Source organism: Cibotium barometz, chromosome 38, assembly GCF_041138505.1.
Source record: "Cibotium barometz isolate CiBa-2024 chromosome 38, ASM4113850v1, whole genome shotgun sequence".
Lineage (NCBI taxonomy): Eukaryota > Viridiplantae > Streptophyta > Polypodiopsida > Cyatheales > Cibotiaceae > Cibotium > Cibotium barometz.
In genome coordinates this window covers 7,260,551-7,404,729 of record NC_141083.1, presented here as the reverse complement: position 1 = coordinate 7,404,729, position 144,179 = coordinate 7,260,551, and positions in this window count along the sequence as shown.

Sequence of the window (144,179 nt, the reverse complement as noted above, 5' to 3'; positions counted from 1 at the left end):
TGTGGCTTGAACTTAAGTTGGAGCCTCACTTGCAAGTGCTAGATTTACATACGGAGGTGATGCTCAAACCTGGCCATGAGGAAACAATGGAAAATGCATAAGACCATGGCCAAGCGACTTTGAACAAGATATGCATGCGGCACCACCATTGGCTCTAGAAGTCAAGGCTATGATGCAAATGATGCAATCTATGATAGACACCACGGTGACAAGATTTGATCATCTTCATGATTGTATGCATGTAGTTATAACCTCCCCTCCTATGCATAGTGATGCACATGCTCATGATGAGCCAATAAAAGTCAATCACTCATTGATCACACTACTAGTGTGGCATTTAAGCAACCAACTCATTAACAATGCATGAAAGATTGGATAATCAGGAGAACTTTCCTCCCATAATGGAAAGGCAAGGGTGTCTAGATTGAACCCAATGTTAATGCTTGCGATTGATTTGGTACTAACATGTAAAGAGGGATAAGCTCTTCTACCAATGATGACAATTATGAGTTTAAATGCATCAAGAATAAGGTGGTGTTGACCAAATCCATTGTTGATTTTGTAGAATGGGCTAATAAAATGGATTTTACATTGCCCTTAGTCCAAGGTGTATTTTGCAACATTACATCTTGAGTATTATATGCACACATGTTGTGGCAACACTTAAGTGCCAATAACTACATTGTCACATCTTGGAACACATTCAAAGAAGAGATGAGATATACATTCACCTCCAAATTGCAAAAGGAGAATATTGTAGTTGAGTGGTATGCCTTGGATCAAGCTTCCAAAAGTGTCAGAGTATTCCCAACAATTTTTGAAACTATCTTTGGATGTGGAGGGCATGAATGAGACTTCAAAGATGATGAAGTTTGTCAAAGGCTTGAGGAGGAACATAAGAGCAGATGTCAAATACCAAAGAGCCACGAATCTAAGTAAGGCAATGATGTTGGTACAAATTTGTGAGGAAACATATGCATCTACTTTGTTCCCAAAGCCTTACTACAGGGGATTCATGATCTAGCCATGTGGGGAAGCCTACAATCACTTCCCATGCAATGCCTTCCATACCAAAGTATCCAATGGTGTATGGCAACAAAGGTGAAAAGAAAAATTTCAAAATTGGGCGTAATTTATCAAAACCATCCTTTGTGGATCATAAGGCTTCTAGTGGTGCTAAACAAAAGCACATTTCTCAATGAAGACAAAATCAATGACATGAAAAGCAAGAGTTTGTATTACAAAGGTAGAAGTGGAACAAAGATGACTTCAAGTTTTACAAAGCAAGGAAAATGTGATCGAGTGTCATCCTCATTGAATCTACCCATGAAGATGTAGTGGAAGAACTTAAAGCATTTGATGATTGCAATGAAGTGATGGCTGATGAGATGATTATTATGAGCCTAAGGTAGAGTTTCCCTTTGATCCATGTGGTACATGCAATGGGGATGCTAGTTATGATGATGATGGATATCCCCTTACATGTGTTAAAGACTCTTCTCAATCTCAAAGGAAGCATAGAAGGGAGACTGGTATATACTATGTGAATTGTGGAAGAACACATAGCTTCATCAACAAAATATCACTACAAAAGTTGAGAATTCAACCCATTCGTATTCCTTTTGCTAATGGGGCACAAATGGAATGCAATATGGTTTGCCTGAATACAAAGATTGTGCGTTCACAAGAGTATACATGGATGGTTGATTTGAGAGTGCTTGAGTTGGGACCCATTGATGCAATAATTAGAAAACATGGTTACATTGTGAAGTAATCATGTACAAAAACTTGCTTTGATTAACACCACTCAACTGAAGCAAGAGCTCAAGAAAGAAGACTATATGTATGCATTACAACTTTGTGTTGTGATAGAGAAAATGAGGGCAAAACAGTGCATCATGAGGGTATGAAGAAGCTTCTTGAGAACTATAAGGATGTATTCGACATGCCTAAATGCTTTCCACACTAAGAAGGAATGTGGACCATGGTGTGGAGCTTGAACCTCCATATTGCTTCTTGAGGACTATAAGGATGTATTCGACATGCCCAAATGCTTACCACCACCAAGAAGGAATGTGGACCATGGCGAGGAGCTTGAACCCAGTGAATAAGGCTCTATATTGCCTATCCAAAGTGGCAAGACAAGTCAAAGAGAGCTCATGGAGATTGGATGGGTTGAGTCGTTAATCACCATTTCTTCACTCGTTTTGTTGGTGAAGAAGAAAGACGAAACATTTCACATGTGTATTGATTATTGTGACATAAAAAAAAATCACCATCAAGAATAGGTATCCAATACCTAGGATGATGATTTACTTGATGAGCTCAAAGGTGGAAGTGTATTCAAAGGTGCAAGTGTATTCGCCAAGATAAGGGTATCATTGGTACAAGATTGCTTTTAGGACCAAGAGGGGTCTCTTTCAATTCTTGGTTATGCCTTTTGGGTTATGCAATGCACCTTCTACTTTTCAAGTGTGATGAATAAGGTGCAACAACCATACTTATTCAAGTCAGTGCTTGTATTCTTTGATGATACCTTGGTGTATAGCAAGAATGTGAATGATCACTTGCAACACGTGAAAGAGCTTTTGAATGTATTAAGATCCAATCACTTGTATGAAAAGGAAAGTAAATACACTTTCATGGTTAGTGAGACGTGGAATACCTTGGGCATATTGTGAGTAAAGATGGCATAAGGGTGGACCACCCCAAGAAGGTGGAGTGTGTAAGTAGACAAAACCAATAAATGCTACTCAATTAAGAGGGTTCTTAGGCTTATCTTCTTTCTATAGGAGATCCATTGAGAAGCATGCTCAAGTGGTGGCACCTCAAGAAAGAGGCCTTCGAAAAAAGTTTTGAAGAGCTCAAGAGCCTATTTATTTTGTCCCTATTTGAGTATGCTTGAATTTCTCTAAGCCTTTTACCATACAAGCAAATGCATGTGGTAGAGGAGTTGGGGCTGTTTTGTATCAAGATCATGGGATCATTGCCTATGAAAGTTGTAAGCTGAATGATAAGGAAGCGACTATGCATGTGTATGATCAAGAGATGATTGCCATTTTACATGCATTCAAGAAATGGCATCTCTATCTCTATGGTAGTCAATTCTATGTGAGGGGCGATCATAGAGTCTTGAAGTATTTCATGTCTCAAACCATTGTCTCACCCAAGCAAAAAAGGTGGTTAGTAACTTTGCAAAATTATGACTTTGAGATCACATATACTAAAGGCAAAGATTATGTGGTGGCTAACTCTTTGTCAAGGATGTGGGCATGTACACTTGTGGCAATTTTGGAAGTCCATAGTGATTGGTATATGAGCACATACAAGAGGAATATGTTAATGATGAGAATGTTGCCCACATGTTGGAAAAATTATAATAAGTGTCACATGAAGAATTTCCTCATTTTCGATTGCAAAATAATCTTCCTATAAGGATAAGGTGTATCTTGTTCCTAATTCAGCCTACAAATTGAAAATACTTGAGATGCATTCTTCTCAATGGTGGGGAATTTGGGACTCTTGAAGACCTATTATAAGTTGAGGGAAAATTTTTAGCCTACAAGCTGAAAATACTTGAGGAGATGCATTCTCCTCCAATTGTGGTGAATTTGGAACTCTTAAAGACCTATGATAAGCTGAGAAAAAGTTTTCATTGGAGTGTCATATGGAAGGATGTACATGCTTATGTGTCAAAATGTATGCCTTATCACAATTCAGGAAAGATCCAATTCACAAGCCCGGAGGATTGTTACAACCATTGCCCATTCCGGATGGCAAATGGACACACATTGCCATGGATTTCATTACAGGGCTTCCTTGCATGAGGAAGGGTTTGGACAACATTTATATAGTGGTGGATAGGTTAACAAAGGTAGCCCATTTTATTCCCAAAAATCTCAGATATACATGATTGATGGTTGCTAAGCAATTCATGAAATATGTATTCAAATTGCATGGTTATGCCTCAACAGATTGTGAGTGATCGGGATGTGAAATTAAGAGCATGGGCACTTTATTATTTTGACTCCTAGCATGGCCTATCAACCTGAGAGACAGATGACCAAATGGAGCCCTAGGGTTAAAAGAAGTGGCTTGAGACATACTTGCAGCACTATTGTGAGTGATCAGGATTTGAACTTGAGAGTATGGGTATTTCATTGACTCCTAGCGTGGCCTATTAGAGTGATCAGGATTTGAACTTGAGAGTATGGGTATTTCATTGACTCCTAGCGTGGCCTATTAGAGTGATCATGATTTGAAATTGAGAGTATGGGCTTGAGACATGCTTGCGGCACTAGTATCATGATATGCAACATGTTTGGGATAAGTGGTTACATATGGCTGAATTTGTGTATAATAGTACTCATTATGTGAGTATTGGGATGTCACCATTTGAGGCCATGTGTGGTTACAAAGTGAATGTACCTATGGTTAACTGCATTCAAACAAGAGATGGTGAATCCAAATGAAAAAGAAGAAGTTGAAAAGTTGTAAGCCCTACTCCAACAATGCAAGGAGAATATGAAGGATGCCCAAGCACGTATGAAGCAATATGCAGATGCTTGTAGTAGACCATTGCAATTTAAGCAAGGGGATTACATATTCTTGAGAATCCCTAAATCAAGATATGGTTCTCTTAAGGGTAACACAAACACTAAGCTTTCCCTTCAATACTATGGTCCTTATCAAGTGGTGAGAAGAGTGGGTGAAGTTGCATACCAAATCTTACTTCTAATTTTAAAGCTTATTTGGAACCGATGGTGCGAGTGCATGAGGAATTACCTCCTATGAATGAGGAGGGTACCATTGAGTATGTGCTGGAGAAAGTGTTGGGAACACGAAAGAAGGTACTTCACAAACCGGACAATGGTTGTCCTATCAAGTGGAAAGGATTACTAGATGAAGAAGCTTCATGGCAACCCCCTTCTACATTGGATGGATATAAAGTGCTTTTGGGAAGCTCTACATGAGACCTTCTGAAAAAATCAAGGGATATATGCTTGTTGGAATTTTCTGGTAACTCATGGAATTCTCAGTTTTGGAGACCTCTTTGGAGGAATTTAGCATATACATGTTTTGGAGTCTCATTGGGGATTATGTACTTGCACGGTACATTGATAGAGGTTTGTTTTTTGGATGCTAATTTGTGGATATTTTTTGCTCATTTGAAGGTGAAATACTTAATGGATAGTTTTAGACATCATGGAGCTAGCATGATATCCTACATTCATATGGGTTTACAACCATCATTTCATGGTTTTGAGGATGAAACCTATTTGAGTGGGGAAAGCTTGTAATGTAGAGGCCATGGGAATGTGTAAATAATGTGCCAAAGGCTTATGGATATGGGGGACCTAGCCTTAAGCTAGGCATGGGCACTAATGAGAGAGTGTGAAAAGGGCAAGTGTTAAAATCCCATAGATCTCTATAGTTAATCACTATGCATAAATATGCATAAACTAGGCATATACTCATCCACCCGACCACCCCCGAGCCCAAGGGTGCACACATAAATACAATGAAGTACCACATACCTTACCTTGGCGTGCCATACAGTGGTGCCTCTTGGCACATTACATCGAGGAAACCTCTTTAGGCCTGCACCCCAAGATAGAAGCATTTCATGTGCCAACAACTCTCTGTACTATGTGAAAGATGTTGGAAAGATAGTGCTCATGGCTGCAAATGGTGGAACTATCACTCTGTGAGATGTGTTATATGTACCTAGCATCAAGAAGAATTTGCTTTTTGTGTCTGCCATTGCCAGAACATGATAAGTGCACAGTGCATGATCGTAATGATGGTGATATCATTGTGGCTTCTGGTACTCTGTATAGATTGGATAAGTATGACAGAGTTGCACATGATGCATATATAGTGAGTGGTGCTACATCTGCAATGGCTAATCGAGAGCTTTCGCATGCACGTTTGGGGCATGCCATGTAACTATTTGCGCCTCCTAGCTCTATTTCACATGATGAAACCCATGCATGGATACCAGACATGTGGAAGAAGACATGGGAACATGGTCCATAAGGTTTGATTAAGAAAAAGCACCATTCTTGGTCAAAAAGCAAGGTTTGATTAAGAAAAAGAACCATTCTTGGTCAAAAAGCAAGAAAAAGAAAAAAGTCAAATAGGGTTGGCCACGAGCCAAGGGCACCATTGGAAAGAGGAGACTGAGCCGGACCAAAAAGCTAAAAGGCACTTTCTCAAAAAGCAGCTCTGAGGCCAAAAAGCAAGGCCTTATAGCTAGAAAAGCAAAGCATCAAAAGATGAATAATATTAAGAAAAGTAAGAAAGGAAAAAGCAAAGCATGGACAAGCTTTTGGCAAAAAGTAGAGCCCTTTTCAAGTATAAAAAGGCTTGAACCTGTCTTGTAGCATCATGAAGGAGATCGTGGAGTGTGTGTGGGCATCATTATGATCATGGAGAGCTTCTTCTTCGCCATCAACACCTTTTCCAACTTGCTTTTCAGATGTACGGTTAGCCCTAGACTTGTATGGGCATATGCATGGGTGATATGGACACGTGTACGAAGCTGTACGAACATGTACAAACAGAAATTTCAAAAACCCTTAAAATTTAAGAAACCCTAAAATTGCTCCAAAAATCCTAAAAACTGCTTTTTAGATGTTTTTATCGCCCAAAAACCATTAAAATAGGTTTTATATCAGTTTTCTTGCTAGAAAGAGCTTTTCCATGGTTTTCTTCATCGACAAGGTTATAGGAGTTATGGAGATTACTCATGGGAACTTGGACTTGGATTCATTGGATATTGGATTTGGTACTAGCTTGGTGAGAGATACTTGTGGGTCATCCCCGTGGTGTGCACGGCATCAGAGATCTCGTGCCTCGACATCGACATCGACATCGACATCGACTTGGATATCCTACCTCGTTATATTTGTCTGTTTTGTATTCATTGATTGTATTGATCTTGGCCAATGTGCTCGTGGATTGTTCTTGAATAAATTCCTGAAAAGGGACGGAGCGTGTTCCCCGCTCAATGTGGTGTACTGTGTAAGATCCCTATTCCCTCCTCTCTCTCCCGTCTCTCTCTCTCTCTCTCTCTCTCTCTCTCTCTATATATATATATATATCTTTATCTCTTGGACATGTGGTTGAGTCTGTCATGGCACGCTCGGTTGGGCTTACAGTGGTATCAGAGCTAGATTTCTCTTGAAGAAACTTTCTTAGGGTGAGAGAACCATGTCAAGAGCAAAGGGAGACCAAGGACCTAATGAAGGGAAAAACTATGAGGTCAATACAAAACCTCAAAATGGGACCTAAAACTGTTAATCTATTTATCATGAAACTGCGACCATGACATCCATCAGAAGAGTATCATGACTTTCAGCAGTTCATACAACCTCTCAAAGACGAAGACTTTCTTTCTTGGAGAATCAAGAGAGGATAGGACCAAAGAAGGGCTCAAATGTTTGCTTTCTTTCTTGGTCCTCTCTTGCTTCTGCATAAAGTAGCTCTATCCTTCTGCAATGGTGACTCCTTTGGCCCGAAGATAGGCTTTAGCAGCTTCAACTTCTGCTTCTGTGGCTCGATCCTTAAAAATCTACAAACATTTGAGCCCTTCTTTGGTCCTATACTCTCCTGGACCCAGTAGACGTGAATGATGCATACTTGTTTGTTGACTAGCTTGTATCTAGTTTTTGCAGGAGGTAAGTATGCATTTATTTTATCTAACACATGTGACAGGTAATGAAGATGTATCATCAAGAACAAGGATATTGATGAAAGGAAAGACATTGAGATGTTGCCAGATGAGCAGATGACACCACAGATATGGGGAAAGACCAGATGCACAAGCTCACCAAATAGGGCTAGTATCTTCAAACATATGGAAGTACTTCATATACTTGGGACACATGGATATACATGGAACATATGGATGTGTTTGGAACACTTCCAGTCTGCAGTTGAGAACAACTGCAATATAAGAGGGAGGGAATGTTACTATTTGGTCCTCCTAGCTCTATTTCACATGATTAAATCCATGCACAGACACCAGACAGGTGGAAGAAGACATGGGAACATAGTCCATGAGGTTTGATTAAGAAAAAGGACCATTTTTGGTCAAAAAGCAAGAAAAAGCAAAAAGTCAAATAGGGTTGACCGCAAGCCAAGGACACCATTGGAAAGAGGAGACTGAGCCGGACCAAAAAGCTAAAAGGTGCTTTCTCAAAGAGTAGCTCTAAGGCCAAAAAGCAAGGCCTTAAAGCGAGAAAAGCAAAGCATCAAAAGATGAATAATATTTTATTAATAAAAGTAAAAAAGGAAAAAGCAAAGCATTAAAAGGCAAAGTAAGTATATTGGGTAAAATGCATTGGAAACCAATTCCAAAGGATGGTTTAGTCAAGGCTGTCGGGAAATTACAGCTCATACATTTTGATGTCTGTGGTCCCACGAGGAAACCATCTTTGGGAGGACATGTGTACTTTTTCACTTTCATTGATAACTTTCTAGATTTGTGTGGGTTTATCCACTAAAGGCAAAGTCAGATGTGTTCATATGCTTTCAACACTTTGTGCCTATTGCTGAGAATGAGACAAATTCATACCCTACGTATGGGTGTGTTTGATGGTTTGCTTCCCATCTATATTCATGGACAGCCAGCTGAGGATCTTGTGCCTCATGAAAGGGCTGTATATCAACCATTACAGAAGTTGGGTCAGCCCATTAGTAATGCTGAAAATCAGTCTGTTGATCAAGAGACTATTGATGTTTCAGTCATAGATGAAAGGACAGCAATACAAGAGACATGGGTTGCGGCTAGATGGCTGTTGCAAACATTTCATGACAGACGCCTTTCAGCTCCCATTTCTGGTAGAACCAGTGCTATCACTGTGGCATGTAAATCAATTTTCCATGCCTGTACTAAGCACATTGAGGTGCACTACCATTATGTCAAAGAGGTTGCATGTAAGAGAGATCGACCTTGTTTGTCTCTACACATGACAACATTGCAGATGTGTTCTCGAAGGTACTACCCAGGGAGAAGCTTGAAGCTTTACGACAAGCTTTAGGCTTACTATCTTTTGGAGATTGATTTGCTAGATCTATATACATGTTCACATCATCACTATAGGAGGGATTTGTGAGATTTATAATAGTGACCATGTGAACTAGGGACATCGGAGCACTTTTTACCTTCACACTGAAGGTTTTTTTCTCCCGCTGTGAACACACTCTTTCAGAGTGTGTAAAGTGACTTATTAAGTCACTCACGTTTGTACTGGCACCCTAATCTCATTAATGTGTGCATTGTCTTGTTGCACTCTCTCTCCTTCTGCAAGTTGACTGTGCTTTGTGTGCTTCATTGCTAACCCTCAACCTAACAGGTTTGAGCATCCACATACAAATGGTAAGATTTAGAGGGTCAAGGAGATACATTGAGGATATACTTTGTGCATATGTTAACAAGAGGCAAACTAATTGAAAAGAGTATTTACTAAAAAATAGAGTTCGCGTATAGCAATGCAAAGCATTTAGCTACGGGCTTATTCCATTTATGGTGATGTATGAATTTCAACCTAGAGCTCAAGGAGTAGTTGGCTTAGAGAAGAAAAAGGTACAATCAACCAAAAGGCTACCTTGAAGATATGAACCCAATGGTTAAGCTGGCTCAAGGCGATTCTCTTATGTAGGCAGAAAAGAAGGATACTGTAAGCGGTACAGAGCAGGTATGCACACTTCATAATTTTAAAATGTTTCTCAAAATTGGCTTGCATATCCATGCTAAGCCTCCCCTCTGCATGGTGAAAATATGAATCCTGCTGCAAAGTTTTGCCTGCCAGAGATGTGTGTGTTCAGGAAATCGAAATGAGGCTTGGCAGGCCTAGAGTGAAAACTTACAAAGAAAATATAAAAAGCTTAAGGAGCTTTAAATTTTGAACAACTTGTAGGCATGTAATCAGTTGGTTTTTGGTATTGTATATTGTTTTGAGACATTTCTTTGTTTTGACTATCTTCAAATAACGGCAAGATATTAGAGTTTTAGTATCAAGGTCTCAAGCTGAAGGGGAAGACTTGAAGAGGAATAAGGTGCACAAGCAGCAAGATGTACTACAATCATTGTTGTGGAAGGTTTGCCAGAGGCGTGCAAGGAGTTCAGTGTGCTTTGAGATTTTTTCAGCTCCTGTCCTACTTGGGGGCAGTAACTCACTTTCAGGTGGTCAAGTTATTGAAAAATAACAGCCATGAATGGAGTTTGCCAGAGGCGTGCAAGGAGTTCAGTGTGCTTTGAGATTTTTTCAGCTCCTGTCCTACTTGGGGGCAGTAACTCACTTTCAGGTGGTCAAGTTATTGAAAAATAACAGCCATGAATGGAGTTCTTGTCACAGGGATATAATAGGTGTAGCAGTTATGGATGCATGCAAAGATGCTTGATTTTTCAAGTAGTTTTAAAGCCGGAGCTCCCACGTAGCCTGAGCAGTTCATGCAGCACCCCCGGGGGGCCTCGGGTCTATATGGCACGGAGCCTTAAAGAGGCCCCCCAAGTGGGATCTACGGGTGAGAGGGGCCGATTTTGGGCGGGGGTGATTTGAGCCGTCGGATCCCCGAAAGTAAACTAGGGTCTGAAAGTAAACTAGGGCTGCCGCGCACATATATTAATAAAGGCCGAACACACTAGCTAGCAGAAATTATAGCCTAATGGTAAGACTATGGCCGCTCTAGCGGCACGTCGTGGGTTCAAATCATTCTTTTGCAATTTGAGACTTAGGCAAAATATAAGTCCAAACTCGGACACTGGAGTAAACTAGGCAATTTGGCAAGCCCCCGACAAAAAAAACTCGGCCTGCGAAGTAAACTAGGGATCCTACAAAAAAAAACTCGGCCTGCGAAGTAAACTAGGATCCCTAGTTTACTTCGCAGGCCGAGTTTTTTTTCGGCCCTAGTTTACTTTCGGGGATCCGACGGCCCGGATCGACCCCGCCCAAAATCGGGCCCCCTCAGCCGTCGATCCCACTTGAACCCCCTCTTAAATGCACCGTGTGATTTAGAGACGAGGCCCGGGGGGCAACCCCTGCCCCCCCTCCTCCTGCCTCGTTCTGCACGCGCTCCTTCACCTCCCTGAGCCTCTCTGCTGTTTCCTCATGCCTGTCAGAGCCCCCCTCCCCTGCTCTTACTATCTGCTTCCCTACCTGTCCCTCCATCCCCCCATTTTGCAATCCCTCATCGTGCAGTGCATTAATCCCTTGACATCTCTCTTTTCTTTCTTGCCCCCGTCAGCCTCTGCTCCCTTCCTCTGTCACTGCTCCCGGGCCTCGCCTAATTTTTAGATCCACATTGGCGCGTTGACTTTGGTCCCTTTCCCTTTGGAGGACTTCATGGCAGCCACTTCACCCACCCCAACCGAGTTTGCTCCTCAACGCCATTTTTTGCAAGTGGTTCTGTAGCTTTTTGCTTCATAAGTTGCTTCGCTGGCATCCAGTTCCTGGGAAGGGATAATCAAGATTGAGTTTGACTCGGCAGCTCTCCTGAGAGTGTCGTGATGCGGAGCTCGATCCCAGTTCGGGGGATAAGGTTTTCTTTGCACCATGACACCGTGGCTTCTCTCCTGATATGGACCCCTTCACAGGTGTCACGACTCACTGGTTTCCCGGTTACTGTTTGTTTCCCTGGGCTCCCAAAGGAGTACAAGGAGCTACTACCAGAGATTGACAAGTGATTGAGTCCCCCCCCGAGAATCTTCCTCAGGAGGTGGTGGTTCCTTGTCTCGTTGAGACCTTCCTTCAGGGTGCAGAGTACTTGGGGGCTTTCGGGTTAGTGTTTCATCGCAGGAAGATGGGCCATCTTGCTTGTGCTTGCTCGTGACTCAGCTTTACTCTCAGTCAGGCACCCATACCTCAGGCAGTTGTGGCTCCAGGATCGGAGTCCCCCCTCCCTCCTCCTCCCTACAGCCTACCCGACGGTCTCCCACGGGCACCATCCAGGTGCCATCGTGAGCACAGAGGGGTTCCTGCAGCCGATGAGGCTGGACCAGGCCTGGTAGCCATCTGGCAACCATTGCCAGCAGCAGCGCTGGTGTCGGCATGGGAGAGAGGAGCGTGTGGTTCCCACCAGCTGGTGGAGGGCCCTCCCATGACTCATGAGGCATCTATTCCTACAAAGAACCACTATGAGCTTTTATCTTCAGAGATCCCTGCAAAGCCACCTTACAATCTGGCCGCACCTGGCCCTTTAGAGGACGACTCAGGCCCCTGGTCCCCACTCTCCCTCTTTGCCTCTCGAGGCTCCTAAACCCCACTTGCAAGACCCTCCCTTTGTAAGATCTCTGTCTAGCAGACACTTGCGATCAAGGAAAACACGGAAACACATAAGAGACTAGTATCTAGCTTTCTGCCGAGCATGGAGGTTGGCAGCATCCGAGACATGGGTCCATGTGCAAAGCCTTGGTGTCCCATACCACCAAGGTACAACCCTCCAGTGTACACACAGAGTAGTCTCACGGGCCTTGAGGGCCTCGAGTCCAGGTCTTAGGAGCTCTCCTCAAACTGACTCCAAAAGTCACTTACATAGGCCTCCTATAAACCAGGAGCTCTATTCAGCCCATCTGTAGTCTAAGTCCCAAGGAGGGAAGTCCGAGGTCAACTTAGCCTGAAGTTAGACTTGTTAACCCTCCTTGGGACTTGGACTTCCCTTCTTGGGACTCAGACTTCCCCCCTTAAGAACCATTGATGTCCTCAGTAATGATTTCTATTCTAATGACTTATGCAACCTTTATAAATGACCCTTAAAGCTAATTCTTGAGATATTAATACCTAAGACTATCCTATGTGCATAAGGCAAGATATATCTTAGTACGCACAACCATGTTGCCTTTCAATCTCCTCCCCGTCATGAATATATTGAACAGAATGTCCATAGCAAGGCAAATGTTAATTTCACAAGGACATGGATGAGTACTACATTCAATTTTTTTTAACAAAAGAATACAATTTACTAAAAGCAACCACAAAATCATAGGCATAAAATTAAGTATCAAGATACTTGCAACAATCAACTTGAAAACAAAATTATGTTTGAAAAGCAAAGTCAGGCTTGTGTCATACCTTTACTCTACACACTGATTGGAAATGAGAGAGAGAGAGAGAGAGAGAGAGAGAGAGAGAGAGAGAGAGAGAGAGAGAGATGCTCACCCTTTTCGAGCATATCAAAATGGATTGAGCTTCACATGACTTGGCTGTCTTGATAACTATGATGCTCCTTTGCATGCTCCTTATTTATATGATAAGGTCACTTACAAGGTCATTACCAATCCATGATTCTATGTAGAAGAGAAAATAATGAGAAGAAGCTGACATCATCTGATGCTCCCCTTCTATGTGACCACCTGCTGTGACCTTATTGAGGTAAGATATACCTTTTATATCTTGTGTAACAGCTCAAGATAAACTTAAAAGCCTCTCTAAATACCACATCTATTTACCTTACACTTTTGAATATAGTCTATATGGTGGATGATTATATGGCATACCATTCAAATGCACTTGGGATATCTCTTGGTCTTGATCTACATGGACTATTTGACATTCCGGCTAGGAGCTTTGCTTCCATTTGGCGGATACCTTGAATGCCGGTTCCATATTTTAGTCATGAGGATGGTCTTATGAGTTATCCCTTGGACTTGAGCTTTCCTTTTGACCCAGGATCTACTATCATAGTGGATTTGAGGGTCCATGATGTATACTACTCTTATCCATTTGACCTAAGAGTATTCATACCTAGCTTCCTCATCCACATTGGCTTCTTGCACTTTCCTTTTGACCCTGGGAGATATTTGGCTACTGTCATCATTGACAGTGGTCTCTTATTGTCAGATTGGAATTGAGGGTCCGTGATGCATACTACACTTATCCATTTGACCTAGGAGTATTCATACCTAGCCTCGTGATCCACATTGGCTTCTTGCAAACTTCCTTTTGACCCTAGGGAATATTCGGCTACTTTCATCATAGACAGTGGTCTCTTACGCTTTCCCTTGATCCAAGTGGGAGATTGCTTAGCGTCATTATGCAACGGGAGGCCCTTGTCCTTTCCATTTGACCCTGGGGGTCATACTACTCATGTTATAGTATTTGGTTCTTCCATGATAGTGGCTTATGTCATATTTTTGACTTTCATATATAGCCTTTTGTATATGTTTGATTTTTTCATGACCACCCTTTGATTTTGAGGATGAAATCATTATAGGAGGGGAGGGTTTGTAATTAAGCAACAACTTTAGATTAAGTCATGGGCTCAAGTATAAAAGGAGACTCATGGACCACTTTTGACATCTTTTGATATTTGGTCATGTTGACTCTTGGAGCCTCATGGCTTTCATACTTGTCTTTTTGAAGGCTATTTCCATCCTTTGGTGAAAGGCTAAATCAATCAAGCATCATGGTCATTTTTATGAGATTATCTCCTTAATCTCGTATTAATCCATGGTCATTGTCCCAAGTATAATGATATGGTGGCTCACCTACTGTTTTCAGGTGTTGAGTTTATGGAGTAAAGACAAGGCTTGTCTAATGGTTCCATTGTATTATAAAAAGGATACCTCACATGAATAAACTTAGAATACAACATGACTAAGTTTTCCTTTCTTTAGGCTTAAAAATTAGGCTCTTATTTCTTAAGGATGGTAGATTAATAGGAATAGAAGTAATATCAATAATACTACTAGGATATCTTACATACTACTTAGTATATAGCATGACTAAGTTTTCCTTTCTTTAGGGTTAAAATTTAGGTAGATGTAGTTATATAAAAATTAGGCTCTTATTTCTTAAGGATGGTAGATTAATGGGAATATAAGTAATATCAATAATACTACTAGGATATCTTACATACAAGTCTCCTTGTTGGTTAATAAATAACCTATCAAGGTTCTTCCGACCACGTGGAAAGTCTTCCAAAAATCTTTCATTACTCATCTCTTATTGGACAGAATCTTGTGTGATAATATTGGAGCCACACTCATAGCTGCTCTTCGATTACCATCACTCTAAGATCGGTTTAGTTCCTTAATTGGAACTGTTATCTCATTACTTGGAAAAGTTAGAAAGATGTACTTGATTGTGAATTGTGTTGTTTAAAAGTAAAGTTTCATCAATTTCTTGAGATGTTGCTATTGGTGAAAAGAATGATGAGAAGTTTATATTGGCTGCCCAAAGTGGTGTTTGAGATCGCTCCTCATAAAATTGTCACCCATCCTTGGTATGTCATCAGGGTTATGTTGACATGTGAACCTCATGTGGTGGCCATCTACCAAGGCCAAGCCCTTCCTTGGTATGTCGTAAGGGTTATGTTGACATGTGAACCTCATGTGGTGGCCATGATTGACCATCTATCTAGGTAGAAACCCTTTGGGTATTTGAATTGGGTTTTGTCTCGTGAGGCATCCCTCATGGTGGTGGGCTCATGTGATTGTCTACTAAGGTCGTAACCCCCTTGGTAATCGCATAAAGGGAGTTTCCTAGCTCACTTAGGATGAGGGATTGAGAGCCCAAGGACTTCAAGTGATGCCAGAGGATTTGTGATTAGGAAGGCCACTTGAGATGGCAAGAGGCCATGATATTCTTGAGAATTGGATATTTTTGCCCATAAGTACATATCCTCATGAAGATAGTATACCAAGGCCAAGCCCTTCCTTTGGTATGTTTCAAGGGTTATGTTGACATATGCACTTGTGTGGTGGCCATAATTGATCATCCTATATGGTGGGTAGCCTTGTGTGTGTGTGTGTGTGTGTGTGTGTGTGTGTGTGTGTGTGTGTGTGCAAGTCTTAGAGCTAGAGATTTGAGGATTGAAGATTACTGGTTCTAGAGGAAAATCTGAGAGTCTAGGGGATAAGAATCTAACAGAGGTTAGCAAAGCAGTTAGCTAAATGAGATTACAGCTAGGTAGTGGTTACTGAGAGTCAGCTGGGGTTAGTTTAGGTCAGCAGGTTGTCAAAGGAGGTATGCGGAGGAGATAGGGTTGAAGATCAGGGTTGTTCGGAGTTATATTTGACGTAAGAAGACATTTTAGAGGATCATCTAATTCAAGTTAAGGAGGGTAAGGTGTCAGACTATATCAGCAGAGATTCAGAGGATAGTTGTAAATCTATTGTGTGCCTTTGCTGAGCAACTCATAACCATCAGTAGCGTATATTTAGGATGAGAAGATGTTGTCTAAACAGAGTAATGATCATGGCCAGAATGAACCCATGTTCATAACCATGTGTATTCATAGTTAAAAGCAACACTCTTTCATTTTTCTCAAATACTCCATCCAGAACAATTAAAACAAAGATTTGATACATAAATATTTAGAGCTAAAACACATACTGATGCCCATGAATCGCAGCTTATTTAGGTATGAAAAATAGTGTTTTTCTTAAGTACTTGTGTACCCGGGCAGAAGGACCCCCTGCAAAGGCAAGGGTGAGAGACATCTTGTAATGCTCAATAAGAAGGCAGATAGGCTAAGTGAGTTAAAGAATCCGCCTCCATCCTAATATATGGGGTCATAATTGAGGCAGAGCGGAGGAGTCTTCCATCTTCATCATAGCTGCAAGTGCCGCAAAAACATTACTACCCACCACCATCCCATGTAAGATTATGATGAAGAATCGTGTACAAAGGCGTAACAGAGTCACAGCAACCCATAGGCACCAGGTGCTACAAAAGCATAATTGCCCACCACCATCCCTTGTAGGGCTATGATGAATATTCATGTACAGAGGCGGGGCAAAGTCGCAACAACCCATAGGTCCAATGTGAAAGAGTTGCAAAAGTAAACAACCCTAGTAAAGTAGGCTATCATACAATTTGTGCCATTACACGTGTCATATGGGCACAAATAGAGTAAGTGTGTGGGTGCCCACCCCAACCCAGGCACTATACTCAAAATGAAGTAGAAGGCCCCATGAGTATGGGCCTACTACCTTGTTAGAGTGATGAGAGTAAACACGGATTAAATTTAGGTCTTGGCCAAGGAATTCTTTAATCTACCTTTGTTTATCAGCACAATTTTCATGAAAGTCAGCAAGGACCAAATTGAGAGATTTAGTTATTAGGTTTGTTAGTGTATAAACATCAGGTGGCATTTGAGATCCATCTAAATTTATCTTTGTTGATTTTAAAGATAGGAAACAGAATAGGTAATCTTGTATTAGGCATTGGGATTCTCATCCACTGTAGCCCTTTAGCAAGATGTTGTGCAACATCAAATGGTGTGCCCGATAGTTGGTAAAACTCTTCACCCTTTTTAGTCTTGCCAAACCTGCTCTGTATGCCAATTGTTTGCATATAAGTGACACATTGTTGGGTGCTTTGTCCAGCCCAAGAATCATAAATTTATAGTAATCTTGGATAATTCTATTAGGATGTCATGTGTCATCCAATTATATTCCTTATCCAGCCAGTTACGTGGAGTGCTCTTTAATCTTTCCATAAATATAAATGGAAGAATTTGGGCTATGTCCTGATGGACATTATATGTGTACTTCCTCTCACTAAGAGTAGACTAAGTGAGTTGAAGATAGCAAAGTATTCATTGCTATGTAACTAGCAAACCTGCATACAATTTCTATAGCGCGGCACCCCTAGATCTAAACCCTGTAGGTTTCAATGAGATGTTACTATTTGAATCAAATTCTCAAAACTCAGTAAGACTATAATAATCTCAGTAAGACTATAAAAACACTTGTGAGTGAAGATCTAAAGTATGTTGAGTCAAGTTTGAGTTAGATAGCATAGCTGAGAGTCATCAATGTCCGACAGGGTCATATGAGTGTCAGAACCTGTCAGCTAAGAGTGTGGAAGAATAGAGTAAGTCTTTTTGGGTTGAGAGGAAGTGATTTTGGGTCTAGTTTGAAAATCAAAAGTCAGTCTAAGTCAATCAAATAGTTTGTGGACTGAACAATATCTAACAAAGTCAGCTAGAAGATAACTGATGTCGATTTAGGCATTATAAGGCTAAATCTTTGTGAGATTTAAGGTTTTGGAAGGTTTTTAAGCCTTAGAGGATACACAAGTGGAAAGATCTGTGTCAAATCAATCAACTAAACCAGACAGGACAAGGCAATCATCATAGCTAAAGGTCAGCTAAAGTGAGGTAAGAGACTGTAGTGTTCAATTTTTGAGGGATCTGAAGTGTTTGAAGGTCTGTGAGTGTCAAAGGACACAGAGGTAAGGAGATCTGAATCAGTTAAGTCAACAAAATCAGTTTAGTCAGACCTAAGTCAAATAAGAGTCAATAGAGGACAACTGACATATTCAGTAGGGTCCTAGAGCTAGAGATTTGAGGATTGAAGATTGCTGGTTCTATAGGAAAATCTGAGGGTCTGGAGGACAAGAATCTGATAGAGGTCAGCCACAGTTAGATGAATCAGATTACAGTCGCTGAGAGTCAATTGGGATCAATTTAGGTCAAGAGGTTGTCAGCAGATAAGGTTATCTTATCTGCATAGGAGATAGGGTTGAAGATAGATAGTCATACATCTACTTACCTACATGTATGTATGTATAATCTTGATAGAGATGGAAGAGGTGACTTATATATATATATATATATATATATATATATATATATATTGCACATGAGTAGTACTCTTTCCTTTGAGGAAATGGTGAATTTGGCTGCAAAGTTTGACGTCGGTTTTTTCATAGTGCAAGGGTTGTTCAAGTTGCTAGATGGGATGATGTTTTTAAAATTATTATACGTTTAGAGCCAAAAAAAAGTAGATAAAATTATTACACTAATGTATATTAAATAAAGTCTAGGCTTGATAGATTTTTATGAAATATACTATAATGTCTTTGGTGATAGAGATCAAGTACGACAAGTATTTGATGAAGTTATTAAATGTATCCCAAAGCATAAGTTCTTTAGAAAATGAATATGGGTGTGTTCTTCTTTTGTGACCATTGGTGCTAGTAGATTGCTTTTGGTATTTGAATAGTTTAAATTTTTTTAATATAACTCTCTATCTCTCTCATCCTTTTCTTATTCTCTCTCTTTGTCACTAACTATAAAAAAGATCATGATTGTTATTAATGTAAAGTTTGATTATGTTTTATATAAGGCCATGTCATTAGACATTTTAAAGTTGACCTATGACAATAATAAATTATCAGATATGATCTTCTTTGAGGAGATGTCATAATTGGGTTTTTTTTGGATACCAACCTAGCCCAAAATAGAAAGTTCCTGGATTTGATGAATGGAATGATGCTAATCCATGGTATATTTATAGTCTTAGACCCCTATAGGGAATCTAAAGCTTCTCTTAATCAAAGAGGCATTGGGATTACTAGATGGCTTTTACATTGTGGGTAGCAAATGTAGGAGCTCCAAGGAAAAAAGGTTCATTTTTAGGAAAATACTAAAGTGCATTCCAATAGGGAAATTGGTAAAGATAATGTTGTAATAATCTTTAAGATTATTGATTGGATCTCTCTTCTCTCTCTCTCTCTCTCTCTCTCTCTCTCTCTCTCTCTCACACACACACACACACACACACACACACACACACACACATGTAATACACAAATAGTTACTCTTTACCTTTTTCTGTGTGTTTCATGCAAAACGTAGGTAGGACAATGTGCGAAAAATAGAGAGACCATAAGTTTTATGTTGTTTTGTTGTTTGTGTGTGATTGTGTAGAGACAAGCACAAGGATGATAACATCAAAGTTGGTGTTTTCGAATACTATTCTCTCTTCAACTTGAGGTTAGTTTATACCTCCAAGCCTAATGTACGTACTTTCTCTTTTAGAGAATCGACTTATTCTTTACATTCCCTATTACATCCACCTAGACATTCCCCCCAATTTCAACATGCATATTTTCCATGAAAGAAATCATGTCTAGTTGGTTAGCCTTCATGCGAACACTACTGTCAAGAATGCGATGGAGATGATGAGTCAACTCATCTCTTAGCATATCTCCCCTTTGGTTGCCACTTCCATGGATCTCATCCCAAAGGGCATCTAAGTACTCCTTGCGAGAGCAACCTGATTTTTCTCAGTGCACTCGCATATGTCCAAAATAGTTTGTAGACGTTTAGAGCTTGGTCCAGACGGAGACCTTGACTAAGCAAGGTGTTTTGCAGCTTGAACATTCGTCAACTCAGGCGGGGTAGACAAAGCTACTTCTAAATTGGAAGCTCCATTCGTAGCCGCTAATGGCATTTGAGCCATTGTTATCATTTTGGATCTCCATTTGTTGAAATCCAAAATGAATATCTTAAGGCTCTATTAACATGTCTTTATATCTTTGTTAACATATAACATAACCCTAATAACCCAACTGTATACCAACACTATATACATGTAGATACCTTGTTTATAGAAAAAGTACACAATGATAACTCTCACTGTGAGACATATAATTGTCTCTCTAAAAGTTTAGTATTGGCAAAACCATATATAAAGATCTTTACTTTTTAAGAACCTTTCTCTGTTGTTTTAAGGCTACTATAGTTTGTATATTCTATAAGGCACGGCCATATATTCTCTCTCTAGAACTCTCTCTACAATCTCAAAGGCAATGATCTAATAATATAAATGGAAAATTTCTAGCTGAGACCGCCAAGCATATCAATATTATAAACTCTATTTATGTGCACACACTAAATTATTAGACAAGCAAAACTTGTTATTACATTGACATTTTCCATACAAATTATCAATATTAAAACACTCGATGAGATATAAAGAGATATAGAAAGAAAGTATTTTAATGTGCAGTCTCTCTCTCTCTCTCTCTCTCTCTCTCTCTCTCTCTCTCTCAACTAACCAAATATATGAATATAAAAAAATGTCTTTATCTATGCAAACTGCAAACATATAAATAGATAGAGAAAAAAGGGTAACAATAAAACTAACCTCAAGTTGAAGAGAGAATAGTATGCAAACATACAAATAGATAGAGCAAAAAAGGGTAACAATAAAACTGTTAATCGATGTTCTAAAAGAGCAAGTACGTACATTAGCCTGCGAGGTATTGAGTCTAAAGATATCTGTTAATCGACTCAATGCTATTATGAAAAAGATGAGCCGTATGTTGGAAAAGCAGGGTAGTTTCCTATAGATTTTGTGAGAGTAATGATGTTTTTGCTTAAGGGACAAATTGTATTGCAACTTTTGAGATTCGGCTCTCCATATGGTGATATTTATGAATTCTCTATTTTCTCCAATTGTTTACATTTCTCTTTCTATTTTGTTCTTTCGCTCTTCTTTTTCTATCTCTAAACATGTTTTATATTCCTATGTTCTCTCTCTCTCTCTCTCTCTCTCTCTCTCTCTCTCTCTCTCTCTCTCTCTCTCTCTCTCTCTCTCTCTCTCTCTGGGGAGAGAGGTTTTCACTTATTAGTGTCATAAGGAAATGGATTGTATATGCTGGACACACTTATCTATTATAAATTTATCTAATAATTACATCATGTTTGTTACTGTACGAAGTCTATATGAGAGTAAGGTCACGTGTGATAATGGCACTTGAAGTAGAATAAATGTAATAAGATAATATTACGTTGTCCATTTGAAGTTAAGAATGTTTGTAAAAAATAAATTAGTATTTGTTATTTTGTTTTTTGGAAGGAGGTTGAAGATGCTTAGGGACTTTGAATTTTGGATGGAGGACGCGTGTCTCGTCGATATTGTTCGTAGACAAGGACTTACATTCAGAAATAAATTATTGCTAATTTAACGTAGTACTTTAATGAAAATGAAATCGAAACATTTGGAAGGGCTGTAGAATCCACTTAGATTCGAGTAAAAGAGCAATTAATTGCCAATATTATGGTACTTCAAGAACCTATCAATTAATATCATTTGGAAGGGTAGTGGGATTTGTTTTTATTATTAAATTTTAAAAAAGAGGCTTTCCACATGCACACATATCATTGATATTAGAAAGTGGATGTAAATTGATTGAGATTGCTCCCTATGATATGTTGGTATATGCTGAACTTCGTGATAAGGTGATGTTTCATGAGTTGCACAACATAATCAATTATTGTAATGTCCATAGACCATATGGGGAACTAATATGCGCTCTCCTTGCATGGTTAATGAGAGTTACAAACATTGGTAACCTCGAAAGTTTTCTGAGACTACTAGTGTTGATGACAATGGATATCCAACTTACATGCGAGACGAGATGATGGTAGTTTATCTAAGTAAAGGATTATAGGGTGGATAGTCGATGGGTTGTCCCATATAACCCTTTTCTCTCTATGAGAAACAAAGCTCATATTAACATAGAAGTATACTTTACCATTAACATAGAAGTATGCTCTACCATTACAACAGTGAAGTATTTGTATAAATATGTATACAAAGGACATAATAGAGCTACTATAGAGTTACAAGACATACATGGGGTTATTAACGAGGTTAGTCAATATCTGGATACACGGTACATGCCCACATCAGCAGAGGCATGCTGGCACTTATACCAATATGATTTGTATGATGAAAAGCCTAATATACAAAGGTTGCATGTTCATCTTTCGATACAAAATAATGTGATATTCAATGATCATGATGATTTTGCGTGATGTAATTAGTTGTGATATAAACATAAGAACTACACTCACTGAATGGTTCAGAACTCATCAATTACATGCAGATGCAAATAGCTTGCTATATGTTAATTTTCCTTGCAAGTGGGTGTGGAATAGAACTCTTCGACCATGGGATAAAAGAAAAAGGGAAAATAAGATTGGACGTATGTATGATGTTAGCGCGAGTGCAAGTGAGCAATATTACTTACGCATGCTACTCACAGTCTATATTTGTATCCCTATTTTAAGGCTGCATGTGAAGCCAAAGGAATGTTGGAGAGTGATGAGAAAGTAAATTTCAAAAAACGGATTCTAACTGTGTCAACTCTTTGTCATTATAGTGGTTTTTTGTTAGCCTGTATCTCTTGGATAGCTTTGAAGCAAATTCTCTTCCAGACTTTCAGATGATTTTTTTCATGGCTTGTAGAGAGGGTGTGCTGATGCTGGTGTTTGTCATTCTATAGAAAAGAATCAAGCTATGTTACACGTGCAAGACCTCTTACAACAATATGGAAAACGGCTATATGATTTTGAAGGGTTGCCTATTCCTGATAGATCAAGTGTTACTACTATCAACAATGGTTTACACAATTTTCAAATTTGCTTTTGATTATGTTTTGAGTGAATTAGTAAGGGGATTACTGGTAATCATTTTTAGGTATTTGCCAATCACAAATTTCAAAAACTCTAACTCTTGCACAAATTTGAGAGAATCTTGATTTTTTTCAATTTTGAATTAAGGCTTTTAGTCATTTTCAAAGTGATTTTACTAGAGTTTTCTTGCTAAATCCTCTTGATTAGTACTTCCCTTCATCAAATCTATTAATAAACCGTAGTTTCTTTCTGTATTTGTGATATTGAAGGTTGCTTTGCAAATCTTAGTGGAGTTTTCATCAAGAAGTGAGTAATCAATTACAGATTTGTTTATAGAATATAGTTCAATTATATATCTAACATGTAGAGTTTTGTAGATTTTACAAGTTGATGAGTAGAGTGCAATTTGTAAAGATTTTGATGCAATGTGAAGAGTTCTAGAAATCTTGATGCAGAATTGTAAAGTTTACAAGATTAAGTCTAAAAATCAATAAATCTTGGTGAAAATTTAAGCAGTGACTGAAGCTACAAGAAATTCAGAAATATTATAAAATTTGATGTAAGATAAACACAACTATGGTGTTCTTGCTTAATTTGATCCAAGGATAGGCTAGGTGAAGCAGAAATTAGACTATAATTTTACCTAAAGACTACTATATAGGACGACATAGACAAAGATGAATACAGTATGGCCCGCTAGTGATACGATTGTTTAAAATCCAGCATGGTTTGCATTTCCAACCTACCTTTTGCTCCGAGAGTGCACACCTATATGTTTTTGGTGTCCATTTCAAAATCATGTGGAACAAAGGGCATTGGTGTTAGACATAAACAAGGTCCACATGTATACACACCATTCAAGGAATAGTAAGAGTCTTGCCTCCAGATTAGGTAGATTATTTTATCAAAGTGAATGAGAACTTGTTCTTCACACAATTTGTGTTTAAAGACGTAGAGGTGTTTTTAATGTGGGCATGCAAGTCTTTTGATTTATACATATGGAGTTGTGCATTGCTTGCAAATGTATGGTGACATTTTAGGGATAATTGGCCAGGAGTTGTGCAAGAGTGTAGATTTTTATTTCCCAAAAAGGGACGCCATTGTTCTTTAAAGACTTGCAAGAATACTAGAATACTTAATGATCCTATTGGATGACAGTTTATATAAGTATTGGTCCATGTGTCCAATGCGACTACAATGGTTCTTACTGATATTTTTGTCACGCATTGTCTTTGGGAGTGGATCTTAAGTCATGATCGGAGGTACCTTGCTAGTAGAGATGTCTTTACTGGTTAGGTTAGCCGAATGCTATGTAGATAAAATGTTGTATAATCTGATATTACCGTTGTAAGCATTTCAAAATTGGAGACTGGACTTTGTAGGACGTTTGAAGCCCCTAGCTCAAAGAACCAGTAATAAATATATTTTGGTGGCTATGGATTATTGCACAAAGTGGGTTGAAGACAAATCTCTTTGAGATAACAAGGTCACATTAGTTAGCAAAATTCTTGTAATGATAATGACCAGGTTTGGTTGTCCAGTTGAACTAGTCAATGATCGAGGTGGACATTTCTTGAATGAGGACATCAAGAGTCTCACAGAGTATTAAAACAATTTATTATCCATAAGCACAGGATGAATCCAAAAATCAAGTGCTTTAAAAATCTTAAAAAAGATTGTTAATTAGAATTGGACAGATTAGGATCAAAAGTTATATTCAACAGTCTGAGCATTCTGGATACCTTATAAAGTGGCAATAGGTCACACTCCTTTTTTATTAGTGTATGGTTTGGAAGTAGTTGTGCCGATGGAATTCATCATTCCTAGTTTTCGAGTATAGCAATGACTCATAGACTTTCTTTGAAATAATCAGTTACATGCATCATCTAGAGCTACTAGCACTGGGGGAGAAGAGACTTCAGAGTATATGGGGACTAGAATACAAAGTTCAAGATCTTTAATGTGGGTGATGTAGTTTAATTAGGTCTACATCCGGGTAAGCTCAAGCTGAGGTGGATTGGACCTTATCGAATATCCATAAAATTTGGTATAGACACATTTGAGCTAACATCAGTAAATCACCGGTGTGAAATTATCAAAGCTAGTTAATGGGTTTACATTGAAACCTTATTTTAGTAAATTGCGAAAACCAACACCTATGTACATTATTACTGTCATACACCTGCGTGACACATGTTTGAATCCACATAGTATGCATGCACTAGGTAATGTGAAAATCCAATGGGTCATTAGTATTGCATCGTGGGATACCATGCACTCCATTTTCCATAGTTGCCCTCTTGCCTTGATTTATGTGTCCCTTCAATTCATAATTCATGAATCCATACCTTGATGTTTTATCTATTGTTGTGACTTTTCTCAAGGATAAGGGTATTTACAAAAACACAATTTTCATTCTCTGCAAGTGCTTTCAAAGAGTTCTTTGCTTTCTTTCACTTTGTTTTCTCTTGCACATAGTTATCACATCACAACTTGCAAGCGCTCTTTGCAACCATGGTGAAATTTGAGAAGCTGACAGTTGTGTTGGATGTCAACATCAACTTTATATATAAAACTCAGTTGGAGAAGGTACCATGTACCTAATCCCCTTTTCTACCGCTTTACCAAGGCACTCACGGCATGAAAGGTTCAAGACGCTCTCTACCCTTGGCCTCTCCAACCAAATGCCAAGGGTGCCCTCACAACATACATCCTCACAATGCCACACAATTAAAGTACAAAATTGATTTGCAAAGGACAATGTAGGATACTCACAACGTGGCACTTATAATTGTATGATTGAATCACTTGATATAAGAGGTTAATGCCGGTGATGAGGTTTGGGTCAATGTCAAGTCCACTTCTTCATGATTCTTATGTCCAACACTTGAATTTGCTTTCTCCAATGGCGTATACACTCACTCTCAATTGAGTCTTCACTTGATGCAAGCTTTAGGTCTTCATTTGATGCAAGTAATGTCTAGAATGTAACCATAGTGTGGCATATGCATACAAGATGTAAATGCAAACAAGATCCCAAATGATAAGGTGAAAGAGAGCATGTATGATGGATATTATGCAAACAAGGCTTGATCATAAGTGGATTATGTTTAAAGAAGCCCTAAGCCTTGTGAAATAGATTGCTCAATCCATTGGCTAAAAAGGGATGTGACATTTGTCCCAAATTCACTATGGATGATGTAAAAGGGATATTCCCATATTCAGCATGATGATTAGCTTGATAAGGATTACCATTATATTAACCCCAAAAGATTCCATGGATTCAAGAAAACCCCCAAAGTATGAGGAAAATTAAGATTTAGGTTAAAATTTGATGCATAGTGATTAGGTAATGTAATCCCATCTAAATCAAGCATGAGAAACCCTAATTTTTCATGGAACCCCTAATTTGTAAGAGAAGAAGAAATGGAGGCATTGATGCATTGGCTAATAAGAGATGTGACATTTGTCCCAAATTCACTATGGATGATGTAAAAATGATATTCCCCATATTCAGCATGATGATTAGCTTGATAAGGATGACCATTATATGCATAAACCCCAAAAGATTGCATGGATTCAAGAAAACCCCCAACGTATGAAGAAAATTAAGATTTAGGTCAAAATTTGATGCATAGTGATTAGGTAATGTAATTTGGAGTGAATAGGAATCCCATCCAAATCAAGCATGAGAAACCCTAATTTTTCATGGAACCCCTAATTTGTAAGAGAAGAAGAAATTGAGGCATTGATGCAATTTGAAGAAGTCTTACACGTAGTACTTTCATTTACAAGGTCAGTAGCCATCCGAATTGTGATTAATAAGCTTCATCTCCCCCAAAATGTGCGCAATTAACTACCCATGAAATTCTTAGTACCAAGCTTAATAATTGTTATCAAGGAAAGGTTGACAAGAAATGTACTGACCAATTGATCATTCTAATCATTCCATCCAGATGATCAATTAGTTAGTACATTTCTTTTGAAGCCCATTCATAAGAAAGAAAGAGGAGAAAATAAAAGAAGTTACACTAAGATGTGAGGCCCAGCAAGAAGCTAAGGCTAGACAAGAAAAGTAGCACAACCGCCACATTTTTGTTAACATCCTTAGTTGTTGACTTAGAAGAGCTCTAGAGCACTATGAGGTAGAGCCCGCTAGACTCTGGCTGGGCATGACCAGAACTACTGGCCTAGAACACAAGCTTGCACTCATTACATGGGGTGCTAGCCATAACCTAATGTCCCATGCAACTTGGTGTGCACTGTAATAAGCATTGTTGGCACCCACAAAAGAGAGAGTTGAAGAAGCAAACACATTAAAAACCTCAAGAATATAGGATCAATCATTCACTGTCATGTTTTACATTGAAAATAACCCTTAGACGGGAAGTTCTATGTTATGCCCTACATGAAGAAATTTTTCTCAGACAAGGATGGATGTATAGATGGGGACTTGCGAATTGCTCTCTTGCACCTATACCAAAGGACAAGTAATTTTCCTAATGATAAATAAGGAGCCTATTCCTTCTTAAACTTCAACACCAAAAAACCATTATCCCATCAAAGAAGTCCTTTGAGTCCTTAAATATCCAAAGGTACTCCACACCCCAATCAAGCCATGCTCCATTAAAAGTCTCAATAGAATAAACCTTCCTCATCCTCAAGTACCCCCTGACACAAATGGCCTACAAACCAAATTAACACTAATACTGTGAACAACATATCTACCTTGCAGAATCAAGACCATCCATCAATCCCCACTGATGTTTCCATGATAACAATGACAATAGTGATAAAATTAATGCTCCAAGCATAAGGTTACTATAATAGGCAAAGGAAAATCTAGGTACCCACCAAGAGGAAGATCCAACATACGATGCCAGTCAAATCCATGCCGCCAACACTGAACCACAACCGCAGACCAAAAACATGGCTTATCAAAAGGAGTTGTTGGAATCCCAAGGGTACTACGCCGAACAAAAACAACTTTGGCTACCCAATGCAGTGCAGTCCACACCGACCTATCAAACAAGACAACCCGGACAAAAAATGTGATATCCAAAAATGGTCATGGATGCCTGACATGCTCCTAGTGGCCTAGGGTATTATGAAGGTAACATAAGAATTTGGGTCCCTAAGATAGTGCACGCCATCGATTCCCCCAACATCTTCAAATGCAATAAAAAGGATGGAGAGATAGCAATGGTAACCTAAGGGTACCAACAACACAGTGTCCTAGGTGTAACCATCGCAAAGGATAAAGCTAAAATTGACCAATTCATGGATCCCTATAACCATCTCCAAACATACCCACGACATGATATTCCTTCCACCTCAAAGTCAGTAAGTAGCCTATGATGCAAGCCCTGCACCACCCATCATTCCCTTATCAAACAACCGATGAGCATCCCTCTCAAGTGTTGCTAAGTGGGGAAAAAATAGGTACTTCACCCTCCTTGCTAGATGAAGAGGGTACCAATCAGAATAACTCATGGAAAATGTCAAAGAAAGCTTTTAAAAAAAAAGGTCGAAGAAAGCAATTGAGAAGAGGCAAAAAAGAAAGTAGAGGGATGGAGACTTGTGAAGGAGAGGCCGCAAGTAGGCCAATACTATCTATGTCAAATGGTTCTCTAATCACTAGCCTTCTAGATACATCTCAGGATGGGGGGGGGAATGGTGGGTGAGAACTTGGTTCATGGTACAACCCATCGCCTTTATTACTGGGGATCAAAATACCACTAACTAAGGTGAATATTCCATCACAAAAAAAAGATGCACATGCACATGCACATTTGTGCACACAAGTTCTTCGGCGATGTGCACGCACGTTCTCATCTCCACCAACATGTTTCCAATTTTATGCACGTATGTTCACATCTCCACATGCACATTTAGAATTGAGAATGCACATATGTTGTTTTGCGTATGAACATATCCAATAATGGCTGCAAACATACGTACTGTATATATATGTTTCCAAGTAAAATACTATAAAACAAAGGGCTCTCCTCTCATTTTCCACTAGTGTCTCTCCAGCTAGCCAAACTTACCAATTTTATCTAAAATACTCCCACCTTTTCAAGCCCTCTCTACATCCTCTACTATCCCCATGGCAACTACAGGGCCTCAAAGACCTCTTTAGATATTATTCTCCTCATATCCACCAACAAAAGGAAGGCCACCAAGCTATTGGAATACCATGTACCTACAATTGACTTCTCCCCCCACTAGTGGGAGTGGAGTTGCTCCTTGAAGTCCATGGCCACGTGATTCACACGTGCATCCAATTTGATAAGAAGTGGAGCACAAGCTCACCTACCACACCTAGCAATGCTACCAGATTGCTAGGAAAAACTAGAAGTCATGGAGCATCTACACAAACTTGGACTTAGTTTATGGGTTGGCAGCTCTTCCTACTTGGGGCCTTGCCTCAGCACCTATTTTAGATTCATCTCTTCTTATGACACCCACCCCACATCAGCACTGGAATAGTCCATGATGTCACAAGTGCCAACTTGACCTTGTCCCTCACCACATCGATGGGGTCCGTGAGGCTTTCCACTTGCCTTGAGCTACAAATCCTTACCAAAAGTTGAGTGGAGCACAAGGTAGTATTTGAGACATTATAATGGTCCCAAAATTTTTGTTTTTTGAGCTGGGGTCAGAAACGATGGTCGCATGGTCCCAATCTCAACAAGGATGGAATTGATTGGGAGGACATCACTCACCCAGACTTGTGTACCACTGCCCAAATCATCACCGTGCTAACCAATCTTTGATGGACAGATAGGTATAGCAGATGGAACCTCTCCCTCCTCACCCACCTTAAGCAAGGTTTTCCATAAATTGAACCAACAACCATTTTCACCATGAACTCCATAGCATCCACACAAAACTCAACTAGCAAGTTTGGAGCTGCCATGATCCTCACAAAGGTCCTTTACTACACCATTGGGGGGATGGGGAGAGCTCCTCAAAACCTTACAGAGCTATCAAAGTGCCACCACCTCAAGAGCAAGCCTCTTCCATAGCCAACCCCAGTATCTCCCTCCCTAGCCAACTCTCCTAACTCTAAGAAGTAGAGGTTGGATCAAGAGGCCACTGCCAGCAGCGATGAGGAATTTTTTGCTAATTTTTTGAAAACCAACCTGATTGATACTCCCACATGCCAACCTCGTAAGCCCAAGTTTTGGCCAGGACTGAGATGAGGTAGGTTAGTTTAGTGGACCCCCTCACAGATTAGTCCCTATCACCAAAAATGTACCAAGAAGTGCTAAGAGGACAATCCATTTTTGGAGCAGCCGTTGTTTTAGTTCTCATGAGAGGTTTATAGGCCCTAATCTCTCCTCCATTAAGAAAACTTCTCTTAGGACATCCTCTTCCTCTCTCAGGAATGCCTTTTAGACTTCTTGACCTCTTCTTCCACTCTCAGGAATGCCTTTTAGTCTTCTTGACCACCTTTTCTCACTCTAGAACCTTACTGGGAACATGATTGCCTACATGGCTAGACAAAAGAATAAGATGAATGCAGCATACAAGCACTCCTCTTGGCAGATACCGAAATCGCCAAGCTAGAGACCTAATTAAAAGAATGCCGCCATCTCCCTCAATTATCTTGGGACTGTAAGTCCAAGCCCATGTGGCTGACTCCCAAATGACTCATCTATAAAACGAGAGCTGGAAGTATTGAGAACCATCAAAGTTGAGGGGGCGAGAGCAGCTAGAACAGACACAAGAGAAATTACCCCTACTGTTCACCACTCTAGAGAGCTGAGACCATGGCACAAAACAGAAATAGCTTGTGGTGGAAGAGGTCCACCACTAGATGTCTCACCACTTCAAGGATTTTCCAAAAGGCCATCATCAACGCAAAGGACATGATCATTGCTCACCTCAAACAACACATATCAAAGCTTAAAGATGGCCCCAATAACAGTAGGTTGCCTTTGCAATTGACAAATAGGTGGATAGCCTTATGGATGCAGCTACCAACCTACCTAACCTTGCATCCCTCCCCTACCACACTCTAGCCTCCTCGAGCTATAGCACCTAACCCTCTAGCTCAACCTCCTCACAACATCTTCATGGACAAGAAGATCCCCATCACCATCCTCTCCACAATCCCTTACACCTCCCATGCCACCCTTGTCTCGCTATGTCCTTCTTCCAAAATAGCATCTCCCTTACCAAGCCCTCCACCATCTATTGCTTCTCTCACCATGTCCTTTGCCTCAAACTCTAGTCCTAGTATATTGAATCAAACAACTTTATCGCATCTAGTTATCCCAAGATTCTTTGACAGTCAACCTTCAAGTGAGATTCAACTAATTGTGGCTTACCTAAGTGTCTTGGAAACTTTTTTAGCCATTCAAGAAAAAGCCCTCATCATTGCTTAACATAGATAAAGCTTTGGGCATTTGCAAACACTACAGTCAGTTTTATATCCTTCATCTTCCATACGGAGTCAACGATGCAATTGATAAAGCATCGTAAAGTGAACTTTCATAACTTCTCTCTTTCTTTTTTCTCTAACATATGAGCCATGATCTATAGCAATTACAATATCAAAAGTAGGAGGGGATGGTTTGTGGTGAAGCAACAACTTTTAGATTAGGGCTAGGACCATGGCCATTGGCTCAAGTATAAAAGGGAGTTCATGGGCTACTATTGTATCTTTTTTGACATTTGGTCACGTTGACTCTTGGAGCCTCTTGGCTTTCATATTTTGGCTTATGGAAGGCTATTTCTATCCTCTTGGTGAGAGATTAACTCACTTAGGCATCATCTTGGTGAGAGGTGAACTCACTTAGGCATCATGGTTCTTTGTATGAGATTATCTCCTTAATCTTGTATTGATCCATGATGATTATCACATATCTTAGCTTTATGATGACTCCATTTCACAAGAAGTCTTCTTTCTATTAAAAGGAAGAAGAAGGCTAATTATACTTTTAATTCTCTACACACATTTAATATCGATGAAATCAAAGGGTGGTCAAGTGTCACCATTGCAGAGAACCAATACTAATTATCATGACAACCAGGGTCAAATGGAAAAGCTAAAGGACTCCCCGTCAATGATGATGCTAGTCGGGTAGACTCCAAGATCAAATGGAAAAGTTATGTCACCTCAAAGATGAGGTAATCCATACAAGTGTGATCGCATAGATGAGTAAATACAAACCATGTAGACTCCAAAGTAATGGCTCTAGATTGAATGGAAAATATAGAGAACTAATGTTAGTGATGCGGCTGGCCAATCCTCTTGGATCAAATGGATAGCCAAAGTGTAGACCACTGGATCGAGAAGGAAGTATCTAAACCCCTCGTCCAAGGTGAAATGGCCACCAAAAATACCATCAAATTGAAGGCCCAAATAACTACTCGGGTGAAAATGTTGATGCGACGAAAGTAAATCCCCATAATGTGCCATAGAATCAAATACCATACATCCCAAATGACATAAACTACATCTAAAAGTAAATGTCCGAGCTCAAAAGAAGATAGGTCATTTTTCAATGATGACTATAGTGATGCTAATGATCATATTGTTATCCTAGATCATCATACATACATAGAGCATTTTGCACATGAGGAGATGGTGCATGGTTTGGATCATGCCCATATACCTATTGATGCATGGATCATGTCTTTAACCTTTCATGTGATGCTACATGGGATAACAGCATTGGTTCTCTCTTACCCTCGCATGATGCCAACCTTGAGATATGTTCTTTTGACTCGTACAAGTGACGGACATGATCAAATGCATACATCCATATCTCCATTCCCATCTACATCTATACATCTACATCTACATGCATCCATCCACCTCCACCTCCACATCTACATCTATACATCTACATCTACATGTATACATCCACATCTCCATTCACATCTACATCTATACATCTACATCTACATGCATACATCCATATCTCCATTCCCATCTACATCTATACATCTACATCTACATGCATCCATCCACCTCCACATCCACATCTACATCTATACATCTATATCTACATGTATACATCCACATCTCCATTCACATCTACATCTATACATCTACATCGACATGCATACATCCATATCTCCATGCATAATAATATTCTTTTAATTAATCTAGGATGATAGTTCCTAGAATATGGTAGGAAGTCCTCTTTTTATGCTTTGAATGAAATTATTTTATGCGTAATTTTTATAAAAATTTTGCCATAGCTCCGCTACTATGACTGATAAGTCTCAATTTTTTCTAAGGGATAAGGTTTATCATTAGGGAAATAATTAGAATGGTCTCTAATTGGATCATCAATCCATAATGGATTGAATCATCGATAAATATAAACTAAAAGTATAGAAAAAAGCCATTAATTTGGCCTCAAGCATAGCTTAATCTTGGATTAAGGAAAAGCCTTATGAAAAGCTTCATTTGGATTGAAAAGGGTCATGAGAGTATGACCATTTCTTAAGTGAGAGAGAGAAAAACCATTAGAATTAAATATAAATAGAATCTTATATAATTCTTTACTATCATTAATTAATTAACTTCAATAGCATTTCAAAAACCATATCAATTAAGCTTCTCAAGCTTGAGAGGGGTTGAAAAGAGAGAATCATTGAGAAATTATAGAAAAGATCAAAATTCACTATACTTATCTTATAATTTGCTTGATTCTTTGATCACGGTAGAGGCCCCCAACCAATCAATTGGTTTAGTATGTTGATGGAGCCACCAATGGGGATTTAAGAAAGAGAGAAGTGTCAAAAACTAGTGAATTATTAAAGAATTCATAGTTCTTGGCTTAGGTGGAGTAGAGTAACAATGCATAAGACACTATATTTTTTTCAACAAGGGAAGGCTTCTATTTATAGAAAAAATTGAGCTCCTAACCAAACAAACTGATTCTAGAATTTTCCAAGTCAGTTTGGTTGAATTTGAACTAGATTTGGATCTAGTTTGGTTACTTTTTTATTCGATTTGGTTTGGTTCAAGAGAGATAAGAGATAAAAATATCACATTATTTTTGAGTTTAAAACTCATTCAAGCATGTGAAATATGCACCTCCTTTAAATAACTCCCCTTTCTTACATAGGTGTCAAAATTTTATTGCTCATAGTTTTTTTACTAACAAACCTTGTACATTTTCAACTCTTCATCTTATGTGAAATATGCACCTTCTTTAAAGAACTCCCCTTCCTTACATATGTGTCAAAATTTTATTGCTCATAGATTTTTTCTAATAAACCTTGTACATTTTCAACTCTTCATCTTATGTGAAATATGCACCTTCTTTAAAGAACTCTCCTTCCTTACATATGTGTCAAAATTTTATTGCTCATAGTTTTTTTCTAATAAACCTTGTACATTTTCAACTCTTCATCTTATGTGAAATATGCACCTTCTTTAAAAAACTCTCCTCCCTTACATATGTGTCAAAATTTTATTGCTCATAGTTTTTTTCTAATAAACCTTGTACATTTTCAACTCTTCATCTTATGTGAAATATGCACCTTCGTTAAAGAACTCTCCTTTTTCTAATAAACCTTGTACATTTTCAACTCTTCATCTTATGTGAGCATTTACTCATTTTTGGGTATCTTCTTTTACAATTTGGATTTATCTCCTCCCTACACATGGATTGATGCTATTGGCCCATAGGAACCTTAATTGGACCATAATCCAAAAATTTCTGAAAATCTAGACCCTTAGACTAAGGTTCTTTATACCTATTTCCAATTAATTCCAATTGCACATTGGAAAATCCTTTTTGAATTTCTATTTCAGGGAAACTTATTTTAATAAGATGAGTTATTTTTCTATCCAAAAATATTCATAATCTGAATATTCTCTCTCTAGAATAATTTTCTCTCTCTAGGCTAAAACAGTTAGAAACAAGGTCTTTATATTTCTGGAGAGAGATTGATTACAGGGGAAGATACTAGACATCAAAAAAGGGTTGGGGGAGGAATCTTACATTCTACCCCACTTAAAAAATGCAAGATGTCCTCATCTCGCAAACTGGGATAATTTCGCAAGATGCACGAATATGAGACTTAGAGAAAAATTTTAATCAAGATTAACCACCAAGAAAAGTCTTAAAGAAAGCAAGGTAAGAACAAGATTTAAACTTTATTCATTCTCGGAATTTATACAGTAAAGATAGAAGAACTCTTTACACTTCCATGAGCCCGTCCATCATATGGTCACAAAAGCAGCACTCACAAGTATAGGGTAACTCATCTATGGGAATGATTCTGCTGGTTATTGGTGCACCTATCTCATTGGTATGAGGTGATCTAACAAAAGGACCTCTGAGAGGCAAGCCAAAAACGGGATAAAGGCATATCTTCTCATGAGGAAGAAAACACGCCAGTAAGAAGACCCGCTCAGAAAACCCAAGATGTCTTGATCTCATGACGCAGTAGTATCGGGGACCCAAACCCAAAGCTTCAATAACCATGGCCAAGCGGACATTGTTACGAAAGTGCTGCTGACCCCAGGGTGTTACCCTAGTTATGTTTTGATAGGTCTGCCATTTGGTCTGCGCTACAGAAGTTCCTAGGTGAGGAAAAAGTGAGCGCTCATACTGTTCTATAAAGTCTTTCTTCACAGACTCTCTTGCGTTTTGAAGGTGAGAAATCATCATGGATAAAACTAGTTCTTGTTGCCAAGCCATGAAGGAGATTAAGAAAGAAAGGAGATTGATGGGAGTAAGATTACTGTGAGCGACAAGTAAAGTTACGACTTATATAAAGGAAGGAGCTAGCGTAACCTAGAAGCCAACGGTAACTTGCCACTGAAGTTTTACCATCTTTCCATGATTTGAGTTTGACACATTTTTTCTATAGAAGGTATTAAGAATTTTGAGATGAGGAGATAAAAGAAGCTTGTAGGCTAAGTCACCTACTTTCATTGAATTCAGATATAAGGGTCACAATATCTGGGGGATAACTTCTTATACTCCCCAAGAGATAAAGAACTTCTTTTGGGCCGTACTCGAATGAAAGCCAAAACGTTGGTATCCAAAACACCGATTCTCACTTCTGAACTCATTGTTCTAAATTCTTAAAACAGGTGGGACTCCTGAGAAGTATTCTAGGGAAAGGGTCTTCCTTTTTTTAAACAGAAACTTTCTTTTATTTTAGAGAGAGAATAATTATGAGATCATAAGGGAGATTCTTACTCCTGTATACCTCGAAGGCTGGGGAGGAATCTTACATTCTACCCCACTTAAAAAGTGCGAGATGTCCTCATCTCGCAAGGTAGAGGACAGCTCTTTTTCTTAAGATCCAATTTTATTCTGGGGTTCCTTATATTTTGGTCAACCCAACAGAACACTGGGATAAATATCCCTTATATAGAACTCATCATTAAATAACAATTCATTCAGATCATATCATTCATATCTTTAACATGATAATGGTCCATTAGACCGAAAAGTTTCCTTTTCGGAACATTCCTCCACGAAAATTTCAGTCAAGCAAGTTCTCAATTTGACATCCCTTAAGTTGATCTACCGGTCAAGTATTAATAGTAGCAATCTGACAGCACAACCCACTAATCTCATAGTGATTTGCTGAATTCATTATCATCATTCTAGTTATGAATATCATCACAGGGACTTGTCCCATTCTCCCTCATTGAGTTTCATTATATTTCAACTAATTTTTAAAAATCATCATTTTTCAATCAGAATCCAAATCAATTCATCCATTCTCAAACAGAATTAAAAATCATATCAATCACATTCGAAATCATCATCTGGATAGCATTAACGCTTATAATTTCAAGTCTTAGATTTACTCGTATATACTTTCAGTAAAGAGCTGCAGTATACTCTCGGTATATACGGGTAGTCAACGGCCCTTAGAATTATAAGGTAAATACTATCATGTCTAGGCCTCAAGCAAGTCAGGGATTCTATATAATTGCGGTGCTTCCATTCGAAGACCCAATTACCAAATTACGAATTTCAGTTTGAATATCAAATTGTATGAATTATCTCACACAATTATAACCTTTTTGTGTTTCTTGATAAATTTTTGATATATTTATCTTCTTAGTTGATCTTTATTAACCAAATGCTCTGATACCAACAACTGTAAGATCCCTGTTCCCACCGAGTAACAGATTCGGGATACTAGCAGCGGAAGTAGCACTTCTCGCGCAGGACAGGGGTCCCACATTCGGGGCCTCACCCACGGATATCCGGATAAGAGACTAATCCGTCGGTTGTTCTAAAACCAAATCCGAAAAAACTTTCTTTATCGAAAAGCACGGGCGATTCCACCAGGATAACTTTTTACTCTAACGTAGTCAAGATCATTTCTGATCGAGTTGATCCAATTACATCTATAAGATACTTGGTCAGATCAAGGGAGAAACTTGCACTTGGATCATTAGGATCAACGCTTTTTTCTCCATTCAAGAGGCATAGCCGTTGATTCCTATCCATAGAACAGTTACTGTCCGGGATTTATTTTATCTATCATAAAACAAAAGTTTGAGTCTTGATTTACGGATCCATCAGTCCAGCCTAACCCCATCCGATCCCATGGGTTAGCCAACCGCCCAACCACTGTAGTGATGGGATCCAATTAAGAATTTGGTTAGGTTTTGTCCCGGGTACCAAGGAAAAGAATTCCAAGGCCCCCTAGCCGGATGTTCATGCAAAAATAAAACTAGTCACACCACTCACACACCCAATATGAAATTGCCTTTTCACAGATTCAACCAGTTTAAAACAATCCTTTAATAAAACTATAGTATCACTGATCACCATCTTCCAATTTATCCAGTTGATTCTTAATTTTTCCATCATTCCTTCATCAGAGTATCTATGGCATCATTGGCAACTAGGACGCTCACCACCTGTCCACACAGGGGCCGTTTCCTAATCCCTAGCCAATAATACTCGGCAATATAATCTCTTATCAAGATGGACTCTCATTGAAGATCAGCAAGATCAACCAACAGATCCATATAAAGAGCCATGGACTCATCCATTGAAGACCAGCAAGGTCAATCAACCAGATCCATGCCCGATTTCAGAAAACAACTCCTACTCTTGTTCCAATATCTTCCTCGACGCACGCGTGGGTATCCTAGGCGACCCAGAGCCCGAGCACCGTATGGTCAGCACCCTCTAGGATCCTTTGCAGGTGACCTAGCACTTCACTCATAGACCGCTTCATTGGCCCCTCATCCACCGTACCGGAAGCTCACCTTTTTAATCGCACCGAGGCTGGTCAAGACCTCGGCCGACCTTGCTACGCGAGACGTCCTTCATTGACTCCCCGTCAGCAGTTGCAACTTTACCATCACGACCTTAATCACAAGACGGTCAAAATGCTCCCCCCAGCATTCTTGACATAAAACAATCATTTACAAACAACATTTACAAACAGTTTACAATACAATTTCTATTTTAACTTTCATTTTTCCACATTATCCCTCATCAATCTACATTACTTATTCCATATTCCATTTATATGTATACTCATCCCATCACATCATTTCCATCTCATCACTTCAGATTCCCTCACATCACATATCGTATATTCACATCCATACATCCACATCTATATGCGTACATTCACATCTACATGCATACATCTACATCTCTATGCATACATCCACATCCACATTCACATTCACCTCCATACATCTACATCTATATGGATACATCCACCTCCACATTCACATCCACATCTATACATCTACATCTACATGCATACATCCACCTCTACATCCACATCTACATCTATACACCTACATCTACATGCATACATCCACATCTCCATTCACATCTACATCTATACATCTACATCTACATGCATCCATCCACCTCCACATCCACATCTACATCTATACATCTACATCTACATGCATACATCCATATCTCCATTCCCATCTACATCTACATGCATCCATCCACCTCCACATCCACATCTACATCTATACATCTACATCTACATGTATACATCCACATCTCCATTCACATCTACATCTATACATCTACTTCTACATGCATACATCCATATCTCCATTCCTATCTACATCTATACATCTACATCTACATGCATCCATCCACCTCCACATCTACATCTATACATCTACATCTACATGTATACATCCACATCTCCATTCACATCTACATCTATACATCTACATCTACATGCATACATCCATATCTCCATGCATAATAATATTCTTTTAATTAATCTAGGATGATAGTTCCTAGAATATGGTAGGAAGTCCTCTTTTTATGCTTTGAATGAAATTATTTTATGCGTAATTTCTATAAAATTTTTGCCATAGCTCCGCTACTATGACTGATAAGTCTCAATTTTTTCTAAGAGATAAGGTTTATCATTAGGAAAATAATTAGAATGGTCTCTAATTGGATCATCAATCCATAATGGATTGAATCATCGATAAATATAAACTAAAAGTATAGAAAAAAGCCATTAATTTGGCCTCAAGCATAGCTTAATCTTGGATTAAGGAAAAGCCTTATGAAAAGCTTCATTTGGATTGAAAAGGGTCATGAGAGTATGACCATTTCTTAAGTGAGAGAGAGAAAAACCATTAGAATTAAATATAAATAGAATCTTATATAATTCTTTACTATCATTAATTAATTAACTTCAATAGCATTTCAAAAACCATATCAATTAAGCTTCTCAAGCTTGAGAGGGGTTGAAAAGAGAGAATCATTGAGAAATTATAGAAAAGATCAAAATTCACTATACTTATCTTATAATTTGCTTGATTCTTTGATCACGGTAGAGGCCCCCAACCAATCAATTGGTTTAGTATGTTGATGGAGCCACCAATGGGGATTTAAGAAAGAGAGAAGTGTCAAAAACTAGTGAATTATTAAAGAATTCATAGTTCTTGGCTTAGGTGGAGTAGAGTAACAATGCATAAGACACTATATTTTTTTCAACAAGGGAAGGCTTCTATTTATAGAAAAAATTGAGCTCCTAACCAAACAAACTGATTCTAGAATTTTCCAAGTCAGTTTGGTTGAATTTGAACTAGATTTGAACCTAGTTTGGTTACTTTTTTATTCGATTTGGTTTGGTTCAAGAGAGATAAGAGATAAAAATATCACATTATTTTTGAGTTTAAAACTCATTCAAGCATGTGAAATATGCACCTCCTTTAAATAACTCCCCTTTCTTACATAGGTGTCAAAATTTTATTGCTCATAGTTTTTTTACTAACAAACCTTGTACATTTTCAACTCTTCATCTTATGTGAAATATGCACCTTCTTTAAAGAACTCCCCTTCCTTACATATGTGTCAAAATTTTATTGCTCATAGATTTTTTCTAATAAACCTTGTACATTTTCAACTCTTCGTCTTATGTGAAATATGCACCTTCTTTAAAGAACTCTCCTTCCTTACATACGTGTCAAAATTTTATTGCTCATAGTTTTTTTCTAATAAACCTTGTACATTTTCAACTCTTCATCTTATGTGAAATATGCACCTTCTTTAAAAAACTCTCCTCCCTTACATATGTGTCAAAATTTTATTGCTCATAGTTTTTTTCTAATAAACCTTGTACATTTTCAACTCTTCATCTTATGTGAAATATGCACCTTCGTTAAAGAACTCTCCTTTTTCTAATAAACCTTGTACATTTTCAACTCTTCATCTTATGTGAGCATTTACTCATTTTTGGGTATCTTCTTTTACAATTTGGATTTATCTCCTCCCTACACATGGATTGATGCTATTGGCCCATAGGAACCTTAATTGGACCATAATCCAAAAATTTCTGAAAATCTAGACCCTTAGACTAAGGTTCTTTATACCTATTTCCAATTAATTCCAATTGCACATTGGAAAATCCTTTTTGAATTTCTATTTCAGGGAAACTTATTTTAATAAGATGAGTTATTTTTCTATCCAAAAATATTCATAATCTGAATATTCTCTCTCTAGAATAATTTTCTCTCTCTAGGCTAAAACAGTTAGAAACAAGGTCTTTATATTTCTGGAGAGAGATTGATTACAGGGGAAGATACTAGACATCAAAAAAGGGTTGGGGGAGGAATCTTACATTCTACCCCACTTAAAAAATGCAAGATGTCCTCATCTTGCAAACTGGGATAATTTCGCAAGATGCACGAATATGAGACTTAGAGAAAAATTTTAATCAAGATTAACCACCAAGAAAAGTCTTAAAGAAAGCAAGGTAAGAACAAGATTTAAACTTTATTCATTCTCGGAATTTATACAGTAAAGATAGAAGAACTCTTTACACTTCCATGAGCCCGTCCATCATATGGTCACAAAAGCAGCACTCACAAGTATAGGGTAACTCATCTATGGGAATGATTCTGCTGGTTATTGGCGCACCTATCTCATTGGTATGAGGTGATCTAACAAAAGGACCTCTGAGAGGCAAGCCAAAAACGGGATAAAGGCATATCTTCTCATGAGGAAGAAAACACGCCAGTAAGAAGACCCGCTCAGAAAACCCAAAATGTCTTGATCTCATGACGCAGTAGTATCGGGGACCCAAACCCAAAGCTTCAATAACCATGGCCAAGCGGACATTGTTACGAAAGTGCTGCTGACCCCAGGGTGTTACCCTAGTTATGTTTTGATAGGTCTGCCATTTGGTCTGCGCTACAGAAGTTCCTAGGTGAGGAAAAAGTGAGCGCTCATACTGTTCTATAAAGTCTTTCTTCACAGACTCTCTTGCGTCTTGAAGGTGAGAAATCATCATGGATAAAACTAGTTCTTGTTGCCAAGCCATGAAGGAGATTAAGAAAGAAAGGAGATTGATGGGAGTAAGATTACTGTGAGCGACAAGTAAAGTTACGACTTATATAAAGGAAGGAGCTAGCGTAACCTAGAAGCCAACGGTAACTTGCCACTGAAGTTTTACCATCTTTCCATGATTTGAGTTTGACACATTTTTTCTATAGAAGGTATTAAGAATTTTGAGATGAGGAGATAAAAGAAGCTTGTAGGCTAAGTCACCTACTTTCATTGAATTCAGATATAAGGGTCACAATATCTGGGGGATAACTTCTTATACTCCCCAAGAGATAAAGAACTTCTTTTGGGCCGTACTCGAATGAAAGCCAAAACGTTGGTATCCAAAACACCGATTCTCACTTCTGAACTCATTGTTCTAAATTCTTAAAACAGGTGGGACTCCTGAGAAGTATTCTAGGGAAAGGGTCTTCCTTTTTTTAAACAGAAACTTTCTTTTATTTTAGAGAGAGAATAATTATGAGATCATAAGGGAGATTCTTACTCCTGTATACCTCGAAGGCTGGGGAGGAATCTTACATTCTACCCCGCTTAAAAAGTGCGAGATGTCCTCATCTCGCAAGGTAGAGGATAGCTCTTTTTCTTAAGATCCAATTTTATTCTGGGGTTCCTTATATTTTGGTCAACCCAACAGAACACTGGGATAAATATCCCTTATATAGAACTCATCATTAAATAACAATTCATTCAGATCATATCATTCATATCTTTAACATGATAATGGTCCATTAGACCGAAAAGTTTCCTTTTCGGAACATTCCTCCACGAAAATTTCAGTCAAGCAAGTTCTCAATTTGACATCCCTTAAGTTGATCTACCGGTCAAGTATTAACAGTAGCAATCTGACAGCACAACCCACTAATCTGATAGTGATTTGCTGAATTCATTATCATCATTCTAGTTATGAATATCATCACAGGGACTCGTCCCATTCCCCCTCATTGAGTTTCATTATATTTCAACTAATTTTTAAAAATCATCATTTTTCAATCAGAATCCAAATCAATTCATCCATTCTCAAACAGAATTAAAAATCATATCAATCACATTCGAAATCATCATCTGGATAGCATTAACGCTTATAATTTCAAGTCTTAGATTTACTCGTATATACTGTCAGTAAAGAGCTGCAGTATACTCTCGGTATATACGGGTAGTCAACGGCCCTTAGAATTATAAGGTAAATACTATCATGTCTAGGCCTCAAGCAAGTCAGGGATTCTATATAATTGCGGTGCTTCCATTCGAAGACCCAATTACCAAATTACGAATTTCAGTTTGAATATCAAATTGTATGAATTATCTCACACAATTATAACCTTTTTGTGTTTCTTGATAAATTTTTGATATATTTATCTTCTTAGTTGATCTTTATTAACCAAATGCTCTGATACCAACAACTGTAAGATCCCTGTTCCCATCGAGTAACAGATTCGGGATACTAGCAGCGGAAGTAGCACTTCTCGCGCAGGACAGGGGTCCCACATTTGGGGCCTCACCCACGGATATCCGGATAAGAGACTAATCCGTCGGTTGTTCTAAAACCAAACCCGAAAAAACTTTCTTTATCGAAAAGCACGGGCGATTCCACCAGGATAACTTTTTACTCTAACGTAGTCAAGATCATTTCTGATCGAGTTGATCCAATTACATCTATAAGATACTTGGTCAGATCAAGGGAGAAACTTGCACTTGGATCATTAGGATCAACGCTTTTTTCTCCATTCAAGAGGCACAGCCGTTGATTCCTATCCATAGAACAGTTACTGTCCGGGATTTATTTTATCTATCATAAAACAAAAGTTTGAGTCTTGATTTACGGATCCATCAGTCCAGCCTAACCCCATCCGATCCCATGGGTTAGCCAACCGCCCAACCACTGTAGTGATGGGATCCAATTAAGAATTTGGTTAGGTTTTGTCCCGGGTACCAAGGAAAAGAATTCCAAGGCCCCCTAGCCGGATGTTCATGCAAAAATAAAACTAGTCACACCACTCACACACCCAATATGAAATTGCCTTTTCACAGATTCAACCAGTTTAAAACAATCCTTTAATAAAACTATAGTATCACTGATCACCATCTTCCAATTTATCCAGTTGATTCTTAATTTTTCCATCATTCCTTCATCAGAGTATCTATGGCATCATTGGCAACTAGGACGCTCACCACCTGTCCACACAAGGGCCGTTTCCTAATCCCTAGCCAATAATACTCGGTAATATAATCTCTTATCAAGATGGACTCTCATTGAAGATCAGCAAGATCAACCAACAGATCCATATAAAGAGCCATGGACTCATCCATTGAAGACCAGCAAGGTCAATCAACCAGATCCATGCCCGATTTCAGAAAACAACTCCTACTCTTGTTCCAATATCTTCCTCGACGCACGCGTGGGTATCCTAGGCGACCCAGAGCCCGAGCACCGTATGGTCAGCACCCTCTAGGATCCTTTGCAGGTGACCTAGCACTTCACTCATAGACCGCTTCCTTGGCCCCTCATCCACCGTACCGGAAGCTCACCTTTTTAATCGCACCGAGGCTGGTCAAGACCTCGGCCGACCTTGCTACGCGAGACGTCCTTCATTGACTCCCCGTCAGCAGTTGCAACTTTACCATCACGACCTTAATCACAAGACGGTCAAAATGCTCCCCCCAGCATTCTTGACATAAAACAATCATTTACAAACAACATTTACAAACAGTTTACAATACAATTTCTATTTTAACTTTCATTTTTCCACATTATCCCTCATCAATCTACATTACTTATTCCATATTCCATTTATATGTATACTCATCCCATCACATCATTTCCATCTCATCACTTCAGATTCCCTCACATCACATATCGTATATTCACATCCATACATCCACATCTATATGCGTACATTCACATCTACATGCATACATCTACATCTCTATGCATACATCCACATCCACATTCACATTCACCTCCATACATCTACATCTATATGGATACATCCACCTCCACATTCACATCCACATCTATACATCTACATCTACATGCATACATCCACCTCTACATCCACATCTACATCTATACACCTACATCTACATGCATACATCCACATCTCCATTCACATCTACATCTATACATCTACATCTACATGCATCCATCCACCTCCACATCCACATCTACATCTATACATCTACATCTACATGCATACATCCATATCTCCATTCCCATCTACATCTACATGCATCCATCCACCTCCACATCCACATCTACATCTATACATCTACATCTACATGTATACATCCACATCTACATCTATACATCTACTTCTACATGCATACATCCATATCTCCATTCCTATCTACATCTATACATCTACATCTACATGCATCCATCCACCTCCACATCCACATCTACATCTATACATCTACATCTACATGTATACATCCACATCTACATCTATACATCTACATCTACATGCATACATCCATATCTCCATGCATAATAATATTCTTTTAATTAATCTAGGATGATAGTTCCTAGAATATGGTAGGAAGTCCTCTTTTTATGCTTTGAATGAAATTATTTTATGCGTAATTTCTATAAAATTTTTGCCATAGCTCCGCTACTATGACTGATAAGTCTCAATTTTTTCTAAGGGATAAGGTTTATCATTAGGAAAATAATTAGAATGGTCTCTAATTGGATCATCAATCCATAATGGATTGAATCATCGATAAATATAAACTAAAAGTATAGAAAAAAGCCATTAATTTGGCCTCAAGCATAGCTTAATCTTGGATTAAGGAAAAGCCTTATGAAAAGCTTCATTTGGATTGAAAAGGGTCATGAGAGTATGACCATTTCTTAAGTGAGAGAGAGAAAAACCATTAGAATTAAATATAAATAGAATCTTATATAATTCTTTACTATCATTAATTAATTAACTTTGATAGCATTTCAAAAACCATATCAATTAAGCTTCTCAAGCTTGAGAGGGGTTGAGAAGAGAGAATCATTGAGAAATTATAGAAAAGATCAAAATTCACTATACTTATCTTATAATTTGCTTGATTCTTTGATCACGGTAGAGGCCCCCAACCAATCAATTGGTTTAGTATGTTGATGGAGCCACCAATGGGGATTTAAGAAAGAGAGAAGTGTCAAAAACTAGTGAATTATTAAAGAATTCATAGTTCTTGGCTTAGGTGGAGTAGAGTAACAATGCATAAGACACTATATTTTTTTCAACAAGGGAAGGCTTTTATTTATAGAAAACATTGAGCTCCTAACCAAACAAACTGATTCTAGAATTTTCCAAGTCAGTTTAGTTGAATTTGAGATTTAGACCTAGTTTGGTTACTTTTTGATTCGATTTGGTTTCATTTTGATTTGGTTTGGTTCAAGAGAGATGAGAGATAAAAATATCACATTATTTTTGAGTTTAAAACTCATTCAAGCATGTGAAATATGCACCTCCTTTAAAGAACTCCCCTTCCTTACATAGGTGTCAAAATTTTATTGCTCATAGTTTTTTTACTAATAAACCTTGTACATTTTCAACTCTTCATCTTATGTGAAATATGCACCTTCTTTAAAGAACTCCCCTTTCTTACATATGTGTCAAAATTTTATTGCTCATAGATTTTTTCTAATAAACCTTGTACATTTTCAACTCTTCATCTTATGTGAAATATGCACCTTCTTTAAAGAACTCTCCTTCCTTACATATGTGTCAAAATTTTATTGCTCATAGTTTTTTTCTAATAAACCTTGTACATTTTCAACTCTTCATCTTATGTGAAATATGCACCTTCGTTAAAGAACTCTCCTTCCTTACATATGTGTCAAAATTTTATTACTCATAGTTTTTTTCTAATAAACCTTGTACATTTTCAACTCTTCATCTTATGTGAGCATTTACTCATTTTTGGGTATCTTCTTTTACAATTTGGATTTATCTCCTCCCTACACATGGATTGATGCTATTGGCCCATAGGAACCTTAATTGGACCATAATCCAAAAATTTTTGAAAATCTAGACCCTTAGACTAAGGTTCTTTATACCTATTTCCAATTAATTCTAATTGCACATTGGAAAATCCTTTTTGAATTTCTGTTTCAGGGGAACTTATTTTAATAAGATGAGTTATTTTTCTATCCAAAAATATTCATAATCTGAATATTCTCTCTCTAGAATAATTTTCTCTCTCTAGGCTAAAACAGTTAGAAACAAGGTCTTTATATTTCTGAAGAGAGATTGATTACAGGGGAAGATACTAGACATCAAAAAAGGGTTGGGGGAGGAATCTTACATAATCCTTCAGCAACCTCTACTTTCTAGCTTCCAAATGGCTTTACCGATAAACTCAACAAACAACTAATCCTTTGGCAAAGAGTTGTTAACCATCAAAAATCCTTTAGGGAAACCCATTCTATCCTCCCAGTCCCCATCTTAGAGAAAATGATCAGAAAGCATAGAGAAGGTATACATCCATATTTTAGAGTCTGGGGAATATTGGAGGCATTATTAACCAAAGTACATGTACTCTTTCAAGTCTAGCAGAGTTTCCTTATACTCAAGGCTAAAATACATTTTTTCTTGTCTCTCAAATCCCCAAGCTTCCATCCATCAAGGAGGCCTCTCCTAATAACTCGCTCCTCCCACGCATATTGAAGTCTCCCATTAGAATCATTTTCAAGGTAAGAGCTTACCTTAGCCTTGCCAAATTATGTGCTATGGGTCTTGCCTTAGAGCTAAAAATGTAACTTCCTAATGTAACATTATTGAAGTCTCCCATTAGAATCATTTTCAAGTTAAGAGCTTACCTTCTTAGCCTTACCGAATTATGTGCTGTGGATCTTTCCTTAGAGCTGAAAATGCAACTTCCTAATGTAGCATCCTCACTCCGTTGTCACACTGGAATGCTTCTTTGCTAATGGGGTGAAGGTAGAGCATTCTCAATGCCTAGATAGAGGCAAGAAGAGGCGTTTCGTCATGGTGGTTCTCTCTCTCTCTCAAAAATGTAGGTGATGAAGAAGTTAATGGCAAAGGGAAACATACAATCACACCTATTCAAATAAGCATCCATCTATCATGTAATAATCCAATAGCATGCAAGCAAGAAAGAAGAGGAGCTCACAAGAAAAATATTGTAAAGGAATGATTTTGTATTTCTTATTGTCAAAATGGACATATACAAATGGCTAGTTTTAACATTCGGTCGACCAAACTTCAAAATAGTTTGGCCTATTTTACTAGTATTAAGCAACCCTATACACGGTCTGTAGACTTTTCCTATTTAACTAGTAATAAAGGCCAAATAGCTTGGCCTCTACTAATCTTAAGTAACTATATACATGGAGTCCATAGACGAAACTCTTTCTGATATTAAGCACATGGTAAGGCTGCTTTATATGTTTCTAGCATGGTCTTACAAAAAATAAGTACCCGTTCAAGAGTGGATAAGATGGCAAAAGCGCCTTACAATAGGTCAAGCAGGTGAAACTATATACAAACGGAGTGGTTACAATACCTCTCTTTCTAATGGTCGTCGTATCCTTGGTAAAGCTACTACTAGGGTGGAAGGTGTGGATGGTCCAAGATACGTAATGAAGTTAGCGCCCTAGGTTAAGGTGCCAAAAACGCATTAGCGTTTTCTCCAGTTTCTTACCACAAGCCGGTCGGAAAAGGCTATTCTCACCAATTGTTCCCGGTTCACCTCGTGAGGTAAGTGACATAGTTCAAGACCGATATGCAACCGAAAGCAGGGCAAAGTGGTGGCAAGCTTTTGGGTAGCTTCGATAGTAGGCTACTTGTTGAGGCAGCATGAAAAGTGATAGGTGATGTAGAGGTTCTCCGTACAAGGCCTCTGTTGGGCATGGATGGTCCAATATGCAATGAAGTTAGTGACCTGGTTTAAGTGGTATAGTTCAAGACCGATATGCAACTGGATGTAGGGCAAAGCGGCAAAAAGCCTTGGGTAGCCCTATAGTAGGTAGCTTGTCAAGGCATCATAAAAAATGACAAGTGACGTAGAGGTTCTCCATGCCAAGCCTTCATGGTTCTTCATTGCATGACATGAACTGATGTCTTGATCTCACAGCATGATGCTGAAAGATAAGGCTTCTTCGTGTGGTGAAAAATTTGGCCAAGGCAAGGTTATGTTGCTGATGAATTGAAGTCAAAAGCAAAGGTTACATGCATGGAAGGTCATTGTGGAGGTACTTGCAGGCTAAGGGTCTCCAAGCAATAGGTTATACCATGGACCACGCTTACGCGCTCGCTATGGTTTCCCATCCAAAGATGTTCCTAGAGGGTTGGTGTTGACGAGTTTAGTTGCAAGTGCATGTATGTGTGAGCAGTGTGATACGAGAAGTGAAAAAAAAAATGTGATGCCCATAGTGACGTACATGGGCAATGGATCGTGTGTGTGCACTACTTCTCTAATATGAAGACTTCTCTAACTCAAGTGCTTTCTTTGACTCTTTGTTGCTTTCTTCAAAATTTACTCTTAGCATCCCTTTTCTTGGGAGTCAAGATTATTCCATTGGTTGTGGCATGGCCATAGACTTTGCATATGGTTGTTCCCACTTGTGTAATGGATGGCCTCTGGATTTGGTGGTGTTGAGCGCTTGGGATTGAGGTAGTGTGAATCAATGGTTGGTATTGTCAAAGACGAGGCCACCAAAGGTTCTTGTTAATTGTAGGAAGGTCTAGGTGATGGGTCATACCATGGACCAGGCTTGCATCCACCATGGTCCCCCCACCATGGTCCCCCCATCCCAAAATGTATCTAGAGGATTGTCAACAATGAGGCACAATGTAGGTTTGTGTAAGAACTGTACTTATGTATCTATTGTATATATTACAGGTGATAGGCCTGTATAGAAGCTTCTTTTAGTGAAAACTCCAGTACACCGCTTTCTTCAACACTTATTTCTCTGCTTTCTTCGACTCTTACACATGGTTGAAGATAAGGGAATGGGTGTTGCTGTGTAGCGAGGGATAGTTGTCGATAAGGTGGGTGTGAATGAGGTAGGGTTATCCATGAGAATTGAAGAATTTAAGACTAGTATGGCATGTACATTGGCAAACTATGCCGAACAATGCCAACCTTAGCATGTGGCTGTACCTCATTTTGATTAGCATTAGACATATTTTATACCTTGGAGGGAGATGTGGAGCCCGATTGAGTGTTGAGCTTTTGCCAACATCGATTGCATTGCCAGCTCTTCACCTCGGTTAGGGTCTTAGCTCAATTCTCTTCTCAGGGGAGGTTTTCATGCATTCACTCTCACCTCGTTCTTCTCTTCTTTCTCTTTCTTTTTGTGTCTTTCTTCTCATCTTTTCTCTTCCTCTCTTTCTCATATTATAATTAGTCAGACTTGCCTCAACCTAAATCTTTGGAATTGGACCCAAAAAAGCTACTTGGGTTCGTGATTAATCAGGTCCCGGTGATAACACTAAGATTAGTAATCCGACTCGGCACTAAATTGACTAGATTAGCACAATAGTACATTGAAACAAATTCCTAGTTGATTCAGAATTAAAGAGAGTTTCTATATTTGGTGTTCTAGTAGCCTTTGACTGGATACCTCAATGAATTGAGCATACCATGATGTTGAACATCACAATGGGGTCCTCGTTGTTGGGAGAAAATGGTATCCAAACCCCTCCGCCATGCCGATGGAAATTTCGTAAATAGAATGGCCTTCTTTGTGATCGTCCGATCGATGCTTCTTTGGGGGTAGGAGCAATGGTATCACGAGCCTGAATTAGGACCATTATTATTATTTGAAATAAATAATGAAAATTAAAAAATATTTTAAAAAAAATCAAATTCTTATTTCTAGGAGTTGGTCTCTTTGGGGAGAAAATCTACGACGAAAGAGGACTTTGTCAATCGGCTCCTCGTCAAATTGAGACTTTCTTTGCTTTTGTAATACTATATCACTTCTTCCTTCTACTCTTGATCTAATACCATTGTTGGCATGCTTCAGGATAGGGCCATGAGAAAGAAGACCAGCCAGGGTACTTCCGAGACCCTTCTTCATGCTAAGGGCAAAAGAAAATGGTAGTCCAAGGTTTCCACCATGAGAAACAAAGATGACTCCAAACCTGCCAACAACCCCACTCATAAGGAGCTTATTTATCATTATTATAGTCTCAAAGATCACATTCAGCATGATTGTCACAAGAAGACAAGAGAAGGTGGTTTTGCTAAGAACCCCCCAATCAAAACCTCTTCATCCACCAACCAAACTCAAACCTCTCTTCTACCAAGGAGACTAGTTGTCTTCATCAATATTGAGGAGCTTCCCTCTAACTCTCTTGTTCCTTCCACCTCACATCTTACGGATTGGGTGTTTGATAGTGGGTGTACTAATGACATGACTCATGATAGGACCATTCTTCATGACATTTGTCCCAACTCTTTGACAGTGTCTATTGGTGATGTTTCCAACTTGGAGGCCTCTGTGGTTGGTAACATGCGACTTAACTCGTTCCCATGCTAGCCTTCCACCATTCGGGATGTGCTTTATGTTCTCAAGCTCTCCAAAAATCTTCTCTCAATTTTTTTGGATTGAAAAGAAAGGATATGGTGTCTACTTCAATAATTCCATTCTCAAGATCATCGACACCAGCACCTTGCAGTATCTAAGAAGGTGGCCTTTATCAGTCAAAGGACCTTGGAGGCTCTTTGAATGAGTCCCAATCTCATGTATTGCAACTTCTTCACAGCTATTGTGTCTTGCTATCTTATGTAGATTTGGATTTGTGGCATGCTCTCTCTATGGGTATTTGAATAACACTTCTCTACAGCTATGTTGTTTTCTCGACAGATGGTCAAGGGTCTTCCACAACTAAAACCCTCCCACTCCACTTGTGTCCGCTCCCTTCTTCCCTAGCTCTTCTCCTCCTCTTGCTTCTCCTATGCAACGGAGGATTGCCCCCAAGATACGATGGCTGGAAAACCACTATTTGTGATACTCATCACTCTGGTATGGAACTTCATCACCTTGCTGATTCTTCAGCACAATCTTTGACACGGGCACAAAGATTACAATAGCTTCGTCATTCTTGTAACCGCACCCAGATGAATACAATGATATAGTCATATAAACCTACTATAGCTAAAGAGGCCTTGCTCTTCTAGAGTGGCGGGCAGCCGTGAGTCCAAGATTAATTCCATTGGAGTTTTTTCATTCTCAGGACAACATTGTTGATCTCTTCACCAAACCTCTTCCTTGAGATACTAATGATCAGGTCCTTACCCATATGGGAGTCGGACCCCGTGTTGGTGCTGAGAGGAGGTGTTGGACATGTCATCTCCAACTCTTTTATTACCTTTTTATCTATGTATTTATTTATTTGATAGTTTTAGGGATTTTTTCCATAATTTTTCACTATTTTTATATCTTATTCTAGGCATTTTTATCAATTCATGGACATTTGTCCTCCAATCCTATTGGCCAACTGCTCTACGTGAGATGTATATAAGCTTGGCCATTGTGCCTTCATATTTGATTCAACACATATTCAATACACTGAATATTTCAATCTCTTTGTAGCTGTCTACTCTTTCTTGTGTGATTTCTATTTGCTTCCACTTCACATTCACATATTCTCACACCCCTTGCACTAGCCCTTTCATTGAGGGGTAGCATTGGGAACCATTTCTTCATCATCCCCACTTCCTCACCTCCCTTGGAACCTTCACTTTGACCCATGCTTCTTCCTTCTAATTTTTGACCCTAGACTTCAAGTTGCTCGTTATTCACGAGGTTATTACCTTGCTCCTTCAAATGCCCAAAAGGATTAATAATGTCTACTGTATCCCCCCTAAGGGAACAAGAGGAGGCTTGTTTGAGTTATACCCACTTTCTCTCCCCGTTTTCTTTTCAAATTCTTCGACCCATCCTTTGCATACTGCTCAAAGTTTTTTTGAGATTCCTCTTTCTTATGGTTATCCTTCATCTTATCATCTTCCCCTATAATTTCCATTCCACCATCTTGCCTTTTCCTTTTCCAATTTCCCTTATCCCTTTTCTCTTTCTCAAAAGCCCCTTCACTTTCGCCTACTCTACACAGCTTGGCCATATGGCAAATCTACCACAAACAAAGCAAGCCCCAAGGAAAACACTAAACTTAAAAACTCGATTTCCATAATACATATCCCTCTTAAATCCACTTCAACCACCTTAGGAGTTTCAACAAAAGTATCCTAGATGATGCATAATTTATTCAACACGTGTCCCTAGGAAAGTTTGTTTTGAATATATATAACATCAGGCCAATCTAAGTTGCAACTCACCTACAACAAACGTTTACACACACATGGCATTCATGCATGAATTTTTGGACAATGGAGAGAGGAGACTTGACAAGGATCTCAAACATACACCCAAGATGATTGAAAACAACATTCAAGATGCTTGAATAGAAATATACAAGTAAGGTTTAACCCCTTCAATTTTTTGAATTCTCTAAATAAGTATGCTACTATGCTGTCAGCAAACTTTGAGTCATGTAGCTTCTCTTGTGCATGGATGAGAAGATGCTGCACAGCCCTTGAAGCCCTATTATCTCTTGTGATTAGACAGAAAACTACTCATAGCCTAGAAAATAAATAAGAAGAGATAAGGTGCCAATGGACAAACCTCCATCTCTAACTCATGTACCTTCCTCCGCAGAGTTGTTGCTTCATCCTCCAGCCTTGCAATGGTGTCTCACTGTTGCCAGAGATTGTTCTCTGTGGCTGCTTGTTGATTCTATTGTTCGACTTGGGTGGCCAGTAGCTGCACTTGTGCTTCTACTTGATTTATCTTGGCCAATATTTCTTCATTCTCCAGCTTATCCATGACATAATTTGCAATGTTTTCCAATGCTATAAGAATGTCGTGTGCTGTTGAGTCAGATGTTTGCCTCATTCTGCTTAGCCTATCACCTAACGATGTTTTGTGGTTGTCCACTTGTGCTGATTCTTCTGTCACTTGCTCACTACTTGGGGACAATCCACTATTGACTAGATGCTTGCCTATGTCCTCAAGTTGTTGCCTTTGTTACTCCTTGGTTACTGGTCTCCTTTTGCTTCTTTGGTTTGAGAGTGGTGATGCAGTAAGACCATTCAAATTTCCTTTTGAGAAAGTTTGCTTTGGAGTTTTCTTCTTGTGTTGTTTTTGGCAGCTTCTGTGGTGGTGGTGTATGCTCTATCCTTGGCTGTAGATTTAGCCTGCAAGGCATTTGTGTTCTGCTTCTTTAGCCAGCCTTATTTCAGATTCAATTGCAAGGCATTTTTGCTTTACCTTTGTAGCCAACTTTTGTGTGTCAACTTCCTCCACTTGTCTTTTTTTGGCTGCTTCTTCTTCTAGCCTTTGCATTTGAGACTCCTCCTCTAGACTCTTCCTCACTGCTTCTTCTTCCAGCTTCAACCTTTGTCTCTGAGACTTCTCCTCTAGTCTCTTCCTCATCCCTGCTCCTTCTTCCTTTTGCTTCTACACCCTTTTTTGGTGTATAGCGGAGCTATCCTGTCCCAACTCACCAAGATGTTGCAATGAATGCTAGCTTTGTTTGCAATTAACCAATCCATCCCAAGGATTCCATCATAAATTCCTAATGGCAAGACTCTAAAGTGGCCATGAGTTTGCTCATTACCGAGCTCAAAATCAAGGTTTCCTATAGAGTGGCGAGATACTACTTCTTTCCCACCACTGGCTAACTCTACAATTCTTCGAGCTGTTTTTTGACTCAAGTTTAATTTTTGCAAACACCTAGGAGAAAGAAATGAATGGGTACTACCACAATCAATCAAAAGCTGAAATGGCTTACCGTGATGAGTGGCTGGGGTTTGGATTACACCAAATTGTTTATTCGGACCTTGGTGTTCTACTGCTGCATGGACGGTGGCGCGCTCTTCTTCAGCCATTTCTAAGGTCGGTTCTTCACTTATAATACAGGCGGTTCTAGCAATTGCTCCTCCCTGGCCTCTGCCACGCCCACCGCCTCTTGCACTTGGTTGATAGGGGTTCCACGGCCTTGATTTCCTCTGCTACCTTGGGGAAATGATGTTGCCATCTTGGGACAGCTGGCTCTAAAGTGTCCCGGCTCATTGCACTCAAAACACAGAGGGCCTTCTCTGGAAGAAGCAGCATACGAGCGGGGGACAAAAGAGTTGCCTTGTCGCCCTCTATTGTAGTAGGGTTTCTTGTAGGGTTGATCTTTAGGATTTGCCTCAGGGTAAGATCTCTTTTGATGCTTAGGTTTGTCAGTCTTCATTTCTTTCACAAGGGGCTTTGCTCATATGAGAGCATCCTGTAATGTGCTTGGCCTCATTGCTTCAAGGCGGGAATCTAAGGGTTCATTTAGCCCTTGGCAGAAACAAGCCACTTGCTGGGAAGTAGTCATAGCTGGGGCATACTTCCGAAGAGTGATAAATTTGGAATAGTAGTCCTTAAGAGTTAAGTTGCACTGCCTAAGACTAAAAAACTCATAGCTGGGGCATACTTCCGAAGAGTGATAAATTTGGAATAGTAGTCCTCAAGATTTACACTGCCTAAGACTAAAAAACTCATTCATCTTTATGGATTCATGGGATGGGGGAAGATATATTTCCTTCACTGCCTGCTTGATGTCTTCCCACGTTTGAGAATGCTCGGTGACTTCTTTATCACGGCACCACTGTTTCCACCAGAGTTTAGCATCTCCGATGAGGCGAAACCGTGCAAGCATAGACTGATTTGCTACTCTAGTACCGGAAGTAGAGAAATAATCGTCCATCATCTCAATCCAGACTTCAGCATCCTTCTCAACCTTTGAACCTTCTCCTTTAAAGGAGGGAGGTTGCATTTGCTTGAGCAGGAGCTTCTTCTCCTGGGTATAAGTGTAAAGCGCATTGGGAAGTGGAGGGTGATCGTCCTGGCCATCATTGTAAAAATAATTTTAAGATTACAAGATTCATATTTGCACAACGCTTATTTTTGGAGAGTAAAACATTGAAATTATTTTATTTCCAAATATTTATAAGGACGAGTTTTATTACAAAGATCTGAGACTAATATAATTAGTCTTATTTGCTATCAAGGGAAATTCCTAAGCTTGACTATGACATAAGGGTAGAGCAGTCCACATAGGTGAAATATGGGGGTTTCGCTATAGTTTCTAAGACTCTAAGAGCTGATGGTAAGGGTGGTAAACTCTGGATTGGGGTAGATCCCAACACAGCTATTCTATCAGCAGGTAAGATCTACATCACTTTGTCATACACCCAGCGATCCTGAGGTATGCGAATCCCATCTAAAGTCACAGAGGTGTCGGCCCTGGGGGTACCGACGAACCAAAATAAACGGATCATCTTCAACTTTTCAATCCAACGAATCCGCTTAAGGTCGGTGGTGAGGTTCCCAATTCGATCTGCTCGGATGAAGAAAAAGCTCGGCCCACGACTCTAGAAATCTCTACCCTATCCTCTTTCAATATGAGAGAAATGAGGGAGGGACATCTTCTCTAGTATCTGCACCATGGTGTCACGGAACTCAAAATTTGAGGAGTGACTAGCAGTCTCAAAGATGCATTGGAAAACTAGAAACTTGGAGTAGGCATCTTCCTCTTCCTATAATTATACAAACATCAATTCAACTTATTTGTTTTAGTAGGATGTTTTTATTAATTAGCATTATGTTAGGTAAAACATTCATTGCAAAGCAATCCTTAAATGACAATTCGTAGGAGCTAAGATCGGCTCTGATACCAATTGTAAGGTTCCCCCCTTCTAAAATAGGAGAAACACTTAAGATAGTCCACTAAGTCTTAACTTGGAGAAAGTTTCCTATTTATCGACACCTTGACCATGTAGAGATTCAAGGATACGATTCATAGGTAAGACCTAGTCTTATCCCACAGGGGAAGCATGATCTTCTCTAAACGTCAAATCACCCATAGGGTAATTTATCATAAATTGGGCAACTACTAGGCTTGATTCCTAGAGGCAATGCTTTTTTCCTCATCCATGCAAGGCACAGCCGCGCTGACCGTCTTCTAGAATAGAGTTGCCCAAGAGCCTAATTATCTAGTGTAGGGCTTTCACTTAATCTGTTGGAAAGCTACCCGACTAATCGGGTCCACTCGTCCGTAGGATGGTGCCATCGGGGCATTCCATCCTCCCACTTTCCACCCTACTCACATGTCAATTTGTTTTCTAATTAATCCTATCACACTGTTTGACATAAATAAACATGTTCCTTAATTACAGCCCTTTCCACAAGGTTTGTTAAAATAGCCTTTTTACACAATACAATCATGCCAAAGACAAGATATATATATAAAAAGTTGATACATGAATCAAATCCATACAAGCCAAACTGGCTCTCTTATTCTTTTCCTTTATTCTGTCGATGATCTAGAATTCGGCCTTCTAGCCTCTACGTGCTAGGCAAAACCCTACGGGACCATACACCTCATCGTCGGCCCCGCTGGCAAGGACTCAAGCTGGCCTGTCGCCCTCTCAGGCTCCATCGCTCGATCCTCTCGCCCCTCAGAGGGATGTCTGTGCACTAGAGTGGGCTTATTCACCGCACTAGCTTGGGCTCTTAGAACTAGGCAGCATCATAACCTCTTGCCTCAATCGATGAACCTTATTCTCCCAATGGTACGAGGGATACCTTGGGCCATTCCCGGGCTTTACGAACGACGCCTCCCGACTACACAAGCACGGAACGGAGGACCTTGAAGAGGGAGGGTTGGAGCCGCATCGGGAGCATCTTCCCTAATTTCGTTGTTGCGTGCTCCTCTCGGGGCAATATTCTGACGTTTTCGGGATGGGGCCATCTTGGACGTCGACTTGTAGGGCTCGCGGCCGCGGTCGAAACGCCTCAGTCAGATCTCAATTCTGAGATCGTTTGCTCACCGTATGAGCAAAAGACTATGGCGTATGAACCCTTTCTAAAGGCAAAAATCCCTTATTAAAGACTACGCAAATGGGGGAATTGTGAGATGTCCTTAAGATAAAAAACGTGGAGGAGAGCTGTGAGGGCTGCTGTTAGTCTATTCACAGGGGGGAGAAGAGTTAAGGACACTGCCTCCTAGCAAGAGAGGGAGGAAAATTAGCTTATCTGAAAGGAGGCAAATGAGGGGATGTGAGAGGGGCGGCTGTACTGCAGCAAGTACGCTACGCAGGGACGGATGGCGGTACGGATGATGGTACAACAAGGCATACGCTGCACAGAAATGCATGCTATGTAGCTGAGGGGTGAGGGTACGAGCACTGCGCAAAGCAAGGACGAAAGGACGGTGTACCGTCAAAGGCTATGGATCAGAGCATGGGTCTAGGGGAAAGGTATGGTGTCAGTTTGTCAGGGAAAGGAGTGGTACGCATGTACCTTATCTGGTCTGGGGCAGCATGGGTGTCCACGTAGGGGTACGTGTGGACCACACAGTGGGCGGCCGTCCTTTGGTTCTTGGGCGGCCATCGTACGAGCACCCTAGTTAGTGTGTACGGTCCAAATTTTGGGGCGAGGCACCCAAATTTGGGACACCTGTCTCGATTTGCGTGCTGGACTGCCTCGGGGAGCGATTTTTTTTTTTGTCCGGGAGGTTCTCTTGGTCGTTGGGGTTCAGACCGTTTGTCAATTGGACACCCGGTCGTGCATTTATTAAGGTTTGAAGGTCTTAGCTTTTTAACTAAAATGACTGAAATTTGCGTATAAGCTTGATTCGGTGTCCGTTTTGGATGCTGTAAAATCCTATATTAGGGTAAAATCACGCGTAAATTTCAAATTTGGCCTCAAAATTTGAAGATTCTAAGTAGAAATGACTCAAATGATAAAATCATTGATTTTTATACCATAAAAACTCATAAATTTATCTATTACATGAACATTTCTTTATTAGTGAAGATGGGTATGTTACATTGAGAGAGGAAATAAGATAATTTGTGTTGACGGAACACCAACTAGTTGTGGTGCCTTTAGTTGTCACTAACTTTGTCTCCTCCTCGATTCCTTAGATTTAGCTCCTTTGATTTGCATGGTGCCATCATCGTAGGCTCAGGCCGCTTCCTCAAGAGTGCCGAAGGTGGCCGTTGTCCTATTCCTCCATAGGTAATTAGCTATAGGTTGTTGTATAACAACTCAAAGAAAGTAATTAAACCCCTATTTGTGATCTTGAAAGAGCTTTCGAATCGACACTAGGATGGTGGGAAGTAACACTCTAATCAGCATAACAAGACCACTAACACCAATGATGGTGATGAAAGCGAGCCCACTGGGCAATGAACTATGCCTTTTCTCATGCTTATAAGATGCGATGTTTGATAGCCGGAGATCTCGAGGCTCTATGATGGTGTTGCATTTTAATTTTGCAACATTGATGATGGCATTTTGTGAACACTACCGCCCCAAAGCCATGCAACATCCCTTTCACTACTGGCTTATGTTGGCTACCTCAAAGCTTCCACCTTGAATAGCTACTCTTCTAGCCCTTTGTTTAGCTCTGCAAGTATATTGGTCTCACTCTTCCATCAACTCTGCAAGTTTACTGATCAGTATTTCTCAAATCTAGCATCTCTTCTAGCTCCACCATGGATCTCATTGTTCCATGCAAATCTCACGTGTTGGCACTGCAATCCTTCATTGTTTTTTTTTGAAAACGTGGGTGTCGACGAAACTCTACTAGGTCACCTTCTAGTCCACTAGCACATCGGCCACTATAACCTTCTTCTAGTCCACCTACGTGTAGGCCACCATAGCCAACCTTGCCCCTAAGTGCCAAAATTCAAAATTCGCGCTATGTGACTGACCAGTAGAAGAGGATTTGTGGAAAGCTCATACACACGCAAGAACAAGAAAAAACTACTAATGGCTATTGGTAAGGCTAGAAACTACAGTAGATGCTAGATAGACACCAAATACAAGAGATCTTTATTTGGACTGAGCTTATTGTCGGCCGCCTAGATGAAGCATTCCAGTGATCCTCCCTCCCCTTTTGTCCCCAGCTCTTTTGAAATGGAGGAGAAGCCACATCCTTCCTTTGAGTTGTCAAGTGACAATCCCTACCAGGCATTTCCAGACATCCAACAAACAAAACAAAACCTTGATGCTTGATGCTTGAAGCAATGTCGTAAACAAGAATGATGGGAGCCAATGTTTATGAATATTTAGAGGTTGGTTCCATTTCCTAACATGGAGAAATATAAAAAAATATGTAGAAATTTCAGAAATTATACATGTAAAAATTACAGAAATTGCAGATCTCAACAACAATGCCACACAATGAGCAGATTTTTTGAAAAAACAAAAAAAATATATAACAGAATTCATTCGTATACATACACATTCAAAATACATTGTGGCTATGCGATAGGGCTATTTCCTAGCAGAGCAATACCATTTATGGGAATCCCTTGCACCATAGAAAGAGTGCAGAAACTAGCCAAGGTCATGGGGCTTTTCCCAACCACACTTGGGAGCATAAAATAGCTTAAACTGAGAAGCTAATCTTCCCATAACCTAGCTCACAATTGCATGGGCAAGGTGCGTCACTCATCTCATGAACGCTTGTGCTCAGTTTTTTTGTAAGAGATGATGTTTTTGTGTAGCCACACTGCAAAGTTCGCTCCACTAGTTGCAACGCCATTGCTGCACTCCAATGGAAGCTCGACCCTCCTCTCACTCAATCTCCCTCACACCATTGTGTGGTTGTAGTTGATTCAATCCATTGTGAAGGCTTTTTTTGACTTCACTAACACTGCAATCCTTCTCTTAATCAAGCTCAAAGAAGCTTAATCAAGATGTTAACTTTGTTAGTCAAACTTATAAGGCATAATTGACCATCAAATGTGTATTAACTATGTTTTGTGCGATTATTTCTTTACTAGGATTATTGACTGATCACATTGATTAGCATTAATCTTTGCTATAATCACTGTCCACGTCCAACTATTTGTCCTTTTTCAATGAGAACTGAACCAAAGCTCAATGATGAAAAGGCTCTTGTATTATGCTATTGTGGAACTCAATCTTGATTTTACTATCATGTTTAGCATTAATCTTTCAAGGATTAACACTAATCCATCATTTTCTTCATCACAAATTGCTTGTATTACCTTTTATATTTGGATCTTTATCAAGATTTTGCATAAAGATTAACAGAAATGGTAATAATAAAGATTGAATGCCTACATCTCTTTTAAGCAAAGATTTAAAATATGATCAAGCTTTCCACCGGCTAAAATTGTTATAAACTTGATTTGTAGAAAAGTTTTACTTCATATCCATGCTAAAAGTTGGATTTGCACAATGCCTTTGTAATCTTTACAAATCTACACTAAGATTCTTCAAAGCTTTACTTTGCTTGGTAAATTTTTACACAGTATCTGCTCCAATCTGAATTCTAATTTGAAATCTTCACAATTTTGTAATATAAACTTTTTCAAATTTGTAACATAACTATAAATCTACACAATGGCTCTAGAATAATATGCACACAACTATAATTTATATAGAACTGTAATTTGAACAATATCTCTACACTGATCTTGATTTTGCACTCAAATTTGTTTTAAAAAAAACTCTGCAATACATCTTCAATTTGCTGACTTTTACTGAAAATTGTACCAAAATCTATAGTATTTGCAATCTCTCCAATTTCCTTTGTAATTCAGCACCTTGCTTGATGAATCTTTCACCAAAACTCATAGTCTCCAAGAATCTCCCTAAAAATGCAAAGAACTCAAACGATCTTGCAATTGATAGAGCAGGAAACTAGGCTTTTTCATGAAGATTTGATGGAATTAGACTCTAATTTACGCAAAATTTTCATAAAATCCAATAAATTTTCAAGAGCATCAGAGCATCAAGTGTCCAACACGAGCTGACTGGTGGGACTTGAAAAACCAGCCGGTAGACACAAGTCAACAGTAAAAGGCCAACACACCAACAGTCAGGCACAAACAATAGCGCACACATGCGCCCATTGTAATCATGTGTACTTTGTTGTAATAGTCTGTTAACAGCTCGAGTCTTGTAGTATACTATAGGCAACGGCTCGAAGGAACAAGAAGAAGGACCTTCCAAGATAGTAAAGAAGGAAGTAGTCAGCAACTAGAAGAAAGATATATAGAGAGATAAAAGGGATCAATAGTCAGAGAGTGAATCTAGAGCACATAGCATTGTACAAGTCTGTTAGTGGTAAGAAGTCTGAAGACCTGACACCCACGTCACAAAGTTTGATGCTGTCTGAAAGGTAAATCACACTCGTGCTAATATTAGTTCATGATGAAAGGAAGCGGGATGAGTTCCAGGACACATTCGGGGATACCCACTGAATGGGTATCCCAGTATGACCCGGACTACTTCCACACCTTCCACTAACTAAAAGAAGCTTTCCTCAAAAGATTCAGAGCTATCAAAACTAACTTGGAACTACATAATAAGCGACAAAGCTTGAAACAGAGGCTACTACTGCTCTACCAATAGAAGATCATGCAACCAAGTTTTGCACTTTACGTGCACGACTCTCTCTATATAACAAACCATCTAAAGTAGTTCTTGCGGAATGGTTCATACATGGTCTTAACAAAAAACTCAAAGTAATGGTGGCAGCAACCAACATCGACGCTGAAGGGCTCAATGGGCTCGTGGAAGCTGCTAAGCAAGCTGAAAGAAACATGGGATTGAAAAAGAAGAAAATTAACTCTTCAAATAGTGACACTGAGATAGCGAGTTGCAATCAGAAGTCTCAAAATATGAGTTACAAGCTAAGGAGGAATCTAGAGAGCAAGGAGAGCAAACACAAAGGCAAGAAGGACGAGGTGGATGTCTTGGCCGAAAAAGTGGCGAAGAAGCTTGCTGTGCAATTTGGTAAGTCATCCACCTCATTTGACTACAGAACCGGTGATATGTGCCTGAGGTGCAAAAATGAAGGCCACTTGAAAGAGGAGTGTGAGATGTAGCCTACCTATGCAATCTGCCAAACTTTCTCACATCTGATAGCCAACTTCCGATACAATATTAGAAACAAGGTAGGCGCAGCTGTCAATGCATTGTCAACAGCACCACCCATGACCACTACACCGGCACATTACATACCATACTATGGCCAAGGACAAGGCCCAGGAAAAGGGAGTGCTAGTGGGTAGTCAGAATGTTATCACTATTGGAAGCCTAGACACCAGCGACGGAATGAATGCCAACTGTTCCAGAAGCATCAACAAGAGTCACAAGAAAAGAGAGGCGGGTGGATGCACCAGCAACATCCATCAACATCATTGACATTAAAGAGCTGGAAGGTGTGCAACCAACTGTGGCTGCCATCACCGGATCCCAAAAGAGAAAAGAGAGGTTGGCTGTGTTAGAAGAACCAGCCAAACATAAGAAAAACAATGTGGAAAATAGAATCAAGTCAGGGACTTTGCAACAAGGGAGGTGCAAGAAGCACAGAAGGAGAATGGGAAGTAAACCTCTCAAAGAAAAGTAGAGGAAAGCCCGGAGGAGGCGAAAGAATAGAAATTGCGAGACGATAAGCTCGCAAGGATTTAGACGAAGACGCAATGCAGGAAGAAAATCCTTGCATAATGGCCAGGATGGCAGGACAAGGGAAGGCATGAGAAGATAAACCTCACAAAGAATAGCAACAAGTTGAAGAACCAAAGGAAGAAGAAGAGCACAAGCACATGCAATCACAGTCAGTATACGACATTGTGCTCATGAAACAGGCACAACCTGCACAAATGCATCAGAACGGAGTGGGAGTGAGCACGATGGGCAAGCCCACAGAAAAGAAAGAACTCAAGAAGCATCAAGAAGCAAGCTTTGCAAAATAAAAGACCATAGGAGAAAGTAAAACAATATCACAAATGGGAGGATATGAAGGGGTTAAAACTCAACATATCCCTACATCAACTTCTGTTCTTAGTGCCCAATTATAGGAAGACGTTGCTGAACATTCTATTTGGATCCAAGGAAGAACACAATAGCTTGTCTGCTGACTCCTCCAGCAGTGAGCCGAAGGAAGCCACAATGACAAACAATGATATACCCCAATTAACAGTAACATTAAAGGGGAAGCAGATACATGGAGCAATATTGGATGGAGAATCGGTAGTAAACATACTGTTATAAGCCACAACAAAAGAACTCGGCCTCACAAACTATGACCATGGTCTTTTTGTTGTGAAGATGGTAGATTAGCACAAAGTCCAGTCGCACTGCCTTTGGTATGGGGACCGACAATACGCTCTCGCCAACATTGCTTTCTCCCTTTCTAGCTACAAAACAAGATACCCGTAAGACATACGAAATAACTAATATACGAAATGGAAGTGACCTAGGATTGGTCCAAGGGGAACACATCAGATTGTGGGATATTATTTCTCTATCATTTTTCTTGCTATCTGCATGAAAAATGATGGATCATATCCAATGCTGCAGTGGGAAGACCATGGCTCCAACAACGCAAGATCAAACACGATTGGCACAGAGAACAAATCACAATCAGAAAAGGAAAAAAGAAGGTAAAAATCTCCACAAATCCAAAAAGGGAAGCTAATCTAGTTGTTAGACCATTGTGGGTGAACATGCTGAAAGGCATTGAAGAAGATAAGGAGGAAAGGATCCTCGGGGAAAACCCACATCTCATATCCCTATTGCAACTGGACATAGAAAATATTGTGTCCAAATACTCAGCTGAAGAAGCTGCCAACAACAGTTGGCATAGAAGCATTGTCAGAGGAGCAAACAAGAGAGGAAAAAACTTCAACAACTGACATATAAGCAGTGTCAAAAGAGCAAACAAAAGAAGTTGAAGCCTCAGGAGACACAAAAGAAGACCCATCTGACAAAGGGAAAAAGGAATGGATGGAAGCAATATGTTACAAGGATAGAGAGCGACAACAATCCATCTGTGTACAAGAAGAAGGGCTCATAGAGATCAATCTAGGGATAGAGGAGCAACCACATATAGTAAAAATCAGTGCAAAACTAGAAGAAGTAATGCAAAACAAACTCCAAGAACTATTGGCGCACTATAAAGATGCCTTTTCCTAGAGCTAATTGATATACTTGGCATCAACCCAGTTGGTAGTAGGTTTCATCTAACTAATAGAAAAGGCAACTTGACTAAGCCCATTGTGATCGTGCCGAAAAAGAATGGCAAACTCAGAGTCTGTGTGGATTATAGGAAGCTAAATGCAATAACAATACCAAACCCGTTTCCCTTGCCATTCACAAACTCTGCTGGATGTAGTGGCAGGCCACGAAACATATTCTTTCGTAGACGGATTAAGTGGATACAACCAGATGAATGGCACTTGAAGATAGAGAAGACCACATTCATCATGGACTGGGGAGCGTTCGCGTATGTCATGACCTTCGGACTCCGGAATGCATCTGCAACATTCCAACACATGGTACAAGAAATTTTTGATGATTACCTAACTGAATTCATGCGTGTGTTTGTGGATGGCTTCGGTGTATTTGGGAAGTGTTAGAGCATCTACACCCGCTACACCTGTGCCTGGAAAGGTGCAGGCAGATGAAGCTAAAGCGGAATCCAATGAAGTGCACATTTGTAGGTGAGGAGTGAGACACTTCTCAGACACAGTGTCCAAAGACGGGATTGCTGTGGATCCAACCAAGGTCAAGATGATCAACAAGATGAATCCACCATAGAACCTAAAGGAGCTCAACAAATTCTTGGGCCAAATCAAATGGCACAACCAATTCCTTAGCTACCTTGCCGATGTGGGGCAACCACTAGGGGTAGAATTCCTCTGGACAAAAGAATGGAAGGGTTTCTTTGATAATTTGAAAAGAATGCTTGCCCCAGTGCACCGATCATCCAATCACCAAAATGGAAAAAGATGTTCCATGTTTTCATGGATGCATCAGATACAACAATTGGCAGTGTGCTAATGCAGCAAACAGAGGAGAGGAAAGGTGGTTCAGACCCATTTACTATGCCAATAGGATGTTATCAAATGTAGATAAAATTACAGCACCACTGAGAGGGAAGCCTTGGGACTGATTTATTTAGTCAATAAATTTCACCATTATCTACGGGGAAATCATTTTGTATTCCATGTCAATAATCAAGCCCTATTGTATATGGTGAATAAACTAGATCTGTGACTGGGAAGCTAACAAGGTGGATGCTTCTACTGCAAGAATTTTAGTTCACCATCGTGAACACCCCGGCAACCAAAATGCAGTGGCAGATTTCCTCAATAGAATAGACATAGGAGAGAAGCCCATAGGGGTGGTTGTTTAGTTTCCGGATGCAAACTTGTTTACTGGTTTGCTAAGCACAACCCATGTAAAGAAACTGGTTGTAGTTCGTTTCAGAAGGCACATTGCTGCTGACATGACCAAAGATTAGTGGAAGAAACTGGCTCTCCAAAGCAAGCACCACCTTGAGATTGTAGGAGCCTTGTACAAACAAGGAATTGACCAAGTGGTCCGTAGATGTGTGCCAGAGCACAAACAGCTAGATGTCCTCACAGAAGCACATCAAGGAGTGTTAGGAGGACACTATGTGCTGGAGAAACAAGAGGGTGGAAAAGTCTTGCAAGCAGGATTATGGTGGCTCACTATACTTAAAGATGCATGGATCATACCCGACAATGTGATGTGTGTCTGCGGCTTGTACAACCATCAACTACTACTGATCAGATGCCCCATCAGTTGGTCCTACCCCCTTGAACCCTTTCAAAAGTGGGGAATGGATTTCATGGGACCATTCAAACCCAGCAAGAAGGACTGGGAACAAATACATCCTTATGTGGCAACTAACTACTACACCAAATGGATGGAAGCAAAAGCCCTCAAAGACAATTCAGCTTGCAGCAGCAGCAATAGCTAAGTTCCTATACGAAAACATCATGACGAGGTTTAGATGCCAAGTGGAGCTCGTTAGTGACCAAAGAGGACACTTCATCAACGAGGTGATTCAGAAGGTGACTCAACACATGATTCTCCACAAAAGTCAACTATTTATTATCCATAGGCAAATGGTCAAGCAGAGTCTACAAATCAAGTGCTGAAGTAGATCCTCATAAAAATAGTAAATCAAAATAGAACTGATTGGGATGAGAAGCTGTACTCCGCACTATTGTCGGCGTTCCAAACAACATACAAGGTAAGCATTGGATTCACCCAAGCCTTAGAAGCAGTGGTTCCAAGCCTCAAAATAGCCCTAACTGAAAACTCATCCTTGAGGAATCATTCAATGAGCGGATGCAGCACCTCATGGAAATGGAAGAAAGTAGGCTCCATAGGGCATGGGTGGCAGATATCACCCAGAAAAGAAGAAAGAAGTGGGTGGACAAAAACATCAAGCTCAATATATTTCAAGAGGATGATAAGGTGCTGTTATTCAACTCAAAGCTCGGACAACACCCGCGCAAGCTCAAAATACGATGGATGGATCCATACCAAATAGCCAAAAAATTAAGCTCCAGCACATTCATTCTAGGGGCAGATACAGAAACCCAGTGCACAATGATTTCAATCCCCATCTACACAATGCAAGCAAAGATGAAGACACATCCACAATGCTCCAATGGGCGACATCAAACGGCGAGTAGATGCATGTTGAAAAGAAAAGGCATGGGAACGTGAAGCACATAGCAGTAAATATGGCACGCAAAATACAGCACACATGTGGGAATCATGACTTTCTTGGTGGCTATGTCACTTTTGGGAAAATCATCATGGGTAGGTGCAAACACCTTGACAAAATAACCCCGATCAAGGAACCCTACCACAACCAACCTCCCTCACCCTTGCTCTCCCTGAATCATTTGCAAATTGCTCTCTTGCTCCTCCCAGTTGCTTCACCTTCTCAAGCCCCCTCACTATCAACCATCTTTCTCTCTTCTTGCCAAAATCAACAACAACCACACGTGAAGCACACAACAGTAAATATGGCACGCAAAATACGCACACACGTGGGAATCATGACTTTCTTGGTGGCTGTCACTTTAAAGGAAATCATCATGGGGTAGGTGCAAACACCTTGAAAAAATACCCCGATCAAGGAACCCTACCACAACCAACCTCCCTCACCCTTGCTCTCCCTAAATCATTTGCAAATTGCTCTCTCGCTCCTCCCAGTTGCTTCACCTTCTCAAGCCCCCTCACTATCAACCATCTTTCTCTCTTCTTACCAAAATCAACAACCAGAACCTACCATGGCTACTATCAGTAGCAAGACTGTAGAGTTTGATTCATGTAGCGCTATCCTAGACCCTCTGTTTCAGCAAGATTAGTTGCAGAAGGTTGGGCTATTCGGGTTTGTAGCAAAGAACTGGACGAACCTGTAAGAAAACATAGAAGCCATAGTGCAGATATCAAAGTTGTCAAAGCACAACACAGTCAAGACAAAAGGACAAAAGGTAGTGCCGGTCACACCCAAGAACATCACCAAGGCATTCAATCTTCCTGCAAAATGCATCACCAATGCTGACTCCTATGATGTGGATATTGATGCAGAGCTCTCCAAAGTCGGTAAGGAATACTCTATTGCCACATGTTGTGATCCAGAGAGGTTAAGAGAATTTATATTTTACCTCAACATGATCTGTTTGCTTGCCAAAAACACCAACATCAATAGAACCAACTATAGACTGTTGGTAGCCAGCAAAGAATGGCCAAAAGGTGAATTGGGGTACAATGGTGGGCTAAAAACATGCAGCAAGGCAAGTTTAGAAGCTACGGCTATCTTAGGTCACACAAAGATGGTAGGACATTTGAAAGCCTTGCAACATCTTGGTGAGTTGGGGCAGGATAGCTCCGCTATACACCAAAAAAGTGCGTAGAAGCAAAAGGAAGAAGGAGCAGGGATGAGGAAGAGACTAGAGGAGAAGTCTCAGAGGCAAAGGTTGAAGCTGGAAGAAGAAGCAGTGAGGAAGAGTCTAGAGGAGGAGTCTCAAATGCAAAGGCTAGAAGAAGAAGCAGCCAGAAAAAGACAAGTGGAGGATGTTGCCACACAAAAGTTGGCTACAGAGGTAGAGCAAAAATGCCTTGCAATTGAATCTAAAATAAGACTGGCTAAAGAAGCAGAACACAAATGCCTTGCAGGCTGAATCTACAGCCAAGGACAGAGCATACACCACCACCATAGAAGCTGCCAAAAACAACACAAGAAGAAAACTCCAAAGCAGACTTTCTCAAAAGGAAATTTGAATGGTCTTACTGCATCACCACTCTCAAACCAAAGAAGCAAAAGGAGACCAGTAACCAAGGAGTAACAAAGGCAACAACTTGAGGACATAGGCAAGCATCTAGTCAATAGTGGATCGTCCCCAAGTAGCCAAGTAGTGAGTAAGTGACAGAAGAATCAGCACAAGTGGACAACCACAAACATTGTTGGGTGATAGGCTAAGCAGAATGAGGCAAACATCTGACTCAACAGCACACGACATTCTTATAGCATTGGAAAACATTGCAAATTATGTCATGGATAAGCTGGAGAATGAAGAAAGATTGGCCAAGATAGAACAAGTAGAAGCACAAGTGCAGCTACTGGCCACCCAAGTCAAACAATAGAATCAACAAGCAGCCCACAAAGAACAAGCTCTGGCAATAGCAAGACACCGTTGCAAGGCTGGAGGATGAAGCAACAACTCTGCGGAGGAAGGTACATGAGTTAGAGATGGAGGTTTGTCCATTGGCACCTTATCTCTTCTTATTTATTTTCTAGGCTATGAGTAGTTTTCTGTCTAATCACAAGAGATAATAGGGCTTCAAGGGCTGTGCAACATTTTCTCATCCATGCACAAGAGAAGCTACATGACTCAAAGTTTGCTGACAACATAGTAGCATACTCAAAGTTTGCTGACAACATAGTAACATAGTAGCATACTTACATGACTCAAAGTTTGCTGACAACATAGTAGCATACTCATATATTTCTATTCAAGCATCTTGAATGTTGTTTTCAATCATCTTGGGTGTATGTTTGAGATCCTTGTCAAGTCTCCTCTCTCCATTGTCCAAAAATTCATGCATGAATGCCATGTGTGTAGTGGTTTGTTGTAGGTGAGTTGCAACTTAGATTGGCCTGATGTTATATATATTCAAAACAAACTTTCCTAGGGACACGCGTTGAATAAATTATGCATCATCTAGGATACTTTTGTTGAAACTCCTAAGGTGGTTAAAGTGGATTTAGGAGGGATATGTATTATGGAAATCGAGTTTTTAAGTTTAGTGTTTTCCTTGGGGCTTGCTTTGTTTGTGGTAGATTTGCCATATAAGCTGTGTAGAGTAGGCAAAAGTGAAGGGGCTGTTGAGAAAGAGAAAAGGGATAAGGGAAAATTGAAAAGGAAAAGGCAAGATGGTGGAATGGAAATTATAGGGGAAGATGATAAGATGAAGGATAACCATAAGAAAGAGGAATCTCAAAAAAAACTTTGAGCAGTATGTAGAGGATGGGTCGAAGAATTTGAAATAAAAACGGGGAGAGAAAGTGGGTATAACTCAAACAGGCCTCCTCTTGTTCCCTTAGGGGGGATACAGTAGACATTATTAATCCTTTTGGGCATTTGAAGGAGCAAGGTAATAACCTCGTGAATAACGAGCAACTTGAAGTCTAGGGTCAAAAATTTGAAGGAAGAAGCATGGGTCAAAGTGAAGGTTCCAAGGGAGGTGAGGAAGTGGGGATGATGAAGAAATGGTTCCCAATGGTACCCCAGGGCTAGTGCAAGGGGTGTGAGAATATGTGAATGTGAAGTGGAAGCAAATAGAAATCACACAAGAAAGAGTAGACAGCCACAAAGAGATTGAAATATTCAATGTATTGAATATGTGTTGAATCAAATATGAAGGCACAATGGCCAAGCTTATATACATCTCACGTAGAGCAGTTGGCCAATAGGATTGGAGGACAAATGTCCATGAATTGATAAAAATGCCTAGAATAAGATATAAAAATAGTGAAAAATTATGGAAAAAAATCCCTAAAACTATCAAATAAATATATAGATAAAAAGGTAATAAAAGAGTTGGAGATGACATGTCCAACACCTCCTCTCAGCACCAACACGGGGTCCGACTCCCATACGGGTAAGGACCTGATCATTAGTATCTCAAGGAAGAGGTTTGGTGAAGAGATCAACAATGTTGTCCTGAGAATGAAAAAACTCCAATGGAATTAATCTTGGACTCCATGGCTGCCCACTCTAGAAGAGCAAGGCCTCTTTAGCTATAGTAGGTTTATATGACTATATCATTGTATTCATCTGGGTGCGGTTACAAGAATGTATCTCAAATAGTGGTTTTCTAGCCATCGTATCTTGGGAGCAATCCTCCGCTGCATAGGAGAAGCAAGAGGAGGAGAAGAGCTAGGGAAGAAGGGAGTGGAGAGGCAGAGGATAAAGAAGTGGATGGTGGAGAAGTTGGTCATGGAGTTGCGATGGCCAAGGAAGAAGAAAGGACCTTGAGGGTCAACTCGGGATGAGAGCGAGAATCATCTTATGAGGGTTCAACAAAGTGAACATTGTGAGAAATCACTAAGCATCATGAGTTTGGATCCCATAATTTCTAGGCTTTGGAATGAGAGCTATATCCAAGGACTTTGCATTTCTTGGACTTGGGATCAAATTTGGATCTGTCAGAATCAAGGATATAAACATAGGCATCACAACTAAAAACCTAAAATGAGAGAGAAGGTTTTGGTCTAGTAAAAGTCTCCTCTAGAGTCATATAAACTGCTTTTGTAGGAGAATGGTTGATGATATAAACGGCAATGCTCACAGCTTCTCCCTAGAAAGAGGGAGGAAGCTCAGAAGAAGAAAGCATGGTACGAGCCATCTCTAAAATAGCCTATTCTTGCATTCAACCACACCATTTTGCTAAGGACTGTGAGGTGTGGAAAATTGACAGCTTAGACCTTTCTGTGAGCAAAAATTATGGAAGGCTTTGAAGATGAATTCTCCTCCATTGTTAGAACGGACTTGTTGAACCTTTTGTGTGGTCGCAATCTCGACCAAAGTCACCTAGTCTTGGAAGTGGGAAAGCTTGAGATTTTTCTGCCAAGAGATAAACCCAGACTTTGCATGAGTAATCATCCATAATAAGCATAATGTACCTGGATCCTCCTTGGGTAGTAGTCTGTATGGGGCCGCACAAGTCAATATGAATGAGATCCAAAATATGAGAAGCCTCATGAAGAAAGGCATCTCGATGTTGCTTGCTATGAAGACAAGCCACACAAGTGGAGTGGGAGGGTTTTAGTTGTGGAAGACCCTTGACCATCTGCTGAGAAAACAACATAGTTGCAGAGAAGTGTTATTCAAATAAATACCCATAGAGAGAGCATGCCACAAATCCGTATCTACATAAGATAGCAAGACACGATAGCTCTGAAGAAGTTGCAACACATGAGATTGGGACTCATTCAAAGAGCCTCCAAGGTCCTTCGACTGATAAAGGCCACTTTCTTAGATACTGCAAGGTGCTGGTGTCGATGATCTTGAGAATGGAATTATTGAAGTAGACACCATATCCTTTCTTTTCAATCCAAAAAATTGAGAGAAGATTGTTGGAGAGATTGAGAACATAAAGCACATCCGGAATGGTAGAAGGCTGGCATGGGAACGAGTTATGTCGCACATTACCAACCACAGAGGCCTCCAAGTTGGAAACATCACCAATGGACACTGTGAAAGAGTTGGGACAAATGTCATGAAGAATGGTCCTACATGAGTCATGTCATTAGTACACCCACTATCAAACACCCAATCCGTAAGATGTTAGGTGGAAGGAACAAGAGAGTTAGAGGGAAGCTCCTCAATATTGATGAAGACGACTAGTCTCCTTGGTAGAAGAGAGGTTTGAGTTTGGTTGGTGGATGAAAAGGTTTTGATTGGGGGGGTTCTTAGCAAAACCACCTTCTCTTGTCTTCTTGTGACAATCATGCTGAATGTGATCTTTGAGACTATAATAATGATAAATAAGCTCCTTATGAGTGGGGTTGTTGGCAGGTTTGGAGTCATCTTTGTTGCTCATGGTGGAAACCTTGGACTACCATTTGCTTTTGCCCTTAGCATGAAGAAGGGTCTCGAAAGTACCCTGGTTGGTCTTCTTTCTCATGGCCCTATCCTGAAGCATGCCAGCAATGGTATTAGATCAGGAGTAGAAGGAAGAAGTGATATAGTATCACAAAGCAAAGAAAGTCTCAAGCAATTTGGCGAGGAGCCGATTGACAAAGTCCTCTTTCGTCATAGATTTTCTCCCCAAAGAGACCAACTGCTTCTGATACCTCCTCTAAATGGTATCTCACAATTCTTCTACAGTTTCCTCATCATTGTCATCAAATTGACGAGCAATAGAGGGTTTTATGTTGAAGAAGATAAAGGCATGAGCCCTTGCATCTTTTTTGGCCCATAAATCAATCTCAACCTTAGGAGAAACAATAGTACTAGAAACAATATCCCATAGTCGATGATATCGAAGGAGAGTCTTCATCTATAATTCCCAATCAAGATAATTGGTTCCATCTAAGATGGATTCCTTCAGAACTTGAGGAATGGATAAAGACATTATAGACACTGTAGAAGCCATGGAATCTTCCTCTTGAATTTACAATGGAAAGGTTGCAAATAGATACCCTGGGGTGGCCCACTCCTCCCTAGATGCTAGGTGAGGTGAAAGAAAGATGAACTATACTCCTACTCGAGATCAAGGCACATGAGTGAAGACAGGAGCTAACCCAATGCGCAATGAAGTAAAAGGGACAGAGCCGACCCAATGCACGATGGAGAAAGTGTACAATGCTACCGCTAGTCTAAAGTAGGGACATAATACAAAATTAGGAAAGGAGAGGGAGGGTTGGGAAGGAAAAAATGCAATAGAGTGTCATTGTAGCAAAAATGTTGACTTGTATAGTAGATCCCCAAAAACTTAGGCAACCAAGGGAGAAAAGGAGAAAAAAATGCAGGAACGCGTAGGTTGAAAACTCTTTTTGTTGATCTTTGGAAGCATATAATCTCTGATACCATGTGAGAATATGTGAATGTGAAGCGAAAGCAAATAGAAATCGCACAAGAGAGAGTAGACAGCCCACAGAGAGATCCAACACTTGAGCTAGAGACTGAAATATTGAACGTATTAAATAAGTATTGAATCAAATATGAAGGCACAATGGCCAAGCTTATACACATCTCATGTAGAGTAGTCAACCAATAGTATTGGAGGACAAATGTTCATGACCGATAAAAATGCCTAAAATAATGTATAAAAATAGTTAAAAATATGGAAAGATTTCCTTAAAATATTAGATAAATATCTAGATAAAAAGGGAATAAAATGGAGTAAAAGAGAGCTAGAGATGACATGTCCAACAAGGGAGTTGGAATGTAAAAGGACTTAGAGATAAGAGGAAGCATACTTCTTTTTAAGAGCATGTGAAGAATAAGGGCTGTGAAAGGAAGAGCACGGGTACAATGTTAAAAGGAAGATAGCTTGTAGGAAATGGTTGTTGTTCTATGGAACAACACATGGTGCCAAACCGCAAAGAGTGCCGCACACTTTCATGGCACCCTTGAGCAATCCCAAGGCTCAAAAAATGCCACACTACAACACCAACTCAATAGCTAGAATTGAAAGACACAAATCAATCAAGTGTGCCAGCAAAGCCGGTGGTAGTGACGTCAAAGCTTTCACTGTGGATAGGTAAGTGACTCTCCGCCTTTGCTGAGTGAGGCCACACAATAAGCCAAAATCTAAAAAATCCTATTATACATATGTAACATAGCACACTTCCTATTAATTGTACATACACATATACCTCGGAATGAAAAAAAAGACCTTAAAACCCAAAACAAAGACAAAATTAAAAACACGCACATGCACCTATGCACATATAGCACATAAACACACCCACACTCACTTGCATTATGCACCCACACATACACGCGTGCACACTCAACCTCCCCCCATCTCTCTTCCTTCCCCTTAAGACTACCCCTCTTTAGGCCATTTTAAAATTTGTCCCCCCTCCCTTAAATTTTTGAAACACCCCCTTCCTTGAAGAAAATTTTCTCACACACAAAAACCTGAGAATAAGGCCATTTTAATTTTTGTCCCCTTTAGACCCTCCCCTAAATTTTTGAAACAACCCCCTCCTTGGAGAGAATTTTCTCACACACAAAAACTTGAGAATAAGGCCCTTTTAATTTTTGTCCCCCTTAGACCTTGCCCTAAATTTTTGAAACACCCCCTTCCTTGGAGAAAAATTTCTCACACAAAAAAAAAACATAAGAATAAGAAAAAAAAAAGAAAAAAAAGTCATGTCATCATGCAAGCTCATGTCACCCACATCATCATGTAGGCTTACAGTATGGTTAATGAAAGATGATTAAAAAATTTATCTTAAATGTAAGACTAAGGGTGATTTGGGTCCTCTTTTAACTCATACTCAAGCTAATAGTGCTATAAGAAACAAGGACAAGACATTTTAGACCCTTGTCACAGCTAGCTTAGTGCTCCAGCTAACTCTAAACCATGCGTGTCTCATGATCCTTTTATTTCTTAGTTCTCTAACTATTTTATAGATGACCTACCTTTTGGTTTACCTAAATCCCCTCCACAAGATCATAAATTGAGATAATCCCTGGAATATCTCCGCCATGTAAAGCTCCTTATCAAGTTAGAAAAGAGATTTAGAAACAAGTAGATAAATTGTTAGAGAAAGGATTGATTAGACCCAGCAATTCTCCATTTGGTGTTCCAGTTCTTCTCGTCAAAAAGAAGAATGGGACGTATCAAATGTGTATTGATTTATCGTGCTTTAAATAGGATTATTGTGAATAATTGATATCCGATACCATGAGTGGTGACTTGCTAGACAAGCTCAAGGGAGCATGTCTTTAGCAAAATTTTTCTCATCAGATTTTCATGGTGAAGGAAACATTTTCAAGACTGCTTTTAGAACCCAAATAAGCTACTATGAGTTTTTAGTTATGCTGTTTGGTTTGACTAATCTACCGAGACTACGTTCAATAGAATGATGTATATAATATCATGGAAACATCAAAATTTTGTTGTGTTTTTTAATGATATCTTTGTTTTCAATAAGAATTATCAAGAGCACAAACAACATTAGGAAAAAGTGTTCTCACGTCTTTGAGAGAATCAGCTCTATGTCAATCCTGATAAGAGAAGTTTCTTTCAAGAGGAAATTGAATACTTAGAACATATTGTATCTACTTTGAGAGAATCAGCCCTATGTCAATCTTGATAAGAGAAGTTTCTTTCAAGAGGAAATTGAATACTTAGAACATATTGTATCTACTTTGAGTAGACCCTAAAAAGATCAAAAGCATTGTTAATTGGCCTGAACCACATGATATTTGTAAACTTCGATCTTTTCTTGACTTGCGTAGCTACTATAGTAGATTTCTTAAAAATTTTGCATATATTGCACATTCTTAACTCATAAGAATGTATTTTAAGCTCTCTTGAAAATATTATTCTACCCTCAAATAATTTGGAGATGCCTGGATTATCTTTGCATCATGCCAAATTATGTTAATATTTTGGGTGATGCCATTTTAATTATTAATATATTTGGTACATATTGACGTATGCTTGTGGTTTCCTATGTTTGTTGCATTTGGTTTGTATGGCAGGGTGCTTCCTAGAGCATTTAACCCAAATGAACATGTGTGATGATGGTTTTTATGCCTATGGAATAATTATTTACCAATTTATTATTGGATATTATATAGGTGAAGAGGCCCCGAAATATTGAAGAGGCCCCGAAAGATTGAGGCGAAAGATAAATTATATAGGTGAAGAGGCCCCGAAAGATTGAGGCGAAAGCGATAAATTATTATTATTAGAAGGCACTTGTTATTTTGGGCAAGCTTGGTATATATGTGCTAGCTTGTGCACATCCATTTATTTATTTTTATAAGATTAGACTTGAAGTATAGACTTACTTTGTAAAGCTTAAAAGCCTTCCCCTAGCCCTAAGTAATATAATATTGAAGAGCTCTCTATTTTGGGAAAAGAGAGCACCCTACGAGAAAAAGCACAACTTTTGTATTTTTGGAGGTTATGGCTTATTTTAGCAATTGAAAGCTCAAAAATATTAATGTGTGGAGAATAGGCCACACACATGAGAGGGGGAAGATTGCACCCAATGTTTGTGTCATACAAGAGCTAAGTATTTTCATGTGTTAATTTTTAAAGCTCGGTTTATGTTGAATTTGTAGCAATAGCTTAAGTTGAATGGTTGAATATGTATTTTGTTTGAGATATTATCTACTGTAAATTCCTAGATGGGGATCTTTATGTCATCATCAAATAGGCTTACACGTCACCACTCCATCACAAAAAAAACTCCTAGAAATAAGAATTTGATTTAAAAAAATATTTTTTAAATGTGTGGGGAATAGGCCACACACATGAGAGGGGGAAGATTGCACCCAATGTTTGTGTCATGCAAGAGCTAAGTATTTTCATGTGTTAATTTTTAAAGCTCGGTTTATGTTGAATTTGTAGCGATAGCTTAAGTTGAATGGTTGAATATGTATTTTTAATGTGTTAATTTTTAAAGCTCGGTTTATGTTGAATTTGTAACGATAGCTTAAGTTGAATGGTTGAATACGTATTTTGTTTGAGATATTATCTACTGTAAATTCGTAGATGGGGATCTATATGTCATCATCAAATAGGCTTACACGTCACCACGCCATCACAAAAAAAAAAACTCCTAGAAATAAAAATTTGATTAAAAAAATATTTTTTATTTTTTGTTATTTATTTCAAATAATAATAATGGTCCTAATTCAGGCTCGTGATACCATTGCTCCCACCCCCAAAGAAGCATCGATCGGACGATCGCAAAGAAGGCCATTCTATTAACGAAGTTTCCATCGGCATGGCGGAGGTGTTTGGATACCATTTTCTCCCAACAACGAGGACCCCATTGTGATGTTCAACATCATGGTATGCTCAATTCATTGGGGTATCCAGTCAAAGGCTACTAGAACACCGAATATAGAAACTCTCTTTAATTCCGAATCAACTAGGAATTTGTTTCAATGTACTATTGTGCTAATCTAGTCAATTTAGTGCCGAGTCAGATTACTAATCTTAGTGTTATCACCGGGACCTGATTAATCACAAACCCAAGTAGCTTTTTTGGGTCCAATTCCAAAGATTTAGGTTGTTGAGGCAAGTCTGACTAATTATAATATGAGAAAGAGAGGAAGAGAAAAGATGAGAAGAAAGACACAAAAAGAAAGAGAAAGAAGAGAAGAACGAGGTGAGAATGGATGCATGAAAACCTCCCATGAGAAGAGAATTGAGCTAAGACCCTAACCGAGGTGAAGAGCTGGCAATGCAATCGACGTTGGCAAAAGCTGAACACTCAATCGGGCTCCACATCTCCCTCCAAGGTATAAAATATGTCTAATGCTAATCAAAATGAGGTACAGCCACATGCTAAGGTTGGCATTGTTCGGCATAGTTTGCCAATGTACATGCCATACTAGTCTTAAATTTTTCAATTCTCATGGATAACCTTACCTCATTCACACCCACCTTATCGACAACTATCCCTCGCTACACAACAACACCCATTCCCTTATCTTCAACCATGTGTAAGAGTCGAAGAAAGCAGAGAAATAAGTGTTGAAGAAAGCGGTGTGTTGGAGTTTTCACTAAAAGAAGCTTCTATACAGGCCCATCACCTATAATATATACAATAGACACATAAGTACAGTCCTTACACAAACCTACATTGTGCCTCATTGTTGACAATCCTCTAGATACCTTTGGTGGCCTCATCTTTGACAATACCAACCATTGATTCACACTACCTCAATCCCAAGCGCTCAACAACACCAAATCTAGAGGCCATCCATTACACAAGTGGGAACAACCATATGCAAAGTCTATGGCCATGCCACAACCAATGGAATAATCTTGACTCCCAAGAAAAGGGATGCTAAGAGTAAATCTTGAAGAAAGCAACAAAGAGTCAAAGAAAGCACTTGAGTTAGAGAAGTCTTCGTATTAGAGAAGTAGTGCACACACATGGGCACACCTTCCATCCATTGCCCATGTACGTCACTTGCATAGTTCACTATGGGCATCACATTTTTTTTTCACTTCTCGTATGACACTGCACACACATACATGCACTTGCAACTAAACTCGTCAACACCAACCCTCTAGGAACATCTTTGGATGGGAAACCATAGCGAGCGTGTAAGCGTGGTCCATGGTATAACCTATTACTTGGAGACCCTTAGCCTGCAAGTACCTCCACAACATGAGCTTCCATGCATGTAACCTTTGCTTTTGACTCCAATTCATCAGCAACATAACCTTGCCTTGGCCAAATTTTTCACCACACGAAGAAGCCTTATCTTTCAGCATCATGCTGTGAGATCAAGACATAAGTTCATGTCATGCAATGAAGAACCATGAAGGCTTGGCATGGAGAACCTCTACGTCACTTGTCATTTTTTATGATGCCTTGACAAGCTACCTACTATAGGGCTACCCAAGGCTTTTTGCCGCTTTGCCCTACATCCAGTTGCATATCGGTCTTGAACTATACCACTTAAACCAGGTCACTAACTTCATTGCATATTGGACCATCCATGCCCAACGGAGGCCTTGTACGGAGAACCTCTACATCACCTATCACTTTTCATGCTGCCTCGACAAGTAGCCTACTATCAAGGCTACCCAAAAGCTTGCCACCACTTTGCCCTGCTTCCGGTTGCATATCGGTCTTGAACTATGTCACTTACCTCCTCACGAGGTGGACCGGGAACAATTGGTGAGAATAGCCTTTTCCGATCGGCTTGCGGTAAGAAATCGGAGAAAACGCTAATGCGTTTTTGGCACCCTTAACCTAGGTCGCTAACTTCATTACGTATCTTGGACCATCCACACCTTCCACCCTGGTAGTAGCTTTACCAAGGATACCACGACCATTAGAAAGAGAGGTATTGTAACCACTCTGTTTGTATATAGTTTCACGTGCTTGACCTATTGTGAGGCGCTTTTGCCATCTTATCTTCTTGAATAGGCACTTATTTTTTGTAAGACCATGCTAGAAACATATAAAGCAGCCTTACCATGTGCTTAATGTCAGAAAGAGTTTCGTCTATGGACTCCATGTATATAGTTACTTAATATTAGTAGAGGCCAAGCTATTTGGCCTCTATTACTAGTTAAATAGGAAAAGTCTACAGACCGTGTATAGGGTTGCTTAATACTAGTAAAATAGGCCAAACTATTTTGAAGTTTGGCCAATAAGAAATACAAAATCATTCCTTTACAATATTTTTCTTGTGAGCTCCTCTTCTTTCTTGCTTGCATGCTATTGGATTATTACATGCTAGATGGATGCTTATTTGAATAGGTGTGATTGTATGTTTCCCTCTGCCATTAACTTCTTCATCACCTACATTTTTGAGAGAGAGAGAACCACCATGACGGAACGCCTCTTCTTGCCTCTATCTAGGCGTTGAGAATGCTCTACCTTCACCGCATTAGCAAAGAAGCATTCCAGTGTGACAACGGAGTGAGGATGCTACATTAGGAAGTTGCATTTTCAGCTCTAAGGAAAGATCCACAGCATGTAATTCGGTTTGGCTAAGAAGGTAATTACGCTCTTAACTTGAAAATGATTTTAATGGGAGACTTCAATAATGTTACATTAGGAAGTTGCATTTTTAGCTCCAAGGCAAGACCCATAGCACATAATTTGGCAAGGCTAAGGTAAGCTCTTATAAGCCTTGAAAATGATTCTAATGGGAGACTTCAATATGCGTGGGAGGAGTTAGTTATTAGGAGAGGCCTCCTTGATGGATGGACGCTTGGGGATTTGAGAGACAAGAAAGATCGTATTTTAGCCTTGAGTAGAAGGAAACTCTGCTAGACTTGAAAGAGTACATGTACTTTGGTTAATAATGCCTCCAATATTCCCCAGACTCTAAAATATGAATGTATACCTTCTCTATGCTTTCTGATCATTTTCTCTCAGATGGGGAATGGGAGGATAGAATGGGTTTCCCTAAAGGATTTTTGATGGTTAACAACTCTTTGCCAAAGGATTAGTTGTTTGTTGAGTTTATCGGTAAAGCCATTTGGAAGCTAGAAAGTAGAGGTTGCTGAAGGATTAGATGTTTGTTGAGCTTATTGCCTAGGAAATGCAGGATGTGATAAGGCAACAAGTTGCAAGAGGTGAGAAAGAGATAGGACCTATAATGAAAAAGTTCAAGAGGGAACCTTGAATAAGGATGATTGGCTCAAGTTAGAGGAATGCAAAAGGAAGATGCTATTCTAGTACTCTAATGATGCTTACTTAGCAGGGCATGATCCTCTCCATGAAATTGGGCTTTTCTACTTCACATTGCCTCTCTAAGTTCTTTTTTAGATCTCTAAAGGATTAGCACATGAGAAACTCTATTGGTCTTGTGAAATATAAAGATAATAGAAATCCCAAGGACATGGCTCAAAAGGGCGGAAGTTATTTGAGTAACACTTTGAGTATACACTTCGAGAATGTAAGACGATATCTCACATGCTGGAATTGAGGCAGAAAATATAATGTTAGAAGGCTTAAGTCAAAGTGTGTCCTCAAACCAAGCTAACTAGGTTGAAAGACCTATTGAACAAGAGGAACATTTAGCTACCTTAGAGACCACCGTGTGCAGCAACTGCGAGAGGAATGATGGGGAGGAGAGGGGAGATAGGTCCCTAAGGTGCTGGTGGGGGTCCTCCCCTTTGCCCCACGCAGCTACGAGGGCAAATCATGACGTGGTCGAGAGGGGGTGGGGGCCCAAGGTGGTGAGGAGGGTGCTGGCGCATAGCTAAGGGTGTAATGATGAAGGCTAGGAACTAATTTTTATTAATGGTGAGATAAGTCCTAAGTTGAAGAAAAACTCAAAAAATTACAAATACAAAAAGAAATCAACTGAAATCAAAGGAAATTGAATTGAAAACTTACTTGTATCCATGCAACTCGAGCCCGAAGGGTTGTACTATGTCCATTACATCAAGGTAAACAATATAAATCATAAAACAACAATAAGAAAGAGTTAAAACCAATCTATTTGCACTCTAACTAGGCTTTGTCAATACTCCAAATGCAAAGTATAGCAAAGGAGTCCTAAGTAAAGGCACTTCCCTAGCAACAGCACCACATATGTTCATGGGGGAGAACACTCAAGCCTTACAAGATAGAGAGAAGAACAATATAATGCAAGAGTCATACCAATTTGTGCCTCAAACCACTCTTGCTAGAGTAATACTCTCTTTGTGGAGAGCTGGGGTCCTCAGCCTTGCCTCCTTTGTTATCACCACCCACAAAGGAGATTTACAAATGGGTGGAGAGAGAGAGAGAGAGAGAGAGAGAGAGAGAGAGAGAGAGAGAGAGAGAGAGAGAAAGCAAGAGAGAGTAGACAAGAGAAGGAGAGAGGGAGAAGAGAGTATATACATCAACACCATCAATCACCCACACAATCCCTAAGCATGCATGATGCACAAAAGAAGAAGAAGAAAAGTAGATAAACACTTTAATCACAAGAGACATAAGACAAAATCAATTGTGACAAAATCAATTATGTGTTTTCTCATTAGTCAAAATGTCACCTATATAATACTCATTTGTACAATGCCAGACTGCCCAACTAATGTTCAGGGGACCAATAAGCTAGTCTAGGCTAATTTTCTAGCCTAAATATACATCACTAGCATTACGCAAGTTGCTAGCTTGGAGTTTGTTGACTATCTTTTGGCATTATAAAGCTAAAAGCTTAGAGATTTCCCATAATTGTTTTACATGAAGCACAATGCATGGTAAAAAATAAGGTTTACAGAAGTTGCCACACATTTTAGAGTAATATTAGACAATATGGTTAACAGTTGCCAATAGAAAATGTGGTTCCAAGCCTCCAAATCGTAGTATAATGACATTACCTTCAAGCAATCCCCTCTGAGAGAGACTAGTTGTCTTAGAGCAATTGAGTGAGCAAAGGTTATGATTCTCTTATAGATCACAAGTAGTGTCTAATAACCAACTCAAGGAGAAATACATGAATGTAAGTGACATGATACTCATGTACAATGTTAAGAACACGTCAAACGGAAACTCAAGTATAGAGGCCAAGGTCTATGCCACATAAATTGCTCCTCCTCAATGTGCAGTGAAGATAGAGACCCTAGATGGAGCTACTAAGATGGAAGGACATTTTAATGTTAGCAGGTGAAACACCACTATGGACTGCTCACCCATGATATGCTCTATCAAATCCATAAGAAAAATGAGGAGAAACAAGAAGTAGGCTATGAAAAATAAAGGACATGTTTTGAGGCAATTACTTGCTTTTTTAAAAAAAACAAAGAGGCCATAGACCCCTAAGCATAGATCTATTTACACAAAGAAGACCTTCATGCTATAGTTAGAAATAGGGACAATGGTGAAACTTACTCGCCTTGAGCTAGAGTTACCCCAGAAAGACATCCATTTAGGTCTCAAGGTTAAAAGAAACCGCATCATATAAGCCTTCATAACTGTGCCATCCAATGCCAAACCAAAGATAGAGTGAGATCCTAAAGCTATGCCTCTTGATGCTACCCCCAAGGATTAACCAAGAAGAGAGAAGAGCAGTGGCAGGCTACTACCTTGACTCAAGAGATAACACCACCCCCAAAGAGATAACACACCAAATAGTAAGAGGGCAACACCATCCCCATATGTAGTATTAGCCTTACCTATTTCCATCAAAGAAGAGCCTACTTGGTGTCAACAAAATACTTTGTGGACAGCAAGAAACAATAGGCAACGCCATGCTTGTGTGTAGTAGTACTAAGCTTTACCTATTTCCATTCCCATCAAAGAAGAGCCACCTAGAGTGCTAAAACCTTAAGAGAGCTGCACATAAACTTCCATGGCCAACTCCAAGTCTTAAATGGACTACTACAGTCCCACAACACCCCCATGCACCACGCCACCAACTTGCCACAACTACAAGGCCAAAGATCAATCCCAGCAATGGTGGCATTGAAGGGCAAGCAATTTTCCACCTTTACTTGTGAGCTAAGAAGCGTAGAAGTAGTCAACACAAGTGCAGCTAAGTAGGGGTAGATCTAGAAGCAAACACATACATGGAAGCCTTCATCGTAGACCTAGATAAGCAAGTTGATGTAGATTTATTAGTGGGCGAGAACACAACTTTCCGTAGTGGCAGGTGAGCACATCAGCAATGAGCAGCAATAGCATGTAATGAACGGAAACTATGCAAAGAGAAGGAGAAAGAAAGGGAGGAGAAGTAATAAGAAGGGGAGAAGAGAAAGAAGGGAAGGCAAAGGGGAGAAAGAGGAAGAAGGGGAGGAGAAGGAATACGAAGGGGACAAGGAGGAAGAAGGCCTCGAGCAGAAGGAATACAAAGGGGAGAAGAGGAGAAGAAAAGGGGAAAAGGAGGAGGAAAAAAGAGAAAAGACAAGGAAGAAGAGAGAGATTTCTTTCCCCCCTCATTTGTTAGATAAAAGAAAGAGTCAAAGGCGAGAGAGAGATCTTCTTTTTGTTTTTTTCCTCTCTATTGCTAGACGAGAGAGAGAGAGAGAGAGAGAGAGAGAGAGAGAGAGAGAGAGAGAGATCTATATCCTTGAGAGTAAGAGAAAGAGAGAGTGAGAGTATAACCGATTCCATGTCACCCCAAATCTAGAAGAGAAGTTAAGGGAGAGCGAAAAGACGGCCACAATGTGCCGATAATGTCGACAAACAAAAACCAACAATTGACTTGATAAACCTAACCTCTCACCAAATCCCTTTTTGGCAAGCATTAAAAGGAGGACGGGTGCATCAACCGGGAAATCCCTTTGCAAGCATTCCTCTCAAAGAGAAGAGAACGCTACCTTCGACTTCCACAAATAGGTTTGTGAGGTAATCTTCTTACCCCTGCCTTTACTACTTATATGGCTCTCCCATCACTGAGTGGCTTCAAGTTTCCAATAAGTTTGGTTGGAACTTGTCTTATAGGTACACATAGACCCAAAAAATCCAAACATAACTCACCATAAAACACTTCCCTTACTTTGCAGATCTTTTGCATGCCTGGTCTTCTTTTTGAGCAGTAGCTCCCCTTAACTTTCTTTTATATTTCACCATTGAGCCTTGTTTATGTTAAGTCCAACTTTCTCTTTTGGATCACACTTCACATAAATTACCTACAAACATAGCAATATTACGCAGAAGTTAACACTTATATAAGGAACATCAAGATCTTGAAGCATGGCCAAAAGATCCACCTCCACCTGAATTATCATTTCGTTTTGATAATTCATTTGTTGGCTCATCTCCTGGGGATGTGGAGGACTAGAAATAACTTGGTATTCCAGAAAATTCTCTTAAATTAAGTCATTTTTTATCCTATAACACTTCAAGGCGGGGTCCACCCCCCTCATCCCTGAACAAATGTGAGCCCAACAACCATGCTAAATCCAACCTTCTTTCCCACATCACAATCACTTCACATAAAGCCCCTACACACTTAACAAGATTAAGACATTAACCCTTATACAAGGAGTATCAAGATCTTGAAGCCTGGCTAAAGGAGCGATCTCCACCTCATCATCCCTATGGATCTTCTTGATATATGTACTGAAATTAGGGTCATAAACTAAAGAAGATTCATGCTCTCTATAACCAAAAATGCTCCTCCAAGTTTGCAGAGCCAAAGGCACAAGATAATACCACCCTAGGAAATCAGTATAGGGTAGCCTACCCTTCAATGAAGTGCCTCTTAGTACTCTAACTACCAAGCCTAGGAAATAACTATAGGGTAGCCTGTCCTTTCACGGAGTGCCTCTTAGTACTCTAACTACCAAGCTCCCTATCTTGACAAGGTAGTCCTCAAAGCCTTTTGAGCACAACCATCATGGGGCCCAAGTGTCCATTGGTATACCCTTAGGCACTTCATCAATTTTTCCTTTAATAATGAAAACACGAGGAGGTAGAGATGATGCTAGATGAGGTCATAAACAAAGGATCACCCTTGATGAGGATTTTATCAAAAGAGCCTTTGACCTCCCGGCCATCCTAAATAGATTAGGAAAGAAGACATGGCCAAATTTTGGCATCTTGTGACCAAAGAAGGCATTGACTCTAATGGAGCAAAGTTCAAAGACATCATTGTTCTAGAATTGGTTCCTCTGCTAGGATACTATTTTTCCTCATGCACTAAAAGTCTAGGGACTAAGACAACCGAGCCAAGATGCATACAAGCAAAAACTGACAAATTGGGTCGATGCACTTGGGGGTGATTTTTTTACAAGCTTCCTTCGATGACCTTTTGATAAGAAATGCTGAGATTTTAGATTTGTAGTTTTTTAAAAATAATTTAAAGAGTTTCTTATTTTGTTTATTCTCTCTGCTTTCTTGTTTGTCTTCTCTCTCTTCTCTCAAACCTAATCTCTCTCCTATCTCATACCTAATCTCTCTCTCTCTCTCTCTCTCTCTCTCTCTCTCTCTCTCTCTCTCTCACACACACACACACACACACACACACACACACACACACAAACAAACAAACAATACAGCCCACATATGTGTATACACAAGTCAACATTATATTACAAAAACTTATCTATTGTAAAATTTCACTATTCAAACTTAAGAAATGGGCTTAGAAGGCCTAAATATGATAAAATCCATTATAAACATAAGTATCAAGAGCACTTATAGAAGCCAGCACACTAGTGGTTGCTTTTGAGGGCTTCCATACCTTAAAAAAAAACACAGACACATGCTTTTGAGGGCTTCCATACCACTAGTGGTTGCTTTTGAGGGCTTCCATACCTTAAAAAAAAACACAAACACATATCATTATATTACAATTTTTTTTCAAGTGCAGAATTTCAAACTTTTGACATCATAAATGGGCTCAAAAGGCCTAAAATATGATAAAGATGATTTTAAACTTGGATATCTTCCTATGAGTTTTATGGATTTCTATTATTGAAAAAAATATGGGAAATCCTCAGTAGCCAGCGCATGTACTGGCTTGTGGAGGACTTTTTCAAGTGCAAAATTTCATACTTTTGACATCATAAATGGAATCAACATGCCCAAATATGGTGAAAATAGTTGTAAACTTAGGTATCTTTTGATGAGTTTTATGGATTTCAAATATTGAAAAAAAGTATGGGAAGCCCTTAGAAGCCAGTACATGCGTTGACTTCTAAGAGCTTCCCATAAATTTTTTAAAAAATATTTGAAATCCATAAAACTCATTAAAATATATCCAATTTTATAGTCATTTTTAACCATATTTGAGCCTTTTGAATCTATTTATGATGTTGAAGTCTAAAATACTGCACTTGAGAAAAGTCGATAATATATAACGAAATGATTTATGTGTGTATGTGTTCTGTGTGAGTTTTCCTTTCTAAGAAGTTATAAGGGCTTTTCAAACCTTGTTTGTTTAATATTTGAGATCACAAAATTATTGAAACACGCTGCCTATTTGTTATATCAAAAGTTTGAAATTATACACTAGAAATTTTTTTATAAGATAATGGTGACATGTGTGTGTGTGTGTGTGTGTGTGTGTGTGTGTGTGTGTGTGATGGCACAAGCAAGTCTCAATATAGATTTAGGTGGCGGTAAGATATTGTGGGCCTCAAACATCTTTTTGAGGGTCGTAGGTAGCTTTTTGAGCACATTGGGTTCCAGCCAAGGCTTTGTGTGGTATGAGATTTCAATAATAAAAGATAAATAGAATCTCCCACCATGCAAAGCTGTATCGCAACTTATTGCAAGTCAAAATGCACCAGGGTGTATGATTTGAAGAGAGAGAGAGAGAGAGAGAGAGAGAGAGAGAGAGAGAGAGAGAGAGAGAGAGAGAGAGAGAGAGAGAGAGAGAGAGAGAGAGAGAGAGAGAGAGAATAATCGATTATATGCTCCACCATAACCTAGTGACAATGTCTTTAAAAAACTATAAATTCAAAAGCTTGTGAGATATTCTAGGAAGCTCACAATGAAAGCGCTCAAAAAAATTCCCCAATGCTTTTTTGCAGAAGTCAACTCCACCAAGGCTCGTGCAAGAATCCCCTACCTGAGCAGGTTCATCATTTTTTGACTAGTTTGAGGAGTCTTGAATCGGTTCATCATGGAAAGCTACATTGTGTAGCATTTGCTGAAAAGTCTCCCACTTGATCGGGGATTTACAAACTCAGATGGAGTCTCTTGTCCACCGCCATCTAACCCATAAATATCTTTATAACTTGTGTAGCCTATATGGCTCTTTCCGTAATATCCGGTTCATATTTGAATTACTCGCTTCTGTTGTAGTTGTGAATTTGCTCTCAAAACCTTTCTTCTCACATGCTCAAAAAAGTTCTATGCAATACAATTGACAAAAAACTCCCACTTCCTTTGCCTTGACGAGATTCATCCCTCCTCTTCAATAATCCCAAGCTCCATGTTTCCCTGAAGAGATAAGAGCTAGAGATGAGTAGCCACAATAAATGACTCGAGAAACAATGGCCCCTGCAACCGAACCCTTAATTTTCTTGAAGAGAATAATCAAAAGACTCATAAAAATTATATCGAATATCAAAACAACTACTTGAATTAAATTGAAAATTAAAAGCACATATCAAAACATAGAGCAAGAGAAAGAAATACTTCACCATCAACACAAGGCAACACAAGACTGGGTGCAATCTTCCCCCCCCCCCAACGTGAGTGGCTTCTTCTCGCGTGGGTATTTGTGATATATTCCAAAAGTAGGCTTTCAGCCAAAAATAAAGTATACATCCATATTTGGACTTTGCCATTTGATTAGCCTTTGTCCTCAATTAACCTTTGTCCTCAAACCTTCTAAGGTTTGCACAATTTTTTTAATACAATAATCTAACTTGTGCACATATGCACATTACAAAATAAATCAACTAATGCTCGTACGCACACTGTACAATAAATTGACGCGTGCACACACACACACACACACACATCACACTGATGTCAAAATAATATCAAATGCCATAATACAGCCACAAAATATTGTGAGATCGGTCCACACGCCATGACTCAATCCACCATCCGTGCGACACCTAAATCGGTGCCCTCGCACTGTGCAACACCTAAATCGGTACCCTTGCACACCTCATCACCTAAACTCATAAACATAAACCACGTCAGTAGTAACAATCAATTGACATCACATCAATCAATCCTAACGTGTTCATGAGAAATAGACATCATAAAAAATATAAATTAAATGACCATGATTATCATTCGTCAAATAACATGGGTCATAATAGTCCCCCCTGTTGGGAATCAACTGTCCTCAGTTGCGCAATCAATGAGTGGATGGCTTCATGGCACAAGTGGAGGACAAGATCATCACATCAAACAATTTCTAAAAATAAAACCAAACAAGTGAACGCATGTAAAAAGGATCTAAGTGTGTCCCATACCACATAGGTACCTTCCACATACAAACACTCGTTGGTGAAAGATAGAAGACATAGATACGTCTGGGGTAGGTATGTAAAACCAATGTAATATCCCATACCATAGATTAATTCCACACGACACTACTTTAAGAACAGAAGTTTAAGACGGAGTAGCTAATTCCCTCTGAAACTTTCATTCCGATATAACTTTTCTGTATCCTCAAAATTAGACTACAAGTCTTATTCCAAAAATAAATTAGGTCGAAATGGAAATTCTTATCAACTTAAAATTGAAAAATAATCACTTACATTACTGTCAATAACTTGATGAATTCTGGGGATTTGTTCTTGATCTTATTCTTATAATTGTCTAACTAAATTCTCAAAATTTGTTTTTGATCTTAATCTTGATGAATTCTCGAGAGTTGTTTTTGATCTTAATCTTAATCTTGATCTTGTAATTGTCTAACTAAAATTCAAAAATTATAATCTTTGAATAGGTATATAATTCTTGAATTTGTGAATCTTTACTTGTAAACAATGAAATCTAAAGAAGATCTTGATCTTAAGCTTAATCTTAAACTTGAAATCAGAACTTGAATAATGATAGACATCTTGCGCCCTAGTTGATAGCAAGAACTTGATATACTAGTAATGAATCTTGGCTTAGATTAAAAATACTTGAATGGACGAAAATTGAGAGATTAGTCTTTAATTAATCATAATTGCAATTCTTGAATAAATCTTGTTCTTAAGGGGTTTAAATCTTGTGGTTAAATATATCTTTGACTTAGAGCAATTTTTGGTCTAGAAAGAATCTTGTACTTGGATAGATCTTAAACTAGAACACTTGAAAATTTAAACAAAACTTTACTTGAAAGAATCTTGTACTCAGATAGATCTTAAACTAGAACACTTGAAAATTTAGATAAAACTTTACTTGAATTGTTATAAACTTCGTAATTGTGATTGGTATACAACTTAAACTTGGTTTTTAGTCACTTAAGAGCTATTTCTTTACTTTTCTGATCATCACTAAATTCGATGGTGAAGCAATTGATAACTTGAATCAAAGACTGGAGAAACTTGCTTGGTTCTTGAATCTTCAAATTTGTCTTAATCTTCTATTAAATGTCTAGCAATCACTTTTACTTGAATTTGGGCAACTAGATCTTGAAGATAACTTTTGCTAATCTTGTCTCGATCTTTCTAGTTAGGTCACTGTATCTAAAATTCTTTTCAGGAGCCAAAGTTTTCTAACTAGGTTGAGAAGAAAAGAATTTTCAGAAAACAGATACAAAAGCAAACAAGAAATTGTGTACAATAAATAATTTCTTTTTTTTTACACATACCTCCACCTTTGCTTAGTGTGTCGAGTGCGTTAATCTCTTCGGTGTCAAGCTGTTCCTGAATAGTACGATGAATAGTACGATGGTATGGATATTCACCCATTTCTTGACAGTTAAAAGGAATAGAAAAAATTAAAAACAAGAGAAAAGATAGGATTTCTTATCTCATATGGAATGTCGAACTACATGTGAGTCCTGCCAAGTTAGCTCAATACACAAATGCATAATTTTTCAAGAAATAATCCGTGTACTCTTTAAAATTAGAAAACTGGTCGTAAGTTAAAGCAACATTTTAATGATATCTTCACTAACAAGCTGTTTATATTATTCGTACTTCATGAGGATTTAGAAAACAACATTATTCACAAGAATTTGACAACTCTCAAAATTTCTCTTAAGGTAAGTTCAAAAAAAATCTGTAGAAGAAATCCAAACTAGCTATATGCACATGAGATTCTTTTCCATAAAATATGATGAGAATAGTCAAAAAAATATTTTTCTTTTGTAAAATATTTTACTAATCTCATTTGTAAAGCTTTAAGCTTATATGAAAGCTTTTAAAGCTTAGTCAAAAGCCTATATATATATATATATATATATATATATATGTATATATATATATATATATGTATATATATATATATATATGTATATATATATATATATATGTATATATATATATATATATGTATATATATATATATATATATATAAATCTATGAAGCTTTTATGCTAATTAATAAGCCTAATAAAGCTTTTTAAGTCAATCCAAGCTTTTATTATTATAAGCTTGTAATGCCTTTATCTGAGCCTAGCTCCCAACAACTCGTAAAAAGTAATTTTCATAGATTTTTTAATATATATATATATTAAAAAATCTATGAAGCTTTTATGCTAATTAATAAGCCTAATAAAGCTTTTTAAGTCAATCCAAGCTTTTATTATTATAAGCTTGTAATGCCTTTATCTGAGCCTAGCTCCCAACAACTCGTAAAAAGTAATTTTCACCAGTTGAAAAGAAGTCGCCCACCACTGCATCTAATATAAAAAATAAACAATTTAAGCTTATAAAGCTTTTAGATAATATAAGCTTTGTAATAACAAAGCTTTTAAGTAAATCTGCTGAAAATTCCCCTCTCCCCCTGAATTCACAGGGCTGGCCGCCACCGACAGGATGGAGAGAAGTCGGATGGAAAGAGGAGAAAAAAAAATTCACGCCTCCTGCTGGATTTTGCGCAGCCGGCCTGCCCTTCAGGACGCGCCCGGCCGTAGGATGGAGGGAGGAGGAGAAGGTTTAGCAATTCTGCTTATTGCTCTCCATGCTTCTCTGCTTGCTCTTTCAATCCGTACAGACAGATTAGGAAGAGGATTAGTGAAGAGGAAGGTGGTTTTATGGTTTTGAGAAACCCACTAATGGTTTTCCACCTAGTTTTACCCTTTGGGCAATAGATTGATGGAGCTTGATTACCCAATGGTTAAAAACAAGCTTTATTTCATCCATACATAAACAAAAATCCCTAAACGTGTTCTTCTTTCATTTAAATTCAAGAAAATTACCAAAATCACCTCTGTTTTTGTCTCTTTCACCTGTTTTGATCGCCTTCAAGAAAATTAAATTACACCAAAGCTCTGATACCACTGCAACTGGACCCTTAATTTTCTTGAAGAGAATAATCAAAAGACTCATAAAAATTATATCAAATATGAATTAAATTGAAAATTAAAAGCACATATCAAGACATAGAGCAAGAGAAAGAAATACTTCACCATCAACACAAGGCAACACAAGACTGGGTGCAATCTTCCCCCCCAACGTGAGTGGCTTCTTCTCGCATGGGTATTTGTGATATATTCCAAAAGTAGGCTTTCAGCCAAAAATAAAGTATACATCCATATTTGGACTTTGCCATTTAATTAGCCTTTGTCCTCAATCAACCTTTGTCCTCAAGCCTTCTACGGTTTGCACAATTTTTTTAATACAATAATCTAACTTGTGCACATATGCACATTACAAAATAAATCAACTAATGCTCGTATGCACACTGTACAATAAATTGACGCGTGCACACACACACATCACACTGATGTCAAAATGCCATAATACAGCCACAAAATATTGTGAGATCGGTCCACACGCCATGACTCAATCCACCATCCGTGCGACACCTAAATCGGTACCCTTGCACTGTGCAACACCTAAATCGGTACCCTTGCACACCTCATCGCCTAAACTCATAAACATAAACCACGTCAGTAGTAACAATCAATTGACATCACATCAATCAATCCTAATGTGTTCATGAGAAATAGGCATAATAAAAAATATAAATTAAATGACCATGATTATCATTCGTCAAATAACATGGGTCATAACAGCCCCATTCCCCAACCAACTTAAAAAGAAGACCCTTCTAGCTCCGGTAATGAGCCACATGACTTCTTCACACAAGAAGCTCAGGTATGTGAAGCCCATAGGAAGTGGGCACATCAATGATTTCATAACTCTCACTTGAAACCGACACTAATTGGTGGGTCAATCAAATTCATGGGCCGTGTGGCTAAGACATCCAAGTGGCTCATACTCTAGCAACAACACAAACTCAAGTGTCAAGATGAGTTCATCCAAGAGGAGCTCAAGAAGCTCAACTATTCCCACCAACAATAAATTTATGAGGTAAGTGAGAAGGTTGTAAAGTTAGAAGCCGAACTCAAAGAAGCAAAAATAAAAGTCCACAAAAAGCTTGAGCATGATCTCATTAGCTGTCAAGGTCACAAAAGCTCACCACAATTGTCATAAGTAGGACATGAATGCCCTCTGGCTATAATAAAAAGTATTGGAACCAACTAAGAATGAGAGGTAGACTGCAATTATGGCACATGAAGCCCACATAGAAAAACTCATGGAAGAGGTGAAAAAAAGCTTCAGTAGAAGAAGCCCAAGCTGTCTACTAAGCATGCCACAAGTCGGTGTACTTTCACCGTACATCGTCCTTTGCACCCATGCTTTGCTCTCCCTTTTCTTACACCTATATAAACCCTCTAGTACCTCGTGGTCAAGACACCCCAGCACCTTGCTCTGCCCCTCATACCCGACAGTCTTCCACCAAGCCATTTTTGCCCATCTCCAAGTAAGCCCTCTGCAGAATATTTCTTGTCTCCTCTCACCCTTGCGGGTAGAGTGTCCTTAGCTGCTCTCTCTTCCCTCCCCCTCATGTGAATAGACTTAAGAGAGGACTCCCATTCCTCTCCCTCTAGCTGTAGCCTTCTCCCTGCAAATCCAGTTTAAGGACACCTTCCCCCCCATTAGCGGTGACTTTAGTAAGGGCTTTTAGCTTGGTGATTCATACCTAGGGGTTTTTTGCTCATAACTTGAGCAAACGAGCTCCGAATTGTGATTCGACTGAAGCGTTGGATTCGTGACGTCACGGGCTATAATAAGGCACGAAGAATGGCTCCTTCATGAAAGCGCTAAAATATCACCTCGCGAGACATGAACATCAATGAGTCTAGAGAGGTTGCGTTAGATGCCGCCCCATGTCTCCCCTTGGGAGTTCCACAAAGAAATAATGACCAGGTTAGCTTGGTCATCGTTTAAAAGGATATTTTTAATCTTTAATGTTAACTTTAAAGGAATTAAGAAAGAAGATGCCACGTTTCTTTATACCAAATTTTTGTGAAATTGTTGTTTTCTCAAGAAAAGTGATGAAATATGTCATATTCTAGAGTTAAGTTTGTAAATTGTTATCTTGATTGAGTTAAGAAGTACATGTATATCTTCTCTCTGCCTCGACGCTAACCCAGTTTTCATGCTTGTGTAGTGGAGCAGCAACTTAGCAAGGCCTGGAGTTGACCCAAGGTATCCCTCATACCATTGGGAGAATAAGATTTCATTAATAGAGGTGAATATTGTGATGCTGCCTAGTTCTGTGGGCCTAGGCTAGTGCAGTGAATAAGCCCTCCCTAGCACGTAGACATCCCTCTCAGGGGCGGGAGTATCAAGCGATGGAGCCTGAGAGGGCGACAGGTCGCGGCTTGAGTCCTTGCCAGATACCGACAATGCAGTGTATGGTCCCGTAGGGATTGCCAAGTCTATAGAGGCTAGAAGGCCGAATTCTAGATCATCTGGCAGAATAAAGTAAAGAGCCTAGATTTGGCTATGACTAATTTTGAACATTGTATCTATGTTTTAATCCTTTGTTTGTAAACATTGTGTATCATTGATAAAGACTGTTTAAATGAATTATGTGTAAGGCTTTTAATTAAGGAACTTGTTTATTTATGTCAAACACTGTGGTAGGATTAATTAGAAAATAAATTGATGCGAGTTGGGTGGAAAGTGGGAGGATGGAATGCCCTGACGGCAATATCCTATGGACGGGTGGACTCGATTAGTAGGGTAACTTTCTAATAAATTAATTAAAATGCTACATTAGATAAATAAATCCCTGGGCAACCCTACTCTAGAGGACTAGGTAAGCGGCTGTGCCTTGCATAGATGAGGAAAAAAGCGTTATTTCTAGAAGTCAAGAATAGAGGTTTCCCGAGTTAAAGTCGATCACTCTATGAGTGGTTTGATTTTTGAAATCCTTTAAAGAGACCACGCTTCCCCTACGGGATAGAACTAGGTCATACCTACTAATCGTATCCTTGTATCTTACATGGTCAAGGTGTCGAAAAGGAGGAAATTATCCCAGCTAGACTTAGTAGACTATCTTAAAGGTTACCCTATTTAGGAAGGGGGGACCTTACAGATACCACCCTCTTTTACTCATTTATGTGTAGAGATTCCATTTAGTGCAACTTTTTCATTGACTCTACACTTTTTATAGAGGAAGATCACATTTTCATCACGTCTACACTTTTTATGAAGGAAGAACACTACCTCAAACTCAATGCATCTCAACTACCCTATCAATGCACCCGGTTCAACTAACCTATCAACAAAAATTTGATTGATTGTGCCTTGGTATCCATGAAGATCCTTGTTCGTTGTGGAGTAAAGTCGACTTACCCACCAGTTGTGTTACATGTCCCCAACAACCAATATAAAAAAATGGGCATCTTTGGATTGTACCAACAAATGGTGTAGAAATATCTTGAACCATTCATGTGGCCTACCCACAAGACCTCTCCACATCAACAAGGCATAGGACGACTATTCCTTTTTTAGAAGCCACAAGCCCACAAATGAAGAAGACTCCTCAGCTATTGACGAGTAGGTCGAGGGAAAGCCTTTAAGGGATGAAGATCCAAAGATGACAAAGAATGCTCTTCGAGTAGCATGGATGACAAAGAAGATCCCAAGGAGAAGGAGTCAACTCCAACACTAGGTGTCCTAAACACCACTCAACACAAATGCTTTATCCTTTCCAAACCAACACCCCACCCAAATCCTCAAGCATTATCATCTCCAAGGCGATTAGCTACATCCACATCCCCTACCCCACCACAGTTCTCAAGATTCTTCCTCACCTTAACCACCTCATCACTTGGATCCCCCAATCATCAAACAATTCCATGAGAGGCTTGGCCTCAATGAGGTGCCACTACTAACCACATAGGAAGAGATCATTAAAGGTCATCGATGGGAAGGACCCGGGTCTCTTATCCATCTATGAGAAATAGCTCACACTTTTCCACCCAATCTAGGGTCCTCACCTTCCTTGATAACTTCCATAACCCTTCACACACCCTTTGATATGGCCAAAGTCTGCCTTTGGTGAACAAACCTATTTGCCCAGTGGGAGGTTGATCAGCCCCAATGCACAACCTTGGTGCACTAGATGAGGATGGAAATTTACTCATTCAAGGGACTACATAGCTATTGGCAGGTCATTTGGGAGTACAACCCAAGTGGTGGCAAGTGGCACAAGCCCTATCTCCTAAAAATCATCAGATGTAGAGTACATGGCCGCACGAAGGGAAGTTCACATATACCCAAGGTTCATGCCTATCAAAATAAGGTGGTCTTGGCATGTGAGAGTTCTTGTCAATGGAACACAAAGTGCCTAAGGTAGAGGGCCATCCATAACTTTCTTTACATTGGTGACTGTGGAAATACACAATGTCCCTGCTATAGTTGCCACATTTAAAGCTCATTATCCTCATCCTTGAGTTGGTGCCGAAGGAAAAATGGTCAAGTAAAGAATGCATAGTCTTTGATCTCAATGAAGGTCCAAATTTTTGCAAAAAAGTTGACTTTCATCATTGTAGGGTGGTCGACCACCTACAAGGATAAATAGATACTAGGTTTTAGAAACCCCTTTGACATCATGTGCCAATCGACAACAATAAGTAGATGGATTTTTGGTAAGTCCTTCATCTCGCTGCCTTTTACAATACCGTTATCTTTGGTACCAATTCTACATTATTGCCATGTTGAGCTCGTTTACCATTTGTCTTCTCTTTATTACAAAACCCTTGTCAACTCAAAGAGGAGTGCCACAAAACCTCTATGACCTTGATTGCCCAAAATCAAGATGAAAGGTAAATGTCAAAGGAAGAAAAAAGTGGAAGAAGCAAAGAGTTAGAGTTTGCACATGGAGGAGAACACACGCGGGCACACATTCAGGCCTTATAGCCGTTGCATGACACCACTTTCATTACTCTCATAAGGGCTTTGCACTTTCCTCTAGTAGGAGTTGCTTAGACCACAATTTGCACACTGGCCTTGGGCTAAATCCTAACATGGTGCAAGCTCTTGACCTAGGGATGGGAATGTAGGGATATTACACTGAAGCACATAGCCAACAGCCCCAAGGCATCATGTTTACAACTCCAACAACCCAAAACACATAATTTGCAGCCACAATAGTGGGCCAGTAGCCACTCCAAGGCATCATTTCATGGGAGAACCTAGCACTAGCACAGATCCTTGTCAGGTATGTTGTTACACCAAGGCAAAAGCTAGCTCAAGGGTTTCAAGCCCAATCCGATAAACCCCACCCCCCCCCCCCCCCCCCCCCCCGCGGGAGATCCTGAACCTTCAAGTCTAGCTGGAGAGGGAGTAGAAGAAGCTTGCGGAGCCCCATCATGTCAGGTTCACCTTACCAAGGGAGAGACACAGATTGACAGGCTGATGATGCAACCACACCCTATAAAGCACAATAACCCTCACATCTTACATACATAGTCACTCATAATAGCTAGCACTTGCACATCAAGCCTCATCATTGAAAACCATCAAGGTGCATCTCTAGATAGGGGGCCATGGTTGGAAAAAGCCTAGTCCGTGGTACACAACCCATCGCATGAACCGTCTTTAAATGTGTATGACCCTCCTTGATCTTCAAAGAAGCAAGGTACTTCCATTGCCTCATCTTTTTTATCTTTACCACCATCACAACAAATACCTCACCCACCAAAAATGCAACATGAAGCAGCCCAAGTACCACCATGAGACCTGGGAATCATACCTTACCACACCAAAAAATTATGGACCACCATCATTGTTCTTACAAAAATGAAGGTGATCTTGGTGCATGAATCCGTAAAGTAAAGCTACACACCCTCTTTCTTTGTACATGCCTAAACACCTTATAACCCTCGAGATGATGCCTCGCATCATCAAGCATTTTTTAACCCACATTAAACTACATGTAGTCAACATGTATCCTAATTGAAGGGCTAACCAAACTCTATCTCTAATATGCCCTTAACCATGTGTATTGGTATCTTCATTAACTATATCATTGACATCCACACCTCTTCAAACCAGCATCATCTTTACCACTCGAGCTAGGAAGTGGACCCACCACCATTAGAAAGGCAGACATGTAACTACTTTGCCAGTTAACATGGTTTTACCGGCCCGTACTACTATAAGGCACTTTTCTCATTAACATGGTTTTGTTCGTTCATCATCCTATAAGGCAAGTTCCTGATTTACATGGTTTTGCTCGCTTATCCTACCGTAAGGCACTTTTCCATCTTAACCACATGTAATGGAAGCCCATTCCTTTTAAGACAGTGCTAAAGTCTATGAAGCAGACTTACCTTGAGCTTAATGCCAAATAGAAAAGTCACAAACTTTGTGTACATACTTGCTTTTAAGACTAGAACTAGTGGCGCTTGACCTTTTTTAAGCTAGTCATTTATATGTGTCAATTTTTACATTGAGTAATACAGATTCATTCCATTGAGTAATACAGATTCATTCCATTGTGATAGAATACTTGTGAGCTCTCCCTCTTCCCCTACTCTCTTTCTTGCTTTTGTTTTGTCGAAATTGCATGGTTGCTTTATGTAGATGGTTGCATCAATTCTTTTCCCACCGCTGTAAACATTTATAGCTCGGAAGGTCTTTCGGTCTGCTTGGAGAAGCCCTCCCATGCCAATCGACTTGGTCGGCTTGTCCTCGGGTAAAAATTGGCTACACAGGGCCGTACCACAAACCATGACCTTTTGCCACAAAGCCAAGGCAAACGCATGAAACCCATGCCGATAGGCTTCCACAGAAAAGGCTTTTGGATTGTCCTTCACGTTCTTATCGAGATGGAAGACCTCGTGGCATGGTCCTGGGCACCCACTTTCTTCACTTCGTGAAGCATTCATGCGGGCAGTTCTTCTCCATACACTGCAATTAGGACCATTGAACAAACTTGGTTGAAACATGTGGTCTATGCGTGTTGCAGCTTCTCAAGCATTTGACAAACTCACACCATCCATTTCAGATGAGATCTATCCCATGACCACACAAGCCATCCAACCTACATAGTTTGATGGTTTCTTATTATATGATGGTTATTGTGGGCTCAACTATTACCAAACACGTCAACACTATTATAGAGCAAAAACTTAGTAAATGGGTTGAATGCATGGGAAAGAGAGGCACAATGAAAACAAATATAGTCATGTTAGTATTTAGAGGTGGGATCTTAAATCTTGTCATGCAAGTTCTCTTAATGATCTATCCACTCTTTTATTAGAAGTGGATGCACTCTATTTTGGGAGCATCTCTAGTGTATCATGTTAATTACGATGATGAAAAAGCCAAAGTGTAATAGTCTCCTAATGGCGAGGCTTGACAAGCATGAGATGTCTTTGACAATGTGTACCAAGGCACACATTTTTCGTGTCGTATTTCTCACTCTACACATGTCACCTTGAGGATAATATTTTCATCAATCATAAATGTACAATGATATAGGTGCTTCCATTACTATAATTACATGCATCTCGCATGGCTTCCCAATAAGCAATGGTTGTCCACTAAATGAAACAAGTGGATTTGGTATGGGTTTTGTCTCCATGCCATCTCTTACTCTACATGTCTCCTTGTTGAGCATAATATATATTTTCATCAATCACAAATCTCCAATGATGTAGGTGCTTCCATTACTAAAATTACATGCATCTCACATGGCCTAGAAAAAAGCAATGGTTTCCACTAAATGGAACAAGTGGATCTGGTATTGGTTTAGCCTCCATGATGCACCACCCTAAACATCACAAACCTTTATGGCAAGTAGAGAATGAAAGTAGGCAACTAGAGAATGCTCATGCATTATTGTTGGTGGCTGATCTGATAAGGTAGGTCCCATAGGGAAGACATCAAAATAAGGGAGAATCCTCAAAACCCACAATAGGTTTCTCTCCCTAAGGTCAATATTTAAAACGGTGAAATTAGAGGAGTTTAACCTGGGTCATAACACATGAATACTAGTATGGACATCTTTGTGTATAACACATCATTAGAACAAATTTGATCACTGTTGGAATCTTTTTATATAACACATCATTAGCAAAAATTTGCCAACCTTTGGAATTTTACTATTAGCGTGAGTGAAAATTGAAAAAGGGAGAGGAGCCATGTAGGTTGTGTTATAGCTTTATGCATCAACCTACATCTAGAGAATTATACTTCCCATGAAGAACAAATGGAAAGTATTCAATGGACTCATTAACCAACCATAACCTCTATAGCTGAGAGTTAGATACAGTGACATACTAATGTGAGTCAACATTGAAAAAGGGAGAGGAACCATGTATAGGTTTTATATCTTTGTGCATCAAACTATATCTAGAGCATTCACGTCCCATGAAGAACACATGGAAAGTATTTCGTAGACTGACTAACCCAACCATAAGCCATATAGCTTTGAACCACCCTCGCGTATAGGAGAGTTAGATATAGTGATATACTTGATCATATATCACCTTGTTATTGTCCTTTGGTCCATTTTCTACATAGATGTCATTATGGAAACCCTACTGTTGAGACTTCATTTATAGGTGAAAATCCTGCTAAGAAAGGTGAACTACATCTCATTGTATTAACACTTGAATTCATCCTTTATCTCTTTCCAATGCCGTTTCTCTACTTACAATAAGAACTAATATACTTGAACTTAGAATGGTCAATATACTTGACCTTCGATTATATTTGAGGTATGTGTTTCAAACCCACTAGACCCTTGATCAATGTCTATTGCTACGCACACCTCCTTTACCTTAATATCCAAAAGTGAGTTCTTGGGTGTGACCAAGATTGATCCATGTGTATATGGGAAAAAACACATCCTAAGAGTTTGAGCAAAGAACCATCATGATGCCATCATTTCAAGTCTTCAAGCTTCTAACATGGTATTCTACACCCATCTTTTCACAATCCTTAGCTTTTGAGGATGAATTCAAATGAATGAAATTGATGTCACCTATGTGGACCTCTTTCAGCCTATGGTCAATCATTACACCTCACTTATTTTCCACGGCTTTTGCACTATGGGCTAAATTTGTAGCTTGATTTGTGGGACAATAGGGGACTCCTCGATGATTTTGTGGAACCCTTGGTGGGACTCCCAAGGTTGATTCTATCCTTGGTGACTTTGACAACTATGAATCCTCATGCTTCACTCTTGAAATTGATCAAACTGTGCACACCAACACTATGGGTGGTTCTTGATGGAGGACTGGATATTCTATTTTGCTCATGTAATCCAAACAGTTTGACTCTTGCTTGCTTGGCTAGTCTGATAATAAAATCTAGCTTTTCTAATGGAAATTGGCCCCACCTATGGTACAAGTACTCCATGATGACATGATGGTATCCATTGGTGCACCCCTTGGGAAATTCTTGTATTCCGTTGAAAGAGTCACTCTTCCACAACTTTGGTTTGTCATGCATGGCATTCACTTCCAAATACCCAAACAAGACATCATATCAACTTTTTTCATTAGGGCTTCATCTTGCTTCATACATAACTTCAATAACTACCGTAAGTCGGGGCTATTTTGTAGTAATACTCTTAGGGGGATATTCATTGGGCAAGCTCCAAACCCTCCATCTCGGATGGCCCTATAGCCCTTGGGAGATTCTTGTAATCCATTGGCAAGGTTGTATTGGAAGAGTCACTCTCCCATAGATTTAGTTTGTTATGCATGACATTGACTTTCAATTCCCTATAGCAGCAGGACATTATATCATCTTCTTCATTCATTAGGGCTTCATCTCACTCCATCCATTGCTTCAATAAATACCATAAGTTGGGGCCATTTCTTAGTAATAATCCTATGATAATATTCATTAACAGCTAATCAATGATAAAAGGGTTCCATAGATCTTATTCTCTTGCTCAACACCCTCCTAGTGTGTAAGTCTCCATGGGCTTACTACATCATTGAAAAAATCCTTGAGAATCACTGTGTTAGCCCACCCTTTCAAACGAGTCTTTTCCTACGTCAGTTGACTAATCTTGTTCACTATTTTTGACCCTAACCCTTTGAGGATTTTCTTTTGGGCCTTAGCATGTCTCTTCTTCTCATTTTCTTTCTTGGGATCCTCTACTTATATCTAAGGTTATTTTCTCCTTGGACTCTTTTGATTAAGCATTTATTCCCACTTCTTCCTTGGACTATTTTGATTGAGAATTGGTCCCCATTTCTTCATGTATAGTCTCCAATGATCTTCTCTAATGTCTCCTCTTCTTCATATGTTACTTTTGCAACTTTATCTCTATCTCCTCGATCAAAGCTTCTCTTCTTGCTCTATATGCTTTAACGATTGTGCTTGGAACCTTGTCATGTAAGCACCCCACTTCTTCCATCACCTTCTTTGCTCCTTGCATATTAAGTGGGGCCAAAGCCTAGATGGCATAGTGGTGGGCCTGTAGAAACTAAGATACATGCCCACATTGGACAACGTTTGTAGAGATAGTTCACTCCACAATCTCCACACATGTGTTTACATTTTACTTATTGCACCTTATGTTTTACATTTTACTTATTGCATCTTGTGTTTAAATTTTACTTATTACACCTTGTTTTGGGCCCTGCACTGAAAACACTCCATTTTCTTCTTTGGTTTGTATTATGCTACTTTATAAACTGGGAAATAACTTTCCCTTTCATTTGTCATGTAATATAGGATCTTAAATGGTTGATCTCTATAGCCACCACCACCATATTCCCTTTACATGCTAGCGGTTAAAGAGAGAGCAAGACACACAAGAGAAATGGATAGCTGAATTTTCTTTGATCTTCTTTTCTTCTCTACAACCATATAACTAAAAGATAAGAGTACATACTATAAGGGAAAGTACCCCCTACTATAACATACAATGGTTGGTCCATAGTGTGAACTTGACAATCAACTATATGAGCTGGTGCTATAACTATGCCATAACTCTAGTACTCTAATGTGACTAACACATAGCCTGTCGTCCACTAATGGCATATCAACCATAATCTCACCAACCATGCCAATGGCATAAGTGCAAAAGCTATCACCTAGGTGGGTCATGAGTGCTACAAGACACTGAGCAAACATAACCGAGCAAGCCCCAAACTCGAGCGACTGCAGAAACCATGTAGTGCTCTAGGTGATGTATCCCTACATCCAAACCAAGATTTTGTTATAGCTTCTAAATATATTGACACGTATCATCATTTTAGAGTTCTCAATTCAACATGTAATCATAAAAGGTGAATCACACAACATACTCAAAGCATTGAAATAATTATGAAACAACCAAAGCTTTCTCACCCTACAACCATGTAGTTTTTTTGCAACCAAAGTAAAAAAAATTTACAAGGCATTGATTCATCTTGACAATTTATCAACACATGTGAGAGCCATGAACCAATTAAAAACCAAATGGAATTCCAATTATGTGTGTCATGACAACAATGACCTGGAGGAAACCTGGGATTGGACAAATAAAGAGAGCAAGATTTTTCGTTTGATTGGTTGTTAGCACACTATCTAACCCATCATCCATATAAAAGCACGATGCTTGATGATGTGTTTGTGACATCCTTTTGGTAGTTTTCCAACCCAAATCTAGCAAACGAAGCAAGACTCTTTCTCTCGTACTAGGACGTGGCCTTTCTCTAGGTCCAACCACCATGGACAATTATCCACTCCCCAGTTGAGAGATTGGAAATTTGGGGGGTATATAGTGGTTTCCCCATTAGCCATGGAGATCCATTACCTTGCTCACCCAGGCAAACCACCCAAAAGCTGACTCGCTTTCAAACTGAGTAAATATCTTTTGAAAAAATAAACAATGAACCTATAGTACACCAAAACATAACCAATATACAAAATTTTGCCAAGCAAAATCCACTGAAAGAGGCTAGGTTATATGTACCTGAACACCAAATGTTGGGTGGGCATCTACACCTTATCCACTTTCTTAAGAGCCTTCACCTCTTTGTCTCTTGAACGAACCTCAGTCATTCTTACCACTGGGAACATGTATCTCCGTGCTTCTATCTCATAGTAATCTTGGAGTGTATAATCAGATGACAACATAATGTCGTCCGAGATGGACACATAGTCGGATTAAATCTTGCGAGAACGTTTCAATGGCTCGCAATTTAATGCTAATAAGCGTAAACTTGCCAGCAATTCTACTGAAACCACAAAGAAGTCTAAAGGGTCAAGTGGTCCGTTGTCTCCACAAGACTATGAACGGGCCAAGAAGGAGAAACTATGTTATCATTGCTTAGGTAGTGATCATGAGAAGAAAAATTGTCCACAGTTGCCTCGCAAGAATAAGGATAAGGTCAAGGAGAAGGCTGTACACATGGTGCAAACGCTTCCCTTGGATGCTGATCCTAAGTATTCTGTGGTAGAGGTTTTGCACACTGCTGAGATGCATGAGTGTAATCTCACTGCATCTATGTGGCAAGAGACAGTTGGACCACATGATTTGGTCCGTATGCATGGCTCCATTTATGGTCATCGAGTACGTATTCTCATTGATGATGGTGCCACGCACAATTTCTTGAACTATGCATTAGTTAAGAAATTAAAGTTGCCGGAGACAAAGAGTTCTCATCGTTATGTGGTGTCCACCATTCAGGGGGATGATCACGATGTGTGGGATACTCTAGTACGGCAAGTGCCTGTGTTTGTGCAAGAACACACTATGGTTCTTGACTTCCAAGTGATGAATATGTCTCATGCGGATGTTATCTTAGGACGGGAGTGGTTGTATGGGTTAGGGTCATCACTCAAAAGGAGTTATGAACATAATACGTTTACGTTTGAGGCCAATGGTAAGCATGTTTTACTTATTGGGGAACGTGATGTACCCCCAACACCACTCATATGTAATGCCGAACTCTCTTTTTTGGAGCATAGTAATCAAATAGAAGAAGTCTATTTTTGTTATTGTGTGTCTCAAACTAGTGGGTTTGATGTGCATGATGTTTCTTCTTCAAATGAATCTTCCTCAGCGATGCCTTCTTTCTCTTTACCTTCTTCTAAAATCTCTTTAAATAATCTTAAGCAACCAGTTAATGCTTTGTCTTTGCAACAACTGTTACAAGAATTTAAAGATATTTTTCCTAATGATTTACCAGAGGGTTTGCCACCCGAACGAGCTTTGCCTCATCGCATTGATGTCGTTCCGGGCACCAAACCAATTAGTAAGCCGTCGTACAGGCTTAGTGCGACTGAAGCAGCTAAGGTGGAACGTCAGCTTGCTGATTACCTTAGTAAGGGCTTCATTCGCCATAGTGCTTCACCATGGGCATCGCCCATTCTTTTGGTGAAGAAAAAGGATGGATCCATGCGCATGTGTGTGGATTATCGCTCCTTGAATGCGGTAACCATTAAGAACAAATACCCGCTACCTAAGATAGATGATTTGTTTGATCAACTCAAAGGTGCGAAGTATTTTTCTAAAATTGATTTACGTTCAGGATATCATCAAGTGCGTATTAACGCTGATGATATAACCAAGACTGCGTTTCGGACTCGCTTTGGACACTATGAGGAGTTTTTGGTTATGCCGTTTGGGCTTACTAATGCCCCGGCAACGTTTATGTCGCTTATGGATAGCGTACTAAGGCCGTACTTAGGCAAATTTATCATTGTCTTTCTTGATGACATTTTGGTCTATAGTTCGACTTAAGAAGAGCGTTTGGAACACTTACGAAAAGTTTTTCAATTACTACGCGAGAATGCACTTTACGCGAAAGAAAGTAAGTGCGAATTTCTCAAGGATAGCATACAATACCTAGGTCATGTAATTTCTGCAGACGGAATTGCTATTGGTTGATGCTATTATGCGATGGCCAACACCTCGAAGTAAGGAAGAACTTCAAATCTTCTTGGGAATGGCAGGATTTTATCGCAAATATGTGAACGGTTATGCAAAGATTGCCGCTCCCATGATGACTGATCAATTGAAAGGTGCAGCAATTACCTTTCAATGGCGTGAGGAGCAACAACGTAGCTTTGATAAGCTTAAAGTTGCTTTGGCTACAGCTCCTATCTTGGAAATTGTGGATCCTCAAAAACCATTTGTGATTGAAACGGATGCCAGTGCTAAGGCAGTGGGTGCGGTTCAACAAAACTACTCAGCTTACGAGCGTGAGCTCTTTGCCATCATATATGCCTTACAAAAATGGTGACATTACTTATATGGTGCGCAATTCGAGCTTGTTTTTTATCACGAAAGCATAAAGTGGTTTATGAACCAAACAGATTTGCAGGGTCGAAAGGCCAGATGGGCTGAGATCCTTCAGGAGTATGATTGCAAGCTACGCTATCGCAAAGGACGTTACAATATTGTAGCTGATGCTTTAAGTCGTATGCCGGAGATTAATTCGTTGCTATTCACAGAGTTGAAAAGCGAATTGTTAGAATCTTTACGAGGCAAATGCAAGCAGGATTCAACATACTCAAAGGTGTGGAATCATGTTCAAATGAGGGGTCCCTCTCACTCAAACGGTAGTGTTCCCAGTTCTTCCACACATGGTTCTTCTTTATCACAAGATGAACTACAGCGATGGAAAAACTTTTCCATCGATGATGGATACTTACTCCACGAGGGAAGAGTTTGTGTTCCATTGGACTTAGACACTAGGCGCCAAATTCTTTTTGAGTGTCATGATAGTCCAAGTGCAGGTCATGCGGGCATTCGCAAAACATATGCTCTCGTAAGAAAGCATTTCTATTGGCCTGGACTTCACAAGGATGTTACTGACTATGTTCTGCAGTGTCAGAAGTGTCAAGTGAACAAAGCAGAACGTCTTAAAGCTGGCGGGTTACTGCATCCATTAGAGATTCCCGACGGAAAGTGAAAAAGTATATGGATTTTATAACGGGCTTGCCCACAACGAATCGTGGACATGATGCTATTTGGGTAATCGTGGATCGATTAACCAAGCTTTGTCGGTTTGTGCCTACTAAGAAAACAGTTACAACTCCAGAATTGGGACACCTTTTCGTGGAGAATGTTTACCGATTTTATGGCTTACCGTCCAATATTGTCAGTGATCGCGATCGCAAGTTTAACAGCCATTTTTGGCGAGCAGTATTCAGTAAGCTGGGTACTATGTTGAACCTTAGTATAGCTGATCATCCGCAGACAGATGGTCAGACTGAACGGGTTAATCAAGTACTGGAAGATATGCTTAGGGCATATGTCAGCAAAAAACAATCTGATTGGGAGTCTTATTTGCCTATTCTTGAGTTTGCTTACAATAGTGCAAAGCATGTCTCGACAGGCTTTAGCCCTTTCATGTTGATGTATGGTTTTCAGCCACGTTCACCAGTGTCGGTAGGACTGGCGAATGAGAAAATCAGTCAGATTAAGGATTTTATCCAAGACCATATGGATATGTTGCGCCTTGCACGATTAAATATTCGTCAAGTGCAAGATCGTTACAAGAAGTTTGCGGACCAGAAACGTAGGCCACTTCACTTTCAAGGTGATTGGGTGTTTCTGAAGGTACCAGAAAACTCCACCAGTTTAAAAACAGGTCCCGTACCAAAATTGTCGCCCCGATTTTGTGGACCGTTTAAGATACTCAAGAAGGTGGGCCCAATAGCCTATAAACTTGAGTTACCAGCACATTCCAAGGTTCATCCCATCTTTCACGTAAGCCGTTTGAGGAAACGCCTTATGGGTCATGAAAGGCCGGTGGATGATTCTTTCTTGGTAGAATATGTGGAACCCCCAATACTGCCTCATGAACCAGAAAGAGTATTGGATTACCACATGTTACGTACTCGCCACCAAGTTCGAAAACAAGCTCTTATCAAGTGGAAGGACCGTCCAGAGGAAGGCTCCACTTGGGAAAACATTAGTGTGATGAGGAAACGTTTTCCCACTTTTGTTTTCGAGGACGAAAACTCTTTTCGAAGGGGGGAGTAATGTCAGGACTATGGTCCTACGGAAGTCGAACCCTAGCAAAAGTTAATAGCTTTCGGAGTCTCGAGAGTATTATTAGTGCTAGCGGGGTTCAGGGGTTAATGGGCGTTAGGGTTTGGTCGATGTGTGTACACATCTAAGTTAGCACGGCTCTTAAGTAAGATGGGCGGCCCGGGCTAGGAGGTGTGGACACAGACCAGGGTTTTGGTATAAAACCCAATGAGAAACCCTAACTCGTCATTATATGGTTGGACTTCCACCCTCTTTTCTTCTCCACGCCTAGGCTATGGTGGCGGCTTGAGGAAGACGCAGCCGTAGCGAAGGCGTTACACTCTAAATATGTAAAAGTACTCTAAATACGACCTCCTATCACCTAAATTCGAATTTCTATTTTTGGAGATACTTATCTCTTAATAGAACTGTTCTTATCTTCTTATTTCTTTTAGGATTTTTGGAGCTAATATTTTTATTCTAACACTGTTCTAATGTTTCTAGCCTTATTGTCTCACTCTTCTCTGAGTGCACTCTCTTTCCTTCTTGAAATTTATATTAAAAGAGACACATACATACGTGGCTTGGGAGAGACCTTACAATCTCCCCCACTTAAAAGATTCGAGATGTCCTCATCTCACGAGCTGGGGTAGTATCTAAGTAAATCCTCCTGTCTCTTTCAAATTGGTGTCCCCACCACTAGGTAAAAATCTTCTTTTATCTAAACATTGTTCTTAAAGAGTCCTTTATTTCATGTGCCTGGCTCGTTTTGTTGTGTCTCCAAAAGGTCTTTATTATTCTAAAGTTAATTGGCCTTATTATCCTAATTTCATGCATCCATATACCTCTCATATGATATGAACCTTCAAATTCCTTATTCTATAACCCCCATGCAGTATGGTACTTAACAAATTATCATGGAAAAACATAAGGGAATCAATCCTTACGCAATCTAACCTATGATAGCAATTTCATAATCTTAGTATCATCTTGTAGAATATCTCTATTCATCATGCACATTACTTCACATGAATCTTGCACCCATCCTCTTCTATTTACTCATAGAAATACTTGTTGATTTCGGTTATCTTTAACTCATAGAAATACTTGTTGATTTCATTTATCTTTAACCCAGCTATCCCTATTTCTTAACCTAATTTTTGCTCTAGCTCATGATCCCTTGTAGCCAGGGCTAGGCTTGACATTCCTCTTGAATTAGGAGACCTCTTCTTGATTAACATGGAAGGACTCATGTCCTTCTCGACACTTTTTATATAAAAAAAAACTTTATCACAGTTTAGCTATAATTTATGGCTTCTGAAAATAGAGGATAGTTTTACATTCTTGATGAGGTTATTCAAAGGTAGATTAAGCTTCCAAATGAATCGATGCAGAAGAGTTACCTCATCCATCTCTAGAGCAAATTGGAGAAGTTTAACAAAAGTTTGGTGGTATTCTTTTTGGGTCTTCCTTTTTTGGGTTAGCTCCGAAAATTCATTCATTTTATCCTTAAGAAATCCTAGAGGACAAAACCTTTCACGAAGGTGTAATTTCATGGCATCCAATAACTGATTTTGGTTCTAGTGGGTGGTTAGATTGACAACAGTGCTTCCAACTAATTCGGCATTTCTTACGATTTGTAGACGAGCAAGGGTGAACTTGCTTCTTTCATTGTATCCATGAAAAGCTCAAAACTATCAAATACTTATCATAGTGCCACATCTAAAGGCACTCTGGATTAATATATCTGAGATCTTCATTTTCTGAGAATTACACATCCGGTTCCTTGGGATTGGCACATCGAAAGATTATCAGGATTAACACGTCTGAGATGATTAGTTTTCTGAAAATTACACATCTAGTATCTTGGGATTAACACATCTAAGAGCATGATCCCCTGGGAATTACACATCCGAAGTTAGACCCATGTTTATCTGAGATGGGTTCAAGATCTTGGATGATCGTCCTAGTGTAAAGCATCCAATGGATGGCATCACACGTTAACTATTCAAATCTTGATGGAGTTATAATCTTAATAATTTATAATATGCAAGTTAAGGAGATATATCTTGAAAATTTCTCTAAACAAGTTTCGGTCTATCCTTCTAGTCATTCAATCTCTCACTAGTTTCTTAATTTGATCACCGTATGTTTTTCCTCACAAAAGGTTTTCTCCCCAATCTTATTTCTCAAATTTATTGTACAAATATCTTGCGTGTGCACCCCCAAGATACAAGCACAATTTCATAGGATGATTGTCTCAACATATGAGGATATTCAAATCACTTCTATGGCCACAGTAGAGATGGTAGATTCATCCTCATATGATAAACAATCACTTGTTTTAATCCCTTGATAGTTAATCTTTGAAAAACAAATCCTAGGAACTAAGATCGGCTCTGATACCATTTGTAAGGTTCCCCCCTTCCAAAAATAGGGGAAACACTTAAGATAGTCCACTAAGTCTTATCTTGGACAAAATTTCCTACTCATCGGCACCTTGACCATGCAGAGATTCAAGGATACGATTCATAGGTAAGACCGAGATCTATCCTGCAATGGGAGCGTGGTCTTCTAAAAATCAAACCTCCCAACCATAGGGTAATTGATCATAATTTGGGCAACTACTAGTCTTGATCATAATTTGGGCAACTACTCGTCTTGATTCCTTAGAGACCACGCTTTTTTCCTCATCCATGCAAGGCACAGCCACTGGCCTAGTCTTCTAGAATAGAATTGCCGGAGAACCTATTTATCTAACAACGTAGGGCTTTCACTTAATATGTTGGAAAGCTACCCGACTAATTGGGTCCACCTGTCCGTAGGATGGTGCCGTCGGGGCATTCCATCCTCCCACTTTCCACCCTACTCACGAGTCATTTTTTTTCCTAATTAATCCTACCAGACTGTTTGACATAAATAAACATGTTCCTTAATTAAGGCCCTTTTCACAAGGTTTATTAAAACAGCCTTTTTACACAATACAATAATGCTAAGACAAGATTTATAAAAAAAAAAAGTTTATACATGAATCAATTTTATACAAGCCAAACCATCTTTCTTATTCTTTTCCTTTATACCGTCGATGGTCTAGAATTCGGCCTTCCAGCCTCTACATGTTGGGCAAAACCCTACGGGACCATACACCTCATTGTCGGTCGCGCCGCTGGCGAAGACTCAAGCCAGCGTGTCGCCCTCTCAGGCTCCATCGCTCGATCCTCCCGCCCCTCAGAGGGATGTCTGCGCACTAGGGCAGGCTAATTCACTGCACTAGCCTGGGCCCTCAGAACTAGGCAACATCACAATCACTTGCCTCAATCGGCGAACCTCATTCTCCCAATGGTATGAGGGATACCATGGGCCAACTCCGAGTCTTACTAACGTCTCCGCCGTCTGGCTATACAAGCACAAGAATGGGGTAGCGTCAAGGCAGGGAGAGATGTACCTATACCTTAATTTAACCAAGATAACAATCCATTTACTCACTAAACCATAGGACTAGAATTCATGTTACCTTCTTAAGAAAACAATCCTTTTTACAAAGATTTTAGTATTTCTACTCGAGATTGCGATAAGACATTCTTTATTAAGGCATATGCTGTTGTTTAAAAGATTGCAAACTTTAAATAGTAAATCAATCAAATAGATCACTATTAACAATTAATAGAGAAGCCGGGGCCATACCTCAATCCTTAAGAATGATATATAATTGAAAAACAAAATATGTATATACCTTATAGAAATTTGTCGTCTATCGTTGCCTTTGCTCGTTCACAAGAGCTTTAGAACTTGACATATGAGAATAGAGTCTTCTAATACCTTCTCTTATGATTGAAATCATCCAATCATCCCCAAGCTTTATCTCCTCTTACTTGTATTGTGACTCTTCTCTCTTTCTAAGGTCTATGGCAAAATAGCCTTCTCTCTACAGGGCTACGACATACTATTCTTTGTCTAAAAGAAAAGCTATGGAGTTTTGGTCTCTTCTTCTGAAAGACCATAGCAATCTAACCTTCTCTTCTAAGATATTAGATAAGAATGAAGGGATATATACATCTCAAGCTCTAGAATTACTTGCTACCTTCTTATATTTTTTCCTTTGTAGAGACCCTGACAGAATCAGCAAATTGTTTCGCCCATAACTCTCTAGAAAAAATTAAAAATATGCTCACATAACCAGTCAAAAGAACCGAAGGCATCTAGTCTACAAGCCGTCATCACGGGCACAATAGGCAAAAACGTCTGTATATAGCCACAAACGCGCCATCTTTAGAATCGTGTTGTTTTTTCCACATTTTTAGTATGCATGGACTCCAAGTATGTAAAAGTACTCTAAATACGACCTCCTATCACCTAAATTAGAATTTCTATTTTTGGAGATACTTATCTCTTAATAGAACTATTCTTATCTTCTTATTTCTTTTAGGATTTTTGGAGCTAATATTTTTATTCTAACACTTTCCTAATGTTTCTAGCCTTATTGTCTCACTTTTCTCTAAGTGCACTCTCTTTCCTTCTTGAAATCTATATTAAAAGAGACACATACATACATGGCTTGGGAGAGACCTTACAATCTCCCCTACTTAAAAGATTCGAGATATTCTCATCTCGCGAGCAGGGGTAGTATCTAAGTAAATCCTCCTGTCTCTTTCAAAGTGGTGTCCCCACCACTAGGTAAAAATCTTCTTTTGTCTAAACATTGTTCTTAAAGAGTCCTTTATTTCACGTGCTTGGCTCGTTTTGTTGTGTCTCCAAAAGGTCTTTATTATTCTAAAGTTAATTGGCCTTATTATCTTAATTTCATGCATCCATATTCTTCTCATATGATATGAACCTTTAAATTCCTTATTCTATACCCCCATGCAGTATGGTACTTAACAAATTATCATGGAAAAACATAAGGGAATCAATCCTTACACCAATTTCTTATCTTCTTATTTCTTTTAGGATTTTTGGAGCTAATATTTTTATTCTAACACTTTCCTAATGTTTCTAGCCTTATTGTCTCACTCTTCTCTAAGTGCACTCATGTCCTTCTCGATACTTTTTATTAAAAAAAAACTTTATCACTGTCTGGCTATAATTTATGGCTTCTGAAATAGAGGATAGTTTTACATTCTTGATGAGGTTATTCAAAGGTAGATTAAGCTTCCAAATGAATCGATGGAGAAGACTTACCTCATCCATCTCTAGAGCAAATTGGAGAAGTTTGGTGGTATTCTTTTTGGGACTTCCTTTTTTGGGTTAGCTCCAAAAATTCATTCATTTCATCCTCTCAAAATCCTAGAGGACAAAACCTTTCACGAAGGTGTAATTTCATGGCATCCCATAACTGATTTTGATTCTAGTGGGTGGTTAGATTGACAACAGTGCTTCCAACTAATTCGGCATTTCTTACGATTTTTAGACGAGCAAGGGTCAACTTGCTTCTTTCATTGTATCCATGAGAAGTTCAAAACTATCAAATACTTATCATAGTGACACATCTAAAGGCACTCTGGATTAATATATCTGAGATCTTCATTTTTTGAGAATAACACATCTGGTGCCTTGGGATTGACAACACATCCAAAGATTATCAGGATTAACACGTCTGAGATGATTAGTTTTTGAAAATTACACATCTAGTATCTTGGGATTAACACATCTAAGAGCATGATCCTCTGGGAATTACACATCCGAAGTTAGACCCATGTTTGTCTGAGATGGGTTCAAGATCTTGGATGATCGTCCTAGTGTAAAGCATCCAATGGATGGCATCACACGTTAACTATTCAAATCTTGATGGAGTTATAATCTTAATAATTTATAATATTCAAGTTAATGAGATATATCTTGAAAATTTCTCTAAACAAGTTTCGGTCTATCCTTCTAGTCATTCAATCTCTCACTAGTTTCTTAATTTGATCACCCTATGTTTTTCCTCATAAAAGGTTTTCTCCCCAATCTTATTTCTCAAATTTATTGTACAAATATCTTGCGTGTGCATCCCCAAGATACAAGCACAATTTCATAGGATGATTGTCTCAACATGTGAGGATATTCAAATCACTTCTATGGCCACAGTAGAGATGATAGATTCATCCTCATATGATAAACAATCACTTGTTTTAATCCCTTGATAGTTAATCTTTGAAAAACAAATCCTAAGAACTAAGATCGGCTCTGATACCATTTGTAAGGTTCCCCCCTTCTAAAAATAGGGGAAACACTTAAGATAGTCCACTAAGTCTTATCTTGGACAAAATTTCCTACTCATCGACACCTTGACCATGCAGAGATTCAAGGATACGATTCATAGGTAAGATCGAGTTCTATCCCGCAATGGGAGCGTGGTCTTCTAAAAATCAAACCACCCATAGGGTAATTGATCATAATTTGGGCAACTACTAGTCTTGATTCCTTAAAGACAATGCTTTTTTCCTCATCCATGCAAGGCACAACCACTGGCCTAGTCTTCTAGAATAGAATTGTCGGAGAACCTATTTATCTAACAACGTAGGGCTTTCACTTAATATGTTGGAAAGCTACCTGACTAATCGGGTCCACCCGTCCGTAGGATGGTGCCGTCGGGGCATTCCATCCTCCCACTTTCCACCCCACTCATGCGTCAATTTATTTTCTAACTAATCCTACCACACTGTTTGACATAAATAAACATGTTCCTTAATTAAGGCCCTTTTCACAAGGTTTGTTAAAACAGCCGTTTTACACAATACAATAATGCCAAGACAAGATATATAAAAAAAAAAGTTTATACATGAATCAATTTCATACAAGCCAAACCATCTTTCTTATTCTTTTCCTTTATACCGCCGATGATCTAGAATTCGGCCTTCCAGCCTCTACATGCTGGGCAAAATCCTACGGGACCATACACCTCATCATCGGCCACGCCGCTGCTGGCGAAGACTCAAGCCGGCCTGTCGCCCTCTCAAGCTCCATCGCTCGATCCTCCCGCCTCTCAGAGGGATGTCTGCGCACTAGGGCAGGCTAATTCACCACACTAGCCTGGGCCCTCAGAACTAGACAGCATCACAATCACTTGCCTCAATCGGCGAACATTCTCCCAATGGTATGAGGGATACCATGGGCCAACTTCGGACCTTACTAACGTCTCCACCATCCGGCTATACAAGCACAAGAACGGGACAGCGTCAAAGCAGGGAGAGTTGTACCTGTACCTTAATTTAACCAAGATAACAATCCATTTACTCACTAAACCATAGGACTAGAATTCATGGTACCTTCTTAAGAAAACAATCCTTTTCACAAAGATTTTAGTATTTCAACTCGAGATTACGATAAGACATTCTTTATTAAGGCATATGCTGTTGTTTAAAAGAATACAAACTTTAAATCGTAAATCAATCAAATAGATCACTATTAACAATTAATAGAGAAGCTGGGGCCATACCTCAACCCCTAAGAATGATATATAATTGAAAAACAAAATATGTATATACCTTATAGAAATTTGTCGTTTATCCTTGCCTTTGCTCGTTCACAAGAGCTTTAGAACTTGACATATGAGAATAGAGTCTTCTAATACCTTCTCTTATGATTGAAATCATCCAATCATCCCCAACCCTTATCTTCTCTTACTCGTACTGTGACTCTTCTCTCTTTATAAGGTCTATGGCAAAATAGCCTTCTCTCTACAGGGCTACGGCATACTATTCTTTCTCTAAAAGAAAAGCTATTGAGTTTTGGTCTCTTCTTCCGAAAGACCATAGCAATCTAACCTTCTCTTCTAAGATATTAGATAAGAATGAAGGGATATATACATCTCAAGCTCTAGGATTACTTGTTGCCTTCTTACAGTTTTTCCTGTGTAGAGACCCTGACAGAATCAGCAAATTGTTTCGCCCATAACTCTTTGATAAAAAAACTCAGAATATGGTCATATACCCAGTCAAAAGAACCGGAAGGCATCTAGTCTACAAGCCATCTCACGGGCACAATAGGCAAAAACGTCTGTATATAGCCACAAACCTGCCATCTTTAGAAACGTATTGTTTTGTCCACATTTTTTGTATGCATGGACTCTAAGTATGTAAAAGTACTCTAAATACGACCTCCTATCACCTCAATTCGAATTTCTATTTTTGGAGATACTTATCTCTTAATAGAACTATTCTTATCTTCTTATTTCTTTTAGGATTTTTGGAGCTAATATTTTTATTCTAACACTTTCCTAATGTTTTTAGCCTTATTGTCTCGCTCTTCTCTGAGTGCACTCTCTTTTCTTCTTGAAATCTATATTAAAAGAGACACATACATATGTGGCTTGGGAGAGACCTTACAATCTCCCCCACTTAAAAGATTCGAGATGTCCTCACCTCGCGAGCTGGGGTGGTATCTAAGTAAATCCTCCTGTCTCTTTCAAAATGGTGTCCCCACCACTAGGTAAAAATCTTCTTTTATCTAAACATTGTTCTTAAAGAGTCCTTTATTTCATGTGCTTGGCTCGTTTTGTTGTGTCTCCAAAAGGTCTTTATTATTCTAAAGTTAATTGGCCTTATTATCCTGATTTCATGCATCCATATACCTCTCATATGATATGAACCTTCAAATTCCTTATTCTATACCCCCATGCAGTATGGTACTTAATAAATTATCATGGAAAAACATAAGGGAATCAATCCTTATGCAATCTAACCTATGATAGCAATTTCATAATCTTAGTATCGTCTTGTAGAATACCTCTATTCATCATGCACATTACTTCACATGAATCTTGCACCAATCCTCTTCTATTTACTCATAGAAATACTTGTTGATTTTGGTTATCTTTAACCCAGTTATCCCTATTTCTTAACCTAATTTTTGCTCTAGCTCATGATTCCTTGTAGCCAAGGGTGGGCTTGATGTTCCTCTTAAATTAGGAGACCTCTTCTTGATTAACATGGAAGGACTCATGTCCTTCTTGATTAACATGGAAGGACTCATGTCCTTCTCGACACTTTTTATATTAAAAAAAAACTTTATCACAGTCTGGCTATAATTTATGGCTTCTGAAATAGAGGATAGTTTTACATTCATGATGAGGTTATTCAAAGGTAGATTAAGCTTCTAAATGAATCAATGGAGAAGAGTTACCTCATCCATCTCTAAAGCAAATTGGAGAAGTTTGGTGGTATTCTTTTTGGGTCTTCCTTTTTTGGGTTAGCTCCAAAAATTCATTTATTTTATCCTCTCGAAATCCTAGAGGACAAAACCTTTCACGAAGGTATAATTTCATGGCATCCCATAACTGATTTTGGTTCTAGTGGGTGGTTAGATTGACAACAGTGCTTCCAACTAATTCGGCATTTCTTACAATTTTTAGACGAGCAAGGGTGAACTTGCTTCTTTCATTGTATCCATGAAAAGTTCAAAACTATCAAATACTTATCATAGTGCCACATCTAAAGGCACTCTGGATTAATATATCTGAGATCTTCATTTTTTGAGAATTACACATCTGGCCTTGGGATTGATATATCCAAAGATTATCAGGATTAACACGTCTGAGATGATTACTTTTTTGAAAATTACACATCTACTATCTTGGGATTGACACATCTAAGAGTATGATTCTCTGGGAATTACACATCCGAAGTTAGACCCATGTTTGTTTGAGATGGGTTCAAGATCTTGGATGATCGTCCTAGTGTAAAGCATCCAGTGGATGGCATCACATGTTAACTATTCAAATCTTGATGGAGTTATAATCTTAATAATTTATAATATGCAAGTTAATGAGATATATCCTGAAAATTTCTCTAAACAAGTTTCGGTCTATCCTTCTAGTCATTCAATCTCTCACTAGTTTCTTAATTTGATGCCTTCCAGTCTCTACATGCTAGGCAAAACCCTACGGGACCATACACCTCATCGTCGGCCGTGCGCTGGCGAAGACTCAAGCCGGCCTGTCGCCCTCTCAGGCTCCATCGCTCGATCCTCCTGCCCCTCAGAGGGATGTCTGCGCACTAGGGCGAGCTAATTCACCGCACTAGCCTGGGCCCTCAGAACTAGGCAGCACTAGGGCGAGCTAATTCACCGCACTAGCCTGGGCCCTCAGAACTAGGCAGCATCACAATCACTTGCCTCAATCGGCGAACCTCATTCTCCCAATGGTATGAGGGATATCATGGGCCAACTTCGGGCCTTACTAACGTCTTCGCCGTCCGGCTATACAAGCACAAGAACGGGGCAGCGTCAAGGCAGGGAGAGTTGTACCTGTACCTTAATTTAACCAAGATAATAATCCATTTACTCACTAAACCATAGGACTAGAATTCATGTTACCTTCTTAAAAAAACAATGCTTTTCACAAAGATTTTAGTATTTCAACTCGAGATTGCGATAAGACATTCTTTATTAAGGCATATGCTGTTGTTTAAAAGAATACAAACTTTAAATAGTAAATCAATCAAATAGATCACTATTAACAATTAATAGAGAAGCCGGGGCCATACCTCAATCCCTAAGAATGATATATAATTGAAAAACAAAATATGTATATACCTTATAGAAATTTATCGTTTCTCCTTGCCTTTGCTCGTTCACAAGAGCTTTAGAACTTGACATATGACAATAGATTCTTCTAATACCTTCTCTTATGATTGAAATCATCCAATCATCCCCAAGCTTTATCTCCTCTTACTCGTACTGTGACTCTTCTCTCTTTCTAAGGTCTATGGCAAAATAGCCTTCTCTCTACAGGGCTACGGCATACTATTCTTTCTCTAAAAGAAAAGCTATGGAGTTTTGGTCTCTTCTTTCGAAAGACCATAGCAATCTAACCTTCTCTTCTCAGATATTAGATAAGAATGAAGGGATATATACATCTCAAGCTCTAGGATTACTTGCTGCCTTCTTACAGTTTTTCTTGTGTAGAGATCCTAACAGAATCAGCAAATTGTTTCGGCCATAACTCTCTGATAAAAACTGAGAATATGGTCGTATAATCGGTCAAAAAAACCAGAAGGCATCTAGTCTACAAGCCATCTTTAGGCAGAATAGGCAAAAACGTCTGTATATAGCCACAAATGCGCCATCTTTAGAAACGTGTTGTTTTTTCCACAAACGCACCATCTTTAGAAACGTGTTGTTTTTTCCACATTTTTAGTATGCATGGACTCTAAGTATGTAAAAGTACTCTAAATACGACCTCCTATCACCTAAATTCAATTTTTTTTTTGGAGATACTTATCTCTTAATAGAACTATTCTTATCTTCTTATTTCTTTTAAGATTTTTGAAGCTAATATTTTTGTTCTAACACTTTCCTAATGTTTCTAGCCTTATTGTCTCACTCTTCTCTAAGTGCACTCTCTTTCCTTCTTGAAATCTATATTAAAAGAGACACATACATATGTGGCTTGGAAGAGACTTTACAATCTTCCCCACTTAAAAGATTCGAGATGTTCTCATCTCGCGAGCTGGGGTAGTATCTAAGTAAATCCTCTTATCTCTTTCAAATTGGTATCTCCACCACTAGGTAAAAATCTTCTTTTATCTAAACATTGTTCTTAAAGAGTCCTTTATTTCATGTGCTTGGCTCGTTTCATTGTGTCTCCAAAAGGTCTTTATTATTCTAAAGTTAATTGGCCTTATTATTCTAATTTCATGCATCCATATGCCTCTCATATGATATAAACCTTCAAATTCCTTATTCTATACTCCCATGCACTATAATACTTAACAAATTATCATGGAAAAACATAAGGAAATCAATCCTTACGCAATCTAACCTATGATAGCAACTTCATAATTTTAGTGTCGTCTTGTAGAATACCTCTATTCATCATGCACATTACTTCACATGAATCTTGCACCAATCCTCTTCTATTTACTCATAGAAATACTTGTTGATTTCGGTTATCTTTAACCCAGCTATCCCTATTTCTTAACCTAATTTTTGCTCTAGCTCATGATTCCTTGTAGCCAGGGGTGGGCTTGACGTTCCTCTTGAATTAGGAGACCTCTTCTTGATTAACATGGAAGGACTCATGTCTATATTAAAAAAAAACTTTATCACAGTCTGGCTATAATTTATGGCTTCTGAAATAGAGGATAGTTTTACATTCTTGATGAGGTTATTCAAAGGTAGATTAAGCTTCCAAATGAATCGATGGAGAAGAGTTACCTCATCCATCTCTAGAGCAAATTGGAGAAGTTTAACAAAAGTTTGGTGGTATTCTTTTTGGGTCTTCCTTTTTTGGGTTAGCTCCAAAAATTCATTCATTTTATCCTCTCGAAATCCTAGAGGACAAAACCTTTCACGAAGGTGTAATTTCATGGCATCCCATAACTAATTTTGGTTCTAGTGGGTGGTTAGATTGACAACAGTGCTTCCAACTAATTTGGCATTTCTTATGATTTTTAGACGAGCAAGGGTGAACTTGCTTCTTTCATTGTATCCATGAAAAGTTCAAAACTATCAAATACTTATCATAGTGACATCTAAAGGCACTCTGGATTAATATATCTAAGATCTTCATTTTTTGAGAATTACACATCTGGTGCCTTGGGATTGACACATCCAAAGATTATTAGGATTAACACATCTGAGATGATTAGTTTTCTAAAAATTACACATCTAGTATCTTGGGATTAACACATCTAAGAGCATGATCCCCTGGGAATTACACATCCGAAGTTAGACCCATGTTTGTCTGAGATGGGTTCAAGATCTTGGATGATCGTCCTAGTGTAAAGCATCCAATGGATGGCATCACACATTAACTATTCAAATCTTGATGGAGTTATAATCTTAATAATTTATAATCTTAATAATTTATAATATGCAAGTTAATGAGATATATCCTAATAATTTCTCTAAACAAGTTTCGGTCTATCCTTCTAGTCATTCAATCTCTCACTAGTTTCTTAATTTGATCACCCTATGTTTTTCCTCACAAAAGGTTTTCTCCACAATCTTATTTCTCAAATTTATTGTACAAATATCTTGCGTGTGTATCCCCAAGATACAAGCACAATTTCATAGGATGAATGTCTCAACATGTGAGGATATTCAAATCACTTCTATGGCCATAGTAGAGATGATAGATTCATTCTCATATGATAAACAATCACTTGTTTTAATCCCTTGATAGTTAATCTTTGAAAAATAAATCCTAGGAACTAAGATCGGCTTTGATACCATTTGTAAGGTTCCCCCCTTCTAAAAAGAGGGGAAGCACTTAAGATAGTCCACTAAGTCTTATCTTGGACAAAAATTCCTACTCATCGACACCTTGATCATGCAGAGATTCAAGGATACGATTCATAGGTAAGACCCAGTTCTATCCCGCAATGGGAGCGTGGTCTTCTAAAAATCAGACCACCCATAGGGTAATTGATCATAATTTAGGTAACTACTAGTCTTGATTCCTTAGAGACAACGCTTTTTTCCTCATCCATGCAAGGCACAGCCGTTGGCATAGTCTTCTAGAATAGAATTGTCGAACCTATTTATCTAACAACGTAGGGCTTTCACTTAATATGTTGGAAAGCTACCCGACTAATCGGGTCCACCCGTCCGTAGGATGGTGCCGTCGGGGCATTCCATCCTCCCACTTTCCACCCTACTCACACGTCAATTTGTTTTCTAATTAATCCTACCACACTGTTTCACATAAATAAACATGTTCCTTAATTAAGGCCCTTTTCACAAGGTTTGTTAAAACAGCCTTTTTACACAATACAATAATACCTAGACAAGATTTATAAAAAAAAAGTTTATACATGAATCAATTTCGTACAAGCCAAACTGTCTTTCTTGTTCTTTTCCTTTATACCACCGATGATCTAGAATTCGGCTGCCTTCTTACAGTTTTTCCTGTGTAGAGACCCTGACAGAATCAACAAATTGTTTCGGCCATAACTCTCTGATAAAAACTTAGAATATGGTCATATAGCCAGTCAAAAGAAGCAGAAGGCATCTAGTCTACAAGTTGCCACGGGCAGAATAGGCAAAAACGTCTGTATATAGCCACAAACGCGCCATCTTTAGAAACGTGTTATTTTTTTCACATTTTTAGTATGCATGGACTCTAAGTATATAAAAGTACTCTAAATACGACCTCCTATCACCTAAATTCGAATTTCTATTTTTGGAGATACTTATCTCTTAATAGAACTATTCTTATCTTCTTATTTCTTTTAGGATTTATGAAGCTTATATTTTTATTCTGACACTTTCCTAATGTTTTATTGTCTCTCTTCTCTAAGTGCACTCTCTTTCCTTCTTGAAATCTATATTAAAAGAGACACATACATACGTGGCTTTGGAGAGACCTTTCAATCTCCCCCACTTAAAAGATTCGAGATGTCCTCATCTCGCGAGCTGGGGTAGTATCTAAGTAAATCCTCCTGTCTCTTTCAAATTGGTGTCCCCACCACTAGGTAAAAATCTTCTTTTATCTAAACATTGTTCTTAAAGAGTCCTTTATTTCATGTGCTTGGCTCGTTTTGTTGTGTCTCCAAAAGGTCTTTATTATTCTAAAGTTAATTGGCCTTATTATCCTAATGTCATGCATCCATATACCTCTCATATGATATAAACCTTCAAATTCCTTATTCTATACCCCCATGTAGTATGGTACTTAACAACATGGAAAAACATAAGGGAATCAATCCTTACGCAACCTAACCTATGATAGCAATTTCATAATTTTAGTATCGTCTTGTAGAATATCTCTATTCATCATGCACATTACTTCACATGAATCTTGCACCAATCCTCTTCTATTTACTCATAGAAATACTTGTTGATTTCGGTTATCTTTAACTCATAGAAATACTTGTTGATTTCCGTTATCTTTAACCCAGCTATCCCTATTTCTTAACCTAATTTTTGCTCTAGCTCATGATTCCTTGTAGCCAGGGGTGGGCTTGACGTTCCACCTGAATTAGGAGACCTCTTCTTGATTAACATGGAAGGACTCATGTCTATATTAAAAAAAAACTTTATCACAGTCTGGCTATAATTTATGGCTTCTGAAATAGAGGATAGTTTTACATTCTTGATGAGGTTATTCAAAGGTAGATTAAGCTTCCAAATGAATCGATGGAGAAGAGTTACCTCATCCATCTCTAGAGCAAATTGGAGAAGTTTAACAAAAGTTTGGTGGTATTCTTTTTGGGTCTTCCTTTTATGGGTTAGCTCCAAAAATTCATTCATTTTATCCTCTCGAAATCCTAGAGGACAAAACCTTTCACGAAGGTGTAATTTCATGGCATCCCATAACTGATTTTGGTTCTAGTGGGTGGTTAGATTGACAACAGTGCTTCCAACTAATTTGGCATTTCTTATGATTTTTAGACGAGCAAGGGTGAACTTGCTTCTTTCATTGTATCCATGAAAAGTTCAAAACTATCAAATACTTATCATAGTGACATCTAAAGGCACTCTGGATTAATATATCTGAGATCTTCATTTTTTGAGAATTACACATCTGGTGCCTTGGGATTGACACATCCAAAGATTATTAAGATTAACACATCTGAGATGATTAGTTTTCTAAAAATTACACATCTAGTATCTTGGGATTAACACATCTAAGAGCATGATCCCCTGGGAATTACACGTCCGAAGTTAGACCCATGTTTGTCTGAGATGGGTTCAAGATCTTGGATGATCGTCCTAGTGTAAAGCATCCAATGGATGGCATCACATGTTAACTATTCAAATCTTGATGGAGTTATAATCTTAATAATTTATAATCTTAATAATTTATAATCTTAATAAAGATAATCTTAATAATTATCTTTAGAGCAAATTGGAGAAGTTTAACAAGATTTTGGTGGTATTCTTTTTGGGTCTTCCTTTTTTGGGTTAGCTCCAAAAATTCATTCATTTTATCCTCTCGAAATCCTAGAGGACAAAACCTTTCACGAAGGTGTAATTTCATGGCATCCCATAACTGATTTTGGTTCTAGTGGGTGGTTAGATTGACAACAGTGCTTCCAACTAATTTGGCATTTCTTATGATTTTTAGACGAGCAAGGGTGAACTTGCTTCTTTCATTGTATCCATGAAAAGTTCAAAACTATCAAATACTTATCATAGTGACATCTAAAGGCACTCTGGATTAATATATCTGAGATCTTCATTTTTTGAGAATTACACATCTGGTGCCTTGGGATTGACACATCCAAAGATTATTAAGATTAACACATCTGAGATGATTAGTTTTCTAAAAATTACACATCTAGTATCTTGGGATTAACACATCTAAGAGCATGATCCCCTGGGAATTACACGTCCGAAGTTAGACCCATGTTTGTCTGAGATGGGTTCAAGATCTTGGATGATCGTCCTAGTGTAAAGCATCCAATGGATGGCATCACATGTTAACTATTCAAATCTTGATGGAGTTATAATCTTAATAATTTATAATCTTAATAATTTATAATCTTAATAAAGATAATCTTAATAATTATCTTTAGAGCAAATTGGAGAAGTTTAACAAGATTTTGGTGGTATTCTTTTTGGGTCTTCCTTTTTTGGGTTAGCTCCAAAAATTCATTCATTTTATCCTCTCGAAATCCTAGAGGACAAAACCTTTCACGAAGGTGTAATTTCATGGCATCCCATAACTGATTTTGGTTCTAGTGGGTGGTTAGATTGACAACAGTGCTTCCAACTAATTTGGCATTTCTTATGATTTTTAGACGAGCAAGGGTGAACTTGCTTCTTTCATTGTATCCATGAAAAGTTCAAAACTATCAAATACTTATCATAGTGACATCTAAAGGCACTCTGGATTAATATATCTGAGATCTTCATTTTTTGAGAATTACACATCTGGTGCCTTGGGATTGACACATCCAAAGATTATTAGGATTAACACGTCTGAGATGATTAGTTTTCTAAAAATTACACATCTAGTATCTTGGGATTAACACATCTAAGAGCATGATCCCCTGGGAATTACACATCTGAAGTTAGACCCATGTTTGTCTGAGATGGGTTCAAGATCTTGGATGATCGTCCTAGTGTAAAGCATCCAATGGATGGCATCACAGGTTAACTATTCAAATCTTGATGGAGTTATAATCTTAATAATTTATAATATGCAAGTTAATGAGATATATCTTGAAAATTTCTCTAAACAAGTTTCGGTCTATCCTTCTAGTCATTCAATCTCTCACTAGTTTCTTAATTTGATCACCCTATGTTTTTTCTCCCCAATCTTCACAAAAGGTTTTCTCCCCAATCTTATTTCTCAAATTTATTGTACAAATATCTTGCGTGCGCATCCCCAAGATACAAGCACAATTTCATAGGATGAATGTCTCAACATGTGAGGATATTCAAATCACTTCTATGCCCACAGTAGAGATGATAGATTCCTTGATAGTAGTTAATCTTTGAAAAACAAATCCTAAGAACTAAGATCGGCTCTGATACCATTTGTAAGGTTCCCCCCTTCCAAAAATAGGGGAAACACTTAAGATAGTCCACTAAGCCTTATCTTGGAGAAAATTTCCTACTCATCGACACCTTGACCATGCAGAGATTCAAGGATATGATTCATAGGTAAGACCTAGTTCTATCCCGCAAAATGGGAGCGTGGTCTTCTAAAAATCAAACCACCCATAGGGTAATTGTTCATAATTTGGGGAACTACTAGTCTTGATTCCTTAGAGACAATGCTTTTTTCCTCATCCATGCAAGGCATAGCCGCTGGCCTAGTCTTCTAGAATAGAATTACCGGAGAACCTATTTATCTAACAACGTAGGGCTTTCACTTAATATGTTGGAAAGCTACTCGACTAATCGGGTCCACCCGTCCGTAGGATGGTGCCGTCGGGGCATTCCATCCTCCCACTTTCCACCCTACTCACGCGTCAATTTGTTTTCTAATTAATCCTACCACACTGTTTGACATAAATAATTATGTTCCTTAATTAAAGCTCTTTTAACAAGGTTTGTTAAAACAACCTTTTTACACAATACAATAATGCCAAGACAAGATTTATAAAAAAAAAGTTTATACATGAATCAATTTCATACAAGCCAAACCGTCTTTCTTATTCTTTTCCTTTATACCGCCGATGATCTAGAATTCGGCCTTCTAGCCTCTACATGCTGGGCAAAATCCTACGGGACCATACACCTCATCGTCGGCCATGCCGCTGCTGGTGAAGACTCAAGCTGGCTTGTCGCCCTCTCAGGCTCCATCGCTCGATCCTCCCACCCCCCAGAGGGATTTCTGCGCACTAGGGTGGGCTAATTCACCGCACTAGCCTGGGCCCTCAGAACTAGGTAGCATCACAATCACTTGCCTCAATCGGCGAACCTCATTCTCCCAATGGTATGAGGGATACCATGGGCCAACTCCGGGCCTTACTAACGTCTCCGCCGTCCGACTATACAAGCACAAGAACGGGGCAGCATCAAAGCAGGGAGAGTTGTACCTGTATCTTAATTTAACCAAGATAACAATCCATTTACTCACTAAACCATAGGACTAGAATTCATGTTACCTTCTTAAGAAAACAATCCTTTTCACAAAGATTTTAGTATTTCAACTCGAGATTACGATAAGACATTCTTTATTAAGGCATATGCTGTTGTTTAAAAGAATACAAACTTTAAATAGTAAATCGATCAAATAGATCACTATTAACAATTAATAGAGAATCCGGGGCTATACCTCAACTCCTAAGAATGATATATAATTAAAAAACAAAATATGTATATACCTTATAGAAATTTATCGTTTATCCTTGCCTTTGCTCGTTCACAAGAGCTTTAGAACTTGACATATGAGAATAGAGTCTTCTAATACCTTCTCTTATGATTGAAATCATCCAATCATCCCCAAGCTTTATCTCCTCTTACTCGTACTGTGACTCTTCTCTCTTTCTAAGGTCTATGGCAAAATAGCCTTCTCTCTACAGGGCTATGGCATACTATTCTTTCTCTAAAAGAAAAGCTATGGAGTTTTGGTCTCTTCTTCCGAAAGACCATAGCAATCTAACCTTCTCTTCTAAGATATTAGATAAAAATGAAGGGATATATACATCTCAAGCTCTAGGATTACTTGCTGCCTTCTTACAATTTTTCCTGTGTAGAAACCCTGACAGAATCAGCAAATTGTTTCGGCCATAACTCTCTGATAAAAACTCAGAATATGGTCATATATCCAGTCAAAAGAACCGGAAGGCATCTAGTCTACAAGCCATCACGGGCAGAATAGGCAAAAACGTCTGTATATAGCCACAAACGTGCCATATTTAGAAATGTATTGTTTTTGCCACATTTTAAGTATGCATGGACACTATGTAAAAGTACTCTAAATACGACCTCCTATCACCTAAATTCCAATTTTTATTTTTGGAGATACTTATCTCTTAATAGAACTATTCTTATCTTCTTATTTCTTTAAGGATTTTTGGAGTTAATATTTTTATTCTAACACTTTCCTAATGTTTCTAGCCTTATTGTCTCACGACACTTTTTATATTAAAAAAAAACTTTATCATAGTCTGGCTATAATTTATGGCTTCTGAAATAGAGGATAGTTTTACATTCTTGATGAGGTTATTCAAAGGTAAATTAAGCTCATCCATCTCTAGAGCAAATTGGAGAAGTTTAACAAAATTCTGGTGGTTTTCTTCTTGGGTCTTCCTTTTTTGGGTTAGCTCCAAAAATTCATTCATTTTATCCTCTCGAAATCCTAGAGGACAAAACCTTTCACGAAGGTGTAATTTCATGGCATCCCATAACTGATTTTGGTTCTAGTGGGTGGTTAGATTGACAACAGTGCTTCCAACTAATTCGGTATTTCTTACGATTTTTAGACGAGAAAGGGTGAACCTGCTTCTTTCTTTGTATCCATGAAAAGTTCAAATCTATCAAATACTTATCATAGTGCCACATCTAAAGGCACTCTGGATTAATATATCGGAGATCTTCATTTTTTGAGAATTACACATCTGGTGCCTTGGGATTGACACATCCAAAGATTATCAGGATTAACACGTCTGAGATGATTAGTTTTCTCAAAATTACACATCTAGTATCTTGGGATTAACACATCTAAGAGCATGATCCTCTGGGAATTACACATCCGAAGTTAGACCCATGTTTATCTGAGATGGGTTCAAGATCTTGGATGATCGTCCTAGTGTAAAGCATCCAATGGCTAATTCACCGCACTAGCTTAGGCCCTCAGAACTAGGCAGCATCACAATCACTTGCGGCAATCGGCGAACCTCATTCTCCCAATGGTATGAGGGATACCATGGGCCAACTCCGGGCCTTACTAACGTCTCCGCCATCCGGCTATACAAGCACAAGAACGGGGCAGCGTCAAGGTAGGGAGAGTTGTACCTGTACCTTAATTTAACCAAGATAACAATCCATTTACTCACTAAACCATAGGACTAGAATTCATGTTACCTTCTTAAGAAAACAATCCTTTTCACAAAGATTTTAGTATTTCAACTCAAGATTGCGATAAGACATTCTTTATTAAGGCATATGCTGTTGTTTAAAAGAATACAAACTTTAAATAGTAAATCAATCAAATAGATCACTATTAACAATTAATAGAGAAGCCGGGGCCATACCTCAACCCCTAAGAATAAGATATAATTGAAAAACAAAATATGTATATACCTTATAGAAATTTGTTGTTTATCGTTGCCTTTGCTCGTTCACAAGAGCTTTAGAACTTGACATATGAGAATAGAGTCTTCTAATACGTTCTCTTATGATTGAAATGAGGATAAAATGAATGAATTTTTGGAGCTAACCCAAAAAAGAAAGACCCAAAAAGAATACCACCAAACTTCTATTAAACTTCTCCAATTTGCTCTAGAGATGGATGAGGTAACTCTTCTCCATCTACCTTTGAATAACCTCATCAAGAATGTAAAACTATCCTCTATTTCAGAAGCCACAAATTATAGCCAGACTGTGATAAAGTTTTTTTTTAATATAAAAAGTGTCAAGAAGGACATGAGTCCTTCCATGTTAATCAAGAAGATGTCTCCGAATTGAAGAGGAACGTCAAGCCCACCCCTGGCTACAAGGAATCATGAGCTAGAGTAAAAATTAGGTTAAAAAGTAGGGATAGCTGGGTTAAAGATAACCGAAATCAACAAGTATTTCTATGAGTAAATAGAAGAGGATTAATGCAAGATTCATGTAAAGTAATATGCATGATGAATAGAGGTATTCTACAAGATGATACTAAGATTATGAAATTGCTATCATAGGTTAGATTGCGTAAGGATTGATTCCCTTATGTTTTTCCATGATAATTTGTTAAAGTACCATACTCCATGGGGGTATAGAATAAGGAATTTGAAGGTTCATATCATATGAGAGGTATATGGATGCATGAAATTAGGATAATAAGGCCAATTAACTTTAGAATAATAAAGATCTTTTGGAGACACAAGAAAACGAGCCAAGCATATGAAATAAAGGACTCTTTAAGAACAATGTTTAAATAAAAGAAGATTTTACCTAGTGGTGGGGACACCAGTTTGAAAGAGACAGGAGGATTTACTTAGATACTACCCCAGCTCGCGAGATGAGGACATCTCGAATCTTTTAAGTGGGGGAGATTGTAAGGACTCTCCCAAGCCACGTATGTATGTGTCTCTTTTAATATAGATTTCAAGAAGGAAAGAGAGTGCACTTAAAGAAGAGTGAGACAATAAGACTAGAAACATTAAGAAAGTGTTAGAATAAAAATATAAACTCCAAAAATCCTAAAAGAAATAAGACAATAAGAATAGTTCTATTAAGAGAGAAGTATCTCCAAAAATAGAAATTCGAATTTAGGTGATAGGAGGTCGTTTATCATATGAGGATAAATCTATCATCTCTACTGGCCATAGAAGCGATTTGAATATCCTCACATGTTGAGACAATCATCCTATGAAATTGTGCTTGTATCTTGGGGGTGCACACGCAAGATATTTGTACAATAAATTTGAGAAATAAGATTGGGGAGAAAACCTTTTGTGAGAAAAAACATAGGGTGATCAAATTAAGAAACTAGTGAGAGATTGAATGACTAGAAGGATAGACCGAAACTTGTCAAGAGGAACGTCAAGCCCACCCCTGGCTACAAGGAATCATGAGCTAGAGCAAAAATTAGGTTAAGAAATAGGGATAGCTGGGTAAAAGATAACCGAAATCAACAAGTATTTCTATGAGTAAATAGAAGAGGATTGGTGCAAGATTCATGTGAACTAATGTGCAAGATGAATAGAGGTATTCTACAAGATGATACTAAGACTATGAGAATGTCTTATCGCAATCTTGAGTTGAAATACTAAAATCTTTGTGAAAAGGATTGTTTTCTTAAGAAGGTAACATGAATTCTAGTCCTTTGGTTTAGTGAGTAAATGGATTGTTATCTTGGTTAAATTAATGTACAGGTACAACTCTCCCTGCCTTGATGCTACCCCGTTCTTGTGCTTATATAGTCGGACGGCGGAGACATTAGTAAGGCCCGGAGTTGGCCCATGGTATCTCTCATACCATTGGGAGAATGAGGTTTGCCGATTGAGGCAAGTGATTGTGATGTTGCCTAGTTCTGAGGGCCCAGGCTAGTGCGGTGAATTAGCCCACCCTAGTGCGCAGACATCCCTCTGAGGGGCGGGAGGATCAAGCGATGGAGCCTGAGAGGGCGACAGGTCGGCTTGAGTCTTCGCCAGCGGCGCGGCCGACGTGAGGTGTATGGTCTCGTAGGGTTTTGCCCAACATGTAGAGGCTGGAAGGCCGAATTCTAGATCATCGACGGTATAAAGGAAAAGAATAAGAAAGCCGATTTGGCTTGTATGAAATTGATTCATGTATAAACTTTTTTTTTATAAATCTTGTCTTGGCATTATTGTATTGTGTAAAAAGGCTGTTTTAACAAACCTTGTGAAAAGGGCCTTAATTAAGGAGCATGTTTATTTATGTCAAACAGTGTGGTAGAGTTAGTTAGAAAACAAATTCACGCGTGAGTAGGGTGGAAAGTGGGAGGATGGAATGCCCCGATGGCACCATCCTACGGACGGGTGGACCCGATTAGTCGGGTAGCTTTCCAACATATTAACTGAAAGCCCTACGTTGTTAGATAAATAGGTTCTCTGGTAATTCTATTCTAGAAGACTAGGCCAGCGGGGCTGTGCCTTGCATGGATGAGAAAAAAAGCATTGTCTCTAAGGAATCAAGACTAGTAGTTGCCCAAATTATGATCAATTATCCTATGGGTGGTTTGATTTTTAGAAGACCACGCTCCCATTGTGGGATAGAACTAGGTCTTACCTATGAATCGTATCCTTGAATCTCTGCATGGTCAAGGTGTCGATGAGTAAGAAATTTTCTCCAGCATGTAGAGGCTAGAAGGCCGAATTCTAGATCATCGACGGTATAAAGGAAAAGAATAAGAAAGACGGTTTGGCTTGTATGAAATTGATTCATGTATAAACTTTTTTTTTATATAAATCTTGTCTTGGCATTATTGTATTGTGTAAAAAGGCTGTTTTAACAAACCTTGTGAAAAGGACCTTAATTAAGGAACATGTTTATTTATGTCAAACAGTGTGGTAGGATTAATTAGAAAATAAATTGACGCGTGAGTAGGGTGGAAAGTGGGAGGATGGAATGCCCCGACGGCACCATCCTACATGGACGGGTGGACCCGATTATTCGGGTAGCTTTACACGGACGGGTGGACCCGATTAGTCGGGTAGCTTTCCAACATATTAAGTGAAAGCCCTACGTTGTTAGATAAATAGGTTCCCTGGCAATTCTATTCTAGAAGACTAGGCCAGCGGCTGTGCCTTGCATGGATGAGGAAAAAAGCGTTGTCTCTAAGGAATCAAGACTAGTAGTTGTCCAAATTATGATCAATTACCCTATGGGTGGTTTGATTTTTAGAAGACCACGCTCCCATTGCAGGATAGAACTAGGTCTTACCTATGAATCGTATCCTTGAATCTCTGCATGGTCAAGGTGTCGATGAGTAGGAAATTTTCTCCAAGATAAGACTTAGTGGACTATCTTAAGTGTTTCCCCTATTTTTGGAAGGGGGAACCTTACAAATGGTATCAGAACCGATCTTAGTTCCTAGGATTTGTTTCTTAAAGATTAACTATCAAGGAAGTAAAACAAGTGATTGTTTATCATATGAGGATGAATCTATCATCTCTACTGGCCATAGAAGTGATTTGAATATCCTCACATGTTGAGACAATCATCCTATGAAATTGTGCTTGTATCTTGGGGGTGCACACACAAGATATTTGTACAATAAATTTGAGAAATAAGATTGGGGAGAAAACCTTTTGTGAGGAAAAACATAGGGTGATCAAATTAAGAAACTAGTGAGAGATTGAATGACTAGAAGGATAGACCGAAACTAGTTTAGAGAAATTTTCAGGATATATCTCATTAACTTGCATATTATAAATTAATAAGATTATAACTCCATCAACATTTGAATAGTTAACGTGTGATGCCATCCACTGGATGCTTTACACTAGGACGATCATCCAAGATCTTGAACCCATCTCAGACAAACATGGGTCTAACTTCGGATGTGTAATTTCCACAGGATCATGCTCTTAGATGTGTTAATCCCAAGATACTAGATGTGTAATTTTCAGAAAACTAATCATCTCAGACGTGTTAATCCTGATAATCTTTGGATGTGTCAATCCCAAGGATCCAGATGTGTAATTCTCAAAAAATGAAGATCTCAGATATATTAATCCAGAGTGCCTTTAGATGTGGCACTATGATAAGTATTTGATAGTTTTGAACTTTTCATGGATACAATGAAAGAAGCAAGTTCACATTTGCTCTTCTAAAAATCGTAAGAAATGCTGAATTAGTTCGAAGCACTGTTGTCAATCTAACCACCCACGAGAACCAAAATCAGTTATGGGATGCCATGAAATTACACCTTCGTGAAAGGTTTTGTCTTCTAGGATTTCGAGAGGATAAAATGAATGAATTTTTGGAGCTAACCCAAAAAAGGAAGACCCAAAAAGAATACCACCAAACTTTTGTTAAACTTCTCCAATTTGCTCCAGAGATGGGTGAGGTAACTCTTCTCCATCGATTCATTTGGAAGCTTAATCTACCTTTGAATAACCTCATCAAGAATGTAAAACTATCCTCTATTTTAGAAGCCATAAATTATAGCCAGACTGTGATAAAGTTTTTTTTTTAATATAAAAAGTGTCGAGAAGGACATGAGTCCTTCCATGTTAATCAAGAAGAGGTCTCCTAATTCAAGAGGAACGTCAAGCCCACCCCTGGCTACAAGGAATCATGAGCTAGAGCAAAAATTAGGTTAAGAAATAGGGATAGCTGGGTTAAAGATAACCCAAATTAACAAGTATTTCTATGAGTAAATAGAAGAGGATTGGTGCAAGATTCATGTGAAGTAATGTGTGTGATGAATAGAGGTATTCTACAAGACGATACTAAGATTATGAAATTGCAATCATAGGTTAGATTGCGTAAGGATTGATTCCCTTATGTTTTTCCATGATAATTTGTTAAGTACCATACTACATGGGGGTATAGAATAAGGAATTTGAAGGTTCATATCATATGAGAGGTATATGGATGCATGAAATTAGGATAATAAGGCCAATTAACTTTAGAATAATAATAAAGACCTTTTGGAGACACAACAAAATGAGCCAAGCACATGAAATAAAGGACTCTTTAAGAACAATGTTTAGATAAAAGAAGATTTTTACCTAGTGGTGGGGACACCAATTTGAAAGAGACAGGAGGATTTACTTAGATACTACCCCAGCTCGCGAGATGAGGACATCTCGAATCTTTTAAGTGGGGGAGATTTTAAGGTCTCTCCCAAGCCACGTATTATGTGTCTCTTTTAATATAGATTTCAAGAAGGAAAGAGAGTGCACTCAGAGAAGAGTGAGACAATAAGGCTAGAAACATTAGGAAAGTGTTAGAATAAAAATATTAGCTCCAAAAATCCTAAAAAAAATAAGACGATAAGAATAGTTCTATTAAGAGAGAAGTATCTCCAAAAATAGAAATTTGAATTTAGGTGATAGGAGGTCGTATTTAGAGTACTTTTACATACTTAGAGTCCATGCATACTAAAAATATGGAAAAAAACAACACGTTTCTAAAGATGGCGCGTTTGTGGCTACACACAGATGTTTTTGCCTATTCTGCCCGTGATGGCTTGTAGACTAGATGCCTTCCGGTTCTTTTGACTGGATATATGACCATATTCTGAGTTTTTATCAGAGAGTTATGGCCGAAACAATTTGCTGATTTTGTCAGGGTCTCTACACAGAAAGAACTGTAAGAAGGCAGCAAGTAATCCTAGAGCTTGAGATATATATATCCCTTCATTCTTATCTAATATCTTAGAAGAGAAGGTTAGATTGCTATGGTCTTTCGGAAGAAGAGACCAAAACTCCATAGCTTTTCTTTTAGAGAAAGAATAGTATGCCGTAGCCCTGTAAAGAGAAGGCTATTTTGCCATAGACCTTAGAAAGAGAGAAGAGTCACAGTACGAGTAAGAGGAGATAAAGCTTGGGGATGATTGGATGATTTCAATCATAAGAGAAGGTATAAGAGGACTCTATTCTCATATGTCAAGTTCTAAAGCTCTTGTGAACGAGCAAAGGCAACGATAAACGATAAATTTCTCTAAGGTATATATATATTTTGTTTTTCAATTATATATCATTCTTAGGGGTTGAGCTATGGCCCCGGCTTCTCTATTAATTGTTAATAGTGATCTATTTGATTGATTTACTATTTAAAGTTTGTATTCTTTTAAACAACAGCATATGCCTTAATAAAGAATGTCTCATCACAATCTCGAGTTGAAATACTAAAATCTTTGTGAAAAGCATTGTTTTCTTAAGAAGGTAACATGAATTCTAATCCTATGGTTTAGTGATGAGTAAATGGATTGTTATCTTGGTTAAATTAAGATACATGTACAACTCTCCTTGCCTTGACGCTGCCCCATTCTTGTCCTTGTATAGCCGGATGGCGGAGACGTTAGTAAGGCCCGGAGTTGGCCCATGGTATCCCTCATACCATTGGGAGAATGAGGTTCGTCGATTGAGGCACGTGATTGTGATGCTGCCTAGTTCTAAGGGCCCAGGCTAGTGCGGTGAATTAGCCCACCCTAGTACGCAGACATCCCTCTCAGGGGCAAGAAGATCGAGCGATGCAGCCTGAGAGGGTGACAGGCCGGCTTTAGACTTCGCCAATGGTGCGGCCGACGTGAGGTGTATGGTCTCGTAGGGTTTTGCCCACTAGCATGTAGAGGCTAGAAGGCCGAATTCTAGATCACCGACGGTAGAAAAAGAATAAGAAAGACGGTTTGGCTTGTATGAAATTGATTCAAGTATAAACTTTTCTTTTATATAAATCTTGTCTTGGCATTATTGTATTGTGTAAAAAGGCTATTTTAACAAACCTTGTGAAAAGGACCTTAATTAAGGAACATGTTTATTTATGTCAAACAGTGTGGTAGGATTAATTAGAATATAAATTGACGCGTGAGTAGGGTGGAAAGTGGGAGGATGGAATGCCCCGAGAGGGCACCATCCTACACGGACGGGTGGACCTGATTAGTCGGGTAGCTTTCCAACTTATTAAGTGAAAGCCCTACGTTGTTAGATAAATAGGTTCTCCGGCAATTCTATTCTAGAAGACTAGGCCAGCGGCTGTGCCTTGCATGGATGAGGAAAAAAGCATTGTCTCTAAGGAATCAAGACTAGTAGTTGCCCAAATTATGATCAATTACCCTATGGGTGGTTTGATTTTAGAAGACCACGCTCCCGTTGCGGGATAGAACTAGGTCTTACCTATGAATCGTATCCTTGAATCTCTGCATGGTCAAGGTGTCGATGAGTAGGAAATTTTCTCCAAGATAAGACTTAGTGGACTATCTTAAGTGTTTCCCCTATTTTTGGAAGGGGGAACCTTACAAATGGTATCAGAGCCGATCTTAGTTCCTAGGATTTTTTTCTTAAAGATTAACTATCAAGGAAGTAAAACAAGTGATTGTTTATCATATGAGGATGAATCTATCATCTCTACTGGCCATAGAAGTGATTTGAATATCCTCACATGTTGAGACAATCATCCTATGAAATTGTGCTTGTATCTTGGGGGTGCACACGCAAGATATTTGTACAATAAATTTGAGAAATAAGATTGGGGAGAAAACCTTTTGTGAGGAAAAACATAGGGTGATCAAATTAAGAAACTAGTGAGAGATTGAATGACTAGAAGGATAGACCAAAACTTGTTTAGAGAAATTTTCAGGATATATCTCATTAACTTGCATATTATAAATTAATAAGATTATAACTCCATTAACATTTGAATAGTTAACGTGTGATGCCATCCACTGGATGCTTTACACTAGGACGATCATCCAAGATCTTGAACCCATCTCAGACAAACATGGGTCTAACTTCGGATGTGTAATTTCCACAGGATCATGCTCTTAGATGTGTTAATCCCAAGATACTAGATGTGTAATTTTCAAAAAACTAATCATCTCAGACGTGTTAATCTTGATAATCTTTGGATGTGTCAATCCCAAGGCACCAGATGTGTAATTCTCAAAAAATGAAGATCTCAGATATGTTAATCCGGAGTACCTTTAGATGTGGCACTCTGATAAGTATTTGATAGTTTTGAACTTTTCATGGATACAATGAAAGAAGCAAGTTCACATTTGCTCGTCTAAAAATCGTAATAAATGTCGAATTAGTTGGAAGCACTGTTGTCAATCTAACCACCCACTAGAACCAAAATCAGTTATGGGATGCCATGAAATTACACCTTCGTGAAAGGTTTTGTGCTCTAGGATTTCGAGAGGATAAAATGAATGAATTTTTGGAGCTAACCCAAAAAAGGAAGACCCAAAAAGAATACCACCAAACTTTTGTTAAACTTCTCCAATTTGCTCTAGAGATGGGTGAGGTAACTCTTCTCCATCGATTCATTTGGAAGCTTAATCTACCTTTGAATAACCTCATCAAGAATGTAAAACTATCCTCTATTTCAAAAGCCATAAATTATAGTCAGACTGTGATAAAGTTTTTTTTTTAATATAAAAAGTGTCGAGAAAGACATGAGTCCTTCCATGTTAATCAAGAAGAGGTCTCCTAATTCAAGAGGAAGGTCAAGCCCACCCCTGGCTACAAGGAATCATGAGCTAGAGCAACAATTAGGTTAAGAAATAGGGATAGCTGGGTTAAAGATTACCGAAATTAACAAGTATTTCTATGAGTAAATAGAAGAGGATTGGTGCAAGATTCATGTGAAGTAATGTGTGTGATGAATAGAGGTATTCTACAAGACGATACTAAGATTATAAAATTGCTATCATAGGTTAGATTGCGTAAGGATTGATTCCCTTATGTTTTTCCATGATAATTTGTTAAGTACCATACTACATGGGGGTATAGAATAAGGAATTTGAAGGTTCATATCATATGAGAGGTATATGGATGCATGAAATTAGGATAATAAGGCCAACTAACTTTAGAATAATAATAAAGACCTTTTGGAGACACAACAAAACGAGCCAAGCACATGAAATAAAGGACTCTTTAAGAACAATGTTTAGATAAAAGAATATTTTTACCTAGTGGTGGGGACACCAATTTGAAAGAGACAGGAGGATTTACTTAGATACTACCCCAGCTTGCGAGATGAGGACATCTCGAATCTTTTAAGTGGGGGAGATTTTAAGGTCTCTCCCAAGCCACGTATGTATGTGTCTCTTTTAATATAGATTTCAAGAAGGAAAGACAGTGCACTTAGAGAAGAGTGAGACAATAAGGCTAGAAACATTAGGAAAGTGTTAGAATAAAAATATTAGCTCCAAAAATCCTAAAAGAAATAAGACGATAAGAATAGTTCTATTAAGAGAGAAGTATCTCCAAAAATAGAAATTCGAATTTAGGTGATAGGAGGTCGTATTTAGAGTACCTTTACATACTTAGAGTCCATGCATACTAAAAATATGGAAAAAAACAACACGTTTCTAAAGATGGCGTGTTTGTAGCCGGCTACACACAGACGTTTTTACCTATTCTGCCCGTGTGATGGCTTGTAGACTAGATGCCTTCCGGTTCTTTTGACTGGATATATGACCATATTCTGATTTTTAATCAGGGAGTTATGGCCCAAATAATTTGCTGATTCTGTCAGGGTCTCTACACAGGAAAAATTGTAAGAAGGCAGCAAGTAATCCTAGAGCTTGAGATGTATATATCCCTTCATTCTTATCTAATATCTTAGAAGAGAAGGTTAGATTGCTATGGTCTTTCGAAAGAAGAGACCAAATCTCCATAGCTTTTCTTTTAGAGAAAGAATAGTATGTCGTAGCCCTGTAGAGAGAAGGCTATTTTGCCATAGACCTTAGAAAGAGAGAAGAGTCACAGTACGAGTAAGAGGACATAAAGCTTGGGGATGATTGGATGATTTCAATCATAAGAGAAGGTATTAGAAGACTCTATTCTCATATGTCAAGTTCTAAAGCTCTTGTGAACGAGCAAAGGCAACGATAAACGACAAATTTCTATAAGGTATATACATATTTTGTTTTTCAATTATATATCATTCTTAGGGGTTGAGGTATGGCCTCGGCTTCTCTATCACTATTAATTGTTAATAGTGATCTATTTGATTTATTTACTACTTAAAGTTTGTATCTTTTAAACAACAGCATATGCCTTAATAAAGAATGTCTTATCGTCGCAATCTCAAGTTGAAATACTAAAATCTTTGTGAAAAGGATTGTTTTCTTAAGAAGGTAACATGAATTCTAGTCCTATGGTTTAGTGAGTAAATGGATTGTTATCTTGGTTAAATTAAGGTACATGGATGAGAAAAAAAGCGTTGGCTCTAAGGAATCAAGACTTGTAGTTGCCCAAATTATGATCAATTACCCTATGGGTGGTTTGATTTTTAGAAGACCACGCTCCCATTGCAGGATAGAACTAGGTCTTACCTATGAATCGTATCCTTGAATCTCTACATGGTCAAGGTGTCGATGAGTAGAAAATTTTCCCAAGATAAGACTTAGTGGACTATCTTAAGTGTTTCCCCTATTTTTGGAAGGGGGGGAGCCTTACAAATGGTATCAAAGCCGATCTTAGTTCCTAGGATTTGTTTTTCAAAGATTAACTATCAAGGGATTAAAACAAGTGATTGTTTATCATATGAGGATGAATCTATCATCTCTACTCGCCATAGAAGTGATTTGAATATCCTTACATGTTGAGACAATCATCCTATGAAATTGTGCTTGTATCTTGGGGGTGCACACGCAAGATATTTGTACAATAAATTTGAGAACTAAGATTGGGGAGAAAACCTTTTGTGAGGAAAAACATAGGGTGATCAAATTAAGAAACTAGTGAGAGATTGAATGACTAGAAGGAAAGACCGAAACTTGTTTAGAGAAATTTTTAGGATATATCTCATTAACTTGCATATTATAAATTATTAAGATTATAACTCCATCAAGATTTGAATAGTTAACGTGTGATGCCATCCATTGGATGCTTTACACTAGGACGATCATCCAAGATCTTGAACCCATTCGGATGTGTAATTCCCAAAGAGGATCATGCTCTTAGATGTGTTAATCCCAAGATACTAGATGTGTAATTTTTAGAAAACTAATCATCTTAGACGTGTTAATCTTGATAATCTTTGGATGTGTCAATCCCAAGGCGCCAGATGTGTAATTCTCAAAAAATGAAGATCTCAGATAATCCAGAGTGCCTTCAGATGTGGCACTATGATAAGTATTTGATAGTTTTGAACTTTTCATCGATACAATGAAAGAAGCAAGTTCACCCTTCCTCGTCTAAAAATCATAAGAAATGCCGAATTAGTTGGAAGCACTGTTGTCAATCTAACCACCCACTAGAACCAAAATCAGTTATGGGATGCCATGAAATTACACCTTTGTGAAAGGTTTTGTCCTCTAGGATTTCGAGAGGATAAAATGAATGAATTTTTGGAGCTAACCCAAAAAAGGAAGACCCAAAAAGAATACCACCAAACTTCTATTAAACTTCTCCAATTTGCTCTAGAGATGGATGAGGTAACTCTTCTCCATCTACCTTTGAATAGCCTCATCAAGAATGTAAAACTATCCTCTATTTCAGAAGCCACAAATTATAGCCAGACTGTGATAAAGTTTTTTTTTAATATAAAAAGTGTCGAGAAGGACATGAGTCCTTCCATGTTAATCAAGAAGATGTCTCCGAATTCAAGAGGAACGTCAAGCCCACCCCTGGCTACAAGGAATCATGAGCTAGAGTAAAAATTAGGTTAAAAAGTAGGGATAGCTGGGTTAAAGATAACCGAAATCAACAAGTATTTCTATGAGTAAATAGAAGAGGATTAATGCAAGATTCATGTAAAGTAATATGCATGATGAATAAAGGTATTCTACAAGACGATACTAAGATTATGAAATTGCTATCATAGGTTAGATTGCGTAAGGATTGATTCCCTTATGTTTTTCCATGATAATTTGTTAAAGTACCATACTCCATGGGGGTATAGAATAAGGAATTTGAAGGTTCATATCATATGAGAGGTATATGGATGCATGAAATTAGGATAATAAGGCCAATTAACTTTAGAATAATAAAGATCTTTTGGAGACACAAGAAAACGAGCCAAGCATATGAAATAAAGGACTCTTTAAGAACAATGTTTAAATAAAAGAAGATTTTACCTAGTGGTGGGGACACCAGTTTGAAAGAGACAGGAGGATTTACTTAGATACTACCCCAGCTCGCGAGATGAGGACATCTCGAATCTTTTAAGTGGGGGAGATTGTAAGGACTCTCCCAAGCCACGTATGTATGTGTCTCTTTTAATATAGATTTCAAGAAGGAAAGAGAGTGCACTTAAAGAAGAGTGAGACAATAAGACTAGAAACATTAAGAAAGTGTTAGAATAAAAATATTAGCTCCAAAAATCCTAAAAGAAATAAGACGATAAGAATAGTTCTATTAAGAGAGAAGTATCTCCAAAAATAGAAATTCGAATTTAGGTGATAGGAGGTCGTCTCATGCATACTAAAAATGTGAAAAAAACAACACGTTTCTAAAGATGGCGCGTTTGTGGCTATATACAGACGTTTTTGCCTATTCTGCCCATGATGGCTTGTAGACTAGATGCCTTCCGGTGCTTTTGATTGGCTATATGACCATATTTTGAGTTTTTATCAGAGAGTTATGGCCAAGACAATTTGTTGATTCTGTCAGGGTCTCTGCACAGGAAAAACTGTAACAAGGTAGCAAGTAATCCTAGAGCTTGAGATGTATATATCCCTTCGTTCTTATCTAATATCTTAGAAGAGAAGGTTAGATTGCTATGGTCTTTCGAAAGAAGAGACCAAAACTCCATAGCTTTTCTTTTAGAGAAAGAATAGTATGCCATAGCCCTGTAGAGAGAAGGCTATTTTGCCATGGACCTTAGAAAGAGAGAAGAGTCACAGTACGAGTAAGAGGAGATAAAGCTTAGGGATGATTGGATGATTTCAATCATAAGAGAAGGTATTAGAAGACTCTATTCTCATATGTCAAGTTCTAAAGCTCTTGTGAACGAGCAAAGGCAACGATAAACGATAAATTTCTATAAGGTATATGCATATTTTGTTTTTCAATTATATATCATTCTTAGGGGTTAAGGTATGGCCCCGGCTTCTCTATCACTATTAATTGTTAATAGTGATCTATTTGATTGATTTACTATTTGAAGTTTGTATTCTTTTAAACAACAGCATATGCCTTAATAAAGAATGTCTTATCACAATCTCGAGTTAAAATACTAAAATCTTTGAGAAGGTAACATGAATTCTAGTCCTATGGTTTAGTGAGTAAATTGATTGTTATCTTGGTTAAATTAAGGTACAGGTACAACTCTCCCTGCCTTGACGCTGCCCCGTTCTTGTGCTTGTATAGCCGGACAGTAAGTCCCGGAGTTGGCCCATGGTATCCCTCATACCATTGGGAGAATGAGGTTCACCGATTCAGGCAAGTGATTGTGATGCTGCTTAGTTCTGAGGGCCCAAGCTAGTCCGGTGAATTAGCCCACCCTAGCGCGGACATCCCTCTGAGGGACGGGAGGATCGAGCGATGGAGCCTGAGAGGGCGACAGGCCGGCTTGAGTCTTCACCAGCGGCGCAGCCGACGATGAGGTGTATGGTCCCATAGGGTTTTGCCCAGTATGTAGAGGCTGGAAGGCCGAATTCTAGATCATCGGTGGTATAAAGGAAAAGAATAAGAAAGACGGTTTGGCTTGTATGAAAGACTCATGTATAAACTTTTTTTAAAAAAAATCTTGTCTTGGCATTATTGTATTTTGTAAAAAGGCTATTTTAACAAACCTTGTCAAAAGGGTCTTAATTAAAGAACATGTTTATTTATGTCAAACAATGTGGTAGGATTAATTAGAAAACAAATTGACGCGTGAGTAGGGTGGAAAGTGGGAGGATGGAATGCCCCGACGGCACCATCCTACGGACGGGTGGACCCGATTAGTCGGGTAGCTTTCCAACATATTAAGTGAAAGCCCTATGTTGCTAGATAAATAGGTTCTCCGGCAATTCTATCCTAGAAGACTAGGCCAGCGGCTGTGCCTTGCATGGATGAGGAAAAAAGCGTTGTCTCTAAGGAATCAAGACTAGTAGTTGCCCAAATTATGATCAATTACCCTATGGGTGGTTTGATTTCTAGAAGACCATGCTCCCATTGCAGGATAGAACTAGGTCTTACCTATGAATCGTATCCTTGAAACTCTGCATGGTCAAGGTGTCGATGAGTAGGAAATTTTCTCCAAGATAAGACTTAGTGGACTATCTTAAGTGTTTTCCCTATTTTTGGAAGGGGGGAACCTTACAAATGGATCAGAGCCAATCTTAGTTCCTAGGATTTGTTTTTCAAAGATTAACTATCAAGGGATTAAAACAAGTGATTGTTTATCATATGAGGATAAATCTATCATCTCTACTGGCCATAGAAGCGATTTGAATATCCTCACATATTGAGACAATCATCCTATGAAATTGTGCTTGTATCTTGGGGGTGCACACGCAAGATATTTGTACAATAAATTTGAGAAATAAGATTGGGGAGAAAACCTTTTGTGAGAAAAAACATAGGGTGATCAAATTAAGAAACTAGTGAGAGATTGAATGACTAGAAGGATAGACCAAAACTTGTCAAGAGGAACGTCAAGCCCACCCCTGGCTACAAGGAATCATGAGCTAGAGCAAAAATTAGGTTAAGAAATAGGGATAGCTGGGTAAAAGATAACCGAAATCAACAAGTATTTCTATGAGTAAATAGAAGAGGATTGGTGCAAGATTCATGTGAAGTAATGTGCAGGATGAATAGAGGTATTCTACAAGATGATACTAAGACTATGAGAATGTCTTATCGTAATCTCGAGTTGAAATACTAAAATCTTTGTGAAAAGGATTGTTTTCTTAAGAAGGTAACATGAATTCTAGTCCTATGGTTTAGTGAGTAAATGGATTGTTATCTTGGTTAAATTAATGTACAGGTACAACTCTCCCTGCCTTGATACTACCCCGTTCCTGTGCTTATATAGTCGGACAGCGGAGACATTAGTAAGGCCCGGAGTTGGCCCATGGTATCTCTCATACCATTGGGAGAATGAGGTTTGCCGATTGAGGCAAGTGATTGTGATGTTGCCTAGTTCTGAGGGCCCAGGCTAGTGCGGTGAATTAGTCCACCCTAGTGCACAGACATCCCTCTGAGGGGCGGGAGGATCAAGCGATGGAGCCTGAGAGGGCGACAGGTCG